Source organism: Ictalurus punctatus, chromosome 16 (assembly GCF_001660625.3).
Source record: "Ictalurus punctatus breed USDA103 chromosome 16, Coco_2.0, whole genome shotgun sequence".
Lineage (NCBI taxonomy): Eukaryota > Metazoa > Chordata > Actinopteri > Siluriformes > Ictaluridae > Ictalurus > Ictalurus punctatus.
Window position 1 is genome coordinate 10,280,690 of NC_030431.2, and position 144,179 is coordinate 10,424,868.

At 39.3% G+C, this 144,179-nt stretch overlaps 4 protein-coding genes across 12 annotated transcripts; 2 read left to right on the forward strand and 2 right to left on the reverse strand.

Moving 5' to 3' along the window:
- Positions 1–15,238: 15,238 nt before the first annotated feature.
- Positions 15,239–90,036, reverse strand: stard13a (StAR-related lipid transfer (START) domain containing 13a). 9 transcript variants are annotated; one of them, XM_017489771.3, is made up of 15 exons: positions 89,588–90,036; positions 77,904–77,934; positions 41,927–41,998; positions 32,608–32,689; positions 30,099–30,162; positions 26,776–28,070; positions 26,163–26,333; positions 24,125–24,284; positions 23,626–23,824; positions 23,301–23,514; positions 22,891–23,005; positions 21,636–21,893; positions 20,599–20,816; positions 19,393–19,569; positions 15,239–17,899 (listed from the first exon to the last, which is right to left on the reverse strand). In XM_017489771.3, the coding sequence occupies exons 2-15, from the start codon at positions 77,920–77,922 to the stop codon at positions 17,782–17,784; spliced, it is 3,162 nt and encodes a 1,053-aa protein (XP_017345260.1). In that variant the 5' UTR covers positions 77,923–77,934; positions 89,588–90,036; the 3' UTR covers positions 15,239–17,781. The 9 variants fall into 9 exon arrangements, with proteins under 9 accessions (XP_017345260.1, XP_047016619.1, XP_047016622.1 ...); XM_047160663.2 differs by lacking the exons at positions 77,904–77,934; positions 89,588–90,036 and adding exons at positions 42,417–42,462; positions 42,687–42,874; XM_047160666.2 differs by lacking the exons at positions 77,904–77,934; positions 89,588–90,036 and adding exons at positions 42,417–42,462; positions 42,687–42,874 and having other exon boundaries at positions 30,099–30,212.
- Positions 90,037–101,299: 11,263 nt separating this feature from the next.
- On the forward strand, positions 101,300–112,871 carry rfc3 (replication factor C (activator 1) 3). The gene is given in 9 exon segments (NM_001200726.1): positions 101,300–101,468; positions 103,157–103,294; positions 103,449–103,516; positions 103,615–103,712; positions 103,937–104,118; positions 105,919–106,055; positions 111,809–111,907; positions 112,400–112,469; positions 112,594–112,871. Coding segments are annotated over 9 exon segments (1,071 nt in total). The 5' UTR covers positions 101,300–101,381; the 3' UTR covers positions 112,786–112,871.
- Positions 112,872–118,507: 5,636 nt separating this feature from the next.
- Positions 118,508–130,495, reverse strand: kl (klotho). Its single transcript, XM_017490056.3, has 5 exons — positions 129,585–130,495; positions 126,405–126,915; positions 123,038–123,306; positions 119,765–120,887; positions 118,508–119,341 (listed from the first exon to the last, which is right to left on the reverse strand). Exons 1-5 carry the CDS (start codon positions 130,329–130,331, stop codon positions 119,016–119,018), a joined length of 2,976 nt encoding a protein of 991 aa, XP_017345545.1. The 5' UTR covers positions 130,332–130,495; the 3' UTR covers positions 118,508–119,015.
- A 7,592-nt stretch (positions 130,496–138,087) lies between these two features.
- On the forward strand, positions 138,088–140,697 carry zar1l (zygote arrest 1-like). The gene is made up of 4 exons (XM_017488418.3): positions 138,088–138,777; positions 138,869–138,961; positions 140,159–140,233; positions 140,474–140,697. The coding sequence occupies exons 1-4, from the start codon at positions 138,166–138,168 to the stop codon at positions 140,615–140,617; spliced, it is 924 nt and encodes a 307-aa protein (XP_017343907.1). The 5' UTR covers positions 138,088–138,165; the 3' UTR covers positions 140,618–140,697.
- The last annotated feature ends 3,482 nt before the right edge of the window (positions 140,698–144,179 follow it).

Consider the following 144,179-nt stretch of genomic DNA (forward strand, 5'->3'; position numbering starts at 1 on the left):
ATACGGAGCTGAGCCCAGATTCTTCTCCACAAAAAAACTTTAAAAAAAAGTTTTTTTGTGGCCCTACACCAGGAGGTCTGGGCTCTCCTGAAATAGTGTGCCATTGCACAATTAGACAGTGCTTTACAGAACAGTGGATTCTATTCCACTTATTTTATTATCGCAAAAAAGATGGCAGATTTTGCCCCATACTAGATTTAAGACCTCTGAACACCTTAAGGTTTTCAAGTTCCACATGCTATGTAAAGTTTTCTGTGCTCCAATTCGAGATCTGAATGGCGCCAAGGGTCTTCACCAGGTGTGTAGCAGCAGCACTGTCTCCATTACAGTCCAGGGGGATGCGAATTTTCCCGTACATGGATTACTGGTTGATCTGTTCCCAGTCAAGGGTAGTTGCCCTCAGAGAATCAGCATTGCTGATCTCCCATGTTACCAAGCTAGGGTTTACAGTGAATTATGGAAAGAGCTCCAGGATATCCAGTCAGCAAATAGTGTTTATTGGCATCCAGTTTGACTCATGGTTGATAATGGCTACCCCCTCTCAACAGAAAGTCAACAACATCGTCCAGCTCATCAGTTGCTTCAGAAGAAGCAGGGTTCTGGTCCTCAAAGCATTTCTTAGACTGCTAGGTATGCTCACAGCAGCCTCATCGGTGGTCCCTTTGAGCCTTCTGTCATTACAGCCTCTCCAAATCTGATTGAATGACCTTGGCTTGCATCCCACTCAACACAGACACAAACTGGTCAGAGTCACTGCCAGTTGCCTAAGGTGCCTGCGCCCATGAAGGAGAACAGCATATTTTACTCAGGGGGTTCCCTTAGGCACCATACCTTCTCGCAGAGAAGTAGTGACCACAGATGCCTCCCTGGCAGGCTGGGGAGCTGTATGGCAATGCAGGACAGTCAGAGGCCAATGGAGTCCTTGGCAGCAGGAACAACACACAAATGTGTTTTAGCTACAGGCAGTGCTGCTCGCCATCAAACATTTCCTTCCAGTGCTGGTAGGAAGGCATGTCCTTATAAGAACAGACAACACATCTGTGGTCTACCATATAAATCACCAGGGGAGCAGCAGGTCCAAACAATCCTTGAGGCTGGCCGAACAGCTGTTAGTGTGGGCCCATCCTCACCTATTAAGCCTGACGGCAATGCACTTAACAGGCACTCAAAACACAGCTGCAGATTTCCTATCCTGTCAAAGCCCCCACCCTGGCAAATGGAAGCTGCACCCTGAAGTAGTGCAAGTGATCTGGCACAGATATGACAGAGCAGAGGTGAACCTTTTAACCTCACTGTCAATGATACTCTGTCCCCTTTGGTTTTCACTGGGGGAACTAAGAAGCCCCTTGAGCCCAGATGCACTGACCTATGTGTGGCCAAATCGACTACTGTACGCTTTCCCTCCACTATCATTGATACTGCCCACCCTAGACAGGATCCTCAGGGTGCTACTAGTAGCCCCCAAATGGCCAGGGAGGGCCACTGACTGTACAGTGAGCCTTGGTGCCTCCCTGTGAGAAGGGATCTCCTCTCACAGCTGGAGGGTCGAATCTGGCACCCAAACCCATCTTTGCTACAACTTTGGGTCTGGCTTCTGAAGGGCCACAGGCATTATTACGGCTATGTGATCCAGCAGTTGTACAGACCATCCAGAACTCCCGTGCACCTTCCACCAATGCGTTGTCCACTAAAAGATGGAAGCTTTTTTCTGAGTGGTGCCAAGCACAAAATCAGGAACCAACATGCTGTTCCACACCGGTTATCCTCAGCTTTGTCCAGTCCCATCTTGATGGAGGCCTCGACCATCAAGGTATATATATATATATATATATATATATATATATATATATATATATATATAGCTGCAATTTCAGCCAGGCATAATAGGGCAGATGGCATGACGATTGGTCAGATGGCATGACGATCCCACACCCTTGTGACCTGCTATCTTAAAGGTGCTCAACGACGGAGACCCCCTCAACGAAACCCAATGTCCTCTTGCTACTGGCCTCTCGTATTAGAGGCACTGTGTCAGCCTCCATTTGAACCCCTAGAGAGGTCAGATTTGAGGTGGCTGTCTATGAAACAGCTTTCCTCTTAGCCATGGCATTGGCTAGACGAGTAAGTGAGTTGCACGCCTTATCAGTAAGCCGAGAGTGCCTACACTGGAGTTCTGGGAACACAGGGGTAATTTTATGGCCGAACCCTTCATTTCTCCCAAAGACCTTTTCTTTGTCTTATACAAACCAGCCCCTCAGTCTGTCAGCTTTTGAGCCCTCAACTCAACGTGATGAGCAGGGGTCAAGTGCGAACCTTTTGTGCCCAGTGCGAGCACTAAAGCGTTATATTCAAATGACTGCTGAATTCCGGCAGTCAGATTCACTGTTTGTCTGTCATACAGGGCATAGGCAAGGTCACCCTTATCCAAGCAGCATCAGTCAAAATGGATTGTAGATGCTATCGTTTATTCCTATAAGGGCAGTAGTCTCCGGATCCCTACTCAAGTTCGAAGGCACTCAACCAGGAGTGTGTCCACTTCATGGGCAGCCCTATGCGGGGTCCCTCTTTCAGATATTTGTGCAGCAGCATCATGGGCATCAACCTGCACATTTGCAAGAGTTTATACGGTGAATGTGGTCTCGCACAACCAATTGGCTACAGTAATGTTTCCTCCGTCTTCACAGCCTTTTTTTAAAGAGCATGTAGAACTTCCTTGTGACCTTGTTGGTGTTACTCATCCAGGTGCTTAAAGCACTAGAAATGAAATAGAGGAATGGTTATGTATGTAACCGTGGTTCTATGAAAATTTGTGAGATTGCCAAGAGGTCACGTCTGGGGTGAACATGCCTTTAGTACCGAGGCAAAAGGCATACTTCATCCAGGTCACAGGTGACTTTATTGATACAAACACTCGACCTGCATATACACATGATGGACATCCAGGTACTTAAAGCACCGCCTCTGGCGGTCATCCAAAATTCATAGAACCGCAGTTATATAGGTAACCATCATTTTTTTGAGTTCTCTGTTTTCTTCCCACTGCTCTTAGGTTAGATTAGGTTACGTTAGATGACAAATGATGAAATACATTCAGTCATGTCATGTGAAAACAATCACAGTCATGTGAAACAATAAGTACACCCCATGGAAATTGTTGGCTTTTTTTGACATATTTGGACAAGTAAACATCTGATCCTCTTTGTGCCTATTAATAAAGTTGATATACACTCTATCAACTGACACATAAAATTGACATTTTGTAGTAATTTTCACAATTTAAATGAACAAAAAACAGATCAGTCACATGCAAATAGTAAGTAAACCCCTACATTTATCACACCTTCAAATTAATAACATTATAATCAGGTGTTCAAGGTTGGGTGCCAGTGATTAGAACCTGCTTAGGGAGTGCAAGTGGAACCTGTCTTATTTATACCCCTCTCATATCTAGTGTCCGGTGTTCCCTTTGTTATTGAGGTGTGTGGTGTCATCATGCCAAGATTTAAAGAGTTATTTAAGGCCTTCAGAAAAAATGTTGTCGATGACTATGAGTCTTGCAATGGATTTAAAAAGATCTCCAAATTATTTGAAATACATCATTCCACTGTAAGGAAAATAATAATAAATGGCGCAGATTTCAATTGACTGCCAATTTGTCCAGGACTGGCTGTCCCAGCAAATTGAGCCCAAGAGCAAAAAGAAGTCTTCAAAAAGACAAGTCTGATGCAAAAAAAAGTCTTCAAGAACCCCCAAATTTCATCACAGAATGTGCTAGTGAGTCTTGCAAAATAGAGGACTCAGAAAGAGATAAAAATTTGACCTGCATGGCAGGCGTGCCAGGAAAAAGTCTTTGCAAGACTACAGTTTGCCAATGAGCATATAGGCAAACACCAGGTCTTTTTGAATAATGTGCTCTGGACAGACGAATCAAGAATACAGTTGTTTGGTCACAGTAACAGCAGACATGTTTGGTACTGGCTAAAGACAGCTTTTCAACTTCTCAGCACCATATACGAACTGTGAAGCACAGTGGTGGAAATGTTATGGTTTGGGGTTGCTTTACTGCCTCAGGGACTGGACAGCTTGCATTAATTGATTCAACTATGAATTCTGCATCATATCAAAGAGTGCTTGAAGATAATGTGAGGCCATCTTTCTGAAAGTTGAAGTTGAACTGAAAGTGGACCTTTCAATAGGATAAAGATCCTAAGTACACCTGCAAATCCACCAAAGAATGGCTCAAAAATAAGAAATGGAGGGTTAATGAATGGTCTAGTCAAAGCCCAGATTGAAATGTTGTGGGAGGAGTTGAAAAGGGGAATACATGCAAGAAAACCCTCAAATATCTTGCAACTGAAAGAATATTGCATGGAAGAGTGGTCAACAATTGCATCAAGCCTGGCGAACAATTATGCAAAACGCCTACAAGAAGTTATTTCTGCTAAAGGGGGCAATACTAGCTTCTGAGGCCAAGTCTGTACTTACTTTTTCAACAGAAGAATATCCCATCTATTGATATTTCTGTTGAATAAATGATTGAAGAAGCTAATTTTCCTTGTGGTTTTCTTCAAGTATACCAACTTCATGTCCAAATATATGCCACTGCCTGTGTGGCCTAATTTAGACCTTCAATTAACATCCGGTTTGATCTACAGTGCCCCCTGAAACTTTAGAAAGGCAAGACCAATTCATTTGGAATTTGCAAAGCCTCTTCAAAATGGCTTGCTATTTTCCCCTAGACAGCTCTCTGATGTTCATGATGGCGTATCCTTTTTAACAACAAATGCAGTTTTCACAGGTGAAACTGAAGGCTAAAACCAAGAGCAGATGCTCAGAGCTGTTTGTGGCAAGATAAGTGAACTATCCTATTAGCCCTGGTCGAGGTATGACTCGAAGTACAGTTTATGTAGACTACCAGTCCTTAATGTAGGTCAAGTAGATGTAATGCTTTTTCGAAACTCCGTTTTGAGCAAACTGCAGAGAGTATTTATTGTGAGCTTGCCCTGTGGCATCACGGAAGTTAAATCTGTTTCCAGTAAATTCTCAGATTCCTACTGTTCTTGCTTTAGTGCAGGAACAAATCAAGGATCTTGATTTATCAGTGTTGATGGTGACTGAACGAGAACAGGTGAAGTCCTTACTGTTAAAGTTTCATATAGTCTTTTCTGCACATGAGGGTGATTTGGGATGTACCAGACTCATTTCTCATGACATACCTTTGATAGACTCTGCCCCAGTTAGATAGACTCTGTCCCAAGGTACCGGCGGATACCTCCGTCTGAGTACAATGTGGTAAAAATACATATAAACCCCGTACTGGATACAAACATTATTACAGAGAGTTGTAGTCCTTATTCCACCCCGATTGTGCTGGCCAAAAAGAAGGATGGCACATTGCATATATGCCATCACTAACGGAATGCAAAGACTGATTTTTGTACCCCATTCGGCCTCCTTGAATATAATTGTATGCAGTTTGGGCTTTGCAATGCCCCAAACACCTTCCAGCGGTTGATGGAGAGGTTGTTTGGGGATCAGCAATGTCAGTCCTTGCTTTTGTACCTGGATGACATAGTGGTGTTTTCCTCTTCCATGACCCAACATCTGGACCGGTTAGAGGTGGTTTTGATTTTTCAGCTGGAGCGAGAGGGGTTGAAGGCTAAACTAGCTAAATGTATGTTTTTCCAGCAGGAGGTAAGTTATCTGGGACATGTCATTTCTGCTGTCGGGGTGTCTACAGATCCGAGCAAGATAGAGGCAGTGACGTGATGGCTGTGCCCTACGGGGGTGGCAGGATTCTGCTCATTCCTGGGGTTTCGTTCTCTACTCTCTTCAGAGTTAAATTTTTGTGCGGCGTGGAAAGAGCAGTATCAGGTGAGTTTTGAAGGGTTGAAGAGTAGGCTCACCTCTGCCCCTGTATTGGCTTATGCTGACTTCTCCCTTCCCTTTACCTTGGAAGTAGATGCCAGCCATGAGGGGTTGCAGGCAGTTCTGTCTCAGGAACGGGGGGAAGGTGCAGCCTATAATAATTCCTCTCTGACTACGAGGAGCCAGAAGGATGTGCTAAAAACTGAGAGCAGCATATAAAGAGCTGCTTGAAGTGATTACTAAGGCTGGATGAGCTTTTTTCTCCCCAGTGAAAGTAAATCCCTCACACTGCAGGAAACTCCCATTTCTTCCAGAAGTGCATGACAAAATATCAGGCTTCTGGGGGAAAACCATGCATAAACCGTATTTACAACCCCACAATGTCGGATTATTCAGCCATTGTGGGGAATGAACAGCATGGCTATTTAGCCATGCTGAAGGTGGAGGAGGTGCTTGCGAGCGATCTCTCTCCATCGATGGCACGTAATTTAGGGGGGCCGGTTTTGCCATCCAAGTCACTGTGTAAGGCCACTGTGGCATTGGTGGGCAAGGCCTATACAGTAGTAGTCTTGCTTGTGGGCCACTGCAGACAATGACAGTGTTGCAGTCGTACCAAGCAGACCTGCTGAGTGAGCTCGACATATGGTGGCATTCAGCCAGTTCCTTCCCTGTTGTGTCGAGTTCACCCAGGCATCCACGAGTGTAGCCTGGGCCAGTGCTAGTGTGAGGGAGACACAGAAGGTGAGTATGGCAGCCTGCCAACCCCTGCAGACAGCCAAGGGAACCGGGTGGCCACAGTCGCGGCCTGCTACTAGGCCTGATCTGAGAATGGTCATAAAGGCCAAGCAGACAAAGAGGAGTGGTCTTGAGGGGCCGTTGAGGGACGTATCAGGGGACATGAGGTTGTCAGGGCAGTTAGCTCCCAGTGCTACTGTAGGGCCTCCCCTAGCCAAGGCTGTCCCAAGTTTTCAGTGTTCCCTGGTCAGTGAGCTCTCACAGGGCAACGAAAACCTGATGCTTTCCCTCCACTAGAATGTGGAATAGTTAACATCACTAAAAGACCATCTAGCAGCATGGAAACTACTGCCAAATGTGTCTCCATGGGTTCTGTCTACCGTAGAAAAGGGTTACCGGGTCCACTTTAGAGCTCGATCCCCCCGGTTCAGAGTTGTGCTCACCAAAGTAGTCAGCACAAACCAGAGCCCGACGTTAGCACAAGAAGTAAGATCCCTCTTGGAAAAAGGGGCCATAGAACATGTACCCCGTTCCCTGAGGCAGGGAGGTTTTTACAGTCGTTATATCCTGGTCTGCAAAAAATAGAGGACTATGCAGCCAATTTTAGATCTGCGTCATCTGAACTGTACTCTTCAGCCATACAGGGTCAAGATGCTGATCCCCAAACTTATCGTTCCACAGATTCAGTTTGAGGACTGGTTTGTGATGATACATCTAAAAGGTGCATATTTCCATATAGAAATATTGCTACCTTTATCCCCTCGCACCTTCACAAAGTGTATGGATGTCATTCTGGCTCCATTGTGACTTGTACTAAACTACCTTGATGACTGGTTAATTCTAGCATGATCCAGAGAACTGGCGGTTCAACAACAAAGATGTTGTTTTCGCCCACATGAAGACCTCAGAAAAGTATGCTTTCTCCAGTGCAATGGAAAACTTTTCTATGGGTTATAAGGATTCTACTACAATGAGGGCATTTCTATCCCCAACATGTGCAGGGTCAATCCTATCAACATTGAGCAAGCTAAAGCTGGATCTTGGCATCCCCTCCAGTCTCTATGGGAGACTATTGGCACTTATGGCAGCAGCAGCCAATGTCATACTATTGGGCCTATTGCACAGGAGACCGTTTCATTGGTGGCTGAGAAGTTGGCCCAGGGATTGGTGGCGCCATCCACTAGTGGGGAAGTCCATATGGCGGAGGTTTGGCGACGTGGGACTGCATGTATTCGCTTCCGAGGAGACAACACACTGCCCGCTTTGGTTCGCCCTCACTCCTCCCCCTCACTCTTCTAGTGAGAGTTTGCCAAGATGGTCTATGTCTGCTGCTAGTAGCACCTTATTGGCCAGCTCAAATATGGTTCTCAGAGATGATATACAAGGACATTTTTCAGTGGGGTGGGCTCCTTCTACAACCAGGGTTTACATGGCCACCATTTCGGCCAGCCATGCCCCTGATGATGGAGCCTCTGTGGGGCAACATCCTCTAACTTCAAGGTTTATGCGTGGTGTCAGGCAGCTGAGGCCCATCTGCAGACCGTGCATACCTTCCTGGGACCTTCTGTGGTCCTGGAAGGTCTGTCAGGTGCCCCATTTGAGTCCTTAGAGTCAGCCTCTGAGAAGCTTCTGACTCTAAAGGTAGCTCTTCTGCTGGCCCTGACATCTCTCAAGCGAGTAGGAGATCTACAAGCTCTCTCAGTTGCCCCTTCCTGCCTTGGTTTTACCCCTGGATTAGCCAAGACCTTCCTGTATCCTAGGCTGGATTATATTCCTAAAGTGCCTACATCTGTTGCCCAGCCTGTGGTGTTGCAGGCTTTCTGCTCTCCTCCGTTCCTCACACCAGAACAAGAGAGAATGCTCCTGCTGTGTCCAGTAAGGGCTCTCTGTACTTATGTCCACTGCTCCGGCCAGTGGTGTAAGTCGAAGCAGCTGCTTGTCTGCCTGCCGGCGACAATAGAGGTGATGCTATGGCAAAGCAGCGCATCTGTAATTGGATAGTGGAAGCGATCTCTATCGCTTATGAGGCGCGCGGTCTCGCTATGCCTCTGGGCATAAGGGCTCATTCCACTAGGGGGGTCGCCTCCTCGAAGGCTTTGTCCAACGGGGTATCATTACAGGATGTTTGTGCTGCTGCAGGGTGGTCTATGCCACACACATTAATTTGATATTACAGCCAGGATATTCATTCCGCCCCGGGCTCGAGTGTCTTGCAGTGACCCTCAGGCTTGGGTATTTTTGAACAGGCCGTACCCTCTGTATGACGGAGTGGGTTTTTTCGTTCCCATAGTATTAAGCTAAACGCAAAGTGACGTTCCCTTTGCAAGGGAACGTCTGGGTTATGCATGTAACCCTGTTCCCTGAAAAGGGAATGAGACATTGCGTAGCACTGACATACCGGGGTAGGCCTGTGAATTGCGTCTTTACATCAGTTAATAGAGGCTGATGGCACTGTTCACAGGTGCCATATATATATCACGCAACGCGCTTAATTGCCATGTCACCTGATCACGGCAGGCCTATAAATAGGCATGATTTTACACAAACTTCAGATGCCAGTCACGTGCAAGGGCGCTCCCCATAGTGTTATGCTAAACGCAATGTCTCATTCCCTTCTCAGGGAGCAGGGTTACATGTGTAACCCAGACATTTTCCAGCCTCAAACTTGTTCTTTCAGGTTTGTTTTCCCATACCATCACCATACTATTGATGGGGTGTATGTTGTGGCTTTGTCCTATTGTCTCCATGCTATAGTGGCTATACTTTTCATTTTATTTACTGTTAACCATAATTCTGGTTCTGCTTAGGCGCTGTTTAACTGCCTCTATTGCATGTGGTGGCGTCAGTGGGCCTGAGTGTTATAGCCACCACACCACGGTGTCTGTAATATTTTTGTTTTTCTTTCTTTGCTTATTGTTTAGTGTTTTTGTGTTATTTTGGGTTAATGGGTGTTTTCGTTCTCTCCAGGAGCCAGTGAGTGTTGGTGTGGGACAGGGGCGGCTAGCTGCCTTCATTTGGTGGTGTGTTTCACAGCATGCTCAGTGTGCCAACACAACAACTTCTTTATGGTGTAGGTAGTTTTTGATGATTTGATGCGAATTAAGGTGGGTTTGGATGACCTCTTGAGCTGCAGCTGGCCTTCCTTATTCCTGACACGCCTGGACCTGGAGAAGTGCTAGTTTTAAAATTCTTATTGTGCTTCATGGGAGGGCGATTTTATATTTATATGTTAAGTTTTAATGATGCTTAATTGTTATAATAAAATGTAACTTTTGTAGTGAGACTCATGTCTCATTCTCATGTTCTTTGCCTTCGATTGGTAAAACTTATCTATGTGCCTTTATTTGGGATTATTTCCCTGGTTCTCCCACAGGGTGGCGTAGTTGGATTTACTAAATAAACTGTGATTAAATAAACTGTGTCCTTCCATTCGGGAATGCAACATATTTATTGTTTAAACATTCAAGGAAACAGGACACACCTGGGTAACAAGAAACACCTGTCAGTTACACATTCCAATATTTTTCTCACCTACAAATTGATTCGTCTGATGAAAAATGTGCTACGTTCTCTGTCGTTTAACAAAACTACATATAAATTCCAGGAAATAAAAGCTGAATTTCTAAACTATCTTCTCAAATTCATCTTGATCTCAAACCCAAATGTCTTCAGTCTACAGCAAAAACAAATTAATTTGCCTTGCCATTCCAGTTGTTTCAGAGGGAACTGTAATCAAAAGTATGCAGTTAATTGGGTCCAGTGTGAGTTGATCACTTGCAACATCCTTGGTGGTGGTTAGGAGTGACCACATTACATATGTAGTGTGAACGTTGAGTCCGACACCAACACTGATCGCCTAGTCAGCTCCACCATGGGCCTAACCTGAAAATACAGTCACAAATAGATGAAACACATCAAACTCATTTTCACATTTCCACCAAATCCTGAAAAGAGAGATGTAGCACTGTTAAACATACACTCAAGTGGACACTCACTGTCTACAAGTAGACACTCACTGTCCACTTTATTAGGAACACCTGCACACCTGCACATTCATGCAATTACTTAATCAACCTAATCTACCTAATCAATCTAATCATGTGGCAGCAGCACAAAAAAAAAATCATGAAGATACAGGTCAAGAGCTTCAATTAATGTTCACACATCTTTATGACTTTGCTCATGGCATGGATGTTTGTACCAGAAGGACTGGTTTGAGCATTTCAGAAACTACTGATCTCCTGGGATTTTCACACACAACAGTATCTAGAGTTTATTCAGAATGGTGCAAAAAAAAAAAAACATCCTGTGAGTGAAAGAGAGATTATAGTAGAATGACCAGACTGATCTGTGCTGACAGGAAGTCTATAGTAACTAAAATAAGCACTCTTTACAATTGTGCTGAGCAGAAAAGCATCTCAGAAAGCATAACATATAATCGTGTGGTGGATGTGCTACAACAACAGAAGACCACATCAGGTTCCACCTCTGTCAGAGAAGATCAAGTTTCTGAGGCTATCATGATCATAGACTCACAAACTGGACAGTTGAAGACTGGAAAAAGACATGGGCCACCATTTCTATATGAAACCACCAACATATGAGTATTTCTTTTGGTTTTATACAACTACAACTGCAACAAAAGGACTATCTTTATTTTATATTATCTATATTAACTATATTTATGTACTGAAAATATGTGTAGATTTATGCAAAACCTCACAGGACCTCTTGATGCCAAGTGTGTGCACACAGGTGTGAGTGCTAACAGATGGAGGTCATGTGATTTATTTTTCATATATTTTTTCACATATATAATGTCTGGTCATTTTAACAGTCATATCTGACCTTGTTATTATCAGATCAGAGCATTATGTGATAAGTATAAATATGATATTTAAAATTATTACAGATTTTGGTCAAGGTCAGAAAATTATTTGGCAAACAATCATGTTTTCCATTCTATAAATATCAGTTCTATGCTTGTAGTGCTTTGATTGAGCTCATCTAATACAATCAAACTCAAAATATGTCTGGCACTTAGGACCGTCATGCATTGCCATCTCCCTTAGCATGCACACACGCTGAGTGTTTAAATGGGTTTGTGGCTCCCAGATATCCAGCTTCTTGTATGAGGAGAGAAGAGACATTAGAAGACAGGAGGCACCTCCATGAAGATTTACTGCCTGTGGATGTCCTCTACATCACCCAGCTCTGCTTGTTTGATTGTATTAATCTGGGGTTGGATTAATCAGTAGTTGGTTTTGTCAACACAGAAGGTGTTTAGAAATGCTGTTTTAACCAATAAACCATGATCACCTGCAGACATGCAGTCAATGAGATGTGCTGTTTTCCTGAAAATTTTTTCATGAAAGGAGCCTGTAGAATGGGGGCAATTTTAATGTTTCATGCTTCAACACTGTCCTCTAGTGGTCAAGCAGGAAGTGGAGTTCCAGAAAGCTGGTAAGTATCGGTTCACTCACAATGTTCTTGCTAATGATTGCAAGCATAAAATCCATTCTTACGAGACTTCATGCTGGGTGTTATCATATAGGAAATGCAGATACCTTAGGTTGGCTTTAACTCACTTTATTTTCAATAGATTTTTTAAATTTGGGTCACTCAATCTCAAGTGGTTCTTACTACTGATTAATGGTTTGCATCTTGTGGTATGGCCTCTATATTTCTGCTCTCGAAATTCTTTGAATGGTGGATTGTGATACCTTTACCCCTGCCCTTTGGAGGATGTTGGTGATGTCACTGACTGTTGTTTTTGGGTTTCTCTTCACAGCTCTCACAGTGTTTGTCAAAAACTGCTGTTGTTTTCTTTGGTTGATCTGTTAGTTGTTAGTTGTTAGTAGAACAGTGGTTCTTTCCTTTTCCGGACATTCCAAAATATTGTATTGGCTATCCCAATGCTTGTGCTCTGATTGATATTCTGTCTTTTGTTAACTTTATAATGACTTGCTTTTGTCCCATACACAGCTCTCTGGTCTACATGCTGGTTTATTCTTTTAAACAAAAAATGCAATCTTCACAGGTCGAACCCAGGGCTCAAACCAAGAGTAGACATTCAGAATTTTAAACAATCAATTTAACAGAGCACACCTGGGCAAGAAGAAACACAAATCAGTCACATGTTTGAATATATTTGATCACTTGTTCCTAAGCTCTGATCTGTGCTGAGATCCATTTGGGTTCCCTCAATGTTCTCTGGTTTCCTCCAAACCCGAGTGTGCATTCATGCCTGGGGCAATTTAGGACTGCCATTCTGAATGTGCATGATGCCCTATGATGGACAGGCATCCTATTCAGGAAATATTGCTGCCTCATGCCCAGTGTTCCTGGGATAGACTTTGGCTCCACCTTGACCCGCACCAGGTTAAAGTGGTTACTGAACATGAATGAATGAATGAACTATTAGCTATGATAAAAGTTAATCAGTCTTTCATGTTAGTAACTGCCCAGTACACACTTTCCCTGATTACATGTTGTATCAAATTTTGTCAATTACCGTAAGTATATACAGTATCTCACAAAAGTGAGTACACCGCTCACATTTTTGTAAATATTTGATTATATCTTTTCATGTGACAACACTGAAGAAATGACACTTTGCTACACTGTAAAATAGTGAGTGCACAGCTTATATAACAGTGTAAATTTGCTGTCCCCTCAAAATAACCCAACATACAGCCATTAATGTCTAAACCGCTGGCAGCAAAAGTGAGTACTCCCCTAAGTGAAAATGTCCAAATTGGGCCTAATTAGCCATTTTCCCTCCCTGGTGTCATGTGACTTGTTAGTGTTAAAGGTCTCAGGTGTGAATGGGGAGCAGGTGTGTTAAATTTGGTGTCATCCCTCTCACACTCCCTCATACTGGTCACTGGATGTTCAACATGGCACCTCATGGCAAAGAACTCTCTGAGGATCTGAAAAAAATAATTGTTGCTCTACATAAAGATGACCTAGGCTATAAGAAGATTGCCAAGACCCTGACACTGAGCTGCAGCACGGTGGCCAAGACCATACAGCGGTTTAACAGGACAGGTTCCACTCAGAACAGGCCTCGCCATGGTCGACCAAAGAAGTTGAGTGCACGTGCTCAGCGTCATATCCAGAGGTTGTCTTTGGGAAATAGACGTATGAGTGCTGCCAGCATTGCTGCAGAGGTTGAAGGGGTGGGGATCAGACTGTCAGTGCTCAGACCCTACGCAGCACACTGCATCAAATTGGTCTGCATGGCTGTCGTCCCAGAAGGAAGCCTCTTCTAAAGATGATGCACAAGAAAGCTTGCAAATAGTTTGCTGAAGGTAAGCAAAATAAGGACATGGATTACAACCATGTACTGTGGTCTGATGAGACCAAGATAAACTTATTTGGTTCAGATGGTGTCAAGCGTGTGTGGCGGCAACCAGATGAGGAGTACAAAGACAAGTGTGTCTTGCCTACAGTCAAGCATGGTGGTGGGAGTGTCATGGTCTGGGGCTGCATGAGTGCTGCCGGCACTGGGGAGCTACAGTTCATTGAGGGAACCATGAATGCCAACATGTACTGTGACATAGTGAGGCAGAGCATGGCCGTAGGGCAGTATTCCAGCATGATAACGATCCCAAACACACCTCCAAGATGACCACTGCCTTGCTAAAGAAGCTGAGGGTGAAGGTGATGGACTAGCCAAGCATGTCTCCAGACCTAAACCCTATTGAGCATCTGTGGGGCATCCTCAAACGGAAGGTGGAGGAGCACAAGGTCTCTAACATCCACCAGCTCCGTGATGTCGTCATGGAGGAGTGGTAGAGGACTCCAGTGGCAACCTGTGAAGCTCTGGTGAACTCCAGGCCCAAGAGGGTTAAGGCAGTGCTGGAAAATAATGGTGGCCACACAAATTTGAACTTTGGGCCCAATTTGGACATTTTCACTTAGGGGTGTACTCACTTTTGTTGCCAGCGGTTTAGACATTAATGGCTGTGTGTTGAGTTATTTTGAGGGGACAGCAAATTTACACTGTTATACAAGCTGTACACTCACTACTTTACATTGTAGCAAAGTGTCATTTCTTCAGTGTTGTCACATGAAAAGATATAATCAATATTTACAAAAATGTGAGGGGTATACTCACTTTTGTGACATACTGATATCTATATATATAATGTATGTATGTATGTGTGTGTGTATATATATATATATATATATATATATATATATATATATATATATATACACGTATGTATGTATGTACGTATATGTGTGTGTGTATTACATAGTTATATAAAATTTGAGTCAAACTGTGCGATTAACACCAATGACTCAGATAAAGAAAGATTTATCCATGTTTAGAAATACAGACATATAGTGTATATAATAGAAAGTGAAAATAAGACAGTTGATTTGATGAAACAATAAAACATCCTTGCTTGTAAATTATTATTATATATAATGATGATTTCAATACTTAGCAAAATAGTTGTGATGATCATTTCAGCCATAATAATTCTTTCACCATGGGTCAAATATACATTTTAATTTTAATAAGTGACCAAGTAGTACAACAAGGTTCTACTGGTTAAATAATAAAAATATGTGCACACAGAGTTTCACACAAAGCACAAGAACACAGTAATCATGACTCAAGTGTGTTCAGAGGTTTTCATTTTATTCATTACAAATAGATGGTGCAACACACACACACACACACACACACACACACACACACACACACACACACACACACACACACACACTACATGCAGAAAGGAGAAACATGCTGTGAATATCACTGTAAGGTTGCATACCACAGCCTGAAGGGCACAGCTAATCATCTTGGGCCATTTAAACAGTCAGAAAGCTTCTGGTCTGCCGTTGTAAAAAATAGGAAAATTAATATTCACTATATAATGCATGTGCATATTAGCCATATTTGTTCTGCTTTGAAGGGTAATAACTATCTGAATAGGGGAAATACCACCATCCTGTTGTTAGCTGCCTGTTAGGAAAGCTTTTAAAAGTTATTTAGCCTTGGAGGTCAGATGTATTCACATTTAGCGTTGAACCAGATAATCAAATGGACAAGCTTCTTGTAATGCATTTGGTTACCTGATCATCATAATGAGATGGCGGCATTTCCTTAATTCATATTTGCATCCCTGGAAGCAGCAAAGACAAAACTAACACTTATTTATAAGATTTAGATAGCAAACAAAAATTTGCATTAATTTGGTTGAAGGTGTGAAGTGTGTGAAGCATATAGGAATGTAGACTTGCTTTCTGGTGGTTTTCACATGGCCCAGGTCAGCTTGGCACAGTATATAGCCTTTCGACCGGCTGTATGTAGCCTCTCAGTTAGTATTCATGACGCCATTCTTCTTTCTGCAGCTTTGGAAACTACTTTTGGAGCCTGACACTGGTGCCGTACACTACCACATAGCTCACGTCCATCTCATACACACACTCACACACACTCACACCCCACTCGAGAGGCAGCCAACAGCGTATAGATTTTGGTATTGCATTATTTTCAACATATCAATATGACACGAGAAAAAAAAAAACTATAAGCAAAGGAAGCAGGTAAATCTGCCTATTAGCATCACTTATGTACAAAATATACTGTAAAATAGGTATATGTGCACTTCTTCACATACACATGCAAATATATACAATGACACAATTGGTTCTATCTATACAGTATTTAAAAATGAATACAGACATGCTTCTCAGAAGCAGTGAAATGGATTAATGTCCTAGACATTGTATAGCATGGAAGCAAAATAATAATAATAATAATAATAATAATAATAATAATAACAACACCAATAATAATAATAATAATAATAATAATAATAATAATAATAATAATAATAATAATTCACAGCTGGCTTTATGAAGCTGTATTCAATATCTGTCCCAACTAGTTTTCTTTAAATTCTTTGAGAATTTAAAGAGGCTCTCTGGGGTAAAATGAACCACAGAGTACTAGTATATTGGGATAAAGAAATCTGAAATAGTTATACTACTTACATTATGATATACTGGTACAGATGCTGATGCCACCAAAAAGTGTTATGCTAGATTTATTTTAAACTTAGTGGCCTTTTTAAAAGAAACCGATGACGTTAAGACACAAATCACGATTGGGATTTTCTTCCCACCGTTCCACAATTAATATACATAATCTCTGAAAATCATTTAAAATGATCTACCTACTGTTTCAGTGGGAAATGCAACGGCATAAGTGATATTTTAGTGCTACACCAAGCATTTAATGAATCTCCCTTATTAATCTCCCTTATTTATTCCTAGGATTGGTTTGATGTGATGGTAAACGCAGCATTGCATGCTTAAGCATAATCTAATCTATAGGTATTAGTACAGTACTATGCTCAACAGACAGATATCTGCAGGAGTTAAATCCAGGATGTGAAGATCTTTTCACAATGTCTGAATCTATAAGCTAAGCTGAGATGCTGCAGAGCCTCGTATCACTTTCTTTCTGGCCTTTCTTTCCCATTTCCACTCCACGTTCAACAAAAAAAAACTCTGAAGCTGGCAGTTTTGACTATTCAAAAATAAGTGCCCTCCTTCAACCTTATGCCTGTGGAAATATTGTCCAGTTAATAACTGCCATCAGATATGAGTTAAACACTTCCCACAGCAGTATGTCAAAAAGACTCAACTCCATGGTGAAATGCCTTTAGACTAAAAAGTTAATCTTTTGATTAGACCACAAGTCCAGTTGTCTTGACTAGCACTAGTTCTATATATTTCAAATAAGATGGATGATTAAATACCTTCACAGGGGTTATAGCCAACTAAGCATTAGTGTTTCACGTGAATACCTCTTGAGGCATTTTCATTATATCTATGAAAATGTTTCATCATGCTTGTATTTCCAGCATTAACACTTACTAGAGATCCACCTTTACATTCTCATTCAAATGATCACTTTACTACTTTCTGACCTTTCTCTGAATATTACTTCATTAGTTTCAGCATACAAAGTTTGCCACATGGTCCAAACCCTGATTTAAAACCTGATCCTAACCCTGTTTCTGACCCTGGTCCTAGACCAAACCTTGGTCCTAAATGTGATCCTAGTACAAACCATAATATCAACCCTGTTTGTAACACTGATCCTGGTTCAAACCATGGATTCCAGGCTGTACTGCATAGCCAGTCTCAGATCTTGGTCTCGGGGCCTTCAGTGTCCAGAGGTTGGAAGGAGCTGCGAATGCGAGCTGCCTGGGCAGCACATATATGGCCAAAGGCTTTGTTATACCACTCAGGAGACTTCCCCCTTATAACACAAGATAGAAAGGTAGACATGGATTAAATAGTGTTTCCCATAGATCTGTAATATACTTGGGTGGGGATGGGGAACCGAAGGTTGGGTGGTATCATGTTCTATTATGTTTAATATATATAATGTTACAGATATTTCAGGTAATATTTCATCGCGCCACAGACCAGAATACTAAAACCTCTGTGGCTTATTTATATGATTTTGAGTCGATTTTTCTTGTGCTTTTGGGTCAGTAGTGGTGTACATCTTGGAGTTCTGTTATGGAAACCTTCTGCATTTAGTATGCGCCATACTGTGCTCACTGAAACCTCAGTGCATGTTGCCACCAAGTCTTATTGCAGGTCTTTTCAGTCACTCGAGGGTTTTTCACAACCTGCCTTCTCAGAAATCTGGTTGCAGCTGTTGATAGCTTCCTTTTTCTTTTTCTTTTTTATTGCAACTGTATATGACCAAGAGATATGATGGATACTAGAAACACATAAGTTCAGGAGATCAGTCCATGCTATTGCTCAATAAGCAACTTTACTTTATCCCAGTGGACTGTTCTCTTTGTTGGTGATGTTTGGTTATCGTGCTCCGCTGTTTCCGTGGAAAATTAGAGCATACTAATACTAGAAGCTCCTCTGATAGACTGTACCTGTGCCATGAATTTAAGCGAGCTCAGTACTAATGCAGCAGCTTGTTATGTACTTTACAATTGGAAGTTAAATACTTAGTAATAAAACTCATAGAGTAAATAATGTCCAAGCATTAAGAGTAAATGATACTGTGATATTTTACAAACCCTGTTTTATTTCCTGTACTTTTTTCTTTCATTTGTTATACTGAAAAAATGGCATCTTAATTGAAAATATCTTGAATATTATAACATTTATCTAGAGTTCTCCCTATATGAGATTACAATAAACTAAATATAAAATTATTAACCTATTCCTAGACATTTGTTTACTAATTTTAAACTTGAGATGGTCTTGTTTTTGTGCCAGATAATTTTGCTAATTTTAAGCATTTATTTGTAGAAAGAAGCTAATTTATATGTCAATAAAATAACAAAATGTAAAGCTTGATATTAGCAGAAATGTCTAGAAATAGGTTTATAAATCATATATTTGTTTTATTATAATCTTATTATAGAAAATATTAGATAAATCTGACTTAAATATTCAAGATATTTCTACTTACTCAGATGTCTTTTTTTTGCAGGGTATATACATTTTTTAATGGGTCGAAATATACTTGACCAATTGTCACTATACCTTGAGACAGTGCCAGTGTATTACTTGTGGGAAACACTGCATACAGCTTACAGCTTATGCTAGCAATTGTAAGCCTCTAGTGAAGATTTGGTCATTTTGGCTAGTTTTATCAGTGAGAAATCTTACAATTATTATAGAGTTATCAGCTTGGTGATGGTTTCTAACATGCAATATCACAATAATTTAACCATCTCTACTGAAAAAGCATTGACTCTCATTAAAAGCACCTACTTGAGGTCCACTCTGCAGATGTGTGTGAGTCTCGACTTTCCAGACCCACAGGGCTCAAGTAGGTAGTGTGACTCCAAAACGATGCCCCGAACCCCTCCCATAGGTGCACTGTCCTCGTGGTCAATAGAAACTGTCACTAATGCACACACACCCTTTGGTAGGTCTGTCTGCCACATCCTAAACAGAAGAAATATTTCAATATTTAATGCTAAATAAATTCCATTCCAATGATTCATCATCAATAAATATCATCCAAAATCTGTTGAACACTGCTCCAAAGCCATGAAAGAGAATGACAGATAGACCTCCTATCCATATATGCACAGAAACATACATACTGCTGCTTAGTATCATCCTGCCACATGCAGATTTCATTACGCTTAAGCAAAATGCCTCAATCAAAGGTCCCTAATCTCATTGACCTGACCTGCCAGACTCACATTCAGAAACATACATACAGCTGCGAAATATGTGATTATCTGCCTTGCTATACTTTTACAGGAATTTCTGGATCATTCTTAGAAAATTAAACAAATGCTAATTTTACTGTCATTTTTATAATTTGTGAAAAGCCATCAAAAGTACTGTTATAACAGCAAGGAACAATTAATGATTTGGGGGAACCATTTAAAGTTGGATTTAGAGATGCGATCTCAGCAGTCTTTTAAGATGATTATTGGTCACACTGTTCAAGATGATCCCAATAAAATCCTGGCTGAATTCAATAAGATTGTGTGATAATGTGTTCTCCATGTCAGATTATACAATGAAGATCCTCTATTGACCAATCCACATTTAAAGGAAAATTACCACATTCAATCAGCATCAATCCAGGATTATGCAGAGTCCCATAAACAGAAACATTACTCAAAGTTCTTCTGTCGTTTAACATGGTATTGTTGTTGTCAGTGGCTGTCTTTGGATGCAGTGGCAGTAAATCAACTGTCAGTGAGCATGTCACATTATGTGTTCCAAGACTGCTTATTGACTCAACTCAACTCAACTCTGGACCAACAAATTCTTTTACGATGTGTGATTTTTGTCTGCAGTCAGGCCAACAAAAAAAAAACAGCTGAAAAAAACTATAAATGGTTTTTCATAAATAATGCATATATTGTAGATAAAATGAAAATTCATTGTGTTGTAGATAAATACAGGTATAGAGATGTGTATCAAAACACATCTGTATACCTGAGGTAAACATACCTGAGTACCACAAAGTCTCTGCTGGGGTGAGGGGCCATGCTGTTGAGAGCATATTGATACACTTCAGTCTGCTTGTCCAGTGTTTCCAGGACTTTCCACTGTAGGAGATCACTGTCCCACAGGTGGCGCTCTCGCAGAACCCGGTTCAGCAGCATAGACGGTGGAGCCTCCACTTCGACCGAGATGCGCCACCGCCGCAGTGGAGTTCCGTCACCTACCTGAGACAGGAGAAGTCAGTGTCTCTGTGTGTGTCTGCATAAATCCTAAAATGAGCCGAAAACTACTTGTAACATAATGTGTGTGCTTAGTTTGAAAAGTATAAGCATCTGCACATTTATTATGTTTGATTATGATTGGTCAGAAGGTGTTGATTAAGTGTCAATAACAGCATGAACAACACATGCTTGATGATTTTCCTATAACTGCACTCCAATGTGTTTGATTATTATATATATTATCATCCATCCATCCATCCATTTTCCAGACCGCTTATCGCACACAGGGTCGCAGGGAAGGCTGGAGCCTATCCCAGAAGAATCGGTGCACAAGATATGGATGCCCTAAACGGGGTGCCAACCCATCGCAGAGCACAATCATACACACACACACACATACGCTACAGATGATGCCAATCAGCCTACAACATGTCTTTGGACATTTTCCAATGTCTTTTTCAATGTCATTTTCCAATGTCTTTGGATTGGGGGAGGAAACCGGAGTACCCAGAGGAAACCACCAAAGTACAGGGAGAAAATGCAAATGCCGTACAAACAGGGCAGAGACAGAATTCGAACCCCCAACCCTGGAGGTGTGAGGCAAATGTGCCAAGCACCAAGCCACCATGCTCCATACATATTATCATATATAACTGAATTGTAATTAGTAATTAAACACAGTAAGTAGTGATAAATTGTGTGTTTTAAAAAGAGAGGTACAGCTGTTTTGCTATAAACTCAAAAGAGATAATAGACAATCTAGATGAAGTGAACTTTAATGTTAGTACTATGTGTAACTATGTGTAATATAAATGCTCTTACCTTTCTGAATGCAAGCTCCACATTGTCAATAGTGGGTTGGCTCACCCAGCACTTGGCCTTATCTCTGGCCTCTTTTAGCAAGCTTTGGATCAATCCCTCCATGTGGCAACAATAGGAACCTTCCTCATCCTCCTCCTCCTCCTCTTCTTCTTCTTCCACATGCGGCTGTAGCTGCTTGCAAAGGTCGTCCAAAGGGGGCGCTAATACCTCAGCTTCCATGTATGAGTTCCTTGACTGAGCAATCATCTCCTGAGGGACCTGTAGGGAAAAACAGAGATGTGAATTATATCCTGTAGCTAGGAAGCCTACTTTCTACTGCACTGGCACATGGCTGTATCCACCATTGAGGCCACCAAGGTCCAGACCTCTGTACTTTTTTTCCAAAGTGTTTTTATTTTACTAAATTATTTTTACTACACTTTGCAGGAGACACAAGTGATGAGTCACACAGAAAGGGACAGGCAGTGAATATAGAGGAAGAGAGAAGAAAGAGTAGAAGAGAAATGAACAGAAATATTGTAATGTTGAGGGCAGAGAGACAAGAAGAGATGAGAAACAGGGAGCAGGTTATGGAGAGCAAAGAGATACAGAAAAAGAGGCTAAGAAAAAGAGCACAGGAGACACAACTGTCAAACACTGTCAAAACATGCTTACTAAAGTTTTTTGTTAAAGCACCTTTGAATATTTTTGATTATGATTGGTCAGAAGGTGTTGATTAAGTTTCCATAACAGCATGGCAGGTTTAACATCAACATCTTTAAAGTCCCCATGAAATCAAAATTGAAGTCTTGTGACTTTTAGTATGAATATTTTATCCTTAAGATTATCTATAAGCTAGTGTGCTCCAAAACAATGACAAAATTTGCATTTAGAAGATATATGCATTCAAAATATACAGTCTCTCTCTACTACCAATACGGATCAACAACTGACATCAGCTTCTCATCAGATTTTCTGTCCAATCAAATGCTCTCTAGAATCTGAAGTGTAACAGCCCCCAACAGTTGTAAGTTTCCTGGCTGTGAGGTAAGCTAAAGGCTATTGGCTATTTAAGGAGGATCCACTTGATATTTCCTGCTCTGACTTCCTGTTTCAGTGGAAATTACGTCAACACATTGAATAATGCTTCGCATTTCAAGGCACATCACGGAGAATTTGCTAGCCATACTGAAGAGCAGGACTTATTGAGATTAATAAAAAATCCTCAGTTGTCTATATGATGGTTTTGTACTTTGTTTGAAGAGATGAGCTTAACCTCAAAGAGTCGGTTGCACTCAGTGATCATGTGGGCAAGCCCCTGAGTGGCAGCAAAATTCTCATTAAGATCCTTTTGGTCAGGGCGTCCTGTGGCGTACTTCCGCTGGATTGACCTGTGAAAAAGAAGTTGTTTAATGCTGCAATAACATAACTATAGGTGCATTCCTATATTGTTCAAGAAGATTAACTGTACAGACGAATTCAGAGAAGTCATAATGAGAATTAGACACTGCTCTAGTTATTCTCTCTGTCTGGTGAAGCTAACTTGTCCTCCTTAAATTTCTACCAACACTCCAGTAAAGAGCTATGTAACAGCAGAGCTGGTTGCCTCAGCCTTCAAATAATAACATCACATACTCGAGGCTATATTAAGAAAGAGATAGAGAAAATAATATGCATGCCTGATACCTTGGTGAAAGGTTGTCATTCTTAATAATGTTCAGATGAAAGAGAGATGGCGCGAGGCACACAGCTAGGTTCATTGGAGTCATCTGGTTCTCCTCTACAGAGGAAGTGACATCACTCAGGAAACAGAGTAGGGTCTGCAGCACTTCACGGTTCTCATCTGCCATTAGCATAATGGCGGCTCGCACTGCCTGCAAGCGCTGCTCTTTAGGGACGTCTAAAGAAAAAGACAATGAAAGAAAGAGAGGGAGATCTGTGAGATGCTTTCTTATGCTTCTTATGTTACATGGTGTGCATTAGTGTGTGAGTCATTTTTAGACACACTTACGCTGATATATATGGAGGAAGGTCTCTCCAAGTTTGCTGGTGAGGAGGGGCTCAGGAAGGTCTCGGAAAAACTGCTTCACCATGTCGGCCACGTCGTATGCACACTGATCCTCATAGTCTACATTCTCTGGAGAACTCTCACATGTCTGTCTCAGAGCCTGGATCCTAGACTTCACCCCAGACTTACGGAAAAGCCCTACCTAAGGACAGAAAAGCCTTGAAAATGAGTACACTTTATCATAGAATGTCTAGATCAGTGGTCACCAACCCTGTTCCTGAAGTGCTACCTTCCTGAAAACTTTAGCTCCAACCATAATCGTGCCCACCTGACCACGTAATCATTGCCTTAAAAAGTTCTTGATCAACTAAAACAGGTGTGTTAGATTTTGGTTTTAGATGAAACCTGCAGGAAGGAAGATCTCAAGGAAGAGGGTTGGTGACTACTGGTCTAGATCCATATCACATACTGTAACAGCATTAAATTACTTGACATACTGTACCTGGTCAAGGCATTGCCTCCGGAGGTAGCGCAGCGCTAGCTGCAGGCAGAGAGGTAGAGGCTGACCATACCGTTGCACATGGACAATCAGAGGCACTCCATACACACCCTTATCCCTGTAGTCTGGTCCCTTCATTCGCTTCATGAACTTTGGCACTGACCTAAGAGCATGGAAAAGTACTTTGTGAACAAGGGTAGGTGTGGAGATTATTAAACCAGTGTCCACTGGGCCTGTTGATCTCTCCTTTTACACTAGACTGCTTTTTAAGTTAGCAATCTTGAGTCTGGATTCTTTTCACTGACTTGAAAAGGAGCATGACAGGATGTGAACATAACTTAAACATAACTACAAAGAACAGCGTGATTTCATTCATTTTCTGTTCTCCAGATCTTTGTCTTTCCCTTGCACACATGTTCTCTTTTATTCCTCTGCATACTATGCATACACAGCATACTATGCAGAGCTGACACTGAGGCAGTTCTTGTGTTTCCTCCTGATATAGCCTGATAATTAGGTATAAGGAACCCTAAAAAGTGTAGCACTCACATAAAACCTGTGATTGCACATGGACACTTACTCAAGGTCTAACTGTTCCCACTAAAAGTTACTATGGCCTGGACTGTCAGTTTGTCTGGAGTTATATTTGTAGTAGTCATAGGGGGTAAGGCAGGTGTATTTATAAAAATGCAAAATGTTTCATTCTAAATATTTAACTCTTATTAAACCATTTATCATAAAATAATGCTTAGGTGACATTAAATGACATTTATGTCATTTAGTAGATTATCTCAACCAGAGAAGTGTTTGGCTACTTGGAAAACATCTTCAGATTGTGTAGGTATAACAACAAGTGAAGACACTGCCAACAAAAGAATTCAGTGCTGATTCATTCACTTCATAGGTTACATGCACATATGAATATTGGTTTTTAAGCACATGATTAAGGTTCTTTTAGGTCCTAATTTAAGGAATGGGTCTTCAGTCTGCATTTGAAGATAACAAGGGGAGAAGATAACAGGAGAGGTTTATTCCACCACATGGGCAGCAGTAAAAAGAAGAATGGCTCAAAAGGCTTGGGGTACAGTACATGATTTGTCCAGTGCCATCAGACAGGATTTGACCAATCTTGGCTTTATAGGTAAGCATCAGGATTTTAAATCAAATGTGGGCAATTACTGGAAACCAGTGGAAGAATGCAACAGTGGAGTGACATGGGTGAACATAAGAAGGCAGAAGATGTGTAGGGTAGGTGCATTTTGGATTGCAAGGATAGAATTCAAGCCAATGTACATGTAGCCAAGTTTGGTGTAATAGTAATAGTTTCCTATTTGCATGTACCTGTTAGAACCTGAGCTGCAGTGTTCTGAACAAACTGCAGATTATCAATTAGCTTTGATCAGCGTTGTGGGACAACAGTGGAGAGTCAGCATAAAACAGATGTGGATCGTCTACATGTCACCTGATATGAGAACATATAAAGGTAGGATGCAAAGCACTAACGCTGAGCCAGTGATCCAAACATTGGCAAGTATTAATGGTTAATGAAGAGGTCAAAAATGTGGAAAAGGCCAAAAAGGATTAACTGATTATAGAAAGTTTAACTGATGTAGAAGCATGGAGCGTCACAGTAACCATGCCATAAAGCAGAGCAGATTAACCGAAGGAAAAGATATTGGTAGCGTTTTGTAGGCAGGGAGTTGTAGAGAAGTTATAAAATTGTTGAAAGCAAAGAAAGGAAGGAAGGTTGTTATACAGAAGGAACCTGGATATTGTGGTAAGTGAGGTAAGTATTAGAGAGACTAGTGTAGCTAGCAAGGCAACATGAAAGATATAATGTGATGATCTGTGGAGTGGAGAGACATTACTTTGAATTCCAGAGTTGAGACGGCACGTTGTCACTGATATATATCTGTGTATCGATAGATAGATAGATAGATAGATAGATAGATAGATGGATGTACGAAACAGAAGACTGTCTGGTAGGAGCAACTGTTAAAATATCTCACAGTAAACTGAATATAGACACTGCATCACTCACCACGTCCAGCCATGCTTGTTGGACATTGAATATTTCTCCATGATGGCTGTGAGGCGCAGAAGTGAGAACTTCTGCAACAGGCTGAGCTGGCCTGCTGATTGGCTGGAGATCTGTAATGAAGTTCCTGATTGGCTGAGGCGATTGGACATCCTGAAGCTGGGCCACCTGAGACTAGGGTCCAGAATCATTGTCCAAAAAATATCATAATTATATACTATACAATTATTATACAATATAGAATTATATAAAGACATAATAGAAATATGAGATAATGTTCATAAAAATATTTTTGCTTGAGAAAATGTCTAATAACTACATAGAAATCAACACAGTTTTCAAGCACAGTGCTACTATTTAAAAAAAAGTGATTTTAATAACCCTGTGGTTGCTCATTTGTGGTGAGATTTCTAGTGCTATGTTTTTCTGAGTGCCATGACAAAATTTGGGAATGGAAAACATAGATCAGTAATTAATGAGAACAAAAAGTGTCATGTGAATGTGAATGTGGCAAGGTTGTGCTATTATCTGGACTGTTCTATTACATTTGCATTAATCTAAAATGGATGAACAATAAAAATCCATTTTATTCAGCTACAATGGAATGATCTCTTACCGAGGCCGTGTGAGCGATGCACCAACCCCTGAGTCCCGCCTCTCTCTTGTGCTTGAAGCATCCGTTTCATTCAAAGACATTCCATCTCTGTCTCCATCACTAGGTGTGTTCACTGAGGTCCCTTCAAAATCCAACGTGATCTGACTGGAAGACTGAGCATCCATCATTGCATGGTCCTGCCCCCTGTCACCCTCACCTTCTCCCTCAGGCAGCACGTTTTTGGACCAGTGATCCACGATCTGCTGCAGGCCATTCACGTGCTGCAGGATGTCATCCAGGTGTGGGAACAGGTCCTCCTCCTTCTCCAGGTCCACCAGATCTCCAGTGCTAGCATACAGGTGTGAACCTGGTACATTGTCATAAATGCTAATGCGACTGCTTCGTGGGCAACAGCGTGTCATTGGTCGGTTCTCTCGCCCTGCCCATTTCCTGTTCCTCATTTGCTGATGCTGCTCTGATTCTTGAACTCTCCATTTTCCTCCCTCCCCATTGGCTGGAGTCAAACTCTCAATAGACAGCGCTTTGGGAAAAGTTCCGGGCTTGTGGTCCTTTGGGATGTGTACCATCAAATCCTCGTAAGAGTGAAATTCATTCCTGCGATTCTGTTCTACTGATTTCCGCCTCTGGGTGTCATGACAAAGGACATTCAGATTCTCCAGATACATGCCTGCACGCTTGCTGGTGTTGTGTGCTTCTGGAATATGCTCCTTCAAGTTGGGTGTGCTCTCAATGCTTTTGCCAGCCTCAGCTTGGCTGATCTCTTCAGTATTAGTGAAAATGGATGAGCAGTTGCTAGCAGTGGGTGTGTTTTCTGTATTACCTGGCTCTCCATTAAAATTCTGGATGCAGCGTAGTGTTCTTAGAGCTTCTGGTTCGCTCTGCAAAATCGGCCCACTAATTGTCATGGAACGCCGCTCTGGACATGTCCGCAATGCCCCCCATGAGCGGCCCAGGGTCTCCATTCTCCGAAGGAAGTCCTTGGCGCGTGTGCGCCCGTGTCGGCCACTCTTTGCGGGAAGTGTGTTGTAGCGTGGCAGGTCTTGGTACTGGGGCATGCTTAGTGGGCTGAGGGATGCAGACTCAGGCATGACAGACAGTGAGTCTTCACTGTGAAGCGAGCAGATCTCAGGTTCGCTCAGATCAGTCAGGACACTCTCACTGCTCACAGTCCTCCGCCGATCTCTTGCCCCCAGGATTAGGTCGATGTCCTGCAGGCGAGACCAGCGGCGGCTGCTCCACTCAAATGTCCATCTGTTGCTGATGGCCAGCAGGTCGTCCTCATCAGAGTCCTCACTCTGCAAGACAGTTTGTGTGTGTTTAGCCACATGGGAGTAAATTAAATTAAAATGGCCTTAAAGAAGTGTGTGGAAAACAGAGACAGGTGACAATTAAAAAAAAAGTGCCTATTATATTGTGGAGGACATTTTGCATTAGGGCTCACTGAAAGGTTTGATGAGTAAACTATGTAAATCATATGCCACGGCCTTTGAATCAGATCTCAACCCAGTCGAAAACCTATGAGAAATTTTGGACTGACATGTAACACAGCGCTTTCCACCACCATCGTCAAACACCAACTGAGGGAATCTTTTGGAAGAATGGTGTTCATCCCTCCAGTACAGGTCCAGAGAATCTGTGCCAAGGTGCTTTGGAGTGCATTCTGCTGATTCATGCTGGCCCCACATCTTACTATGACAATTTATGTTTTTCTCTTCAATTTGTCACCTGTCTGTATTTCAGAACGACCATGAAAGTCATAATTACTGATCCTACATAAATCACAACAATGGAAGAAGGACAAATGAGAAAGGGGATAGGGAAGACACAGATATATGAAGGCTTTCAGTAGAACCTGGTGTATCAGTCTAGGAGTAGCACAGTGGCAACAAATGTGATCCTGAGAAAATCTGTTATTGTATTAAACTGAAGTGCATAATAATTAACAGTTCCTTTATGTCAGATGAAACATCCTTCACAAAAAGCTGATGATACATGACTTCATGGTAATCACTTTCTGCCAGGGTCATAGTAATCATTTATTCATCTTCTGTAATGGCTTTATCCTACTCAGGGTAGCTTACCATAGAAACAGTCACTTAAATTGCCCTTATTATAATATAACTGAGGTGCTTTATATCCTGAAATTGGGGGGCATTTGGGTTTTATGGGAAAGCGGATATAGTTCAAGACACATAAAGGATATTTTATAGTGCAATTATATGACAACACAACTCACACTGCTGTTTATATAACACCTCAGTATTACACTACCAGTCAAATGTTCTGACACACTAGATTGCATATAGAGTAAATATTACATTGTTGTAAAGAACATTTGATAAAGGCTTTGCACTTGGAATTTGTTTATAAGACAGTAAACAGTAAATAGTAAATTTTAGTAAATACTAAAGGTAATAGCCATGTATAAATTTATTTCTGAATCAAAATACATCTATACATAGGTGGTTTTATGTAAGTAGTTTTATTTCAAATTAAATAGTTTCCCCAAACAGTAGCTTTCATTCAGAACGTAAAAGAAGCAGTGAGAAGCTTGGCCTAGAAAAGCCTCCTGAGTAAAACTCCTCATGAAGCTGTCTGAGAAGATGCCAAGAGTGTGCAAAGCTTCATTTATTGGTCAGAAATATTGTTAAAATGTTTAAATATAAAATAATTTTGATTTGTTTACTTTCCTTAGGCAATGCATGATTCCATTCTTCTATTCCTTCTATGAACAGATGTGTCCAAATGTTTTACTGGTGGTGTATTTATAACCCAGTCCTACACTTAACAAATACAAACACATGCATATATAAATCACATACAGTATAGCTAACGAAGTACAAAACTGACATAACACAAAATATGAATAAAAATAATATATGGATGATATAGGACCTGGGGCGTATCCCAGTAACACTGAGATACCAGTCCAACACTGCGCACTATGTACGCACACATTCAAGCATACAATCATAATCACAATCCCACTCACAATCATGATAAGAGTCACCAATACGTCTATTTGCATGTTTTTGGGATGTGGGAGAAAATCAGTGAATTTGGAGGAAACCCACATAAACACGACAAGAACATGTGAAACTTCTAAATAAAGTTCTTGAAGATGAATAACTGATTAATAGGTGGAAAGGGTTAGATTTAAGTCATTTTTAATATCCATCATATCAAGCTTGCTAGCACACATTCATTTGCCAAATCTTGCAGTGCTCAGATGTGAGAAATGATGTAAAAACATTGTCCATTTATATAGAACCCCAACCACCATCTATGGCCCTGGACAAGAGTATGATATTTTAGTAACTTACTCTCTTCTTAGGAAAGCCCACGTCCAGTTTCATGGAGGCACACTTGTTTAGAGTTTGAAGTCGCCTGGAAAATAAACCAGAGTCCAAACGTCAGTCACTGAAGCATCAGTTCAGCTGCAAAGAAAGTCAAAAGAAAAGAGAGAGTGCTATGCAGCTCTTTCACAAAAAGTCACATGAACCTCAGCTAGCCCCTCTCACACATTCAGGTATAGGAATACCCATACCAGAGATCTGATTGGCTGATGGGATGAGTTGGGGTGGGCCTGACAACCAGATTCTACTTTCTATCATAGAAGGAAGGACAGCTCTGAGAGTGGGGAGGAGCTGATTGGCCATTCTCCACCTCCTCTTTGAAGTCACCCTTAAGTAGGCTTTAACATTCTAATCTGTCTGATCTTCACCCCAGGAGCAGGGCTGTCCAACCCTCAACTCACACACACACACACACACACACACACACACACACACGCACGCACGCACGCACGCACGCACGCACACACACGCACCCACACGCACTCACACGTGCGCGAGATCCACAAATCAGGGAGGTCCCCGAATTTCGATAGATTTTTTGAGTGGTAAAAATTAATGGAGACTCTCTTGTGTTTTTCCATGGGTGCTCGACCATTTCTGTGGGTGCTCGAGCCCCCGAGCACCCATGTGATTGGTGCCTATGCACATACACACACACACACACACACACATGCACTCATCCCCTGCATTTAAGACTGCACAACCCTTGTGTACAGTGGCAGACACATTATTTCATTCATAAAACATTGCCACCTCCAACACGTCATCCCACAAACATGTCCGTGACATGTGCTAGTTAACTCCCTCTGCCTCCTAACACTGGTTTAACTATACAGCTTATTTTCTTGACCTGATTATGAGCTTGATGGGTCATTTCAGCCTTATGAAACATCAGGAGCCCATACTGGCACAGTTATGACGAGAACATGCCCTGTGCTCTCTGATAATCATCACTGTTCCCACAGACTGCAGTGCTGAAAAAATGTGTGAGTGTGTATTCTGTGACAGTAAAGCTTTCAGATCTCACTCTGTCATTACTGTCATTAGAGAGGGTACTGAACCTGCTAGAAAGCCTCACAGCTATCACTCACTCACACATTGACTCACTCACAAACACATGGACAACCATCTGTTAGTGTGTAGCGCCAGCCCTTGGCCCCCCGAGGCTCCCTCTAGCCTGCAAGAGGACATCAGAGTGAGCTCCAGAGGGGGAAACATTAAGGGATCAAAGCAGCAGAGACAGGGACAGACTTTATAGAGGACACAGGTCAGACAGCTCCAGAGGTGGGGTCGCCACCTAGGGCCAACACAGGCGTTCCCGGGACTGGAGATATCCTGCATCCTACTTTTTTTTCTTTTCTCAACAAGTAATTAATATTGATAATAAATAACACAAAGCTTTCAAGCACGTAATCTAAAAGAAAGGCTGAAAAAGAACAAAATAGTATAATAGCCCTCATTAAATATTTAGCAAACTTCTTCACAATTTCGCCTCTAGGATTTAAACATCTTAATGTGCATTTATATGTTGCCGCATTTTGCAAGATTGATGAATAAACGTCTCACTGCAAAACTATTTCAACAAAATAATCCACTTTCCTGACATTCTCCACACACTGTACTGATATTATTTACATTTGTCTTACAAATACTGGTCTCTCAAATATGAAAGTCAGTGCTGCTGTGCAGGCCAGTGGGTTAAGATTAGCATAACATTAGATAGGAATTTGATACCAGAAGCTGATTTATTGACATTCAAATCATCCAGAGGCAACAACTGAGCCATAATTACAGTGGAAGAGTCATATTTTCATCTCAGCAGGTTCTTCAAACATGTTTTTGATATTTCATTTGCCAAATGAACATCATTTATCAGAGGAATGCCAATCACATCCTAAACTGTTTTTAGAAATGCAATCAGTAAATAAATTTGAAGAAAATAGTAAAGACTCCAGTTGGGCTGCATGATAAAGGTTCAATATGAAAATCACAATAAATTGTATGTATTGCACTGTATTGCATTGTATGTATTGCATTAACAAATTTTAATTTCACACTTATTATTAATAATCATTATTAATTTTCGGCAAAGTCACAATTAGTCACATTCATTGTCTGGAGCTTTAAAATGTTAACATCAGTACAATTTCATTCGGATCTAAACATACAAATAAACAAATAATTTACCAGAGTATGCCACATTAGTGAATTAAAATTTTTACTTTTAATTTATTCTCCCACATGAACATGATTTACACCAAACCAAAAACTGTAATCACAATTCAAATATGAAAACAGTTATCAAGCAGCCCTAGAATGCTGGATAGAAAGATTCTATGGAAACACACACACACACACACACACACACACACACACACACACACACACACACACACACACACACACACACACACACACACACACACACACACAGGAATCAGATCCTTCCACCTGACACTTAAAACATGGCTCTTACCGGCACAGGGGCTCCACCAGATCTTTATCCAGGAAGTCATGATCTTTTTCCACACCAGATATGTCAATAGGAAACTGAGAATCTACAGGAGAAAACACAGTACATAATTTATACAACAAATAGGCTGTATAAATTACATAATACTAGGTGGAATCATGGCTGCAGGAGACATAAGAACGTTAACTTGCAGTGATATAAGAATCATACAGACAGTTGGACATCATAAGGGACATGAATATCTTATTGCGAAGGACAAAAGTCAACAATTTACAATATTAGTTAATTGTTAAATGTACAGTGGTGTCCAAAAGTTGCACACCCCTTGCAGAATCTGCTAAATCTTAATACTGTTAAGAAAATAAAAGGGATCATAAAAATCAAGTTTTTTTTTTTATTTAGTACTGTTCTGAATAAGCTATTCACATAAGAAATGTTTACATATAGCCCACAAGTCAAATTTATAGCCGAATTTATAAAAATTACCCCTTTCAAAACTTTATATACCCTTGATTCTTAATACTGTGTGGTGTTACCTGGATGATCCACAACTGTTTTTATGTTTTGTGATAGTTGTTCATGAGTCCCTTGTTTGTCCTGAGCAGTTAAACTGCCCACTGTTTTTCAGAAAAATCCTCCAGGTCTTGTACATTCTTTGCTTTTCCAGCATCTTCTGTATATCTGACCCCTTTCCGACAGTGGCTATATGATGTTGAGATCCATCTTTTCACACTGAGGACACCTGAGGGACTCGTACACAACTATTACATAAGGTGCAAACATTCACTGAAGCTCAAGAAGGCAACACAATACATTAAGAGCCAGTGGGATGTAAACTTCTGAACAGGATAATCAGTGTAAATTGTTAGTATTTTGTTTAAAGATCTTTTTTTTCATATAGTACTGCTACTCAGAAGCTAAATAAGATATTTACATGTCTCCCAGAAGACAAATTACTAACAATTTACATTGATCATCCCGTTCAAAGGTTTACATCACCCTGGCTCTTAATGTATTGTGTTACCTTCTTGAACATTAGTGAATGTTTGCACCTTCACTGTTAGCTTATCAATAACTACTATTTCTTTCATGCCTCCGAAGAACTACTAATAAACTATATACACTTTCATAATTAATGCGAAACTGCTACTTTTAACAAATAGACAGGATTGTTTATATAATCAATAGGTAATAGCAGACTTATGATTTGGGTAAGCTGTTTGTGAGGCACCAAGGCAGTCAAGGCACAAGGGACACAGTTTCCCAAAAAAAGAGTTTAATTAATCAAAATACATATTTACAAATAAATATAATTAAATTCAAATAATCAAAATCAATATTTAGGTCAACTTGTAACAAGGGCCAAATCATATTCTATTCATTACAAACTGAACAGAACTAAATTCAAATAACTCAGGACCGAACAGAACCAATCAATAAATCGACATAGGCAGCAATACAGATGGATTTAGTCCACTCTAGACACAAGGGGGAAACACAAAACTACAAACTTCAAAGTACAACATTAAAGACAAGGCCAGCTGAATAACTGAAATAAAGATAGAAACCAATAAATAAAAAAAGAAAGAAAGAAATGCATAATTTATTATAAGAAATTAATTAGAATTAATAAGGAAGTGAAGAAAACAAACGCAAAACATTCCACTCTCCCCACAGTCAATCTGCCTCTTGGTACCTGCAAGTGGAACTAAAAATAGCAGCGAATGCGGTGTGTCAGCCTTTAATGTGCACGGACCCCATCGGAGGTTCCGCAAGGCAACTATACACCAGCCATCCACTCCTCAGCTCATCCCACACAACAGTAACTTAACTCAAAGAAAACAGTATTAACAAAAGTGTGTACAGTACAACATAAAGTAGAATGTGTGCACTCCAACTAGTTAAATGATGCACTGGAATTAATAAAGTATTTGACACTGGAATTAATAAAGTATTTGAATGAAACCAGGGACGTCGCTAGGCCTATTTTGGGGAGGCTTTAGCAACCTCTTCAGAAAAAGAAAAATATTAGCCATCCCTAAGCAAATCAATATATCAGCCAATATATTCTCTTTCTGAGTTTTTTTTTTCATCAACATTTAAATTCCATTGCATCTTAAACTTGTTCCTGTGCAGGCAGTAGGACCTGGGGGAGTGATCCCCACACGACACAGTTTACTGTTTAAACCTTCTACGTTGGTTTTATTAATGATGCTGATCATTATCACAATTACAGTTCAGCTACTCACTTACACCCCTGTTGCAGATTCACCCACAGGCAGCGAATGATGAGGTCACGCGCCCCTTCTGGTCATAAAGGATAATACTCCCAGAGATGACGCAAGGGACACAAAGGAACACCGAACTGTATCAGTCATTCAATTACACATCATGTCATGTATACTTGGACAGACAAATAAGACTGTAGCTCGACTACACAGTAGCTCAATTATAACTGCCCATGTAAACATCGTTAATGTAATTAACAAAGACAATGTGCAGTAATGTAGTGTTGATCACTCACTCACTCACTCTCTCTCTGTAATAAAAAGTATTTTGGCTACATAGTACAGCCATTTTTGCCTTTTGTTGGTGCTGGATGGATGGTGACAAAGTGGATTTTAATTTCTTTATTTTACATTTACTTTACATAATTTAAGTAAGTCATATTAGATCAATCTCTAACAAATTGAGACAGATATACCTTAACCAAAAATGGCCTTATTTCTATAGATTTTACACCTATTGTTACTCTAAAATATACATGACAAGAAAGATGTTTTGGTGGTTTTAAAATTTTTTGGGGGGAGTATACCCAGACTCCCCTAAAAGAGGCTTAGCCACCCTCCCCATTCATAAATCTCTAGTAATGTCCCTGAATGAAACATAAACTGAGTCTGAGTCTTAATATGTAGTGATTAATGATATGCAACATGTAAACCATTGAGTGAACGGAAACAAAAAATCTAAAGATTATGCGTTCCCCCATCCCCCCAGTTATGAATAAATATCATGTGCAACCAAACACTGAAGTCATTGTAAGCTTTTGAAGTTATTAATTCCTTCTGAAGGATTTGGTAACACTTGAGTCATTACTAGAGAGTTATAATGATCTTCACTTTAGAATATGGTTCCAAATAATTATTAATTCCTTTAGAAGGATGTAGTAACATTTAAGTCATTATTTGTGGGCAACCATTATTCTTACAATATTTATTAATGAAAACCTAATCCTAAAGTATATGAATATTCTAACCATGACATGGAAGACTTACAAAGAACTATATATTTCTCTGAGGAAAGTTAAATAAATAAATCACTGTATAGGTTACAATTTGTCTGGCATTTTGGGTATGGCTGATGACTTGAAATGTTCAAGTAATCTCCCTGACTCTCTAGTGATTCAGTGAGACATGTGAACCTAAGCTGTCTTCTATTTATTAAGTATTAATAATAATGTGGAAAAAATTATTACCAATAAGAGTGAAGTTCAAAGGCACGATGGAAAATTGGCCACAGGAGTAAGGTGTTACACCACAGCTCGGCTCAGGAAGAGTCACGTGACATTGTTTTTGTTCGCTCGCTTCCTGATTGAGCATTTTGTGTTAAGTGACTTTAATTTGCCCCAGGTGTCCATGATTTGAGTTAATGATGTTCTTTATTTAAATACCTGGGTGACTGAGCACTTTGCTCTGTATTATACCGTGTCTTTGGTTGATCCTTGTGAGTATTGTTTGGATCAGTGGTTGCGTTTGTTTTCCCATGCCTTGAATGTTCTCGTTTCCCGGTGAAGACCGCGTTTACTTTAACCCTGAGTTTGTGTCTAATAAAGACTGTGACCTGCACCTGCATCCGCCTCCAGTCCCGTTTCGTAACATAAGGTCCCACAATCTGCATTTAAAAAGCCATTTCTTTACAATGATCCATAGTTACTAAACAGTTTTTAGGAGAAATAACAAAATGTACTAATATACACCTTACCCAAATCATAAGTCATAGGCTATTACCTATTGATTATGTAAACAATCTTGTCTATTTGTTAAAAGTAGTGGTTTCTCATTAATTCTGAAACTATATAGTTTCATAGTTCTTCTCCGGGGGTCATGAAAGAAATAGTAGTTATTAATATAGTTTCTTAGTACATTTACATGTACAGTATGGCATTTGGCAGATGCCCTTATCCAGAGCAACTTACAGAATTGCTTTGAAATCTCAATAAATCCATCCCGATACTGATTCACTAGGTCACAGATTAAAAATACCATCAGTTAAAACTCTTTGGGTGGTAATATAGTAAGAAAACATAATTTTTAAATGAAAAGTGCTAATTTAAGTACTTTAGGAAGAGGTAGGTCTTTAGATGTGGTTTGAAGACTGCCAGTGACTCAGCTGTTCGGACATCTAGGCGAAGTTCATTCCACTACCTAGGTGCCAGAACAGAGAAGAGTCTTGATGCATACCCTGAGAGATGGTGGGACCAGTTGAGCGGTGCTAGAGGATCAGAGGGAGCATGGTGCAGTGCGGGGTGTGATAAGTGCTTTGAGGTAAGTGGGTGCTGGTCGATTTTTGGCTTTGTAGGCAAGCATCAGTGTTTTATAACTGATGCGGGCAGCTACAGGAAGGCAATAGAGGGAACGTAGTAATGAGGTGGTGTGGAGAAGTTAGGAAGGTTGAAAACCAGTCATGCAGCTCCATTCTGGATCAGTTGCAGAGGTTGAATGGCACTCAGAGGGAGACCTGTCAGAAGTGAGTTTCAGTAATCCAGTCTCGAAAGAGACTGAACCAGCACCTGAATGGCCTGTATGGATAGAAATGGACGAATCCTTCTGATATTGTAAAGGAGAAATTGACATGAACGTGTCAGATTAGCAATGTGAGAGGAAAAAGGACAGTTGATTGTCCATGGTTACCCCAAGGTTGTATGCAGTAACTGAATTTTTCTGGTAGGCATGAAAGAAATAGCAGTTATTAATAGTTTATTAGTAGTTCTCCTGGAGAAATTAAAGAAATAGTAGTTATTGATTAGTTACGAGTAAATGACCATATTCATCTGTGCGCTATTACTTACTAATTCGTTAATCAGAGTTTCAAGTATGTTAATAGTTTAAATAGGGTGGCTGTGGCTCAGGTGGTAGAGCGGGTTATCCATTAATCGTAGGGCTGCTGGTTCGATTCCTGGCCCACATGACTCCACATAACAAAGTGTCCTTGGGCAAGACACTGAACCCCAAGTTGCTCCCGATGGCAAGTTAGTGCCTTGCATGGCAGCTCTGCTACCATTGGTGTGTGAGTGTGTGTGTGTGAATGGGTGAATGAGACACAGTGTAAAGCACTTTAGATAAATGCGCTATATAAGTGTACCATTTAATAGTTGTTACTAGAATGTTAATATTGCGTTATTCATTTCTTCCTGTGTCATTAATGACAGATCCGTATTCTAAAGTGATCCCCAACCCAACGTTTAGATACAACATACTGGCAGGGTCCCCATTTAAACCACTGCAATGTGGTACATGATAACAACAGAGCATTTGGGTCAGTTTTGCTGCTGCAACATGAAAACAAACCCGCTGAAAATTCTCAGTTGAGAGGCAAGAGGTGAACCAAATGACTGAATGAAAATCAGTAAGTCCCTTATTTCTCACTTTATCCTTTGATTTTTTTTTTTAATATAATGTATTAAGAGTTGGTACCAAAATATGCCTATGGATAGATAACATTGTGTGAAATAAACATAAGGTGTATGGTAACCTAAGCTAACACTACCAACTAGCTAATATTAATCTGTTTTTGTGTAATATTGGTTAGCTGGTCAGGTTACTTCCTTTCCATTTGGTAGTGACATTTAGCTGAGTTCGATATCTAATTTAGATAACCTCATGTATCACCACCTAAGACAGCTCTTGCCAGCTAAATAGAAAAGTTAGGATAATAGGAGGAGTTCGAGTAATGGAATTAAAATGCATGATTGCTGCACTGACACACTCATTGCTAAGACTGCGAGATTTGAGAAGACCCCACCTTGTATAGTTACTAGATAGTTCCCATTTTTCCATTACTTTATCATGAAATCTATAAAAAACCATTGAATATAAGTTGAATTTACATAAACTGTCATAAGACTGGGTCATAGAGCAGAGAAGAGGAAGACATTTGACTCTTCTGAAGGGCTTGTGGATGACTGAAGCAAAGGCCTGTGTTTTCCAGGCTTTTTCCCATGACCCCTTATTCTCTGTGGAAAGGAACTTTAGGCTGGAAATATCTCTTCATGGCCCTGAAATGAACTGAGAGAGGAAAAAAACCTCCCAGTTTTAAACTGAGAGCACGCAGCTGTGTCAATGCAGCCATCAAAACATTCAAATTTGCTGACAGAGGATAGAGAGAGAGAGAGAGAGAGAGAGAGAGAGAGAGAGAGAGAGAGAGAGAGAGAGAGAGAGAGAGAGAGAGAGAGAGAAAGAGTCATGCATATTCTTCTAACACAAGCGTAATGGTATGTGTAGCCTCAAGAGGAAGCCAGCTTGAGTGTACAGTGCTCTCCAGAATTATTGGCACCCCTCATGAAAATGGGCAAAAATGATTGTATAATGATAATATACATTACACACAATAATTAAAATTTAACACTCAAAAAATATGAGAAACAATTTATCTTTGTTCTAACAAAAATATAATCATTTTTAGAACTATTTTGTCAAATAATTGCTTTTTCTCTAAGAAATCTGTGTGCAACAATGATTGACACAACTATGGAATATTGAAATAAATGCAAACAAATTGTCACTTTGCTCTGTTCACAGGAACTCTGTCATTTATGCCTTTAGCCATGTCCTGTTTCCTCAGGGTATAAATATGAAATTGCACACTGCAAAATCCAAAAAGCCAGATGGTTGTTGATTTGCTCTTATCAGTAATGAATATGAAAATTACAGAAGCAGATGCAATACCATTAAACACAATTAGGGTATTTTTTTCAAAATGACCTCAGATTTTCTGCAGATTTGGGCCAAGATGCATCATGTGACGTCATCACAATGCGCATTCAGCCAAAGCCCTCTTCAATACATGTGCGTCAAATATGAGTACAGCTAAAAGGTTTCATTTACCAACACACATCACTGTATAAGACTGTGCAAAACAATTTCATGCAATTGCAATTTCGCCAATTCAAGTAGTTTTCTGCAAAAAGCACAAAAAACTCCGAAAATTGCATCGCAAATTTTTTTAAAAAGCTGCAGCAAAATCAAACATATTTGGCCGCAACAATCAAAAAACTCATCCTGTCTAGATTGCCAATTGTCATCATACAATTCTGGCCAAAATAATTATTTTTGGTTGTGCACACAATCAGCAGTAAAAGAGGACTGCATGAATGGAAAAGAGCCTGATAAATCTGGTAGTGGATCATTCCTGCTTCAGGGCTATTTTCTGGCTGGTGGTTCAGTGGCTCTTGTGAAGATTGATGGCATCACATTTATTTTATTTTTTTTTGCTCATTTTCATGAAGGCTAATATATCTGGAGGGCAGTGTATGTATGGTATGCTGCTTAATAAATTGCCCAGCTATTTGTTCTGCGTGTACATGTAAGTAGGTTTGCAGTATAGTGCCCTTGAGTGTTTTTTCGTTCAGGAAAAGGTCAGATCTACTGTTTCCAGGCTGCATGATTATTGGGATTGCAGCTGATGGTAAATGTCATTGTATGGCTTGCTTTAATGAGCTTCGTCATACTTTGTACAGAAAGATAATAATAAATGGTGGGGGAAAAGCTGAGCAAATAATTTAACAATTGTCCAGTCCACTGAGCAATTGTTCAGAATAGAAGTGACAAAAAATCAACCAGAATTACTTTGTGTTTGTTTTGGGTTTGGGGTGCAAGACAGCATGGAGGTATACTCAGTGTCATCTCCCATTGTGCTGTTGCTATTTTTATGATGAGCTAAGCTTTATGCAAATAAAAAAAAAAATCTTCTCATCTTTTTGAATTTGTGCTGTTGAGTGAAGAAAACTTATTCAGCATTACATAGCAATCGATTAGAGACATAATGATAGGAGAAAAAGTAGCTAGAGTTATCAATTATGCAAAAACCCTGGTAGATATATTGAGACACAACTGCGTGCTGTGGTCAGACACTGTGTGTGTGTGTGTGTGTGTGTATGTGTGTGTGTGGCATACAGTAGGTAAAGTCTGTAACTGCCCATCACTTCTGCAGCACATGAGGGGGTGTGCTAAGGGATGAACCATGTACCTCAAGACGCTAGTTGATTCATGGGAGTAGAGTCATTCCTCAGATGGATAAATACACAATGACATCACTGGGGTTAATTTCCATATACTCTAAAGCTGTATGCTCCCTCTGACTACAATATGGTCCAGTGAAAAAGAGCATACTGTACAGCTCTTATTACAGAGTAATGACTGTCTTTTTCCACCTTTACTCATATCACAGTTTGTATCAAACTCAGCTTCGCAAACCAAATGATTTAAGATGTACACTGCCACATCAGCAACATATAGTTGTACTCATTAGTTACATGCCCCATTTAGAATCTGCAAAATGTTAATTTTTTTTTAAAGAGAGACCATTAGAATTGCATTTTGTTTTTTATTTAGTACTGCCCTGAATTTCACATTAACAGAAGTTATTCCACCCAACAGATGTTCACATATAGTTCACAAGACACAATACTAACTGAATTTACACAAATGAAACAGAAATTTATTAAGTTGTTAAAAGTTAAAATTGTTATTATTTTGTCTTCTGGGAAAGATGTAAATATCTTATGTAGCTTCTGAAAGGCAGTACTGAATGAAAAAAACAAGATCTTTAAACAAAATAATAACAAATTACACCGATCATCCTGTTCAAAAGTATACACCCCCTGCCTTAGTGAATGTTTGCATCTTTTGTAACAGTTGTCCTCAGTGTGAAAAGATGGATCTCAACATCATATAGCCGCTGTTGGAAAGGGGTCAAATATGCAGAATATGCTGGAAAAGCAAAGAATGTGCAGGACCTGGAGGATTTTTCTGAAGAACAGTGGGCAGTTTAACTGCTCAGGACAAACAAGGGACTCATGAACAACTATCACAAAACATAAAAACAGTCATTGATCACCCAGGTAACGACACAAGAATCAAGTGTATGTAAAGTTTTGAACTGGTTCTTTTGTGTAAATTTAGCTATTATTGTGTCTTTTGAACTACATTTAAACATCTGTTATGTGAAATAGCTTATTGAGGGTAGTACTAAATAAAAAAACAACAAGCAATTTTAATTATCTCTTTTTTTTCTTTTTTCTTTTGTTCATAACATGCTGTCTTACCCTCATAGAGCTGAGCATACTGTGGAAATCCTGCCGCTCTCAGCCAATCGCATGCCTCCTTTGCTTCAATCTCTAAAAAAGGAAAAAACATACAACAGACAATATTAGCCATTTGATTTGTGGTATTTCTTATTTGATCCATTCATCATGCCTTCACCCACACACACATGCCCAGTCAACCAACACAATTACTGTAACTGAAGACATTGAACAGGAGACTGGAGACTACACTGCTAAATATAATACCGGCTTTAGGAAGGACTGAGAGGTGACTGAACAGCAGGTAAATCTGCACAGTAAATTTGCACACACACAATTACATGGTAACCCATGATATTTTACAAATACAACCACAAAAAAAGAATCCATATAAAACCAGAACAATCCAAAATCACTTGCCTCAAAGTTATAATGAAGTGCAATTCACTGAAAAAAATCTGATAATTCGTGTAAATGCATCTTAATTTGAATTCTTACTATTTTATCTTACTTTTCTGGGTTATTGTGGATCATTTCCTTCAAATTGCAAATGCATTCTGTGAAACGCAAAGACACAAAACGAAATGTAATCAGCCGGTGGTGAAGCCATTAAAACATCTAAAAATGGTAGTGTTTTGAAAGATAAGTAAATGTGACATCTAGCAGGTTTTATTTCCCCTGTCATTTTTCTACACATTAGAGATAATGATACATAAGAGGCAAATCAACTTACAAAGCAACGCATTTCTTAAAATGTAGATGAGAGAGGAAATTATCTTACCACATAATGACAATTATATCCATTTCCTTTCAGTGTTCTCAGCATTATTCTTAGAGAACCATGTAGTAAGGATGTGTATTATTGCGGTTAGAAAGCCATCAATTAATGAGCAATGAGACACGAGTGTGTGTGTGTGTGTGTGAGAGAGAGAGAGAGAGAGAGAGAGAGAGAGAGAGAGATAGTGCTGCTCTCTCTCAATTCTGCTCTCTCAAAAGCAGATCTGATACAGACTCACACAGTCTTATTCCTTATTCCCACTCCCTACTTTCTCCCTCCCATTTAATGTGATTCTCTCTCTCTCTCTCTCTCTCTCTCTCTCTCTCTCTCTCTCTCTCTCTCTCTCTCTCTCTCTCTCTCACACACACACACACACACACACACACACACAGGAATGAAAAGCTCCCAAACAGTTGCAGTGATGACACATAACATGTTTGAATGAGCACCCCATCATTAACAATTCACCACAGTGTTGCACCAGTGGGGAAAAAACATTTGAACAATGGAATGTGTGCAACTGCACCTGTGCTCCTGCAATGACGTCAGATCAGAACTATGATATCAGATTAGCATTAGTGTGAAAGAAAATGTATCAGTGGCATTATACTGAAACCTAAATATCTGTTAGTTAAAAATTTATTCCACTTTGCACTGAGATAAAAACAGGCTGTTGTTTGGCTCAAAATGATATCATCACTGAAAAGTTTATATGAAGTTTAGTTAAATGGTCATAAATGTCATAAGCACAAATTCTGCACGGTAATTGGTTTTATATGCAATGGCTTTTCACAGATGTTCATTCATTCATCTTTAGTAACTGCTTAGTCCTGGTCTACACCCTGGATGGGACACTAGGGCAGCATATGCACACACATTCGCACAATGTTTCATAGTAAGGGGAAATTTAGCATGGCCAATCCACCTACTGACACGGTTTCCTGGTGGGAGGAAACTGGAGAACCAGGAGGAAAAACAGAACATGCGAAACTCCACACAAACTGTAACCAGACCTCAACAACTGTAACATGGTGGCATGTTACATTACAAACTCAAACTGAACATCTAGTGTGACATGGTGTAATAATCTCTCAAATGGACTAATCAATAATCGCTAATTGACATTATTAATGGCATTCATTCAACACCAGTGGCAATTTAAACATCTTAACAGACACTACTTCTGTCTGTCTGTAAACAGTACCAGAGCATCTGATTTACAAGGACAGCACAGATCTGCCCACATATGTAAACTATTAGAAAGAGAGATGGCAGGCCTTTCTGAGGGTGAAAACAAGACTATCAAGGGAAAATCTCAGTGGGGTGCAACTAGACCCACACTCACACACAGGAAGTGGTTTTTATCTATTCTGCCTCTTAAAAGAATTTGTTTATTTTGCTTGTGTATGCACAAAAGGTCACAATCTTCCATGTGTGTGTGTGTGTGTGTGTGTGTGTGTGTGTGTGTGTGTGTGTGTGTGTGTGTGTGTGAATTCACAGATCAAGCTACACAATCGTGATGCTAATGGCACATATGAAATACAATATAAGATAAGACTAGAATTTTATTAGAATATGATTAAATGGATCAGGTCTAAGAGAACATCTAAAGTCCACAAGAGACTTCTGAGCTTGTTTAGTGGTATATAATATGGTATCTGGAACTCTAATCCTCAAAGAAAATTTCGGATAGTGGCAAGAGAATGTAAGAGTCACAGGCTCTGAAGTTGTGGGAACAAAATTCTGCTGTTTTTTCTGCCACCCTGTTTAATTAAACATGGACCCCTGGCATCTTTGGTGACAGGAAAAGCCTAACACAAAGCCACACAATAATCAACCTATACAAACGGCTCGCCATCACAGTGTGGCTGCCCAAAACTTTTCATCACCTCACCAACACAAAGTCATGTACCTATTGTGTGCCAACAAACCCCACACAGAGCAATCATGGTCCTGTGGCACTCTGCAGCTCTAATTCTGCCCCACCAAAGCCACCACAACAGGCCCACAGGCTCAGGGCCATAAGAACAGCCTGCAGGAGGCAAAAGAAGTTTGAAAGCCAGCAATGCTAGAGGCCACCAATAAAAGGCATTCTCCTTTTGATTGAGCAGGCAAGACCTCACGTTACATAACAACACCACCTAGTGTCCTTAGAATTCACTCCGGGCCAATAATGTCTCTTTCAGGTCTTTTAATCCCCCTCATGTACTCCCCCACTCACATTTTCTCATTCTTTCCTTCCTGCTCCCTCACGTTTATTAAGTGTTCAACTCTTGAAACTGGTGCCAGTGTAGCGTCGCTCACTGTTGGATCTGAAAGAGGCTGGAATTAAAGCACTTCCTGTAAGTTTGGTTTCCACAGCAGTATTAAGGAAGGCATGGATGGGCTGCCCCTAGCAACAGGGACAACATTTCCTGCAGTAAACAGAGAGATGGCAGATGGGGATAGACTGGATCATTTTCAATCCAGCCGGTTCAAACACACAATTAGGACAAGAGGACAGCGACAACTGTGTCTAATTTGACCTAAACATGCACACAGATGCACAAGTTTGAAATTCAAGACCTCCTTTTGCTTAACATCACAATCACAACCACTGCAAAAATATGTATGCTCATGCACACACTCTCACTCGCAACCAGTAATTATTCATAATTATTTATATTGCATCAGTTTGACAAACCATGTCCACCTACCATGGAACCCACCTTGACAAATCCTGTCTTTATGGACCGCACACACAGGGGCATTGTCAAACTGGACAGGTTTGGGCCCCTTAGTTCTAATGAAGGGAAATTTTAATGCTACAGCATACAAAGTCATTCTAGACAATTGTGTGCTTCCATTTCAGCATAAATATGACCTAAATCATCATCAGATTTTCACACAAGTCCTAAAAGACAAATATATCTCAATTAAACAAGTGAGAATTATTATATGAGTATTATACTTGGTCATTTATTTATTGAGGCAAATGATCCAATATTACATATCTGTGAGTGGCAAAAGTATGTGAACCTTTGCTTTCAGTTTCTGGTGTGACCCCCTTTTGTGACCACATTTTTTTGGTCTCATTTGTTGAATTAGGTTCTCTTTGTCTACTTTTAGGACTTGTGTGAAAATCTGATGATGTTTTAGGTCATATTTATGCAGAAATACAGAAAATTCTAAACTTTCAAGCATCACTGTAAATTTGTTTACTTACCCTATGGAGTGTGGGAAGACTACTGAAAAGAAGGAACTAAACAGGACAATGCTGACAACATACTGTACAGGAGTGTGTGTTTTTGTGTGTGTGTGTGTGTGTGTGTGTGTGTGTGTGTGTGTGTGTGTGTATTGTACTTGATAATAGCGTTTAACACTGTATGACTCAGTGCAGTGTAGAGGTCATTGAATGTAATACTCCTACTGTAAACACCAGACTATTCCCTGACTATTCTCCAGGAATGGAAAATCACTTAGTGGATTCTTAAACAAACAAAGTTAGCACACAGCTAGATCCAAATCATATGCAGTCCCCTGACACACACACACACACAGACACACACACACACACACACACACAGAAAATTCCAAAAGTGATGGATGACTTGTCGTAATAATCAGTTTTGCTCTACAGTAAATCTCATGAACACTTTCCTATTACCACTGAGAATATCAGCTGTAGCAATGTGTGTGCGTGTGTGTGTGTCTGTGGTGGATTTCCTTCACATACATACACACTGGATAGTGGGCCTTCAGAATGACCTCATATAACTGCCCCTCCTTTCCCATCAGAACACACACACACACACACACACACACACACACACACACACACACACACACGCATCTGGACCTCTGCCATTTTCCCACACATGCTGAAGTACTTTCAAAATGAAGATTTGAGCTCTTCTCTAACATAAACACAACTCTGGAACTCCTGTGTTATGAACCCACTTAAAAATGATTCCGTCTAGCGTCTATCAGATATTATTCCTGAAAGTTAAAATGTACTTTAATTAAACAATTAAGATTTAGTTCTAAGTAGAAAATATGGAAATTCACAATTGAATAATGCATTTTTAATAATTTAGGTGCAGCTGACCCATGAATTATGAGACACAGTCGGTATGAAAACATCATAAAATTCATTACTCAATGCAGATTTCCAAAGCATCACAAAATTATGATTATAATTAAGATAAAAATTTCAACATGCTATAATTTAAAAAGGGCTAAATTCTAGAAAATAAAGTTTTACTGTTAAATTTATTACCTTTAGGCATCCGTATTGCACAGTAGTCATTCACAGGGTTCAGTGTTCAGTGGTAAGTTAATTAGCAAACGTCTGGATTTATTTGTTATCTTTACACTATCTGATCTTCTGATGTGAACCTCTCTTTTTCCTTGACATCTGTGTGCCCCCCCCCAACTCCTGCCTGTGACCTCTCCTCTACTCCTCCCCTCCCTCTCACAACAGCTGGATCAGTGTCTGCGGCCCATGACCCCCGCCTCAACCATGAGAGAATGCATCACCAGTCACATACACACACAAGTAAAGTGTGTGTAACAGAAGGGAAGCCTTCTGTCTTCCCTTTCCAGAGAGCGAGAGAGAGAGAGAGAAAGACAGACAGACAGACAGATAGACAGGAGGCAGACAATAACAGTTGTGCTATAGCACAAATGAGATCTGTTATAATGCATCAAAAATGAGCAACTGAGAGAGACACACTAAGGAGGGACAGATAGGCTGCTTGTGTGTGTGTGTGTGTGCGTGTGTCTGTGTATGTGTGTCTGTGTGCGTGTGCGTGTGCGTGTGTGTAGTAGCAAGGTTAGAAGAAGGCACCAGATACACACTTGGCATAATAATTGCCTGCAAGTAAAATGGCAATAAACCGCTTGAACTCCGTCCACATGAATGCCAGCACCCAAGGTTTCCCAGCAGAACATTGCCCAGAGCATCACACTGCCTTTGACGGCTTGCCTTCTTCCAATAGTGCATCCTGGTGCCATCTCTTCCCTAGGTAAGCGACACACACACCCAGCCATCCACAAGATGTAAAAGAAAACGTGCTTCTTCAGACCAGGCACCTAATGTAGGTGCTTCCAGTGGAGGATGAGGTCAGCACTCTGACCGGTCTACAGCTACATTATGCAGCTCCTTACACAGCAAGCTGCAATGCACTTTCTATCATAGCCAGCATTAACTTTTTCAACAATTTGTGTTACATTAGCACTTCTGTGGGATCAGACCAGACAGGTTAGCCTTCGCTACCCACTCGCATCAATGAGCCTTGGGCGCCCGTGACCGTGTCGCAGGTTCACCAGTTGTCATTCAGGTCCTTACGCCTGCCCATTTTTTCTCCTTCCAACACATCAACTTCAAGAACTGACTGTTCACTTGCTGCCTAATATATCCCAACCCTTGACAGGTGCCACTGTAATGAGTTAATCAATGTTATTCATGTCACCTGTCAGTGATTTTAATGTTATGGCTGGTGGGATTTTTCCCCATTCTCAGTGGTATTATCAAAAATGGTTTTCATTTTCAAAAATCCATCAATTAAAATGTTTATTTTAGGAAAACAAAATGGTTCCTAGTCTGTAGCATCATTCTGAAGAACTGTTTCTGGAACCTTTTAGTTGAACAATGTATCTACAGATTTACATACACATGCAACACAACCAATCTCATCCAGATTAATGTACTCTCTATTATTATTATTATTAATAATAATAATAATAATAATAATAATAATAATAAAAACTTTTAACAAACATTATGGAACAACTAAATCATGCAATAACTAAAACATCACAGATCTCCTTGAAATTTAGGGTGCATAATAATGCAAAAAATATTAAATATCACAATTATCTATAACAATTATTCACATTTACATCAATTTAGATTCTTTTTTTAACAAATCAATGAACAACAGTACTTTCAATCCCATATATTGGATCACAATATTAATAATAATTGAGTTGATCTTTTAAATGCTAATTACAAACATTACTAAGACTGAAACAAGATTGTGGCCACAGTCATGATTGAAATATAGATGTAATTAATAGTGCTGCCATACCTGAAGTATATGTAGTCTATTGCTTAGACCGCATAAGATAGACACTATGACCTCCATATAAATCAAAAGATGGATATACAGTATCTCACAAAAGTGAGTACACACCTTACATTTTTGTAAATATTTGATTATATCTTTTCATGTGACAACACTGAAGAAATGACACTTTGCTACAATGTAAAGTAGTGAGTGTACAGCTTGTGTAACAGTGTAAATTTACTGTCCCCTCAAAATAACTCAACACACAGCCATTAATGTCTATAACCCTGGCAACAAAAGTGAATACACCCCTAAGTGAAAATGTCCAAATTGGGCCCAATTAGCCATTTTCCCTCCCCGGTGTCATGTGACTTGTTAGTGTTACAAGGTCTCAGGTGTGAATGGGGAACAGGTGTGTTAAATTTGGTGTCATCGCTCACACACTCCCTCATACTGGTCACTGGAAGTTCAACATGGCACCTCATGGCAAAGAACTCTCTGAGGATCTGAAGAAAAGAATTGTTGCTCTACATAAAGATGGCCTAGGCTATAAGAAGACTGCCAAGACCCTGACACTGAGCTGCAGCATGGTGGCCAAGACCATACAGCGGTTTAACAGAACATTTTCCACTCAGAACAGGCCTCGCATTGGTCGACGAAAGAAGTTGAGTGCACGTGCTCAGCGTCATATCCAGAGGTTGTCTTTGGGAAATAGACATATGAGTGCTGCCAGCATTGCTGCAGAGGTTGAAGGGGTGGGGGGTGGGGGGGTCAGCCTGTCAGTGCTCAGACCATATGCCGCACACTGCATCAAATTGGTCTGCATGGCTGTCGTCCCAGAAGGAAGACTCTTCTAAAGATGATGCACAAGAAAGCCCGCAAACAGTTTGCTGAAGACAAGCAGACTAAGGACATGGATTACTGGAACCATGTTCTGTGGTCCGATGAGACCAAGATAAACTTATTTGGTTCAGATTGTGTCAAGCGTGTGTGGCGGCAACCAGATGAGGAGTACAAAGACAAGTGTGTCTTGCCTACAGTCAAGTTGCCTACAGTCAAGCATGGTGGTGGGACTGTCATGGTCTGGGGCTGCATGAGTGCTGCCGGCACTGGGGAGCTACAGTTCATTGAGGCAACAATGAATGCCAGCATGTACTGTGACATACTGAAGCAGAGCATGATCCCCTCCCTTCAGAGACTGGACAGCAGGGCAGTATTCCAGCATGATAATGACCACTGCCTTGCTAAAGAGGCTGAGGGTGAAGCTGATGGACTGGCCAAGCATGTCTCCAGACCTAAACCCTATTGAGCATCTGTGGGGCATCCTCAAACGGAAGGTGGAGGAGCATAAGGTCTCTAACATCTACCAGCTCCATGATGTCGTCATTTAGGAGTGGAAGAGGACTCCAGAGGCAACCTGTGAAGCTCTGGTGAACGCCATGCCCAAGAGGGTTAAGGCAGTGCTGGAAAATAATGGTGGCCACACAAAATATTGACACTTTGGGCCCAATTTGGACATTTTCACTTAGGGGTGTACTCACTTTTGTTGTCAGCGGTTTAGATATTAATGGCTGTGTGTTGAGTTATTTTGAGGAGACAGCAAATTTACATTGTTACACAAGCTGTACACTCACTACTTTACATTGTAGATGTACATTGTGTCATTTCTTCAGTGTTGTCACATGAAAAGATATAATCAAATATTTACAAAAATGTAAGGGGTGTACTCACTTTTGTGAGATACTGTATAGTAATTAAAAATTGCAGTATATAATTCTGGTGGCACTGGAGCATAGCGGTTTTTGCCACCTCACAGCTCCAGGGTTCAATCCTGAGCTCAGGTACTATCTGTGTTCTAACCCCATATCTGTCTGCGTTTGTTCCGGTTTCTCAGATTTCCTCCCACCTTCCCAACACATGCTGGTAATTGGATTGACTACTGTAAATTTGCCTAAGTCTGTGTGTGTGTGTGTGTGTGTGTGTGTGTGTGTGTGTGTGTGTGTGTGTGTGTGTGTGTGTGAGAGAGAGTGTGTGTGTGTGTGTGTGTGTGTGTGTGCATGGCACCCTGTGATGAACTTGCCTCCTATCCATGGCGTATTCCTGTCTTGTCCCCAGTGCTCCTGGAACAGACTCCAGAACAATCTCAACCCTGACTTTGATAAAGCAGTTTCTGAAGATGTAGGAATATTTCCACCAACATAGGACAGCAATGAGCAATAGTAAAATCAAAGCACATGCAGTGCTATAACAAAGAAGCATACTCCTACAGCATGCCATAGCATGCTGCCAAAGTGACTTATTCATACTTACAGTTATGATGTTACACACACACACACACACACACACACACACACACACACACACACACACACAACATTATGTTGAAGCGGAAGACAATGTTAGAAGACCATGTACAGGATGAAGTACACACAACTCTGAAGAGGATTTGAGGGCAAGTTTAAAATTTCTCATGTTTGGAACCAAACCCTCTCACACCGAACACACTACTGAGTAACAGCACCAAACCCCCCAACCCCCAAGCACTACAATCAAATCAGAAAAGGATGCACTAAAACTATGCATTTGGATGGAGGATAAAGACCTGAATGCTGCATTGTGCGTTACTGTAGTGTTTATCTCTGCATTAAGAGCTTCAGAGTAATTCAATTGTTGGTCCGTTTGCAGCTAGTAACAACATCAACAATCTCAATATAATGCGGTCTATTTCGGGAAACTATTATTGCAATATATTACATCAGAACATGAGTTAGTGGTACCAATAATCGTGTCTAATTTAGACTCTGGCTGGATAATAAATCACTACAGGTGCTGTGAGAACACGCTGAAGCAAGGACAGACACGTTCTCTGATTTCCCAAGATCCTGCAGGACTACACAGCTCAATGGAGGTGTGCAGTGGAGGTGTCCACCCAGTAGTGTAAAGACAACATTGTAGAATTCCAACAGCTTCTGTGATCCCAATCAATGTCCTGAGCCATATCAGTGGTTTAAACCGATTCAAACCGGTTCTACTATAATGAGGTGATCTATCTTAAGAAACTTTCTTTTCTGTCTCAAGAGACTTCCATGCTCTATCACACATTTCCTTTAAGCAGACCTTTTCAGCCTCTTCCCACAACTAAACAAAGTAAGCTGTCAGTGTACAGCTCTGTGTTTACACAGTGAAATGCTGGATAGTCATAGGCTATACTGTAGATGCAGAAGTGTCTTTGGGGTTGCCATGGTTGCAGTTAGTGTATGTAGCTATTACACTTTACTTTTATGAACAAGGTCTAACCTATTATTATGGTTTACAATATTGAGTTTCAGATTTACCACATGAAAAAAAAAGATAAACAAATAATATTGTTCCAAAAAGCATCATTCACAACAATACCATATTACAATTTGAACAAACTCAAAGGTCAAATAATAATTAAGGTAAAATGATAATTAATGTTCTCAATGGAAAGTAGTAAAATGTAGGCTAAATGCACACAGATGATACAGATTAGAACAAAATCCAATCCGGTAATTACCCACACACTGAAATGATGTAAAGAATTCAACTGAACACAAACCAAAAAGCATGTCATCTAAAATTGTATAATTTTGCAGTGACCGGCAATGCATCTAATGCTAGCATTGAACTGTTCAAGTACACCAAGGAACCACTAGTCCAGAACTGGAACCACAGTATCTCTGACTCAAGGCTCTTTCACCAGAACAGGACTGAGACAGCAAAAGTGGGTCAGTCACGTGCACTGTGCACCTTCTCACCTCGCTCTATCTTCTGGACCAGCTGCTGACGGGCAACGATTCGGGCCAAACGCAATCCGGATCGCCTGTGGTGACTGTCCAGCCTCAGGTAAATGTCCAGAGTCTCAGGTGTCATGCTCCCAAAATGCTCAGTGTCCATACACTTGTCTGGTAATTCCAGTGTCATTACATCCATCTCTCTTTGTAGCTCTCTCTCTCTCTCTCTCGCTTTCTTCGTTACCAATTTCCACAGACAGTTGTGGATACCTACAGGAAATGTCTCTCTTTCTGCCCGTCTTATCTTCTGGACACTCCTTCAGCTTTCACACAGTGAGGCGCAGCTGTTCCACATTCCACAGTGCTAAGAAACTCACTCCCACTCAAACTGGGAGTAGCATTAAGATCTTTTTGCATTACTGTACAAACACATACACACACATACACATGAAGTCAACTTTAATCTCAGAAAACACTCCTCTCCGATCTACCCACCTCACAGTCATGTGACTGAGCGAGGCGCCAATAAGGACGGGATATTGGAAGAAGAGCCAAAAAGTGCTTTATTCCAAACATTCCAAAGACAAAAAGAAGAAGAAAATCTGAGTAGAGTTTATGTGCTTCAATATGTGCACATGTGTTCATGTTAATATAATGAATGCACCATATCAATCAATCAACTTAACTATAATGCTACCTAGATTACCCAAGATTAGACCACTTATACTATTACAATATTTGCACTATATACAAAAAATACTGGTCACATATTAAGCTGATGATCCTTTTACAGCAGCAGTAACAAAATATAAAGAAGGCAAAGAAGCAAATAAGGAGAAGAAAATCACTTTTTGCTCAGCAATTCTGTGAAATGAGTTCTGTTACAGAGACACAGATCCCCCCCTTGTGGTACATAATGCCAATACACACACATGAAGTTGGTTAAATGTATTATTTTGATTTATTTAATCTGATTTATTACATGGTTCCTGCAAAGAATGTTGTGAATTTGTGTGTTGTGCACGCACACACACACACACACACACACACACACACACACACACACACACACACACACGCGCGCAAACATGCACTTTAACTACACTAAGGTGAACGCACTTAAGCTAAACTAAGGCATTTTCCACATTTTTGATGCTTGGTAAGTTTGTGAGTGACAAGAAGCTGATGTTGCACCACAGACACACACACACATACACACATACACACACACACACACACAGACACACACACACACACACACACACACACACACATGTACATGCACATCTCCCATCTCCTACAGTGTATATGAGTTGATTTATGGCCAGGTTGATGTTGATGTTGTCTGTGCTGCCCTACATTCTCCCTGACTGAAAAGAGCTCACTGACATTCCTCACTAAATACCTGAGCTCATACAGACTACACATTTAGTACCTTCTTGTCTCTGTTCATCTTGATTAGATGTGGAACATGAAAGAAAGGCACAATATATCACATGCAACCTAACTGACCACCGACCAGTGACGGTGAAGTGGGTTATGTATTGTACATTAGACCAAGCCAGACATGACCCTCAAAAACCCATAAATCTCACCATCAAAGTAAGAATTAACTAGTGAAATGCCAAACCATAGCAGCTTCCAGATGCTAACAGGACAGGACTTTGCCAAAAACTGCAGGCAACAGCTTTGGGGTCACTGACCCCTAGTGGCTACAGCTTTAAATTCAGAAATGTGAAAGTTTTCTTTTACTATCCAGCATGGCCTATTTTCATAATCTCTGTACTCTTTTTTAATGCAGCAAGAATCTCCAAATTCCTATCAAATGAACAACCAAATAAACTTTCTATTTAATCGTGCATTATTCCATGCAGGTGGGACTCTGCTAAATCCAAGCCCACCTGAGTTAGACGGCATCAGGACACATTCCACATACCATATTAATCATACCAACTGAGCCAAGAGTGGGAATCCCCAAATTCCACCTGTATTAGATTACAAGCAAACTGGAACTAATGCACAAAATTCATGAAAATACATCGAGATCTGCTAAAATATTTGCATTACTATGATGACCATAACAAGAAAAATGTGGGGGAAAATGTTGATGTAATAGACTGGTTCTGAATCACCATGTGCTATAGCCTTGGGATATAATTTTAGAAAATATCTATTGAATAGAATCATATGATTGAGAATGACAGAGGTGTATCTCTGTATTGTGCCCATTTTATCCTCATTAGATATGTGTACTTAATAAGTAAGCACTACAATGGAGTGAGAAAAGTTGTGTGGCTTGCTTACAAACACTTGAGCTAGTAATCTTCCTCTATTTCTATGAGGGTCACATGTATTAATCAGCCTTTATATTATAATTCAGTGTCTAATTAGTCCAACTAACAGGCTACTAGGTTTGTAAACAAAAACAGTAGCATCATACCTGTAGAATTTAGCCTTGCATTAACCAGCCCAATTTTTTAAGTAAATAAATTAGCCTATATGGAAAATGAAGCTTGTGAGTAGCTGTCTCTTCATACCCCCTCAATGAAAGAATCAACGAACACATAAAAAAGAGTGAGAAGATTCATTCATCTTCAGTGACTGCTTTATCCTGGCACGGTCTCTGTAGATACAGAGGCTATCCCAGGTACACCATAGTGCTATGCACACACTCATTCACACCTAGGGGGAAATTTAGCATAGCTAAATTTGGGGATGTAGAAGGAACCCAAAGAACCCAGAGGAAACCCATGCAGATGCTGGGAGGGCATGCAAAACTCCACACAGACCTGAGCTCTAGATCGAACCTAAGACCCACTGCGCCACCATGCCATCCATAAGGCAAACTATTTTCATGTGTTGAACTTGTCTGCCTCATTGATCAGGTTGGAATGTTGCTAGCCTAGAGACTGCTAGGTTTCCCCATTAAGGTAAAGGAGCTCACTAGTTAGATCTTTTTACCCCCGAAATAGCATTGGACTTGCAGAGGACAGTGAACACATACACTGTTTGCTATTTCAGATATGTTACAATGTTAGAACATAGTTGTTATACTTTGATAGTGTACATTTTCGGAATAAGGACCAACTGCACTAAATTAGACATTGATTTAAAAAGTTACCCAGGAAGCAAGATCTATTCTTAGCCATCCAGACCACCCACTTACTCTAGCTTCAACATTTTGCCCACAAATCTAGGCCAACTTTTATTGATAGCCCCTAAGAGATTACGGTATATGTAAAGATATTAAAGGTCATACAGCTTACTATTTTTTAACTTTTGTATTATTCTTGTCAATTGTCCACTGGAAGTGTGTCTATGAGACACATTTTAAGTTATTTTACACTGAAAACCATGTATTTCTAGAAGGGCATTCTCTGCACTTCCAACTAACACCAGGTTTTTACTCAAATATCCCACTAGACATTACTTCCAGACATATAAACAGACCCCAAATGTACATTAACTGACTTGAATAACACAGAATATGAGAAAGAAGGTGAGCAAAATATCCAGAACATCCAAAACATTTCAGCACAGTGATTCACTACAAGCATGCATAATTTAAATTATGTTTTTGTAACCGTTTGTTACAAATGGCGCTGAGATGAAAGTATTAATGTTTATTATTAGTGCGTCTTTCTACGTTCAATAAAGAGGATCAGTGTAAACTATGAAAGTAATGCAAAGCCATCCAGTGATGTTTGTGTACACAGCTGCATATGGCGAATTAAATAAACAGTTTGAAATTATGCACACTTAATTCATATTCTTTCTTAAATAGCATGTTTGATTTAATTTACCCCTACATGTTAATTATTACATTAACTAACAAACATGTACTAACATGTACTTAAGTTGGTCGTATTTTATGCTATAAAATTCATAAGCCTCACTGTGTAGGTAAGGTTAGCTCTTCATTAGTTCGTTAGCTCTTCATTACTACATGCCTTAACTCGTCATTAGTTCATATTTAAATAAGTACTAATTCAGGTATTAGTGCATGATTATTTATGTACTGTTATTGTAAAGTGTTAGCCAAAACAATTAACTAAATAAGTAAAACGCTGAGCACTATATTTTCTGATTTTAAAATCAAGCTTTGAAATAATGGTCTACATCCATAAACTACAAACTAAACTTTTAAAAGAGTTATTCAGGAAACTTGTTTACTAGATAAAACTTAAAAAAGAAAAAGAAAAAAGTGAGAGAATATAGCCTACTGTACTGTAGCCTACTGTACGTATTTCAGGACAGGAGACCACCACTGGTATGCACGTAGTCCACAGTGGGTGATAAACTCTTTTGCTTGTTGACTAAGACCAAAGACTTGACTTCTAAGGAAAACACAGCTGGCGAGCATGCTTAGTATGCTAGTGTGCAGTTTTTGATTGAGCCTCACAGGAAGGACAGAGCTGTGTGGGTTTGAGGGAGGTGAAGATTCAACAGAATGAACTCAGAGGAGAAATGGAGCTCATCTCACGGGACCTGTGTGACCCATAACGCCATATGACCTCTTTATGAGTTCCGCAATGTACAGTAGGATTTAATAAAAGTTTTAAATAACAAACACTAGCTCGGACAGACCGTTATTTTCTGCAGATAACGGTACATTCACAAAAAACTGCTTTTCAATTGGATTTAGAAGCTTGTAATTACGGTGATAAACGTCAGGAAAAGTGTACTATGTTTCAGTGTACACACTTGTGCATTACAGCTGATGCATGCATGTCGGAAACATTAACTCCAACTTGACCTTCCCAAAATAGCAGACAGAGCGCTCGCGCCGCTGACATCATTCTGCGGAGCTCGCTGTGCTGTCACGTTCAGTCCCAGCATCAGTAAATTCTCTGAAACTCTATGTAAAGGCGATGAGGAGCATGCGGTGCTGCTGTACTGACCTGCAAGTCGTCTCTCTCGGACATTTTTCCAGAGTAAATCCCAAGCCTTGGACGTGGAGTCGCGCAGCTGTTCGCTGATCGAGCGCCGCAGCTGCAGCTTTGTTGACTTTCGCCTCGTCGTCATTATGAAATATGACGCATTATAACGTGTCCGTGGCGCACCGTTATCGCTCCAGGCTCGGGACCCGCGATTTAGCTGCAATAGTCGTCACTCCATCTGATTCACGCCGCTGCGTCACCTTGCGCCAGAACAGTACAGTCACATTTTTCCCTGGCGCGAGCGTGTGTCGGTGAAATCGAGCCGGCCGTGCGTCATACTGACTGTAGCAGGCGCGTGCGCGCGAGAGAGAGAGAGAGAGAGAGGGAGAGAGCAAGCGCTGTTGGTTAGAAGCTGGTGAGAATAACGGAGACCGAGACAGATGTGAAGTTTTCAGCAGTGAGCAGATTGCAGATTGGTTTGGAAGCCTCACCCCTAAACGCCATAACCTTGCTCTCTCTCTCTCTCTCTCTCTCTCTCTCCCACTCACACACACACACACACACACACACACACACACACACACACACACACACACTATTGCCTTACTATTTTTGTGAGGACCATCTATATACATAATTATAATGGAAGTAATTAATGCATGCCTACATCTAAACCTAACCTTAACCTTACATTCAGGAGCCTAACCAAAATGTAAACATTTGTCTCTTGGGGTTTTCTTATTTATTTATTTATTTATTTATTTATTTATTTATTTATTTTTAGGTCTTTTAGAAAAAAAATGTTACATTAGATCTTACCCTTCCGTTTCTGTGTTTAAATCCTCTTTGAAGGCTTATTTGTATTCTTCATGTTTTAACTGAGAGTGTAAATTTTTCATTGGTCTTTTCTTTGGTTTTTGTTTACTCTTTTCGTTGGTTTTAATTGTGTTGTGTATATATATATATATATATATATATATATATATATATATATATATATATATATATATATATAGCACTTTGGTTTCAACATCTGTTGTTTTAAATGTGCTTTGTAAATCAATAAACTAAACAAAACTAAACTTTTTTCCCCACCATGTTTTTCTCTTTAACATAGTGAATTCAAAATGTAACAGTGAGACTAAAGTGCAGAATATCAACAGTATTTCTATAATGAGTGACACATAGGGCTCTTTTTATACATCCCCATTTCAGGGGATCAAAAATAAGATGTTTCTCATTACTTCATTTCTGATCAAAAAATTTTTTTTTCAACCATCCATCACCTTCTCTCACATATTCATGTGTGTTTCTGCAAATCTATAACTATAATCTGTAATCTTTTTGTTACTATATTGATGACTTCTGATTCCCAGAATTGTGGGTAGATGATTTTATCCCTAACCATAGACTTCATTTATCATACATCCAGTGACCACAACTCTGAATTTACAGCACAAAATTATGTAGCACAGTTGTGTGTATTTTTACCACCAACAGCTGGTGTGCTACCATTTTATCTTTCTGCTTACCAGATGTGGAATCACTCTTCATACATTGTAAGCTATTCAAGTAACCCAGACTATTTAATGCTTGCTGGCATGTACATACTTTTCAAGGCAGAAATGCAATCTAGTCATAGTGATGAATGATCAGTTTAATGAATTTGAGAAAAAAAAAATCCCCAGTAGACTAATTTTCCTACAGGGAGACCTACCAAGGTACCACCAGCTAATAAGGACTTGAGCCATAATCAAAATGCCATTGCACTCTATTTATTGACAATCATCATGCATGTACCCACACACAAGCAAAACCTGGTGTTAGCTAAATCTACTAAAATCAAACAAAATAACAGACCACAGAAACTACAACGTTATGCTGACCTTATGTGACTTAGAATTTCTGGTGCAAAGTCTTGTTTGCCACCCAAACACTTCCCAGAAGTAAAACTGTATCCAACATGACTGTATTCCATATTTAAATAACTGGAAACAGTGTGCATAGTGGATCATCTTCAAACTAAAGTGCGAATAAATATGTCTGAATGAAGGTTTACATGTTCTGTTTATAGGCACCTTTCTGGAATCATGATTAAATTAATATGGAAGCTCAACATAGCGGGTTACCATCAGATGCAAACAACTGGTTAGCCTAAAGAGCAGAAATTATGGGTTAAGTTGGGTTTTTTTGTAATAAAGTACATTTAAAATGTATTGTACAGTTTTACTTGAATCAGTGATTCAACTAATAACACAACCACTGCAGGAACAGGACTAATTCCGAAGTGCACAGAAGTATAGTACTTGTTTAAGTCCAACCAAAACATCAAAACTCAATTGAACAGTAAGACAACAACTTTTAAAATACAATACTTAATATATACAGGGCTGCAAAAAAGTATATGCACCCTTCCTGATTTCTCCTGTTCTTCTGTTATCTCATATTAAATTGTTTCAGAAATTAAAACAAAATCTAAGATACAACAAAGGCAACCTGAGTAAACACAAAATACAACTTTTATATGATAATGTTATTCACTGAAGCAAAAAAAAAGTTATCCAATACCTATTGGACCTGTGTGAAAATGTATTTGCCCCATAGTTACTAATTCCCACAAATCTATGAAACTGCATTCATAATGTGGTTCAGCTAGACTAGACACAACCAGGCCGGATTACTGCAAACCCTGTTCAATCAAATCAACACTTAAATAGAACTTTTTCAAAAGCATGAAGTTGGTTAAAAGGTCTTACACAGTAACACACCATGCCAAAATTGAAAGAAATTCCAGAAATTATTAGGAAGAAGGTGATTGAAATACATCAGTCTGGGAAGGGTTACAAAGCTATTTCAAAGGCGCTGGGACTCAGAAGAACTACAGTGAGAGCCATAATCTCCAAATGGAAAAACTCAACACAGTAGTGAACTTTCCCAGAAGTGACCGACCTCCCAAAATTCCTCCAAGAGCACAGAAACTACTCATCCAGGAAGTCACAAAAGAGCCAAGGACAACATCAAAAGACCTACAGACCTCTCTTGCATCAGTAAGGGTTCATGACTCCACTATCATAAAGACACTGGGTAAAAATGTCATCCATGGAAGAGTGGCGAGGCGAAAACCACTGCTGACCCAGAAGAAAATTAACACAGTAAAATCCCTAGTGTTGAATTAACACCCAGAGTGTTCATTTGTGTCCAGTGGGCTTATATAAACACTGTAGGGTGTAAATTCAACCCTCTGGGTTAGATGTTGGATAACTTTTTTTTTGCTTCAAAAAAAAAACCTAATAATAAAAACTGTATTGTGTGTTTACTCAGGTTGCCATTGTTTTATGCTGTATTTTGTTTGAAGATCTAAAACTCTTTAATATGAGATATACACAAAAACAGAAGAAATCAGTACTGTATATAGATATACTATATACCAACAATGACTCTCTCTCTCTCTCTCTCTCTCTCTCTCTCACACACACACACACACACACACACACACACACACACACACACACACACACACACACACACCTAGGGGCAGGTATTTAGAGTAGCTAATCCACCTACCAGTATTTTTTTGGGAATTGGGAGGAAATCACAGTGTTCAGAGGAAGCCCATGGGGAGAACATGCGAAATTCCACACAGACAGTCACCCAAGATCAGGATCATGGAGCAGTGAGACACCAGCACTACCTGCTGTGCCACCATGCCACCCAATAAAAACCCTACATGTTAAAACATAAAGAATGTAACTAAATGTCTATAAAAATTCTCAACTACAATAATTCATTTTTAATATGTTTTTTGATTTAACTGTAGAATATTTCTTAAACTTTCTAAAACCTCATATGTGACCTGTGATCTCTCTCTTTCTCTCAGTCTCTCTTGGGATTGGAGATTTATGTTAGTAGGTTATGGTGATGACATGCATGGCAGGAGCTGATGAGAGAAATGGGAAGAAACCTAATATAGCACCATTACAGCCAGTATCACACTGCTTTTACTAGTGGGACACTGTGCTATCTTATCAGATACATGAATGTAACTAAGTAAACCCTGCATACCCTGGGCTTCTGCAAGTGACATGCTGAGTAAGAAAGATTATTTACACAAGTGAACCCACAAAATAAAGCTTTAGGGTAACTTTACTCCAGGGAATATAGGACATGCAGCCAGTCTGTCGCTGAAAGGGTCTTAGTCCACTTAAACTGTTAAATATTATATTTACTGCTTATTGAGGTGAAAGACGTTTGACAGGTACAAAATCTATAGAGAAAAAAGATGCACTACGGACTCTTGCTTACACTTTAATCAATCAGTTATATACAGTGACCCAGAAGTGCAAAACACATTAATAAACCAAAACACAACAGAAAAATGAAAAACACCATGAAAAATATGAAAAGGCGACAGAAAATTCATTTTTTTGCAGTGAGCCTAACTGAATGTACTGATGCTTTTATTCTTGCTTATTTTTTTTTATCAAGGTATTTCATATGACATTATTTTAAATATACTGTCAATTGTGCATGGCATTATTATGAGTATGTGAATGCTAAAAACCTGCCTAATCGAAGCAGGGTTATTCAAAAGAAACAAATACATTTTATACCTGATTATAATTACATAAGTAACATAACATTAAAGTGTTTTCACAAGGTTAACTAGATAATAGACTGAAAAAGTGCATTTTTTCCTTATGATAGTCATGCACTGTCCATTCAGCAGTGAGCATGAGACGTGCAGTAAGGACCTAGTCTTTCCAATTTGAGTTAATGGTGTGCTGTTTTGTTTGCAAACTTGCTGTTGTATCTGGTTTTGTTGTTTGTATTTCTGAATTTCCTCTTGTGGTTTTGGTTTGTAAATGTGTTTTTGCACTTACACGCCATCATAGTTACATTCTAAGAAACATTTATGAAACGGTGGTCATGGATCTGACTGAGTGTATAAAGTTGTTGTTGCTATTAAAGAGTAATAGTGCATGTCTTAAATTTTCTTTTAGAAATTTTCTTTTAGAAATTTTCTTTTAGAAAACGTAAGAGGCATCCTCACTCTGAGACACTGCACATGCATGATCTAGTATTGTGTGTACTTGCCAAAACATGGAAATCAGTGTCACAAGGCCGATACCTTGTATAAATATTTTCAGCTATCTCTCTAAATTGCTCTGCTTATCTATCAAAGGGCAGCTTCTCTTTATAGCAGTGACATTTCATGCAGTATCACAGGAGGGCCCTTAGATCATCCTAATAAATATGCATGTGTAAGACCATTCGGTTCTTTGAGCATGCCATTTAAAGTGGATTCTTGCATCAGAAATTCTCAAATGTGTCACTATCCATACATCCTTCCTAGAATGTGTCCTTCTCCAATGGCAGACAATCAGAACAAGAGCCCATGAGCTGCCATGCTGGGACTGTGGCAATCACAGCAGCAGTTTCATTTCCGCTGGCAAACACGCTTCTAACTATGGGTGTGTAATACAGTAGAAACATAATAGGATGGTCTACCATTTACAGAAATTAAAGGGCAAAAGGAGATTAAAATACATACTACAATTTGTAGAATTTATTGGGACAAATCACTGGTTTTATTTAATCTTTTCATCTTTTGCCATGATGTTTCAAAATACTTGTCCAGCATGTAAATTGTTTCAGATCTCCAGTTTCTTGGAGAAGCTATCCTTGCAGAAGGCACACAAGAAAGACATTAAACAGATCATTTTTTATTTCAATCACTGAAAGAAAACATCATATTGTCATACTGCAACAACTATGGGTTATTGCAAGAACAGTATTATTGCATCACTCAAGCAGATGTGCGTTTGATATTTCCAGCAACACATCACTTACTTACAGAGAGAGTATCTGTGTTTAGAATGAGTTAATGATTAAAGGATGGGGTAGTTAAGTGACCAGTAAGGAATGCAAGGCCATGAGGGTTACACGGACATGGGCCCTAGTCAAAACATGTGTTGTATTTGGTGAAATTCCCTGTGATAGCTCAGAAAATGAAAATTTCAGGTCAAACCGATACCATAAACCCATTCACCCCAACATCTCTCCATAAAATAGCTCTGGAGAAGTATGTAGCCTTCTGGAGTTCCTACCACCAGCTTAGGGCTCATCCTCAGTTCCCATTAAACCAACAAAAACACACCATCACTGTTTCCACCCCTCTGTCTATTTAAATTGGTTTCTGAAACAGAGATTGTTATCACACAGGCAAGGACCTCTGGGATTGAGAAGTGGCTACTCTGGAGCTGGAAGAAAATCTAATGGATGCTGAGGGAAACAGCAAACACGAGAATGCTTGTCCTTACAAACTGAGGCCTCTGTTTATGTTGGCCACCCAGAGCAGCTCTCTTCCCTCTGGCTGGTAGACAGAAGTACACTTGGGGATTGCAAACCCACACCACCACAGATTCTGACTCCCTAAAATAATGAAACAGCACAGTGAGGGGCTGTATTACAAAGAGGACATATTTCTTAACACACATTTACACAAAGACACACACAAGATTGATGAGGTAGAGCTTCTTACTTCAATGAAAAGAGCATAGATAAAGTCATCATGTTTTCCTAGCTGTTGTATTCTATAATCAACACCCACACTCATACACAAATACTCAACCCATTATGACTTTCTAGAGAGGCCCATTTACTGTTTACATTGAGGTTGGTCTTTAGCTATACACACATTTTTGTGGAGCTAATGATGCTTGTGCCATAAACAGACAAAGTTATACAGGCCAACCACAAACTCAGCACTAAGCACAAACACTACACACTAAGCACGAGGGGTGGGTGTGGTAAGAGAGATAGAGAGAAAGAGAATGTGAGAAAGAAAGGGGGAGGGGGAGAATGAAAGAGAAAAGACAAAGTATATTTCAGTGTTAGTATGATGCCATGCAGATTTCAAGCAGAAATTAACTCATTGCCCTGCATCTAAATGTAACTGCACCCATTACAGAAGGCTCCATACACACTTTGGAATAAAAAAAAATGATGGGGGCATGCAGTAATAGGAGATCAACCCCAAAGTTGATAATTTTCCTATAATGTTTTATTTATCACCAATGCAGTTTGTCAACTATTGCAATTTTTTATATTAATGAATGACATTTCATACTTTTTAAACATTTACACTTATATTTAATGTTGTGGAATGTCTGTGAGTCAAGTTTGTTACCATTATTACTTATGTTATAGTGGCGATAAACAGCCACTACCGCAACAGCAGTGGAGGCTCATTCACAGGGCACAGCGGCACAGCCCCACCATATCACCTTCCACTTTAATAGGAACACTTGTATGCCTGCTCATTTATGCAGATAACTGTATATAGAGTCTGTATATATATATATATATATATATATATATATATATATATATATATATATATATATATATATATATATATATGTGTGTGTGTGTGTGTGTGTTTGTGTGTGTGTATATATTTGTAGAACATCTAATACATTTTACAAAATGTACCTGTAATCTGAATTCTTTTTTGACATAACTGTAATGGATCAGTTTCCAGTTTTTTGTATCCTGATTACGTAACACTGTTACATGTATTCCGTTACTTGCCAAGCCTGTCTGTAAGCTAGTGTGCTCCTAAACAATGACAACATGCTCTACAACATTATAAAAATCACCTTGCCGAAGTTGCTGTTTCTAAGCGATTGGCTATTTAAAAAAGGGGAGGAGCCACTCAATATGTCCTACATTGACTTCTTTTTTCAGTGGAAATTATGTCAACACTTCGAATAATGCTATGTGTTTCAAGGCACTTCATGTGGGCTTTAAAAAATCGAATAATATACATTATATTCATAGCTAGTGTGTCCAAACTTTTGAGTTGTACTGTAGGTCACACTTCTAAATGCAACTTGGGACTCTAAGCCAAGTTCAAATCAAAAAGCACAAACATGCACCGACTGGATGCTCAGATTTGCCATAATAGAATTAAAAAAGAAAAAAAAAAGTTCTACTGATTGTACTGAATTCTACTGTGTCTCATTGTAAAATGACAGTAAACCCATTATCAGTTAAAGCCCTGATTAATCTTTAGTGTGAAGAGGTCATAGAGTTATTATGTGAATAGGTCAAACTGCTTAAACGCTTGGCTTATTATCTTTTAGTTATGAGAGTGAGGAATGTAAGTCTGAAGCCACTGATAGAGCCTGGAAGTTCAGAGGGTTAAACTGAAACTGAATTGTGTGGAATAAGTTATTACCTTAAATTTGAAATAACATCAACTTCCTATATTTTCATTCTGGCAGCTCATAAGAAATTTAAACCAAAGCCTGAAGCTCAATCAGCAAACTCCTGTTTTCTTTGCCCAGACAGAAACTTAGTGCCACCCAAGTGGGTAAAACCAGGTGGCACAGTCTGTCGGAAAATGTTTGTTGATGCCAAACCGTCAAAGTGAGAGAGAGAGTACAAAAGAGAGAAGCTCTTTTAGGTGCTGAATTAGCACTCTTGTTAAAATTACGCCGCAGTTCTACTAACAGTACAGCAAGATAATTAACCAATCCTTATAAATTAAACAAATACTCAATATGAATGTTTTTCTAAAGTATGGTCTCTAAGCTCTGGTGTCATATCCCATATTTGAGATGCTATTACTTAGATGTATTACATGCTACTTGTTATATTGGAATGGATTAAAAATGTGGTGTACTTTACTGCTGAGCAATTTTCTCTTTACTGCCTGGAAACACAGCAGATTTTATTGTGTGGGTTTTGGGTTTTCATCAGAACTGAATTCCACACAGCGTGAGAATAATTAGACTCATGCACACATTTACTATGACACACACATGCACATATGCACGAACACACCCACACACACACACACACACACACACACACTCACACACACATTCTACTTCCCCAAGACACATATGTACACATATATACACATAAATACACCTAATCAGATACATTCAAGTTAGTGAACCCAATGTCCCAGTCATTTACAGCCAAAGTAAACATAAAGAATATATCCATTCAGCAAAATTACTGTGATATACAGTTATACATTTACATACTTAAAGAAGCAAACATTAACTCAGGATCACAAACATGTTGTTAGAGCAATAAGTGATATTTTGTCAAAAATAAAGTAAAAAAATATATATATAAAATGTCAACCTAAATCTCTACAGTGAATACTAATTAGATTACAAACCATTTGTATACATGTGATCTGATCATTCACAGCACAATGTGACTTGTTCTTCCCTATCCTTTCCTATTTTACCCTGTCATATCCTATCCTATTCAATCCTATCCTATCTTATCCAATTCCTTCCTGCTCTATCCTATCCTATCCTGTCCCGTCCTATCCTATGCTATCCTATCCTGTCCTGTCCTATCGTGTCCTATCCTACCCTATCCTATCCTGTCCTGTCTTGTCCTATCCTATCCTGTCCTGTCCTGTCCTATCCTATCCTGTCCTGTCCTATCCTGTGCTATCCTATCCTTTCATATCCTATCCTATTGTGTCCTATCCTATCCTATCCTAAGGAAGATGAGGAAACATGTTTTTGTGTCCATCACAATGCAAACCACAAAGTTACTTTAAAAAATGGCCCAATCAATAATCACTTAATCATAATATGTGAAGTAATTAGTACTAATCCCACTCTAATCCCCCCCCCCCCCCCCCCCACACACACACATGCTGTGGTAAAAAAATTAATAATTAATTGACCAGATTACTAATTTAACAGACAATCCAAGAGAAATCATGCTTTTACTTGTCAATTTTAAGCATATCTTATATAACTTCTTTAAACATATCTAATAAAAATCTTTCTTTCTATGAGAGCATGGTTCATAGTCTTGACGTATTTGCTAGGTCCAGAGTGTGCACTTCCCTGCTGTGTGATGAAAGTGTCCTCTGTCTCCTAGCAGCCTCACTCCTGTGGATCATTCCCATGGAGCATGCCTGAAGTTCCCAAGTTGAAGAATGCTGCTCTGTGTTCTGTCACATCAGTTCCCAATGACAGAGGCTGAAAACCTACATCAAATGTCATGTTTCTAATCAGGTTACATACACGTGCATTCACTTTTCCAACATAGACATCAGACCTACTAACCACACACACACATACACACACACATATGAACACACACAATGGCACATGGAATCAGTAATATACAAAAGAAAGTTTTAATAAACAAAAGACTTTTTAAATTACTAACCTCATTTACATACTTTTTTCGGTAAGTTGTAGTTAATTTTTCTCACTGTGCCAGTATATGTGAAAAGAGTCAAATCTTAAACCATCAGACAGCATGTAATACACCTTTCTCCATTTTGTAAATATTATAAAGATCTATACAGTATACAATATATGTCAACACCACAAATGTTTGCAAAAGAGTATTTTTTTTCCCATCCATCTTCTACCGCTTACTCCTTCTTCAGGGTTGCGGGTAACCTGGAGCCTATCCCAGGAAGCATCAGGCACAAGGCAGGGTACACCCTGGGTGCCAGTCCATCGCAGGGCACAAGCACATACACACTCACACACCCATTCATACACAACAGACACTTTAGACACACCCATCAGCCATCAGCCTACCATGTATGTCTTTGGACTGTGGGAGGAAACCAGAGTACCTGAAGGAAACCCCCCCACAGAACAGGGAGAACATGCAAACTCTGCCCCAGCAGGAATCGAACCCCGAATCCTGGAGGTGTGAGGCGAATGTGCTAACCATTAAGCCACCATGCAACGCAGTATTTTTTTTATTTATTTATTTAATCAGACAGTCTGATGAGGAGTAATTCTGATGATAGATCCAGATACAAAGGGAACTGTGGAAATGTATAAAAAGATGAAAGTAGTACATGGATTTGATAAGTCCTGACCAGCTCAGGAATTTGACCTCAGATTGCTTTATATTACTTCTTCCTCAACAAATGTCCTTCATCAACTGTGTAAGCAAAATGCATCTGTAGGAGATGAAACCAGATGATTTAAGAAATGGCATGTAAAGAAGAATCCAGAAAGTAACTCTAGTGTACTTCAGTAAGGATTGTGGAAGTAATAATAAATAAAAAAAACTATGTGTAATACACAAAGATTTCCAGGATACTCCCAAAGCTCAGATTAGTTGGGGTGTACTGTATCAGTGTACTGACATTTAGCTCTCTCCACAGATGCGCTGGTCTTAAAGTCTGAGCTTTATTGACCATTAAATTGGCCATTCATGGACATTCAGAGATTTAACCTGAAGCCAGTCCACAGTTGTCTTCACTGTATGCTTTGGGTTGATGTCTAAAAGGTAAACTTTCTGAGGTCATGTGCACTCTGGAGCAGGCTTTCTTCAAGAAAATCACTGTATTTCGCTGTATTTATCCTCTATTCTGATCAGTCTTCCAGTCCCCGCCTCTGAGAAAAACCCCCATAGCAGGATATTACCACCATCATGGTTCACAATAGGGATGGTATTAGCCAGTGGATAGGTAGCACACTGTTTTCAGCAGACGTAGCTCTTTGTGCCCAGAGAATTCAATTTTTGTCTCATAAGTCCAAAGAATCATTTCCCTCATGCTCTCTGAGTCTTTTATGTGCTTGCCATATGATTTTTACTCAGGAGTGGTTTCTATGTGGCCACTATACTGGTTGATGGCTGTCCTTCTGGCAGGTCCTCCCATCTCTGTGGAGGATTTCTGAAGCTCTGTTAGAGTGGTCAGTGGGTTCCCAGCCCAAGGCATTCTAAAGCTTACTGACCAAGCCCTACTGTGTTTGGCCAGGTGGACACCTCTTGAAAGAGTTCTGGTGGTTCCAAACTTTTTTCCATTTCACAGTGATAGTGTACATTTTGCTCCTCGGAACATTCAAAGCTTTAGAAGTGTTTTTTATACCCTTGCCCAGATCTGTGTCTCAACACAATTTGATCATGGATATCTACAGAGAGTGCTTTGGACAAAACAAATTCTAAAAATATGTTTTCACTTTGTTATTTTGGATTATTGTATGTAGATTAATGGGAATATTAAGAATCTTATAAGTATTGTGTCATCATTATTATTACATTATTGTTATCATTTATATTGACTGCTGTCAACAAGACTGAACCATTGGAGTGTACATGAAAATACAGAAATTTGGTGATGTTCTAGTTCTTTAACAAGCAAACATCAGTATCTCTGTTTGGCAGACAGGAACAGATATGGTAAGAACACTCACTGAGCTTTAATGAAATTGCTTCATGTTGTGAGAGAGCCCTGCCCCCAACATATCTATACTCTCATTCAATACCTCCTCATAGCAGTGCTCTGCTCACCTCACCTCTCTCTAGGTGGTGACCCCTTTCTGCAATTTGTTTACTTCACTAGCTTATTCATCTACTCATTGATTTCATGTGAATGTTGATTTGCTATTTTGTAAATATTTCTCACTTATAGTTCAGCTGGTTGCCTCTGTAATAAGTAATGAGAAAGAAAAAATTACAGTATGACAACCAACGTAATATAATTTAAGCTAACACACAGGTTTAATCTAACACAGTAATTTTAGCTATGGTCTTCATATTAGTACACCACCCTGTTTTGAAAATCAAGGGATGCAGTGTAAACAACCTTTTCTGTGATAACATTACATGTGGCAAGATTGCATAAGGACCCCATCCAGGGTGTCCCCCAACTTGTGCCCCAAGTCCCCTGGGATAGTCTCCAGGTTCCTTGTGACTCTGTGTATAAGCAGTACAGAACTGGATGGATGGAAGATTGCATAAGGATTTAGAATAACTACTAAAGATTTCTTAGTCTGTAACGTTTGGCTTCAACACATACAAAATTGTTTTCTATATTGATTTATTTCAGAACTGATGAACAGCAATGGCTGTGTGATGTAATGCCCAAGCCCACCCTGAAACACATCTGGCCAGAGCTTTATGCTGATTGCTGATAATATGACAGAAAATATATGAGTCAGATATAAGATAGCCATGTAGATTCTGACTCTAGAGTCTCTCTCACTCTCTCAATCACTAGTGCGAGCAACAGTGCACAGACACTGGTTACACTGTTCTTGCATTCTCTGGTGGAGATAGACATAAAAATCACAACATTCCCAAATGTTTATCAGTATTAGTATTCTGTATTATATCTATCTAACACCCTCAGAATGTGTTTAAAGACAAATGAGAAATAGAAAAGAAGAGATCCATCACATCAAACCCACTCTTTCCTGCAATCACACAAACAGTCTTTGTCTGGTAACATATTATGTCCTCAGGCCATGGAAAAAGAGTGAGTGGACGCTCCTATGGAAAAATTCTTCCCTTTTTTCCCCCACATCCTGTGAGAAACAGGAATGACAGGGACAAGAGCACTCACTTACTAAGAATGGAATGACAGTACACACACACACACACACACACACACACACACACACACACACACACACACACACACACACACACACACACACACACACACACACACACACACACATGTATGATGCATCTTCCCATGTCTCTTTAGGTCATGGGTTTAGGGGACATCAAAATGAGAGGATTAGGCCAAAGTTGGAATGGAATGGAAATTTTATAGTCAATGTGGCTCTTAAGCTTTTAAGTATCTATAAAATAATGCAGTGTTATGCCATTTTAATTCCCATGATGAGATGAATGAGGTAAATCCCAAAGTCGGATTTGGACAGGGACTTTTGAGGAATTATGTTTTTCCCCCCTGTTTTATAGAAACTGGTAACTATAGAATTGAACTGTGAGTTGAACCTTTCTTCATGATGGTGAATAATGTCCATTTGAATGTTTAGGCACAGACCAGTGTAAGGCATGTGTGTATATTTTTTTGTGTTTATATCTCCAATAGGCATAGACACATATTATCACTATCCCGCTCAACAATGTAGCATAACATGTTTCTCATTTCCAATTATATTCAGTGTACTGTCAAAAACAATATCACAAACCTATAAATGGAGAGGACTGACATATAATACATTCAGTAAAATAAACAATGGAAAAGAAATCAGATATAAAGCCACCCTGTCTAAAAGCTCATCAAAACATCATACCACTATTGAAGACAGTAAAGCAATAGGAGAATTTTCTTTCCAATTCTTGCTTTATCATAAATATAAAGCACCTGTGGAAAATTGGAGACATTTTCTATGTTTAATATTCACCAACTAATTTTACTCCACATTGTTTTAAAACCTAAACCTACTGATGTAAAGTCATACTGCACATAATTCATTAAATTGCTTAGTTGTTATTAACTTGTCTCAGACAAGTCTTTAGAAACTATTCTACCTTTCTACTTGATTATTGAAAATGTTGTGCAGTGTGTGTATTTAACTCATGAAAAATTTGTTGTCACTACCATCAATATCACATGTATCTCAGAGGCTATGATAATCCCATTCATCCTACACTGGCAGTTAGAAGCGTTCCCATGACCCACATACACACACACACCACACATCCACAAACACAGACTGCTGCATTCTTCTCTCCACCGTCCCACTCTTCTGCTGTTTCCTCCACACACAGCTGTTTCAAAGCAGGTAAAGGCAGCATGAGCATCTCTGAGCCTATAGCACATGCAACAACAGCTGTCTGGATTAACTAATACATATTAAACAGAGGAGAGGGTGCAGAGGGAGGAGTGCCAGTGAGTGCCAGTGTGGCACAAAGTACACTCTCCTATCTGCCTGCCTCTCTCTGCCAAGTCACAAACGTAGGGTAGAATGACCTACTAAACATGCACACACAAATCCAATCATACTACATACAAAAAAAAAAAATTAAGATACACATCAAAGTGACCTGGATGAAGCTCTGAAATGTGGCATTTAACTAATGTTTAAAATACCTAATATAGCTCATTGCCATGTCAAACATTAACAATTAGCTAAAGTTACGCAAATGAATAGACATTAAACGTGTGTGTGTGTGTGTGTGTGTGTGTGTGTGTGTGTGTGTGTGTGTGTGTGTGTGTGTATACAAGCATTAGTAAAAGTAAAAGGAGGAGGTCATGTCACAAGAACTAAAATTCCTGTTGGTTTACCAAAATTTTCTATTCTTGATATTTCTTTCTAACCTTATTACTCTCAGGTTATGGGAAGATTATGGAAATGTGACATAAAATTGTTAATGAATTCATCCATTAATTAATTCTGTAAATACCCATGGTCAGTATTGTAGTGAAGGACAAAAAATATATTTGTAATATCAAATAATTTTAAAGTTATTGCATTAATTAGATAAAAGGAATTAATCACATCTGCTGTTCCATGTTGAAAATTCATCTTAAACACTTTATTTTATATCTTCCTGCAGTTCTTGCCTGCTTTCCCACGGAAGCTAAGCAGGGTTGAGCCTGGCCAGTACCTGGATGGGAGATCTGATGGGGAAAACTTAGGTTACTTCAGGAAGTGGTATTAGTGAGGCCAGCAGGGGGGTCTGATTGGGGCCTAATGCCCCAGTATAGGAACACTATACTGTAAAAACAGCACTGTCTTTCGGATTAGAAGTTAGGTTCTGACTCTTTGTGGTGATTAAAAATCCCAGGACACATCTTATAAAAGAGCAGGGGTATAACCCTGGTATCCTGGCAAAATTCCCCCATTGGCCCTTCTCTATCATGGTCCCCTAATAATCCCCATATCTGAATTGGAATCCTCTCCACTAAGAGTTGGTGTGTGGTGGGCATTCTGGTGCACAATGGCGGCCATCGCATCATCCAGGTAGATGCTACACACTAGTGGTGGTTGAGGATATCCAATGCCAATCCACCTGGTTCTAGCTAAACCACCTATACAAATACCAAACATAAAAAATAAATCACTTGCATAAAAAAATATTATTTCCGGTCTGCTCTGGAAAAAGACAACCTATCTATTTATTTATCTATACAAATACCACATCCCAAGCATAACCAACCACATAACCAAGCATCCCTTTGCTTATACTGTACAAATAACGTCTCATACCTGACAGGAATATCTATAGATCTGTAGTTATCGGTATTTATTTTATTTCCTTTATCTTTTCCTCCTTACTCTAATTAATGTTTTTTTTTTTCTCCCAAACCCCTACCATCTTTTCACACCTGATTATCTACCTACTGTCACGTCAGGTTTAAAAAGATTTAAAGTTAAATAAAAGTCAAACCAAACACCTGAAGACACTATGAACACGTGAAAATGAAAAACACAAAACAATACATACGAGACAAGAGAGCAAAATGAGCATAACAAGGATAATGTGGCAACTGAAGATAATTAAAGCAAGACAAAGAGTGCAGTGCAAACTGTGACTACATACACAAGTGCTTGTTCACATGAATGAGAATCAGGTGCAGGTGGTCATGTGACAGTGATGCAGAGGTGCAGTGGCTTCTGCGAACTGAAGTCCAGACCTCCCTCCGGCAATCCATGACAGAACCCCGCCTTAAGGTGCGGCTCCCAAAGCATGTAATAAGTTTGGGTGGGGATCCTGGATACCCAGACCAGAGGTCCAGTGTTTCAATGTTCTCTTGAGTGTCATCTCTCACAGGGCAATAGAGGATGCTTGACATTTTTTCTGGGGAACAGATGCGGGACGGTCTCTTCCGTACTGCAGAGAGATGACGCGATTGCCAGCACGCAGTCATTGGGGGAACAAAGCTCAAGGCGAAACCTGAGCTGGGAGTGATGTTAACCATGCAGCTGCAGGGGGAAGTGATGCTCTCCGCGAGGCCGAAGGGAGGTGCAACGTCCTCCACGAGGCCAGAGGTGGGGGTGACATTCTCCACGAGGCCAGAGGGGGGAGTGACATTTTCCGCGAGGCCAGAGGGGAGAGGGACATTCTCCGCGAGGCCAGAGGGGATAGGGACATTCTCCACAAAGCCAGAGGAGAGAGTGACATTCTCCGGGAGGCCAGAGGGGAGAGGGACATTCTTCGCGGCATCCTCAGCGTAACAGGAAGGCTGAGCAGCATCCTCAGTGGAACAGGAAGGCTAACGGCATCCTCAGCGGAACAGGAAGGCTGAGCGGCATCCTCAGCGGAACAGGAAGGCTGAGCGGCAACTTCAGCGGAACAGGAATAATGAGAGGCATCCTCAGCGGAACAGGAAGGCTGATTGGCATCCTCAGCGGAACAGGAAGGCTGAGCAACATCTTCAGTCAAACAGGGAGTCTAAGCGGTGTTATCCATCAAACAGGCAGGCTTGGAGGAATCCGCAGAAGGGGAGGGATGGTGGGAAAAGATCTTATGCATGGCTTGGAGCCATGCTTCTGTGGCCCTGATCCATGATTCCCTCCCCTTTGGTTCCAATTTCATTGACTCCAAAATATTGTTTTAGGTAAAAAAAAAATATGTTGCATCCATTTTTAAGTTAAGTAAAAGTTAAAACAAAACACCAGAAGATACTATGAACATGTGAAAATGAAAACAAACACAAAACAATACATATCAGATGAGAGAGCATAACATGACCACTTAAGACAATTAAAGCAAGACAAAGAGTGCAGTGCATACTATGACTATATACACACAAGTGCTCATTAACATGAATGAGAATCAGGTGCAGGTGGTCATGTGTCAGTGATGCAGAGGTGCAGTGGTTGCTGGGAACTGAATTCCAGAGTTCCTTCTGGCAATCCATGACAACTATAGAAATAGCAACCTTCATCCATTATCTATCTACAGTGGAGGAAATAAGTATTGGACGCGTCGACATTTTTTTAGTAAATATATTTCCAATGAGGCTATTCACATGAAATCAGTATTACCTCAAGAAATCTGGAAATATAAAGAGTTAAAGTCCATAAATAAAATTATGTATAATAAAGTGGAATGACACAGGAAAAAAGTATTGAACACACTAAGAAAAAGCAGTTCTAAAAGGCAAGGTAAGGCAAAGAACCAGCTGAAATCCGTAAGTAATTATACCCCCCATCCGTGCAAGTTAATATCAGTTGGGTTAGTAAATTGATGGTCTTTAAAAAAAGGTGTCACACAAGTATCATCTCATGATGGTTAAAAGCAAAGAGCTCTCCCAAGACCTTCGGAATCTTATTCTTGCGAAACATATTGATGGAATCGGATACAGACGTATTTCCAAACTTCTGAATCCTCCAGTAAGCACCATTGGGGCCATTATCCACAAGTGGAAGCAACATCACTCCGTCATCAACCGGCCACGCACAAAAGCTCCTTCCAAGATTTCTGACCAGGGAGTCAGAAGAATTGTCAGAAGAGTAGCCCAAGAGCCAAGGACCACTCAGAAAGAGCTCCAGAAACACTTGGTGGGAGCCGGTAATATAGTCACAGAGAAAACAATAGGTGATGCACTCCACTGTTCACGCTCACCCCGCAAGACTCCGTTACAAAAGAAAAGGCATGTTGAAGCTTGTTTAAAGTTTGCTACAACTCATTTGGACAAGTCTATGAAATATTAGGAGAGTGTAGTCTGGTCAGACGAGAGCAAAATTAAATTTTCTGGCTGTCATGTTTGGAGAAGAAATGGCATTGCACATCACCCTTAAAAGACTATACCAACAGTGAAGTTTGGAGGTGGAAGCATCATGGTGTGGGGCTGTTTTTCATCACATGGTACTGGCAGACTTCATATAATTGAAGTACCAATGAATGGAGCCTTTTATCGGGTGATTCTTGAGAAGAATCTTCTGCCATCCACCAGGATGATGAAGATGAGACATGGGTGGACCTTCCAGCAGGACAACGATCCAATGCATACTGCAAAGGAAACTCTCAATTGGTTTCAGAGAAAAAAATCAAGGTGTTAGAATGGCCCAGTCTATAACCTGACTTGAATCCAATTGAACACGATTTAAAGAGAATATGTTTAGATGAATGGGCCAAAAATCATGTCTGAATACTGTGGCTGATTAATTTCTTCATACTTCATTTCAAATATTACACTTTCCCCCCATACCTCCCCAACTATATCTCAATCACATCCATGATCTTGTCTTGTCTTGTCTTGTCTACTCTGTCTTATAACTGTCCTTTCCATGCCCTGCACCCACCACTCACCCATACTAACTTTTGAATACAAAGTATAACTCATGAAAACTTGAATAAAATAAAATAAGTAAAGTCTTAATGGTCCTCCAAGTGTGTGTGGATAGTGCAACTCACGTAAGGGAATGACAAAGCAGATGTTTACCACTTAATGACTCAACGACACATTGTAAACTTCTGGACATCTGCTGAAAGTTCACACACTAAAATATACATTGTATTCTTCAAACTTTCACACACACACATATTGTCACAAAAAATGAAACCTGAAAATACATACACAAAGACACACATGCACCACCACTGCCTGTCTCCATTAAGGTCATGTGAGAGGCCGTTCAGAGCTGAAGACTGGCACAACCCATGACCTCAGAGAAGTCCCAGGGGCCCCATTTCACACATGCACACACTTCCCCAGTGCCGTTCAGCAGGAGACCTCCTGATAACGACTCTGAACAAGTTAAACCCAAGCCCTCCGCAAACACTCTGAGTGGGGTCATGCTGTATGAGAGACGCCCCCGTGCTGCTTAAGAGTGGCCAGTGTGACGCCTGGCTCTGTCAATCACAACCACAAACACTCCCTGAACAGGGAAGGAAGAGAATAGAGTTCTCTAGACCATGCTCAAACAAACACACCAACACAGTCACCAAGAAATTGGCGGATAAGTTTGAACGTTCATAAACAATGAATAAGCTTTTTGGCAGAATATTGAATTCACCAAATAACCATGGGAGAATTCTTAGAAACATGGTAACACACCTCGCGCCACTCATTAGCTCAACCTATTATCATTATTATAGTGATTATTATAATCTCAGTATTGTATACATACACACATAGAGTTCATCTGCATACTTTGGAAACTTATTTCCAAACAATTCCCTCCTACACTTCTACACCCATCTCAGTATACCACAAAATATAAAAATATTTCACAATCCTGAGTTAGAGATGACAAAACACTTCCTGGAATTACCAAGACATTTTGGTAATGTGTTGATAGAAGTGAATTTAAGAAAGAAGGGTTAAACCTTATTTTAATGAGCTTCTAAAAGGTTGCCTATTATTTAATGTTACATCAATCAGCAATTCACTCCAAGCATCACAAATCCAAACAGATTTCTGTGGTGCACTCCATTCTTTTGTTAAAGAGTGTTTTTCTATGAATGTGTGGTGCACAGTAAAAATAACCTAACATTATATTTTGGGGTGGTAGAGTTTCAGCTTGCCAAAAAAGCCTGAGTCATTCCCGAGAATCCAATTTTGCCTTCATGCATGGAAATGGATATTAGGGAAGAGGCCTTGTGTGTGTGTGTGTGTGTGTGTGTGTGGTGTGTCTGTAGGAGGAAGCATGAGAGAGAATACAAGTGTGTTTAGACTTATGCAAGAGTGGAACCCAAGATTTTATTTTTATAGCAACCTCAGTACTGCGTACTCATCATGAACACACACACACACACACACACACACACGTTCACTTGTACATCGAGGTCAGTTGGTTCACTTACCTATTGCTCCAATGTCCATTTTAAGCTGCACCTGAAATTGCAAAGATATGTGTGAGCTGGACACAGAGAGACAAAGCAGGAAAATCTCTTTCACCTATGACCTCTGACCTCTTAAGGGTGATTAATGACATGAGAATGCTTATAATAACATATCCAAATCCAAATGGGGAAAGAGGTATTTAGGCACCAAAGTTTACAACAATATCATTAATGTAGAATAATTCAAGAAGAACAACTAAAATTTTTAGTGTTTGTACTGTATATTATAAACGCTCATACATCTACCGTAATTAAACAGTCACACAAATAAGAACTACTTTAAGGGAAAAAGTGTATAATTTAGATAACTATTTAAAACCAGATACGCATCTCAATTAAACATAAATACTATATGGCCAAAAATTTGTGGACAGTTGACAATCACACCCATGTGGGTGTCACAAAGTATGAAGCACCCAATTGTCTACGATATCTTTGTATGCTGTAGTATTGCAAATTCCCTTCAATGGAACTAAGGAGCGCTGTTCCAGAATGACAATGTCCCTGTGCATAAAGTGAGGTCCATGAAGACATGGTTTAATAAGGTTGGAGTAAAAGAACTCAAGTGGCCTGCACAGAGCCCTGACCTCAACCCCACTGGAATCTTTGGGATGAACTGGAACACCAACTGCATCCCAGACCTCCTCCCTGACATCAGTGCCTGACCTCACTAATACTCCTGGGGCCGAATACTCCTGGAGCCACGCTCCAAAATCTAGTGGAAAGCCTTCTCAGAAGAAATGAGGATATTATAAAAGCAAAAGAGGACTAAATCTGGAATTGGATGTTCAAAAAGCACATGAGTGTGATGATCAGATGTCCATAAACAAGATGTTCTCAAACCAACATCTTGCGCTGTAAGAGTGCCACATGAGTATGTGTTTGTGTTGGGAGCTGACACAGATGTTCCGGTTCAGAGAATCCCGGAATGCTGATCTTGCTCCCCTAACAAGTTCTCTCTTTCATTTAAGGCATCAATTACTCAGAGAGTGCGAGCAGACAGAGAGCTCCTACACGGCAATCAATAGCAACTCTTTTTCCACCCAAGAGCTTTACTATGATAGCCACGTCTTCACTGTGTCTTGTTCAGTGGTGCCCCATGTGAACAGAAGAATGAACAGAAGCCTTTTGTATTACTTGGAATAAATCACCACAGTGACTCTGATCATGATAAAGGGGTTACCACAAGATGAATGAATGAAAAAAGTCATTACAATACAGAGAAACATAGTACACTGACAACAAGAATGTTTGGGTGAGATGACAAGTGGAGTCATAAAATAATTTTAGTTGTCACATGCATGATGCATATTATAGTTCAGGTGGATCAGATGCACTGAACACTCTGTAGGGCATGCCAATTTGTATTAGAAAATGTACAGTATATACAGTATATATTAGTGAATAAAAGTTTATGTTCCTCATTATTGCTAATTTGGTCATTTGCCATTTCCAGCCGACTAGTTAGCTCATCTTGCAAAGGGAGGGAAAGGTTAAGGCTAGTACATACTTCTGCTGAGACACATCAAGTCAGCTAGCACATCTTTTTGAGCTGCTGCTCATGCTGCATCACAGTGCAGCTGATTACACTTAGAGGAAGAGAAATGCCCTCTTCTGTATACATGAGCTAACAGACACTCATGGTTGGCTTGTGTTGGCAGGGATGAGAGTGACACCATCCATTCCAGACAGAGAGCACAGGCAGATTGCTCTTGGATCCCCAGCCAGGATTTTAACACATGATCTCCAAACAATAGGGTGAACACTTTTCTGTTGTGCCACTCAGGAATTTTTCACCACTTCTGAAATGAGTCCATGCCACATGCGGACATTAAAAATAAGTTTTTGATGTTCACCAGGTCTGGGCCAGATGTAAAACCATTCTTTGTTAACCTGGGACATTTCTAAATCTTCTAATTACTTATTCAGTACTCAATCTTCTACTGTATCTGGAGCCTTATAAACTGAAATCCTCTCTTCTTGCTAAAACACAATGTTTTCTGATTTTAGCAAGCCTCTGTGGTCTGCAGTCAGGCAGCCAGAAACCAAAGAACCTAAGAAATGTGGATAACCAGGCCGAATGACTTGCATTTCTCCCTCCAATTGAACTAAGTGATTTCTGCAGTGTGTTTATACAGCCTAGGGGCAAATAATGGATTCTTTTAAGCACATCAGTCCAGGGGCACTTTATGATCTGGTCATGCGCATCCACCCTGGCTGTGTGTAGTGTAGCCCATTTTTCATCTGCTGTTTTGCATGTCTTGATGCCTGGATTATGTGTGAGGCTGGACATGAATGTGAGCCCTGGACAATTTACATTCTGCTCAGACATGCATGTGGACAGCTGCATTTTATCAGTCACACTTGAAAAGAAACCCTCACTATAAATAGCTTTAAAAAGCTGTAAACCTTTGGAGCCTAAAACTTTACTACATATACACCCTTCAGAAATAACATTAAAACCACCTGCCTAATATTTGTAGGTCCCCTTTGTGCAAAAACAGCTCGGCCCCGTCGAGGCATGGACTCTACAAGACCTCTGAAGGTGTGCTGTGGTTTCTGGCACCAAGACACTAGCAGCAGATCCTTTAAGTACTGTAAGTTGTGAGGTGGTGCCTCCATGGATGGGACTTGGTTGTCCAGCACATCCCACAGATGCGCAATCAGATTTAGATCTGGGGTGCTCCCCAAGTGCATCACTGAGTGTTTGGTGCCCATGATCTGATCGCTGGTTGTCCTTCCTTGGACCATTTTGGTAGGTACTAACCACTACCGAGAACACCCCAACAAGACCTATTGTTTTGGAGATGCCCTGACCCAGTCATCTAGCCATCGCAGTTTGGCCCTTGTCAAAGTCGCTCAGTTGCTTACACTTGCCCATTTTTTCTGCTTCCAACACATCAACTTTGAGAACTGACTGCTCACTTGCTGCCTAATATATCCCACCCCTTGACAAGTGCCATTGTAATGAGATAATCAATGTTATTCACATCACCTGTCATTGGTTCTAATGTTATGGCTGATTGGTGTATATCAAACTATATCAAAATATCATTAAAAGTATAGGCTTACACTGCAAAAATGAAGTACATTCTAGTAATTCTTTTGGTATTTTGTATGAATTGTCCTACCGATCCTATGTAATATAAGAAGCACACCTGTAAAAACAAAAGATCAATGTCATGTATAATAACACAACAACAACAAAAAAAACCTAATGTGATTGGATTTCAGTGGGAGTTAATGTTTTATTATTCCCCTGTTATCTCTCCTTCTGATTTAGGCATATAGCTTTTGAGATGTGTGGATGGTCAACATGGATTAACCTTGCATCATCATCTCTATGACCCATTAAGGCAGTAAGCCTAAATTCCAGGCAATGCCCCATACTGCAGAGTTTCTAGAAATCTCTAATTGCCAGTTAACCCCCCTGAAAACAGAGGAAATTACTCAACTCCACTTTAATGAGAGTAGCCTACACACTTGACCTTGGAGTTTTCTTTGCTGTATTTTAATCCTATTCTCAGCCACTGGGACACTTATTGCAAAGCCAGTGTTCTCCTTAGATTCCTTCAGCTCAGTCACATTCATAATTATCCCATGAACATTATTGTACGCATTATGTTTATAATGTGTTTTCTCAGTCAATAAATAGAATAAAATAAAATTTCAAAACAAAGAGCATGTTGCAGTTTCAATTTTCCCTATTGATGAGGATGTAGAGTAAATGGAAGGTTGACAGATTACATACTACATACTGTATGAATTTGCAATCCCTGTGCAATATTACTGAAACAGCATGCTTGTGCATGTGATATTGCATAATTGTTCTCGTTTATTACATTTGGGTATCGGGGGGTACAATATTAAGTAGGTGGTTTTAATGTTCTGGCTGAAATATATATGATTTCTTTTTAGCCCAGACTGTAGATTCATATAGCCTACCATTGTGACAGTTGATTGTCTACATTTTGTATGAATTGGTGCGGATATTTTTCAACGTTTTTTCAATATTTTCAATCTATAACACATCATCAGCAGTGAATAAGAAGGCATATGTGAACAAGAGGGTTAGGGTCAGTGCTGTTTCAGTGACATTGCACAGAGATTACAAAGGGGGTTTTGAAGTTATGGCTGATCGGTGTATATATCCTCCTCTATGAATAAATAATGCATTCATAAAGTCATCTTCCTTCAATGATTTTTTTTCATCCCAGGAGAGTAGGCCAACTCACAGGAGCAGGAGTCATAAGCTTAAGAAATGCCACAAGGCCTCACAAGAGCTGCGGCTTGAGTACTATGCATGATCTCTGGTCCTCATTTGACATAGTTAAAAGTTTACACTAAATAATTTCACTGACACTTGAAAAATGTGATTGCATATAATAAATAACTATTTATTTTTTAAAGCCTTTATTGGTTGTTACTGCAGCTAATGTACATGTAGGGGCAATCCTGCAATTAGATAACTGGAAATGTCTCTGTCACGTGAGGGAACAGGCAGACAGATGCAAATTAATTTAAGATCTCTTTGTACTGGTAGGCTGGCTGGCCTTTGATTTTAAGGGGAGGTGGTGGTGTATCAGAAGGGAGGTTGGTTGCCAGTGGGCTTGGAAATACCGGTTTAACCCGTAAGAACCCGGACCCATTTCTCCTTATAGGAAAAATATGGGGGATATGAAACTGACTAAATGGACCACATAGAACACATTTCTGAAGTTATTTTTGAAATACGACCTCTCCTTGTGAGAGATCTGTAATGTTACATGTATGTCAAATTGGACGTTTATAGTAAATTTTTTATGTTACATATATGTTACAGTGGGCATTTATTCCTCAACTGGAAAAAAAATTGTCCTTTTTTTGCTTAATAACACAGATTTTCCTGTTTATTTGCTATTGCACAACATTTATCAAAATGATTACTTTGCTGGGTAAGTATAACCAAAAAATATTTTTCAGAAATAATACAGTTTTAGCATTTTATTTGCTTTTCCACAACATATTTAAAAACTACATAACTGTGACCATTAGATTTAACAACATCAATTTTTCAGGGTTGCCACTGGTTTCCCGTTTTGTTAGTTTTTCCACAACATATCTCAAAACTATAACTTTTGAAGGTTGTAGTTATGTAGTTAAACATCAACTTAATTTGACAAAAAAAAAAAAAAAAACAGCCTTTTTACTTGCATTTCCTTAACATATCAAAATGATACCTTTTCCGGAAAGGTTTAACCACAAATTAAAACATAAAAATATGCAAACTGATTAAAATAAATAACTACCTCACACTGGAGGTCTTCTCAACAAGCTAAACATGTAAACAGTGCAACAACATTGTAAAAACATGTCCCTTGCTTGGCAAGACTTTTCTCATCTTCAAGCTGACAACCAGCTAAGCGATTGCAGCAGAGTGTTCCTACAAACTAGATCTGTCGCTGAAAAAGCTGGAGAACCAGTGCTGGAGAGGAAAAAAAAATTGTCCGCAAATACTTTGTAATTTTGGTTTGGTGGGAGAGTTTCACACAGCTCAACCACAATGTCACCTCCTATGCCAAGTGCTGTTTTTTCCCCCCAGTGCCACCTTGATAGACCACAAAATCACATAGGATTGCTCATCAATAGAGTTGTGCTCTTCTGGGGTGGTATACAGGTATTGTTTGCGAACATATCAAGCCATGGATGGATCTTCCAACACTTGCCTTTTTGACAAATCAGTCTTGTCAGTGAAATGTAGAAATGATAGCAGGGTCTGAAAATAGTTGCAATACTTGTCAGCCACCATGGGACACCTTGTGTCATTTTCCCAGTATGCACGATTTCCCTGCATTTGTTACAGACCCATGAGCAGATAGAGACCACTCAATATTTCAAATTCTTTAACAGTGGTGTTAACATTTCTTTGAGCTTCAGGTTTATGTATATTGTACAAATTAGTTTGTTCCTTCAGGAACTCAAGCATTTATACCCTTATAAATGTTCTGAAATACTCCAGGGGGTGTGTGAAAATTGTCTGAAGGCGTGACATTCAAGATGAAATGACCCTAAAATAGGACCAACGTACAATATTTTTTGTTTGTTTTAGTTACAGATATGCAAAATAGTTTCACTATACATTCCTTTAACAATTTAATTAATTTGACATTATTTTTATGTTTACATTTGTTTAAATATGTTTTGAAATGAACTGCAGAAAATATGTCACGTCAAAATAATTGAATCAGCTAAATAAATTGAGCAGCTCATTACCATTTTTCTTAATATGACAAAGACGTCACATGACAGTTTCACCTACTTTAAGGTTAACAGCCCGATGTGACATGTTACTACGATAGTTTCATAAATTGTTTTATATAAATTTGTTCAAGAAATGTGAACAAAACAGGTTAAATGTAATAAGGACATGTTATTAAAACATTGCGATTGTTAAATGGGTTGAAACATACCTTTAGTAACAAAAACAAGCCTTTTTAAAAATTGCTGACACTGCAACATGTGCCAACCAGGCAGACCACCATTTTGGAAATGATGTCATGGTAACATAAAACTCACAAATTGTCACATGATCTCAGCTGGATGTTCAGTAGATGCCACTTAGGGATTTCCTGAGTGAAAAGTCAGGGATAAAGTTTTAACAAGGACCTTTCCAGCTCATCCCAGTATTTGTTACATCTGTGTCACCGTGGGTCCTTACGGGAGGAAATACAGGAATGGCGTGGCAGTTCAAGTTGATATGTGACTTTGTTGATGCGTTTGACAGTCTTGTATGGTCCGATGTATCTAGGTGTTAGTTTTTTGCATGTTTGGGGTTGTCGAAAGTCCTTGGTGGATATCCACACCCTTAAAAGGTTTGTATAGCTCTTTCCAGGCATAAGTGAGTACTTCATATATCTGAGTACAAATATTTGAATACATGATTAAAGAGCAAATCTGCTGTGGCAAAGGCTGAAGGCAGACCTGGGAGAGCTATGAGGTGCAGAGACTTGAAGAATCTGTGACTACTAAATGGTTGTTTGAGACCAGGGGTGTTGGGGTGTGGGTAGTGGTAAGAGCATTCCAGCAGGGAGTGTTCTGGGTACCTTGGTTTGGACACAAATACTGCATAAGGTGATGGCCCGTTGTAAGTCCTTGATCATGTTTGGCCACAAATACTTTTCTTTCAGTAAGTGATAGGTTCTGTGGATTCCTCGGTGGCCAGTAGCTACTCAAGTGTGTGCCCAAGTTATTGAGTCTGTTCCTAAATTGTGTTGATATGAAGAATTTATTTGGAGGGCATGATTGAGGTATCTGCTGTCTGGTGGTGTTGCTGATGGATTGATCCAGTTCCTATTCGATGCTTCCCACTACACATTCAGGAGGGAGGATGGTTCCCTCAAGATCATGACTGGGTTCTGATGTGTGTATACGTGATAATGCATGAGCTTTGACATTTTTGGAGCCTGGGCGATATGATAATGTGAACTGAAACCGGGTAAATAATAGTGATCAGCATGCTTGTCAGGGGTTGAGGCAATTGTCAGAACAGAGAATTTCTTGTGATCTGTCAGGATGGTGAATAGATACTGGGCCCCCTCAAGCCAATGTTGCCACTCCTCTAATGCTAGTTTTATGGCCAATAGTTAATGATCTCCAATACTATAGTTCCTTTCTGCTGGGGATAGTTTCTTGGAATAGAATGCCACCGGGTACATCTTGGGTCTCTGTCCAAATCTCTGGGAGAGGATGGCACCCACTCCTGTTTTGTAGGCATCCAACTCTACTATGAATGGCTTGGTAAGATTGTACCTGGTAATGCTGTGTGGGCTCTCTAGAAGAACGCAGTGAGATTTGCAATATGGTGACCACTTGGTGATTTCCTTGTGGGACCATGAAATGGAGGGGTTATGCTGCTCCATCCACAGGAGGGCCAGAATGATAGGGTGTCCAGGTGATATTGTGATGAGAAGTGTGATGTACTCCTGGTGAAGAGTGCTGAATTTAAGGAAATGGGCAGAGTGCTGCGAGTTAAGATGCCCTCTCCAATAGGTCCTCTATCAATGGCTTGGATCTTTTGGTGTTGTGGTAGCAGTTCCATGGGGATGTTGAGCTGCTTCACAGTGTTCTGATCAATGAAGTTTCCAGCTGATCCAGAATCTATCATGGCTGTGAGAACAGAGGTCAGGCCTGAATATTGTAACACCACTGGTAGTGTGAATGCTGAGCTAGGAGGAGACTGAAATGAACTCACCGTAGATGAGCAAGGATGGAGGTTCCTGCTTGAGGTTGGGTGGTTCTGGGCAGTTAGAGAGCACTGTTGGATGAGATGATCAGGTTGTCCACAATAGAAACAGCACTTCTCTTGGCAGCATCTCTCCCTCCCATTTTCTTTGAGCCTAGTTTGCCCCAGCTACATGGGCTCCATAGGAGAGGTGACGTGGTATTTCCCTCACGTCAGGCTTTGTGGACATTTCATGAGGTGATGTAGTCAGATGTTGAGATAGATGAGACAGTCAAGCAAGAGTTGTTCATCTCTGCAGGCTTGTTCAGTGAGTAGATTGGCATTAAGTCTTTTACAAAAATGCTGCTTTCACCGTGGAGTCATTCCAGCCACTTCTGGCTGCTATGGGCCGGAATTCGAGCACATATTCAGAGACACGCTGAATCCCTGTCAAAATACATGGAACACTGGAGCAAAAAGCCTGGGCATTGGGAAATTTCACCAGAGAATTTTTCCAGTGCTGGCATAGGTGGAAGCTAGGGCATGGGTGGTGGGCGTGACGGTGTACTGTTGGACACTGTTTGGGAGAATAACTTAGCGTCGAACTCCGTGAGGAGTTGCCGCTGTTCTCCCATAATCTGGTCATGAGCCATGATCACCTGCCTCCAGCTCGGCTCTCCTGCTGCATTCCTTGTAGCAGCGAAGTATTCTATCACGTGAGGGAACAGGCAGACAAAAGCAAATGCAGGTAGAGATGTTTGTTAAGATCCAGGCAGACAAATCCAAAACATAGGCAAAAATCTGAATCAACAGACAGGATATCAAAGGCAGGACAATCTCAGAAAACACTAGGCAAAAAGAGGTCAATAACATAATCACGAGCAGAGAGATACACAGGTTTGGTATCGTCACAAACACAAGGAATATACTTCACAATGAGTGAGTGAAATGAAAGTCCCTTTAAACTGTGGCTGTGACAGTGCTGAGAATTGGATGCAGGTGTGTGTGATTAAAATGAAGGTGAGAGTGAATGTGTCAATGTATGGGTGTTTTGGAAATTGCAGTCCATGGGCTATGTTTGTAGCCCTCAGTGCAGGCTGGGAAATAGAGTTCATGGCATAAGTAGACCTAACAGTATCAAGGACAAAGCAATCTAACTACAGCAGTTTTCTCCTGTATATGTTAAATCAGAACATATATAACAGAATTATTACATTTCTAAATCACAATATAGAACATGTTTGGTGTTCACTATAGATCATTTGCTGTTCACATAGTGCCAGAGCCAACTTATAGTTCTTGCCTGGTGTCCCACTAAAGCTAAGCAGTGCTGAGCCTGTCCAGTACCTGGATGGGAGACCTCCTGGGGAAAACTAAGGTTGCTGTTGGAAGTAAAGCAGGGGGCACTCACCCTGTGCTCTGTGTGTGTGTATACACCCCAGTATAGTGATGGGGACACTATACAGCATAAACAGCACTGTCCTTGATGTTGAGATGTTAAACATGTCCAGACTCTCTGTGCTCATTAAAAATCCTACACTTAAAGTAAAATAGTAGGGTAAGAGAATAACCCTGGTTCCTGGCGAAATTCACCCCCACTGGCCCTTTTCTATCCCCATATCTGAATTGGCTACATCACTCTCTCCTCTCCACTAATAGCTGGTCATCATCCAGGTGGATGCTATACACTAGTGGTGGTTGAGGAGATTCCCCTCCCATATTATGTAAAGCGCTTTGAGAGTCTAGAAAAGTGCTATACAAATGTAACTGTAGTGTATGTCTTAAAGCAAATTATTTTGGATTTTTGTGGTACAGAATGGTATGTAGAAGTGATGTCGGGTATATATTTTTTTAGCCCAGACTGTAGATTCATGCAGACTTTCACTGTAAGGTGACTACTCAAGCATTGCCTGGACTTTGTATGAATTGGAGCTGATATTTTTTAACCCTTGATTCTAACCCTTCCATCATCGACAGTGATTAAGGAGGCACATGTGAAATACAGTTGGCAGTGTAATGAACGAAAAATCAAGCAATATCACATGAGCAAGAGTGCTGTATATCAGCACAGCTAGGGTTTAGCTGAAGGCACAAAGCCACAGGTAATCACAGCTGTGCTGATATTCAGTACAATAGCATGATTTTGTGTGTGTGTGTGTGTGTGTGTGTGTGTGTGTGTGTGTGTGTGTGTGTGTGTGTGTGTGTGTGTGATATTGCTGTAATACAAGAGTTCTTCAGAAAGAAATTAAAATTGAGTTTTTACATTTTTTTTTGACATTTCAGACACAGTACGGCCAAAGATTTTGTTTATTTTTGCACTGTCAGTGTAAATAGTTTCCAAAGAAATCACAGCTGGATAAAAAACCTTGAAAGGAACCAGACAACTGTGTGTTTGTGTGGTTTTTAGCACATATATAGCAATTAAACCAAGCTATTTATTGTTAAGCTGATAGATAGATGTCAGGGTTTTTACTAACTCTCAAAACACATTAATAACACATAAGTTCTGCAAGAAACCAGACAGAATGTGTAACTACGATAACTAAAGAGAAAGAGACTAAAGAGACTTCTCTTTAAATTTTAAATTTCTCTATGCATGAAACAAACTTTCTCAAAATAAATGAACTCAAAATTAGTGACTAAACTAAACTAAACTAAACTGAACAACTAAAACACCACTGTTGTTGAAAGGTGCTGCTGAGCAAAAGATGATTGATGCATTTATGTGCAGCTACTTCAAGCTAATTTAAAACCCACATGTAGGCATAATGCATCAACTGTGTACCAGCTGAAAATCAAACAAGGATAATGACATGGAAGAGAGTGATTCAAGGCCACTGGGAGGTATGTTAACATGGGCGCAATTGTGTCTCTCCATCAAAGCGAGCACTCAAGGTCTTTTGGTCAGTTTCACACTGTCCTTATCACAGAGTACAGTCAACTAGAAGAACAACTATAGGACTGAAGACTGTTATTACTCAATAGAAAAGAGCCAAATATAAACCAACCAGACAAGTAAATCATTGTACCACATAAGGATGACACAGACTTATGAGTTATTGCCAAAGGTAGGTTATATGTTTTAGTTTTTGTGCAGATGCATTTAAGCCTCAGTAATAAACTTCAACTATTAACTAGTTGATATCTCCTCACTCTTCCTACAGCACAAAGCAAAAACTTGTAAGCAGCATCCGCAAGGAGGCTTCAGCTACCATTCTACAAACCAAAAGATCACAAACATAATTTCAGACAGGACAACTGGGATGTCTAGTGCATCTATAATTTTTGAAAACAAACATGTCTGCCATGACATTTTACTAAGGCCACCTGCCAAGGCTTTTGTTAGACTTGAACAACACTGCAGTCATACACTGGAATATATGATAAATTACTTTTCCAGAAGGCACAATATAAGTAAAGAAGCACAACGCTGATTTCAGCTTACCTCACAGTGACCCAGATAAGACCTCTTCTCTTTACTCAAGGCAAAGGGGTATTCCACCCTGTTTCGACCTGCAGATGAACGATGGATTTGAGCTACAGTACCAATTACAGCTGGCCTTGGACACTTAGTAGCCTCCCAGACACAAACACAGCAGTAGGCTTGAGCTGAAATCTGCCCAAACTGGGTTATTCCCGCTGTCACTCTGCACAAAGATTCTGATGTTGATCAGTGGCTTTGAAAAGGATCTTGGTAGAAGTGACAACAAAAATGGATGCATTCTATTCTGAATCATTCTTCAGTTAGATATGATAAGAGATGAAAATATACTGTAGGACTAAAAAATCTGTTTCTTGTCTCTGCATCTCTCTGACAAGTCTCATTTATAACTTAGTCCACCCCTTTTGTCCATTTTGCTATAGTTGTTGTGTTGTGCGGTTATGTTGACCCCGATGTGGACTACAGTGTAGCCGAACACAGATGCCACCAAGCACTGCAAGAGGCAGGAGTAAACATCATCATCAAAGGTCACTTTTGTTCTCTGTCCCAATAAGGCAGATACAGAGAATGATGTAAGCCTGCTATTTCTGTGCTATGGAAGGTTTCAGCGGGTGGGACAGGCGTTGCAAACATGTTTTATAATGTGAGCTCCACTTAAGTCTTTGCCACCCAGCCCTGAGCACCCCTAACCCTGTGTACAATGCCCGCCTGTATCATGAGTTCCCCCTTGGCTCTGGAGGAATGTCCGGCTGGGAACAGGTCCAGCCTGGGTGCCCTTACACTGACACTCATTCTTTCAGAGCACCACGACAACTTCTTCTACGATATATCAGGCAATTCAGCCTTTTTGGAATCAGTCCATGCTCTCTTGCTTATTATACATCAGTGCTAGAAAGGGTAGTAAGCAGGTGGTCTTTCCCAAGATCTGCTATCAGTTGTTAGGCATGTCGTCATATGGATTTATGTTCATTCTTTCAATTCTTTATTTTCAGTGTTATGGTGATTTTGAAGGTCACTTTGAAAGTTCAACCCTGTTATCCAAATTTTAGACTGAAAGTCGATTATTACTTTAAATATTTAGAATGTCATTAATGTCTCCATGTCATTAGCATGGATGCTAGTTAACCACATTTTTTGTATTTGCTTATTCTATGCTAAAACCTCTAAGATCTTGTTCTACATTTAATCGCAAAGTGCAGCCTTTTTCAGCAAGGAAACCTGCTACCAAATTAGTTTCTTGTCAGAATAGCGAACCACTATAAAAACAGAAGAGGCCCTACACATCCAGCTGTTGGAGTGAACAATATCAATGGCATTTGATTTATCAGTCCTCTCTTTTTAGTGAATGAAATATCCATGCGTATGTGATATGTGATCCATGTGTATGCTAATTACAGGGGTTAAGATGTCGTGGTCTTAATTTTTGATGCAAAAAGCTCTAGTTCAGAAGTCTAAGATTCAGTCACTTTAGCTATAAATAGAAATAGCAGAAATTTCAGCTGGGTGCCAGATGGAACTCACTGGCAAATAAAATGAACAAAAATGTTTGTTATTTTCTTATTATAGAAAAACAAGAACAGGTTCTCTTGAACACAGATATCCTTAATAATATACAACCCAGATCAATTGGAGACAGTCCAGCTGCATTCCACAGCTGCTGCGCTGTCTGCTGACTGGCTGATAAAAATTCTGAGGACTATATCTACATGTTTCGTCCTGCACCAGGGTGTCATGCTGAAAGCCAGTGGTGGAGCTAGCATTAGACAAAAGTAGGCAACCGCCTTGGCCACCCAGAAGCCAAGGGCCCCCTAAAAATGCTAATTATATATATATATATATATATATATATATATATATATATATATATATATATATATATATATATATATATATATATATATATATATATTATTATCATTATTATTATTATAATTAATACTAAATAACATGTGCTGAAAATTTAAATATCAATGTTGAAACACTGAAATGAGGTCCCCATTCATTTATGTTGCCTAGGGCCCACAAATAACTAAATCTGCCCATACTGAAAGACCATCACTGTATGTGAGATTATTGGGGTCTTTTGTCTCACGATAAAAATCTGAGAGACAGGATACCTGAGCAGGCATCTCCCTTTTATTTCCATTGATCTCACTGCTATCTAAGAAATCTAGCTTGTTTTTTGTTGTTGTTGTTGTTGTTGTTGTTTTTGTTTTTTTAGTATTTTTCCCCCTTGTGGCTTTCCACTTAAAATAAACTGTTTAATGTCCAATAAGCATCAGTCACTGCATTTTTAAATTTGCAGGTAAAGATGATTGGTTGTGTCAGAGAACATATAATGCAATGCATTTAACTGAAGCAAGGCATGACATGCCTGATGTAAATGGGCTGAATATCAGTGCATGCTGGACATTCTTATGAAGCTAATTTAACATCAAATTCAAGTAGACAAGGACTGAAACAACAAGAGAAAGAGAAAGGAGAAACTAGTTATTTAAAAGTTTAGACTAATTACCTGTATACTTGACTAAGTGATATTTACTGTCTCCATGAGCTTAGATTTCATATTTGTAATGTCACAACACATGAACCCAGAGCTTTATCTCAATTTTATGAATGATAAAAGCACTTCACTGTTTCGTGGGAGTGTGTATTCTGCATGTATTTGTACTTGCACTCAAGCATGATTGGGCGGGTCTATCCCTTGCTTTGCCCAGCTTCCAGTAGGTAAAAATAGCTCTTCACCTCGCAAACAAACACTAGTGCTGTGTTTAGTGCCTGCAAATCTGGAGTTGTAAACTTCCAGGCAAAGACCCAGTTGTCAGGCAGTAAGTAGAGGCTCTTTCCTCATAATTGTTGCCATTATATAGGCTGGATTTGGGAAATTTCTATTTTAACAAGAAGCTGTTCAAAGACAACCCTGTGCAGTCAAGACCTTCATTCAGGGGCCAAGAGGACCATGGCATAGCAGAAAAGTCTTTTGCTGACTCTAAATACCCTACATACAAAACCATTATATCTCTTATTCTTCCTTTCAGTCTTTCAATACTAAATTACAATACTTCTCTCTCCCTACAGTAATGACATTCTGGAGGAAACGCTATTGCAGGAACCAGAAGCAGGTTGAAAAGACTAAAATACAGATGAGAAAAATAGAAGAAAGGAAGGGCAATGATCATTCCAAGCCTGAAGAAAACATCAAACATAAAGTCTATATCCTGACTCATGGAACTCCTCTGGAATCTGGCCAGTCAGAGCTCAGGTTACTCAACAAGCAATGCATTGATGCGACACCAGAGATGTAATGGGTCAGTTTTAAACTTAGCCTCAGACCATGCTCAGAAAAGTCCAGAGGTTTTCTGCCCAAATTTTTCATTAAGACTAGTACCAGGATTGTCAGGAACACAGAATTAGGCAATTTGGAACCATGATTTTCTTTTTTGTGCACATTTGAAAACACAAGATGAATTACATTAATATTTTGCTATTCAGATAAGCAAGCTGGATGTTTTTTATTTGTACAGAAAATGTATAATGCAAAGGACAGCTATGTAAATGAGTAAACCAATTGTGCATGTGGGTTGTGTAACTATGTTAAATGCATATGACATGAAACAGTAAACTTCTTTCACTATATGAATGTGCTGGTTGTGTGAATTGTTCAATAATTCTTATAGCAATTATTTTATTCATGCCAGTCATGGCTAGTCATGAGTCAAGGTTTTAGGGTCAGTTTGAGCTTTGAGATGTGCTGGGTTTTTATTAACATTGTTTAATTTATTTTGGCACTATGAACACATGCTAATGTAAGTGAACTAGAAAACAAACATGAAACAATATATAAACGACAGAAGAGCATGACATGACAACATAAGACAATCAACGCAAGACCCTCAATGCTGTACAAACCATGACTTAAATAGCATTCTCATTAACCTCAAAGTGAATCAGGCTTCCAAGGCTGAACAGAGAGGCAAAGCAAAGCTCTTGGCCGAGACGGGAGATGGAGCAATGTCCTCAGCTGAACAGGGATGCTGAGCAGCATCCTTAGTCGAGCAGGGAGGCTGAGCGTCTTTCTCTGTTGACTCGGCAGACTGAGCGAGATCCGCAGTAGGGAAGGGAGGGTGGGGAAAGATCTTATGCATGGCTTTTAGCCATGCTTCTGTGGCCCTGAGACTCCCTCCCAAGATTCCCTCCCCTCTGGTTTCAACCTCAGGGACGCCAGGATTCTCTCTTGGGTGGAGAAAAAATCTGTTGAATCCATTTTACAGTCTTGCTTTCTGGCACAATATGGAGGTTGAGGCGGATGCAAGTGTAGATTAAGATTTAATAATGATCAAAACAAACGTAGTCCCGAGTTCGTTCCGGCATATCCATGACACAGACCTTGCAACGTGGCCTTAATCTGAGATCTATTCTCAATCATTAATCAGAACTGAAAAGCAAATTTAACCACAAATGCTGTTTATTTTAATTTGCTCCAAAATACTGCCCTTCTCCAACACTAAACCACACATTGAACATTGTGGGCTGAATTTAAATGATTTATAGTGAGTTATCTATCAATTCATACCCCCACTTGAGTTTCAGACAATATCCATTTCCTAGAAGAATGCTGTGTATTTGGCAGAAAGAGACATGAGTCCAGGAGCTGGCCTCTTGCAAGGTCAAAATGAATTGAGGGATTTTTTTTTTTTAATGTTCTTTCTCAAAATGCCTTTCTATACAAAGGACAAACCCTACAGAAAAAACTCTAAGCAAACTAAGCAAAAGAAAAAGAAAAAAGTGAGAACCAATCTTATACTACATTATATTTGCCTTGCTGCACAATTAACATATAAATACCAGACACCACCCGGATTTAAGGTGGCACAGAATGGCTGATAATGGAACTAGTATGTCATGTGCATTTCCTGTCTGAACATAACAGTTTAGATCAAGCACAGAAATGTGCACAGCACCCTCTGTTGGTATGATCATGTGAGGGTCTGGCTGTAGAGCTGTTTATCAGAAGTGAATATACATGCTGGCAGCCTTCAATTCCCATAGTACAAATTTCAAAGCTCATTTCCTTTTCACTGTGATTTTAAAATAAATGTACCATAACATCTAGTCCATAATTATAATAATAATTGACATAAAGGTCACAGTCTCAGCTATTTGTAAATATCTTCCAGGGCTTATGTAATCCACAATGAAGTTTGCCATCTGATGGTTTAGACCAGTATTTTATACCTTCAAACAGCAGTATTGTAAAGAGAAAGGAAGTTAGGGAAGGGTCTAAGGGCTCTTGGACAGGCCCTCAAGGGGACCACAGGGAATGAAAATTGTTCAGGAAAAATACATTTGTTCAACCAATTAGGTACATTTGAACCACTTTTATCAGACAAAAGCTCAAGATGATACCACCAAAAGTCTGAGAATTGAACATGTTAGTGCAAGTTCAACTGCAGGGAGCTCTAATTGAAACTTACTAAAAGAATAATTACAGTACATATGCTTTAGTTCATAAAAATGTTCCATTATGGTAAGGTTTTGGAGTTATAACAAAATCCTCCACCAAAACAACACTGCTATATAACACAGTGTTTTATAAAGTAACCTAAAAGCCTCGTTTTGTGGGGAAGCTTGATCAAGCCCTCTAATAAGAGCTAAAGCCACATCAAACCAAACCATCATGTATAGCAAAGAAAATACAGTAACACTTTCTTTTACAGCCCACTAAGTACTAGGTATTAACCAGGTACATTCATGATACAAAGTATAAAGTACCGTGTAGTTACTTTAGGGAACAAGATGGTAAAAACATTTTTAATAAAATACACTAAAATGCTGAACACGTTCTAACTATTAAGTATGTGTGTGGTGCAAACATCACAGAAGCAGTTTACTTTATGGAATAAAATTATGGTAAGCCATTGAAATGCCTGACAGGATGTGGGTATTAAGAAGTAAAGTACTTAGTAAAATATAATTGGATAATTATTTTGAGCAACAAAGTGGTAGGCATACTCACACTATTCCAATATTTAAGTGAGAAATTGAAAAGAAAATTGGAAATTGTACTGTAAATGGGAAAAAAATCTCAGAAAGCAAACAGTTTATCTGGTCTGGAAAAGGGGGAAACATAAAGGCATTGTGCCAGTATTACTTATTTGCTATGTATAGCCATAGAGTTTGTACTATGTAGAGTGTGTACCTGTTTCTTACCATGGAATGGAACTGACCCTGGGCTGTAAAAGCATGTAATGATTCTTTATTCTTCAATGATTCTTCTTCTAACATAACACCTTATTATGTTAAATAATCTTCCAAGTATAATGTTTTTATATCCTTTTCCCCTTAGTAGCTAGAACTTGTCAGGAATCTTTTCACACCATCTTAATGAAGATTGTAAGATGCACTTACTTGCTTAATATCTAGATCATGTCCCGAATTTCAGACTACTGTAGTTAAAATGTCTGAGTACATAGTGTTTTGTAGTGTTCTGTAATAATAGTACTTTGGAATCTGTACTGCACACTTAGCTTAACTGAGACTTAACTAGGACAGGAAAGAAAACAATCAAACCGTCAACCCTGCGATTAGTGGACAACCCGCACTACCACCTTAACCATAGTCACCCCAAATGTTTTTGTAGTGCAAAGACTCTCACCTGTTCCTCATTGAGTGTGATCCCATCCTCCTTAACCTCAGTAACTGTGGTCTCTGGTTTTGTTTCCGTAACAGTGGGTAAAGCATCCTGTTCCTTTCTTGACCTTCTTCTCCTTAACCTGCCTCTGCGTATACTTTTGCGTTTCTGACTGATGATGAATTGTCTGTGCAGCCCAGGGTAAACACCACTAGCATCATCATTGCTGTTGTTATCCTCATGTCCTGAGGGCGACCCTCCATCTGAGCTCTCATAGTTGAAGGGTTTGTGTTCAGGTCTGACACAATCATCATATTGTACTGTGTCATTCCTTTCTGAGAAAACAATTGAGCTGGGCTTATGTTTTATAATGCGGGGCAGTGGCCGCGAAACCTCTACCAGGACAAAATTTCTTTGGTCACACAGCTTGCCTAAGTGCCATAATGATTTAGAGCCCATAGTCTGGAAGCTAAGTTGGGTGGATGGGGGCAAAATTTCCCCTTGCAGGTGGCTGAATGCTGATCCCAGGATAGTCTGGGAATTCTGGGGAACTGGAAGAGCCACTACTGAGCCACTAAAGCCATACATCCTGCTCAGTTCAAAGTTATTTCTCACTGTGAAACTACAAAACTTCACAAAGCCTTTAGATGAAAGAAGATTGGTTGGGGATCAGTTTATTTTTCCACGAGCCTTTCAGAAATCTGCAAACAAAAGAAAGGTAAAGAATATTATGGTGCTTGCATTTCCTTTTTATCCTCAGTTCAACCAAAACCTGTTATGAAAAGTCCAATTTCCATTCTGTTGGAACTCTTATTAGATATTCTGCTCATAATTATAATTCAGAATGTTGTAATCTGCACCTGCTCTCAAGCCTGGATATGTCAGGACGAGTTATCACTGCTACTTTGTGGTAGGATTTGCATGTGGTGCTATGGATCCTAAAGATATACATACTTGTACAATTAAAATATATTAAATACAAAAATAATTGCATTATTTTTTAATATTGTATAATCTAAAACAAGACCATTCAAGTATAAATGGAGCATCAAAGAGTATCATGACAGTTTTACATGAACAAATCCTCTCAAATTGCAATACATTTCCAAACCACCATAATGCACATTTCAACAATGACAAAGATAGTGCTATATGGGAAATAATGAGAAATGGTTACCTGAATCTTAAGCAGTCCATTGAGGTGATATGGGACGAGGTCACTATCAGTAAGACAGAAACCTTTACATTCAAATATCCTTTTATAAATTCAGCGTTTCTGAAACTACCCGCTCTAGGGTCACATTGACCTAAGTGAGTACCTTCAAAGATAGGAGGAGGAGGAGACTCTTAGGGAAAGAGGCAGTGTGGTGCCAAGGAGAGAGAGAGAGAGAGAGAGAGAGAGAGAGAGAGAGAGAGAGAGAGAGAGAGAGAGAGAGAGAGAGAGAGAGAGGATTCACATCTGTTCTTGTATTTAAAGGCTCATGGGTATGCAAGTCAAGTTTTAGATGAAACATTAGCTAGCATTTCCTTTATATTGACCTTAAACTTTTTGTAGCAGTGTTTGTATATCAATAGTAGCCTGGGACCCTTCAACTTACTATGGGCTTTTCTGTAATTAAATCTTTGTCTATTTTGCAATAATCTCAATCATAGTAAAGTCAAGTTAAAGTCAAGTCAAGTAAAGTTAAAGCATTTGAAAATCTGATTATCCCAAAAAGTAAATAAATAAATAAATAAATAAATAAATAAATAAATAAGTAGATTTTTTTTAAAGATTCCAATTCCAATTTAACTGAAAGACACCAACACATTAGTTCTCTCAAAACAACTTTTTATCAATTTAACTTACATTGAATTTTATATGCAATAAATAAAAATGAAAAATATTACGTGTTTGTTAAACTGTCTCCTCATCTGACTTATATGATCTTTATCCTAGGCAGAAATTTTAAAAAATAATAATTTATATATATATATATATATATATATATATATATATATATATATATATATATATATATATATATATATATATGATGTACAGGTCACAAGTACAGTATGCTATAGGAAGCAAAACTCAATCTTGGTCACAACCTGATTTTTTCAGATCACCTCACATACGTATGGCAATGAAAAAAAGTGTACTGCCTATAGGGTTAGTTCGCAGTAAGCACATAGCAGTACTTAAATTGTATAAAGGGTTTGTGTAATTGTGTAAAATATTACCCAATGCATTTAACACCTCTGGTTGAAGATCATGTTAGTAAAACCATAACATGATACCAATTTCTTATATTTTGATTTACTTACATTTTGATCCCTTAGGATTAAACCATCTGCTAAATTAACAAATACAAATATAACAATAGTCATACACAAAGTACTAAATTTAAATAAAATGTATTTGTCACAGCTCTGACAAACAGCAGTTACCATGTTAAATATGATCCGGACTCCATATGATTTTAAATGATTCAGACTTTTGAAATTCCTCTGCATATGCCCTCCTCACCTGTAAAGCATTCCTGTTATGCCTCGGCCTTGGAACAGTGCACAGTTGTAGTAGTAGTTTCCATTCCATTTCTGGTGGACAAGGATTCCTCTGACACTATAATATTAGACTTTTTCCATATTACACGCACTGGAGTTATTATCCGATAAGAGACTCTATGCTGTTTTTGCCAACTATGAAATGAATTATATGATGTGTTTTTTTATTGAAGGCTCCTCCACCACTCACACACACACATGCACGCGCACACACACACACTCACACACACACACACAAACCACATTATGCATGCTATTAAAACCTGCTGCAACACGCATTGTAAGGGACATGGAAAATGTGCTGCATATATTAGTACACTTCTAACAGTGTGCACTAAACTGTAACTTATTAGAAGTTTAACATATTTTAAAATAAGGTTGAAATATCCCACTTTTGTTCCCTAAACTTTCTGCTTCATTTATGCTACAAACACACTACCACAACATGGATGAGAAGGAATTTTAACTCCTTGCCTGTAAAAGCCTTTATGCAATTAATGGTCCATTTGAAGCAGCCAGTCCATCTGTTCCAATATTAAACGGGCTAAGTTTAAATATTGCAGAGGCAGTGTAACTCTCCTGATAGGTAAGCATGGTATTTACAGTATGTGCAAATAAGCAATTTAACAGCAAATAGTTTTTTTTTTTGCTTTAGACAGATGGTTCAAATGGTATCTAGAAGTCTTCATAATTAACATTTTAACACTTATCAATTGGTAAGTGTTAAAATCTCATCTTGATCTCATGTAACCCCACAAAATCTCAAATTATTATTTAATTATTTGTCTTACATTATACAAGAATTAGTTCTGGTCCACTAATTTGATTGGTTCCAAGAGTGCTTATATTTAGTATAACCACACTGGAATGTTTGACTGTGTGTATCACTCCGCTCATCTGTGTTCGCTACATAACAGTCCATCTCCTTGTTCGAAATGGTTATTACAGTAGTGTTAGTGGCATCATCAATGGACAGGTTGAATGATACTTTTCAGGAATCTAACTTTTGACTTAAAATATTAAAGTTCATCAGATATAGCCTAGATGAAAAGGATGAAGGAATGCCAATTTCACCAGAAGAACCTTTAAAGGGAATGTTCAAATGAATGTGAGCTAGCCAGCCAGTTAGTCAAAGTGCTATAAAGTGTGTGGCTTCTTCAGGATCTATTTCCTCTATCCATCCATCCATCCCTCCATCTTCTATACCGCTTAATCCTTTTCAGGGTCACGGGGAACCTGGAGCCTATCCCAGGGAGCAGCGGGCACAAGGTGGGGTACACCCTGGACAGGGTGCCAGTCCCTATTTCCTCTAGCGGAGCAAAAATAAACTGATCATTTTATGTCCATATTGTGTCCAAAATATCACTTACTTCATATTAATTTCTTTTGTATAAAAGCAATATCGCACTCACAATCATGCTTCTGTACTGAATGTCTGGATTGTATTGTTGAATAAATGCACGAAAGATTGTTCATGAAAACCTTCCTTAGTGGATGGTAAACTCATACTTATGTGAAATCAACATTTGTAATGTGTGCACCAATCCTGTGTATAGTGTCTATATTGTGCACAGTGTGTGGTCTGGTATTTCTTGTCTTGACTCTGAACATCAAAAAGTGAGGACTAAAACTAAAAGTAAGCGACACCTTTTTGAAAAGCCTACTGTAAGGATGAAGTGTCATCTGTGCATAAACACACACTTTGTCACCCTCTCAGGTGCATAGCTCATCGCCAGGTGTTGTGGACTGAACCATGGACAGAACCATTTCAGGTGGCCCTGAAAATAAGTGCATATCCACTACTGTATCTCCCACTGAAAAGGTGACAGGTGTGTAAGATAGTGATAGTAAATCAATTAAAAAATAAATAAATAAATATTGCGACACAAAAAGTGGTTCAACAAAGCATGTTATAATATAGTGCACTCACAGCACTATTCAGACTATTCTTTTTGCCTACTGATGCAAATAGTGTACATAGTTTGAGGACTAGACAGTTACTGATAAAGTACTTCTGCCATTTCAGAACACAAGTTACAATGCCCAGCATTTCAAACAGATTTCTGTGTTAGAGAATGTTTTAGAAGGCTATTGAGAAAATTTATGAGGTTGGGGATCTGTGCAAGTGGAGCCTCACTGTACACTGTACTGATATTACTGTAAAGGTTCTAGGGGAACATTACATTTGCCACATTATATCAAGGGGAACATTACATCAGACACAATCTCAAACAATAAGTTCTTTGATGATGTCCTGGTATTTTGTGTGAAATATAATTAAATAATAATTTGCTTACAATGGAGCTAAGATGCAAGGAAAAGAAGCAAGGAAAGGAAATGAGGATGCACAAATAAGAAATGATAAACACCCTGGTCACGGGCTGGAGGACGGAAGAGCGAGGAAACTTGGAAGCATCAGTTTGGTTATTGAAAAGCAGCCCGGCCTTCAGTCTCTATTACCAAACGCTATCATTTTGTCCCTCGGCGCCTTCCGTACTACATCCGTGTGAACAGTTGTGTGTGCGCGCGCGGTTTTGTTGTATTTCGCGGGAGCAGCAATAAGACTGCGCGCTCAGACACAAGTCTGATTAAAAGTTCACTCATTTCTAAAACAAAATGAGTTTGTGGGTTGATAAGTACAGACCAACGTCTCTGGCGAAGCTGGACTATCATAAAGAACAAGCAAATCAGCTCAAAAGTCTGGTAAGGACTGCACAAAGCTCGGTACATTACTAGTTAGCTAGGATGTTAGCCAGCTTGTGTATGTTCTGTAACAAGCCGAGAGATAAAACATCAGTTGTGTACATGTAAACCGCTGCTTCTACGGAATAACGAGTTCATTTTTCCGGGACTAGCAATTAAGAACAGAAAATAGTATGAACTAATTAGATGGCTGTAATACCAAAGTGTACTGGGGTTTTCTCACATTAACAAACTTACTAGACAGTTTAAACTCAGTGAGTTCAGACTCCCCAGCTGTATAATAAACATCCACTTAGACACAGAAGGCGCGTGCTTCTGCATATGCTTTGGGATAAAACACAATTACTATGCTACAGAGAGAGACTTTTTTTTTATTATTATTATTTTGTTATATCCAGTTAAAAGTTTATAGTTATAGCTTGAACAAGCATACAAAAATGCTTCACATATTAAACAAATACACAAATCTGCATGTGGTCAGTGTCCCATACAATAATTTAATGTGTAAATTAGTAGTGAGGTTGGGGTAAAATTAGTAGAAAGTTTTGCTTTCTTATTTCGAATAATACATTATACAGGTTGAATAATTAAAGTACATAAATATCATAAGTTAGAAAACCTTGAAGACAAAAAAAACCTACAAAAGAAAGGTTTTCCTGTGATGTATGTGACAACAAATCAATAATATATATTTGTCTTCTTTTAAAATTACAGTTGTGTATTGGCAAGATTTGTATTAAGACTCTTGTTAAGGAAGTGCACAATTTCCCTCTGAGAATGAGAAGTATAAGAATTTATACAAAATATATGTTCAGTATTTCCCCAGATCTTTTTAGAAAATTAATTGTACAATCCCAATTCCAAAAAAGTTAGGATGCTGTGTAAAATGTAAATAAAAACAAAACGCAATAATTTGCAAATCTCATAACCCCATATGTTATTCACAATAGAACAGAGGAAACGTTTCAAATGTTTAAACTGAGTAAATGTACCATTTTAAGTAAAAAAAAAAAAAAAAAAAACAGGTATTTTTGAATTTGGTGGCTGCAACACGTCTCAAAGTTGGGACAGGGCAACAAAAGGCTGGAGAAGTAAGTGTTACTAAAAATAAATAGCCAGAGGATGCCCCGTCCCAACTTTTTTGAGATGTGTTGCGGTCATCAAATTCAAAATTGCCTTATTTTTTTTCCTTAAAATGGTAAAATAACTCAGTTTAAACATTTGATATGTTTTCTGTGTTCCGTTGTGAATAACATATGGGGTTATGAGATTTGCAAATCATTGCATTCTCTTTTTCTTTACATTCTTCACAGCGTCCCAACTTTTTTTGGAATTGGGGTTGTACTTGCCATTTAATATAAACCTAAAACAATTTTTTTTTTAAACATTAAATTGGCTTTCACTTGATAGATTCTGTGTATCACTTTAAAAGAAACATCATTACTTTTCTTACTTATACAATGACGATTAAATACTTACACAAATGAAGGACAGTAAAATGTGACCAGAGCATATGAAACCTTATTAACATTCATTTTTCTGACCATTTTGTTGGAACATTTTCCTTTAAAAAGTTCAAAATCAAGTACATGTTTAGAGCACGAGACATTTTTATGTATATTTTTATAATTAATGTTATTGTTGCAAATGACCATAAGTGTGCTTTCTTCCTATAATGTTTCATACAGGTACAATGTGGTGATTTCCCGCACCTGCTTGTTTATGGTCCATCAGGTGCTGGCAAAAAGACCCGAATTATGTGTCTCCTCCGTGAGCTGTATGGTGCTGGGGTGGAGAAGCTCCGGATTGAACACCAGTCCATTGTAGTAAGCACTATCATTATGTTCTGAAAACTCCTTTCAGAGGTATTAAATGCTTGGAGAAGTCTCCAGTGATTAAATCTGTACGCTAGAAATGATAGGTTTAATAATTTCAGCACCAGTTTCTGATTATTGCATTGATAAATATTTCTCCATACAGGCTCCATCTAAAAAAAAGATTGAAATCAACACAATTGCAAGTAACTACCATTTGGAGGTGAATCCAAGGTAAGCTGCCACATACTGTGGGTGCTATTATTTTAACTGAGTCATATTTCTCAATATTTTGACTGGTGCCTGACCCATTGGTGTGTCTGGGTTTGTAGTGATGCAGGAAACAGTGACCGTGTCGTCATCCAAGAGCTAATCAAAACAGTGGCTCAGTCACAGCAGATACAATCCAGCACACAGAGAGAGTTCAAAGGTCAGTAAAGATTTTCATTTTGTTTACATTCAACATAAGTTGTATATGCTTGTATGTTTATCACTATTGGCTGCACACATGTACTACTTATCTGTATTCTTACCCTTTGTTACTCTCCAGTGTGTCGTCATGATTTTGACAGTGTCTGAATATCTATAAAGGTTTATAATTTTTTTGCAGTGTTTGTAAGTGCAGAATGCCTCATGTTCTTCTTACAACTGCAGTGGTTCTTCTGACGGAGGTGGACCGGCTCACCAAAGACGCGCAACATGCCCTGCGCCGTACCATGGAGAAATACATGGGCACCTGTCGCCTCATCCTGTGCTGCAACTCCACCTCTAAAGTGATCTCTCCCATCAGGAGCAGGTGCCTGGCTGTAAGAGTGCCACTGCCAAGCACTGAGGAGGTAGCTACACTAACCCCTCAAACCATATCATATATAACACAGGCTTTTATGTTTGATAGTGAGGTAGTTGGAAAGCCAGACAGATATGCCCCATGGAAATAGGATTTTGTAAATTTATTTATTTATTTATTTATTTATTTATTTATTTATTTATCGTGTGTGTGACATTTGGGCAAGCAAACATTTGATCCTCTATGAAACAGTGCCTATTAATAAAGGTGATGTACTGTATCAGTGTATCAATATACTGTGTCTTCTAGAGGAGGAATCTTGTCCACTTTTAAGAATCTACCTGTCCATTTTGTCCCAACCTCTCCTACGCTATTGCCGCATACACTGCTCCTGATGTTCAATAAATAAGGAAATAAAATTAAATGCATTGTAAATTTATGAATTTATTTTCAATGTATATTTGTGTAGTCCTAATTTTGTATTTAAAAAAAATTACAATAGCCTATTTTCATGATATATTCCTAAATGTCAGTTTCCACTTTCTTTCACGTACCCCCAAGTACCCTTTGGTGTACGCGTACCCCTATTTGAGAACCACTGCTCTAGACAGACAAATCAGAGTTGTTTGGCCACAGTAACAGAAGACATGTTTGGTGTTGACCAAAGACAGCTTTTCAGGAGAAGCACCTCATACCTACTGTGGAGCACAGTGGTGGAATGTGATGGTTTGGGGTTGCTTCACTGCCTCAGGGACTGGACCGGTTCATTCATTGATTCAACTATGAATTCTGCATCACATCTAAGAATGCTTGAAGATAATGTCAGGCCATATGTCCAAAAGATGAAGTTGAACCGAAAGTGGACTTTTCAACAGGATAATGATCCTGAGCACACTAGCAAATCCACCAAGGAATGGTTCAAAAAGAAGAAATGGAGGGTTATGGAATAGTCTAGTCAAAGCTCAGATTTTAATCCCATTGAAATATTATGGGGGGATTTGAAACTGGCAGTACATGTAAGAAAACCCTCAAACATCCTGTAACTGAAAAAATATTGCATGGAAGAGTGGTCCAAAATACCAGCAAGCCTGGTGGACAATTATGCAAAACGCCTTCAAAAAAATTATTTCTGCTAAAAGGGGCAATACTAGCTTCTGGCGACAAGGGTGTACTTACTTTTTCCACAGAAGAATATCACATCTATTGATATTTCTGTTGAATAAATGATTGAAAAAAATAAGTTTCCTTGTGGGTTTTGTTCAAGTAGATCAACTTTATTAATAGGTACTGTTTCAAAGATAATCAAATGCTTGCTTGTCCAAATATATATATATATATATATATATAATATATATATATATATAACTTAAAAAAAAAAAAACTTTTTCCATGGGGTGTACTTATTTTTTCACTAGACTAGCTGAGTGACTCAAATTAGGCTAAAATCTAGGTGGCTATGATTATCTGCTTCAACACAGCTACACTTCATGTTAACGCAGCTTCTTGAAAGTTTATCAATTGTGAGAGGCCATGAAAAATGAAAGGAACAACACATCCATGTGTAAAAGCTGTCTCCAAAGAAAGCTATTCCATATTAACTTATGTTGCATATTGTTCAATCTTTACTTAACTTTAAACAAAGTTAACTTTTTTCATTGTTAAATTAATGAAACCGGTCTTTTAGTGTTTTCATTACTGGATCTCTTGACATCCCTATTTCATCATTGTACACCAGTATAGTTTAACTTGAGCACATCATGCAGTTACAGCCTGGTGGAGGTTAGAAGGCAGCTGGCTGACCACTGAAAGGTTTTGTGTGTGTGACCTTTCAGTTCATTCACTATTTCAGGTGTGCAGTGTTATGATGAGCGTGTGCAAAAAGGAAGGGCTTATTCTCCCACCTGAGCTGGCCAAACGGATCGCCGAGAAGTCAGGTCGCAACCTTCGCAAAGCTCTTCTCATGTGTGAGGCCTGTCGAGTGCAACAGTGAGTGATGGCCAATGATTATGACAGGGGCAAGACTAGATGCAGATCTTTTGATGTGAAACAGAGTTATGTACAGTGATGTGAAAAAAGTATTTGGTTTCTTCTGTTTTTGTGTATACATCATACTAAATAGTTTTAGATCTTCAAATGAAATATAACATAAAGGCAACCTGAGTAAACACACAATACAGATTTTATTTTTTATTGAAGCCAAAAAGGTGTTGGATAACTTATCACCAATGTGAAAAATGAATTGCCCCCTTAAACTTAATATCTGGTTGTGCCACCTCTAGCAGCAATAACTGCAACCAAATATTTCCAATAGCTGTAGTTATCGGAAGCTGGTTCCGTAGGTGAAATTAAAAGAAGTAACTTCACTTACTTCTTGGACTAGTACTTACTCCTATGCCTTGGATCACTCAGTGCGTTTACATGGACAACAATAATCCAATATTAACCCGATTAAGAAACTACCATGTAAACAGCAATTTTTAATTACCTTAATCCGATTAAAGTCATACTCGAAGTAAACACAAATTGAATTAAGACGTGGAGTGTTCCTGTTTTAGTCACATTCTCGACGTGTATTATAAACATGTAAACACCTTAATCACATTATTAACGTCGTGTGAGAGTTTTCACCGCATTTTGCAACAGGACACGATCACACACAGCAGTGCTCAACTGTTTCACGGCAAACGAGAGCACGGCTGCATCCCAAACCATGGACTTGCCTGCTCTAGGCCTGTTGTAGACGAAATACATGTATTTCAGCTACTATATAGTAGGTAAGTATGCGATTTGGGACGCAGCCCATGGTTTCAAGCAGTCGTCTATTTGCACGTACAGCATTCAATTCAATTTTATTTGTATAGCGCTTTTTACAATAGACATTGTCTCAAAGCAGCTTTACAGAAACATATAAACACGGTATACATATTTTAAATGTGCGAATTTATCCCAATTGAGCAAGCCCGTCGCGACGGTGGCAAGGAAAAACTCCCTAAGATGTCAAGTGGAAGAAACCTTGAGAGGAACCAGACTCAGAAGGGAACCCATCCTCATCTGGGTAACAACAGATAGTGTAAAAAGTTCATTATGAACTTTTATATGAACTTTTATATTTTATTATTTTATATGAAGTCTGTTTGGCCGTAGGACAAGCCGTAGTCCCAACAATCTGGAATTAGAGTAGATGAGAGCTCCATCCAGCGGTAGGACATCTGAAACAGATCAGGCAGGTCTGGAGAGCAGAGAGGATCAGGATCTCTAGTATCTCCCTAAAATCATGTGTGGCTCGATAGAAGGTGAGAGGGAGAGAAGAGATTGTTAGGACTGTGCTTAGCGTAACAGAAAGTCTAGTCATGGTAGGCTTGAGTAAACAAATACAGTATCTCTCAAAAGTGAGTACACCCGTCACATTTTGGTAAATATTTGATATCTTTTAATGTGACAACACTGAAGAAATGACACTTTGCTACAATGTAAAGTAGTGAGTGTACAGCTTGTATAACAGTGTAAATTTGCTGTTCCCTAAAAATAACTCAACACACAGCCATTAATGTTTAAACGGCTGGCAACTAAGTGAAAATGTCCAAATTGGGCCCAAAGTGTCAATATTTTGTGTGGCCACCATTATTTTCCAGCACTGCTTTAACCCTCTTGGGCATGGAGTTCACCAGAGCTTCACAGGTTGCCACTGGAGTCCTCTTCCACTCCTCCATGATGACATCACGGAGCTGGTGGATGTTCGAGACCTTGTTCTCCTCCATCTTCCGTCTGAGGATGCCCCACAGATGCTCAATAGGGTTTAGGTCTGGGGACATGCTTGGCCAGTCCATCACCTTCACCCTCAGCTTCTTTAGCAAGGCAGTGGTCGTCTTGGAGGTGTGTTTGGGGTAGTTATCTTGCTGGAATACTGCATACTGATCATGCTCTGCTTCACTATGTCACAGTACATGTTGGCATTCATGGTTCTCTCAAAGAACTGTAGCATCCCAGTACCGGCAGCACTCATGCAGTCCCAGACCATGACACTCCCACCACCATGCTTGACTGTAGGCAGGACACACTTTTCTTTGTACTCCTCACCTGGTTGCCGCCACACACGCTTGACACCATCTGAACCAAATAAGTTTATCTTGGTCTCATCAGACCACAGGACATGTTTCCAGTAATTCATGTCCTTAGTCTGCTTGTCTTCAGCAAACTGTTTGCGGGCTTTCTTGTGCATCATCTTTAGAAGAGGCTACCTTCTAGGACGACAACCATGTAGACCAATTTGATGCTGTGTGCGGCGTATGGTCTGAGCACTGACAGGCTGACAGGCATTGCTGCAGCAATGCTGGCAGCACTCATACGTCTATTTCCCAAAGACAACCTCTGGATATGATGCTGAGCATGTGCACTCAATTTCTTTAGTTGATGATGGTGAGGCCTGTTCTGAGTGGAACCTGTCCTGTTAAACCACTGTATGGTCTTGGCCACGGTGCGGCAGCTCAGTGTCAGGGTCTTGGCAATCTTCTTATAGCCTAGGCCATCTTTATGTAGCGCAACAATTCTTTTTTTCAGATCCTCAGAGAGTTCTTTGCCATGAGGTGCCATGTTGAAATTCCAGTGACCAGTGTGAGAGCGATGACACCAAATGTAACACACCTGCTCCCCATTCACACCTGAGACCTTGTATCATGGTAAATGGGGCACTTATATCACTTTTATCCAAAGCGCTTTGCACTGGTTCTCATTCACACACACACTCGCACACCAATGCTAGCAGAGCTGCCATGCAAGGCGCTAGCTTGCCATTGGGAGCAACTTGAGGTTCAGTGTCTTGCTCAAGGACACTTCGGTTATGTGGAGTCACGTGGGCCAGGAATCGAACCGTGAACCCTACGATTAGTGACAACCCGCTCTACCACCTGAGCCACAGCCGACCCGTAACACTAACAAGTCACATGACACCGGGGAGGGAAAACGGCTAATTGGGCCCAATTTGTACATTTTCACTTAGGGGTGTACTCACTTTTTTTGCCAGCGGTTTAGACATTAATGGCTGTGTGAGTTTTTTGAGGGGACAGCAAATTTACACTGTTATACAACGTCTAATATCCTTTACACATTCCTCAACTTTACTAAGCTGCTGTCTGTCATCTGGCTTTGCTGAAACATACAGCTGTGTATCATCAGCATAACAGTGGAAGCTAATTCCATGTTTATCAATAATTTGACCTAGAGGTAGCATATATAAAGTAAAAAGCAGTGGGCCTAAAACAGAACCTTGTGGAACGCCAAATTTAACCTCGGCATGCGTGGAGAAGTCGCCATTTACATCTACGAACTGATAACGATTGATCAAATAGGACCTGAGCCAGGAGAGGACTGTTCCCTTAATTCCAACAATATTTTCTAATCTATCAAGGAGAATAGTATGATCTATAGTATCAAAAGCTGCACTAAGGTCGAGTAATACAAGCAACGAAACACAACTCTGATCAGAGGCCGGTAGTAGGTCGTTTACTACTTTAACTAACGCTGTCTCTGTGCTATGATGAGGCCTAAACCCCGACTGATACATTTCATGAATGTTGTTCCTATGTAGGTACAAGCATAGCTGCTGTGCTACAACCTTTTCTAAGATCATGGAGAAAAAGAGGGGATTTGATATAGGTCTATAGCTGGACAGTTGAGAGGGGTCAAGGTCAGGTTTTTTAATCAGGGGTTTAATAACTGCTCATTTAAATGATTTAGGTACATAGCCAGTGCTAAGGGAAGAATTGGTTATATTTAGAAGCGTTTTAATTACTTCTGGACAAATCTGTTTAAAGAAACGTGTAGGTAAGGGATCGAGTATGCACGTTGATGATTTTGCTGAAGAGATTAATTAAGTTAGTTCGGTCTCTCTAAGGTGAGTAAAACATTCTAAATGTTGATCAGATAATGCTAGGCATATGCATATAGGCCTATATGCATCTATAGGGTTAATTATAATACTGTCTGGTTTTAATTTAATAGTCTGAATTTCACATCTAATATTTTCAACTTTACCAATGAAAAAATTCATGAAATCTTCGCTGCTATGAAGTGATTGTGTGCCTCTTTCTGTAGTGGTTTTGTTCCTAGTTAATTTTGCTACAGTGTTGAATAGAAATCTCATTGTTTTTGTTATCTCCTATTAAGGTGGAGAGAGAGACTTTTCTAGCATCACCAAGAGATTTTCTATAGTTCACTAGGCTCTCCTTCCATGCTGTTGGAAATACTACCAATTTGGTTTAACACCATTTACGTTCTAATTGTCAACTGGTCTGTGAGTAGAGCCACTCTATCAAGCGTGTACCGGAGCATTGACTCTAAGACAAATAATTGGGGGGAAAAAACCAGCATGTCAAATAATTAACTGCATTTGAAGCGTTCGTAAAATTTTTAAATAAAAACACCCAAAACTGTATACGGTGCCATAACGAAGACAAACTGTATGTTGATACTGGAAACTCTGGAGGTACGTCGGATGGCGTGGCACGGTGACGTAATGACGCGTGCTGTTAATCAAACTATGTTCTATAACATGTAAAACAGGTACATGAAAGGAGTATTCTAAAAGGGACTCATGTAAACACCTTAATCACAATATTGTCTTACTCAGAGTAAGGTCAATAATTAGATTACTGCTGTCCATGTAAACCTAGTCATTGTCTTGCTGCTTAATCCAGTTGTGCTTGAGTTTCAACTTACAGTCTGAAGACTAGACATTTTCCTTTAGTATTTTCTGGTAAAGAGCAGAATTCATGATTCCCTCAATTATTGCAAGTTGCCCAGGCTCTGAAGCAGCAAAGCATCCCCACACCATCACACTTCCACCACCATGCTTGACTGTAGGTATATACTTTTTATGGAAACTGGTGTTTGGTAATAGGACCCCTGTCTTCCAAACAGTTCCACTTTTGACTCCTTAATTTCTCCCAAACATTCTCCCAAAAGGTTTGAGGATCATCAAGGTGTGTTTTGGCAAAATTCAGACAAGGCTTAATGTTCTTCTGGGTTAGCAGTGACAAGAGAGGCCTTTAGGTCCTTTAATATTGTGCTTGGGTCTTTTGTGACTTCCTGGATGAGTCGTTGCTGTGCTCTTGGGGGAATTTTGGAAGGTTGGCTACTTCTGGGAAGGTTCACCACTGTGCCGATTTTTTCCATTTTGCAGATGATGGTCATTTGGAGTCACAAGTCCTTTGAAATAGCATTGTAACCCTTTCTAGACTGATGTGTTTCAATCATAGTGTGTAACTGGGTTAGACCTTTTAACCAACCTCATGCTGTTGAAAAAGTTCTATTTAAGTGTTGATTTGATTGGACAGGGTTTGCAGTAATCAGGCCTGGTTGCGTCTAGTCCAGCTGAACCCCGTTATGAATGCAATTTCATAGGTTTGGGGAATTAGTACTATAGGGCAAATGCATTTTCACACAGGCCCAATTGGTATTGGATAACTTTTTTGCTCCAATAAATAACATCATATAAACTGTATTTTGTGTTTTTTCAGGTTGCCTTTATTTTATCTTAGATTTTGTTTTAATTTCTGAAACAATTTAGTATGAGAGAGAGACAAAAACAGAATTAATCACGATACAAATACTTTATCACAGCATTGTATCTCTCTAAACATGTAACTTTTTTTAATCAAAGGAAACTGTAGACATCATTTGTGTACATAAACAGTACCTGCTGCAGGGAAAAACAGCTGATCTTTTTATGTACCTGTCTTCAGGTATCCTTTTTCTGCAGATCAGGACATCCCTGAAACAGACTGGGAAGTGTACCTCAGAGAGACGGCTAACGCCATCGTCAATCAGCAGAGCCCACAAAGGTTAGTACTGTATGTCTAGGTGTGGTGTCTCACTACCAAGCCAACTTGGGCTCTTTGAACAATTACAACTATAGGGTGTTAAAGTATCCAGGGGTGGACAAATGATAAATACATTAGCTAGCCCTCTATCCAAGTAAAAGTTGCCCAGAAACCTAACTGACTCTGCTAAAAAGTGAAGGCTAACATAGTGTTATAACACATGGCCAGGCCACTTAAGTGCATTAATACAGACAAAGGGAAACAAATTAGTAAATGATCATGTAGCACATCATATTTGCCTGAAAAAACAACAAATCATTGGCTAATGGTGTTCTGTCCTCTCATTACTCGTCAAGGATATTATTCGAGTCAGGGTAGTCAATCAGTGTTTGCAGTTGTGTTTTACAGCTGCTTTTTACTATGAGCTTTAGTCTGAATGACCTGAATGTTTACCTTGTTATGGGTATTATGTAATTAATTGATAGAAATCTTAATTTGTTCATTTCTTTCAAGACTTTTGGAGGTTCGGGCAAGACTTTATGAACTATTAACTCACTGTATTCCAGCAGAAATCATCATGAAGGTATGGTCTGATTATATTGCACTCTCTTATGTGCTCACCAGTTCAGAGCTCCTTAAATCCATTTAAAATAATTTTCTTCAAGTCAGTTAAATTTGCAGTCATTTTGTGTCTCTTGACTGTGCAGGGGCTTGTGTGTGAGCTGCTCAGTAACTGTGATGGCCATCTAAAACCTGAGGTGGCACAAATGGCAGCCTACTATGAACACAGACTACAGTTGGGCAGCAAAGCCATTTACCACCTGGAGGCCTTCGTGGCAAAGTTCATGGCCATCTATAAGCAGTTTATGGAGGATGGACTCGACAACTTCATGTTCTGATTTCTCTCTGTCATCTTTCTATATTTTTGTTTTGGCTCTAAAATATCTGCAGGTTTTCTTTGTATTAAACACATTTATTAAGATTTTCACCTCGTTCATGTTTGTGTTCATGTTAACACATAATGTATTTTAGACAGACAAGTTGGTAAATATGGGGGCGGGAGAGTTTGGGTGAAAACTTTTTAGTGTAGTCTTTGTCATGCCTCAAAAATTTTAATATCCATGTGAAAGTGCGATTGATCTTTTTTCTACTTTTAGTGGAGTGCAGAACATCTTTATTATTTTTTTCATGTAAGATTGCTCAAAATATTACACCTAACAAAATTTCAACACATCTTTCATGTAATAAATTCAATACAGATATACAGTAGATAATATTATTAAAGTGCTGCATGTTTTCTCTATACAATATAGAAACTAATACATATCAAGACCATTCTATAACCACTGGCAAAAATGATGGAATCGCCACTCTTAGATTATGTTCACCTGGCTTTTTTTTTTTTACTTCCTAGCAAATAAACAAGTCACAGATATGACAAAAAACAATGTATGTTTAATAGCTGAACTTTCTGGCTTCATTAAGTTAAATTGAATTGTTTTCATAAATGGCATATTTTTTTCCAGATCAAGTAGAATAAACAATTATGGAATCACTCACTGTTGAGGAAAAATTATGGAATCACCTTGCAATTTGCATTTCTAAAACAAATACCAGCATAAGTCTAAAAATGCAAATTAGTCTGCAGTTAAAAGTGAGTGCTTACATACCTAACCTTAGACTTTTTGAAAGGAAACATGGCTCCAACAAGAGAGCTGTCAATTGAAAGAATGGAAAGGATTATAAAACTCCTTCAAGAATGAAATCCAACAAGGAGTGTGGCAAAAGATGAGTCTAAAATCCGGTGCAAGTATAAACAAAATGGGAAGGTTATAATAGGAAAACCTACAGCTAGACCAAGGAAGATGGTGAACGTCAGGATGCCTTGAAAATATAAAATACACAACAAATTAAATGGGTGTCAATGTTTGTAACAGAACTGTAAGAAATTGGCTGAATGAAATGGGATTTATGTATAGAAAAGCCAAATGAAATCCAGCACTAACATCTAAACAGAAGAAAACAAGGTTACGGTGGGCTAAAGAGAAGCGATCATGGAGTGTGGATGACTGGAGGAAAGTGATATCAGTGATGAATCACAAATCTGCATTGGCCAAGGAGATGATTCTGGAACTTTTGTCTGGTGCTGCTCTAAATAAACATATAAAGATGACTGCCTGAAGAAAACATTCAAATTTCCTACACATTTATGATATGGGGCTGCACGGCAGGTAAAGAACCAGGGGAGACCTCAACAGTCAATGCACTGAAATTTTGGACACTTTTCTAATTTCATAGGTAGAAAATAGGTTTGGTGGTGATGAAGTCATTTTTCAGGATGATGATGATGCATCTTGCCACAGTGCAAAGAGTGTTAAAGCTTTTCTTCAGAAAAGGCAGATCATGTCAATGACATGGCCAGCGAACACTCGGAAATTTAAAAAATAGGTCCATGACAAGGTTCCATCCTGCAAAGCTGATCTGTCAACCATTATTCAATAAAGTTGGAACCAACTTGATGGAGAATATTGTTTTTCATTTGTGAAGTCCATGCCTCAAAGAATTCAGGCTGTCATAAAAGCCTGAGGAGGAGCAACAAAGTACTAATTGTGATTTTTTTTTTTTTTGGTTGATGATTCCATATTTTTTTTCCTCTACTTGATCTGGAAAAAAATATGCCATTAATGAAAACAATTTAATTTAACTTGTTTGAGGTACAAAGCCAGAATGTTTAGCTATTCAACAAAAATAGTTTTGTGTTATATCTGTGATTTGTTTATTTGCTACAAAGTAAAAAAAAATCCGACTGAGTGTGGTGATTCCATAATTGTTTGCCAGGGGTTGTAGGAGATGAATGGAAATTAAGGGCAGCATGTATTTTTGGACTATAAAGCCTGCATGCCAGCTGGGAAAACACCACTGGGCACTTAGTGTTAAGCACTCAGTATTTGTAGGATTACAGAAACTAAACATTAGATTGCAATGCTAATTAGACGTTGCATCTATTAGTTGTGTGTATACATACAAAAATACAGTCCCCTCTGAAACTACTGGAACGTTAAGGCCAATTCATTTGTTAGTGCTATACACCAAAGACATTTGGGTTTGAGATCAAACAATGAATATGAGACAAAAGTTTAGGATTTCAGCTTTTATTTCCCGGTATTTACATCTAAATGTGTTAAACAACACAAAAAAAAATCCTTTATATCAGATCACCCAATTTTTAGGCGAGCACAATTATAGGAACAAATAAGTGTTGGGGTAAATCAAAGTAAATATCACTTAATATTTGGTTGCATGTCCCTTACTTGCAAAAACTGCATCAAGCCTGCAACTCATTGACATCACAAAATTGTAGGTTTCTTCTTTTGTGATGCTTTCCCAGGCTTTTACCACAGCCTCTTTCAGTTATTGTGGGCGAGTGGCATGTCTCCTCTTCAGGAGGTGAAATGCGGCTCAATTTGGTTAAGGTCTGGTGAGTGACTTGACCAGTCTAAAACCTTCCACCTTTTCCACCTGACGAAGTTCTTTGTTGAGTTGGCAGCATGTTTTGGATGATTGTCTTGCTGCATGATGAAGTTCTTCCCAATTAATTTGGATGCATTTCTCTGCAAAATGACAGACAAAATGTTCCTATAAACTTCTGAATTCATTCTGCTGCTACCATCATGAGTTACATCATCAATAAAGATTAGTGTTCCAGAAGCAGCCATACAAGTCCAAGTCCATGACACTACCTCCACCATGTTTCACAGATGAGCTTGTATGTTTTGGATCATGAGCAGATCTTTTCTTTCTCCACACTTTGGCCTTTCCATCACTTTGGTAGAGGTTAATCTTGGTTTCAGAACTTTTCTGGCTCATCTCTATTTCTTTGCGAATTCCAATCTGGCCTTCTGATTCTAACTGCTGATGAGTGGTTTGCATCTTGTAGTATGGCCTCTATATTTCTGCTCTCTGAGTCTTTGAATGGTGGATTTTGATATCTTCACCCCTGCCCTGTGGAGGTTGTTGGTGATGTCGCTGACTGTTGTTTTTGGGTTTTTCTTCACAGCTCTCAATGTTTCCGTCATCAGCTATTGTCGTTTTCCATGGCTGAGCCATTCGTTGTCTGTTGCTTAGTACACCAGTGGTGCCTTTCTTTTCCAGGACAATACAAATAGTTTTATTGGCTATGCCCAATGTTTACACAATGCCTCTGATTTTTCTTTTTACCTCAGCTTCAAAATGACTTGATTTTCTCCCATAGACAAATCTTTTATCTTCATGTTTGCTTATCCTTTTTAACAACAAATGCAGTATTAAAACTGAATTTGTTTCAAGTGTGGTTAATACAACAAATGCAGCAGGTAAAACTGAAGGCTAAAACCAAGAGCAGGGTTCATGCAAGGTGTTTGAAGTGCTTAGATTTGGCTTTTTGACATTTATGTACTGGTAAAGCTTGAAATAGACATTTTTTAATTTTGTCGTGCTTAAACAGTGCTTGAATTATAAAATGTGAATACACGTGCATCTCAAAAAAATTGAATATTGTTAATTTTGTACGTAATTTAATTCAAAAAGTGGAACTTTCATATATTCTAGATTCATTACACATAACGTGAACTATTTCAAGCCTTTTTTGTTTTGTTTTGTTTTAATTAGGATGATTAAAATTTACAGTTTATGGAAATCAAAAATCCAGTAATAATCCATAATACAGAAATGTCAATCATCTGAAAAGTATGTTACTTTACTTGGTCAGGACTCCTTTTGCACAAATTACTGCATCAATGCAGCATGACATGTAGGCAATCAGCCTGTGCCACTGCTGAGGTGTTCTGGAAGCCCAGGTTGCTTTGAAAGCGGCCTTCAGCTCGTCTGTATTGTTGGGTCTGGTGTCTCTCAGATTCTCTAAGGGGTTCAGGTCAGGTGAGTTGGCTGGCCAATCAAGCACAGTAACCCCATGGTCAGCAAACCAGTTACTAGTAGTTTTGGCACTGTGGGCAGGTGCCAAGTCCTGCTGGAAAAGGAAATCAGCATCTTCATAAAGATTGTCAGCAGATGGAAGCATGAAGTGCTTTAAAATCCCCGGGTAGACTCTGCATTGACTCTCGACTTGAGAAAACACAGTGGACCAACATCAGCAGCTAACATGGCACCCCAAATCATCACTGACTGTGGAAACTTCACACTGGACTTCAAGCAACTTGGATTTTGTGCTTCTCCATTCTTCCTCCAGACTCTGCAACCTTGATTTCCAAATGAAATGTAAAATTTACTTTCATCTTCCACATGATTGTGTTTGTGTGTACTGAACCAGACTGAAAGATTAAAGGCTCAGGAAACCTTTGCAGGTGTTTTTAGTTTAGTTGATTCAAGTACTTCTCAGGTCGACATTTCTGTATTATAAATTCTTTATTCAAATATTTTGAGATATGGGATTTTGCTTCAAGATTAAAACAAAAAAAGGCTTGAAATATTTCAATTTGTGTGTAATGAATCTAGAATATATGAAAGTTTCACTTTTTGACTTAAATTATGGGAAAAAAAACTTTAATTTTTTTCAGATGCACCTGTAAATATTCATTTCCAATAGAACACAAACACAATCCTTCCACTCAAAATATGACTCCTTGCTGCAGCCCCTCCGCCTTCCTCACTATTCACTTGCTCATTTTGACAGAGGCCACTTTTCAGACTCCTTTCGCTACTTTTTTCCTCAAAAACACACTTAGCGACAAATCTAGCAATCTAGTTTTGGGCAAATCTTAGCTGCTTTCCAAGGAGGGAGTGGCCATAAATGCTGCATGAGTGCGAGGTCCTGCTTTCCTGCTGCAGACACCCCTCTCTCTGCAGCTACTCTGTTCAGTGAGGAGCAGAGAGGAGCAGCACCTTCATTCGTTTCTAACTTTCTCTCTGAGTTATCATTAAAATATAGATGAAATCACAGCACAACTGCTGTCTTTAACTTATGCGTGTGGTGATTTTGTCAGTCGACATTGCGGTTATAAATCAGGATTTTAACAGTGCTGAGCACCAGCTTAGAAATGGCTTGGAAGTGACTGCTGGTTAACATGTAGTCTTAATGGGCTGCGTTACAGTCACTATTTCATACTCGTTCCATTGTCTGACAACAGAAACAGAAAAATATGTAAATAAGAACAGCTTTATTGGGAATTCAGCTGTATTAAAATACAGTATGTGGGCACAGAGAGTAGGAAAGAAGCAAACAGATGTAAAGAGCTGACACTAGGCAGAATGCAAATATGATGCGATTATGTATTGAATATTCTAATTAGAGCATGACATCACCTAGCGACATTTAGCAACCTTCCATTGAAAGTTGTTGGCAACAGTGCTCCTGTCACACACCTGGAGTATATTGACGTTATGGTGAAGACAAAGCATTGCCTGGGAAATGCAAATTTAGTCCTGCATGGCTGGAAAAGTGCCATATATAAATTGGTTTGTTTAATTATTATTATTTTTAAAAATTGTAATTTAAAAAGAATAATTAAAGAATATGCTTGAATGACATATCTTGTACAGCCCTTGAAAACAAAAAAAATAGTGCTTGAAAAGTCCTTGAAAGTCCTGGAATTTCATTATGAAGCAACTGTACAAACTCTGCAACAGTAGATTTTCAGTGCTATTTATTGTTTAAACAATCAATCTTAACAGGACAAGAAACACCTGTCAGTCACATGTTCCAATATCTTTGCTGTTTTGAGTGGTCTGATGCTAAATGTGTGATATTCTATGTTGTTTAAACAAATATACATATAAATACCGGGAAATAAAAGCTGAAGTTCTAAACTCTTCTCATATGCATCTTTTGATCTCAAACCCAAATGTCTTCAGTCTGAGGCAAAAAATTTAAAATAAATAATTGGCCTTGCTATTCAAATAGTTTCTGAGGGGACTGTATATATGATCAGATAAAATACAGAATTCTACATCCCTGGATGCAAATCTTTGACTGTAAAATACAACCAAAAATGAACTTTATATTTCAATCTGAGTGCATTTAGGTATATACAGTGTGTATTTCGAATTTAGCAGTCAGTAGTCTGCAGCAGTAGCTGAAAATAGGTAGCACTTCCTCTAGCTCCTTAGCTTTAACTAACCCAAATCACACTCTTAGTTATTTAGGTCTTTTTGTGCAATAGTATATAATAACACCCATAGTAATTAGCATGGCAGAAGCAACCAAAGAGATGAAACCCACAACAGGGCGCTTGGCAAGCACATCACACACAGGTGAGTGTTCAGGTGGGTGGGGACAGTGTTGTGGGGGACTACCGGGGACTGGGAACCCATTATTGTCAATAATTTTTTTGTAGTGGGATAGAGAAGATTTCACTATGTCCTCCTCCTGCACATGGCCATACATGCCAAAGCCAGGGTCATGCCGATCATTAAATGCGTATGCAAAGTAGCCTTTCAAATTGACTCCATCCAGTGCGTATGCTGGGAAAAAAACAGACAGTTGAGAAACTATTAATAAGCTCTAATCTGAGCTGAGTTATATTGATATAGCTGGATTGTTAGCAAATAAACAAGATAAGAAATCTACTAAGGAGTATCTAAACAAATATTTTCCCAAAAAATAGATAACATGCCATTGTGAAATATGTCTGTGTGGCTCGCATCAATGTTCACTGGCTCACTCAAGGTCAGTGAACTACCCCTGCACTGTGCTGTGTAATGATTAATTGGCTTTGGTGGTGTTTGCCTTCTGATGTAAACTTAATGTACACAAACAGATCTGAGTGAACCATCACTCATCAAACTAAGCTTCAAAATGTTAAAGCATATATTCTATTTTTATTCATGTTACACCCTAAATACCTAATATTGGCAGATATAAAAAAAAAATCGGAGTGATCTTACCTTTTAAGGCCTCATTGATATAGTTGTACAGATAGTAAACTCGTAGACTGTCTTTGAATTTGGCTATGTCTTCTTGAACCCCATTGGCCATGACATAAATTGGCACACCTTTGTAATGTGAAGCAACCCAGTTGAGGGCTTTGCGTAGGCCCCAAGGAACCACTGGAGAGTTACGCCTTGGAGACATTATCCAGGTTACATCTGAAATCAGCTGTACCTCTAATGTGTCCTTGAACAAGTACTTATCCTCCACTTCATCGTACACCATGGAGGTTGTGAAATGACTGAGGGCAAAGAAGTCATAGGTGCCTCTGACCAGTTGTTGATCTTCTTCACTCAATGTGGGTAAGTGGTAGTTAAACAGGTCTATAGTGTTTCGCTGCTGGAGCCACTGGCGCATCACTGGTGGATAGTCTCCACTGCCGAAAATGGGTTCTGCAAACCAACCCACACGGAGATCCAGAACTCGCTTTGCAGGGGCCATGTCTTCTCGGTTGAAAGAGAATGCAGGTTCAACCCAGTCCATATGCAGCACCAAAGAGGCTTTCCCGCCTTGTGACTGGCGAAACTCACTGTCATACACACGCCAGGCTAGAGCATGGGCGCGAAGCAACTGATGGCCGACTGCATAGCCAAGGTTTTCATCATTAGGTTCGTTCAGAGTGATCCACAACTTAACATGATCCCCAAGCCTTTGAAAACACAGCCTAGCATAACCAGCAAAGGCCTGCACTGTCTCTTCACTTTGCCAACCTCTGTTGTTCTCCAGTGGCACAGGCAGACTGGAGAGTTTTCCACTGTGGTGCCAAAGGGTGACCACTGGGGTGATGTTGGCTCTCCGGAGCTCACTAACAAAGCAGTGGTAATAGCTTAGCAAGGTGTCATTAGCTTCTGATACACGGCCTGAAGGAACTATAGAGGACCAGTTGAGGGAGAAGTGGAAATGGGAAACATGCATGTGTTGGATATCTGATACTTGTTGCCGGATTGCAGCAAAGTCAACACAATGGCGCCTTCTGTGCATGGGGACTTCCACACCCTCCAGCTTTTTCAGTTTTCCATTGTCTGAGATGTTCCAGATGTACACACTTGAGTCAACAAACTGCATTGGTGTAGTCTCCACCTGTTCACATATATACATTGTCAAACTTCTTTAGCATATTCAATGGCATATTATGATATTATATTAAGAATTAAGGACCAGTCAAAGAGGTCCCTATATACAGACAGACATATACAACTGGAAAAAAAAAAACTGTTTAACCTTTATCCTATGATGAAACATTTATATTCTGATTGAGTGGTCTCTTCTAAGATGACAATCTCCCCATCCACAGGGAACAAGCACTCAGTGAATGGTTTCATAAGTCTGAAAATTATGTAAATAATATGGTATGGCCTTTAAAGAAGCGGTGGGTGATGACAAAAACATGATATCAATTTTTTTCAGTATTATGGTGTGAACATTTAATAAGAAAATCTATAACTTACCTATAACCTGAAATTAGCTATGAATTAATTTATTTCAGATTAAATAAGCATCATGTTGGAAAGCTAAAAAATGTAACTCTGTATAGGATTGGCATTGATATCACTGTTATAGAATATAATGCATTTTGTTTAGAGTTTAGTATTTGGCAGTGAATCTAGGTCACAAGCGAACACTCCAGGATCATGAACGGAGACTGGGTTCTCCTTTCCGACCTTTGAATCTTCCTACTCACATAAAGCCATAATGACAAACAGGGTCAGTGAGGTGATTTTGGCAAACTGCATGCTACAAGGGTCTGTATTTGGAGTAAGGTCATACTCTAAATACAAATAAAGTTCAACCCACCTCAGTAGTGAGTATATTTACATGCACACTAATGCAAGCAATTTAGCATTTTACATTTAAGGATACATGAAATTTTATCCAATATAGGATTTTCAGTGCATACATACTCCTAACCTAGTTTTTTTTGTTCATGTGCGTAGGGATAACTGGATCTAACAGGAGAAGAGCTACTCTAGAAGCAGTCATCACCCCAAACTTAACACAGACAGATGGAGTTAGTTAGCTTAATATTGTATACATGTAAACATACTCATGAAGCACTTTCTAAATGCATTAATAAGGGCTTCCCCTTAGTGTCAAACAACTTTTAACACACTTTAGCATCGTCTTTCCATTTGTCATTGATGTAATTATTAAATAAACCAACCCTGCGTCCCAATTCGCATACTATCCGTATTAAATAGTATCGACCAAAAGGTACCCTGTTGGTCTACTATTTCTGGTAGATTTTCAGAGTGTGAAAAAAGTGGGAATCATGGACAGTTTTTCAGCTAATATTGCCCACAGCTCCTTGTGATGGTTTGCTTCATCGAATTCAAGGACACATTTTATAGAGGTGTGAATGAAATGTGGAAAAATAAATCAAGGGAATGATAAATTAAATTAAACAGTACAAATAATAAATGAAGAAAAGCTGAAATGCAACAAGGAGTTTTTGTTTATAGTGACAGTGTTCTCTTTCAGGCAACAAGTTCTCTTGCTTTACATGACGTGTAAGTATAGCCCAGTACTTGCATACTCTTTTACTACACCCTCAAAAGTATGTACATTTTTCTTCACAAAAGGAGTACATACTTTTAGTATATAATATATGTATGCCAACTGGGACATGGGGCAAATGTTCACTTTAAAGTTACAATCTGCCTTAATAGGTTACATATAATTAACTAGTTCTGAACCCTGATGGGCAAATAGTGTCCCATAAATTATGCCTCAGAAGTTTGTCTTTCAGCACGACACTTGATCCAAGATCAAAGTATACAAAAGTTATGGTTAATGTGTATTTTCTAAAAAGACTTAAGTGGCACATTCACCAAACTCTGTCAAAACACAAGAAACTCTAATTACAGTGTGGTGGCCTTAAACTATCTATCTAAACCTTTTCTGAACTTTTAATTCACTTTCATATTTATTCTTCATATTGTGCAATACAAATATTAATAAACTGCCTGCTATGTGCAGGAGTAGAACATTAAGTGCTCTCCTTAAAGAAACACTTCATCTAAATGACCAATAATTGATTAAAATGTGTAACGGGCAATAGAAATAGTTCCTGTAAATAAAAAAAGTTTTTAAAATGTCTGCATTTTAGAAAGCAAAGTGTAACTGAAAGTGATATAGCCAGTAAGAGTCATTTTTTTCTTTAATTAAGGCATGATTGCTGAACTGTTACTTCTAGTTTTAGAAGTGCTTGAACAAATAACATTGTTCTGTACCTGTATGGAGTTTGCAGCCACTCCCCATGTGAAATCACACGGAAAAACACCAACAAGAGGCCTATTCTCTGGGAGTTGAGGAAAGCCATTCTTCTCGATTAATTTACTATAAAACATGGCTGAGGTCTTTGGCTCTCTCGTCAGGTGATCAGATTTGAAGTCTACGTAGTAAAGACCGCGCCGTATTCCATACTCCCGATACCACTCAAAGCCATCGAGCAATGACCAGGCAGTATATCCAAACACATTCACTTTGTCCAGTCGAATTGCTGAGAAGAGTCAGTAACAAGAAGAAAGTACATCAGTGTGTGTTCACAGATTAATTAACATGTGATATTTTAAAAACTCGGTTACATTTTATAGGACTTTATACTGTTTATGTTGTTTATGTATACAAGACATTGGCTATGGTTGTTCATACACGTCTACTGTTAGCCTGGTATATGATCAAATTTATGGCAAGTGTCATAACTTAAATTTACTTACATATATTAAATGTTTTTTTTTAATAAACCTGAGGGAGAAAATGTCCAATGTCCTTATAAACAAAAATTAACATTCAGATTTAAAATATTTATTTAGATGGCCAAACTGATAGATGGTATCATTTTTTAAGAAAATTCTGGATTGTTTCTGGAGGTTAAAAAAACTATTTTCAATAGCTAGATCTTGTAGTCTGGAATGGATTTTATATATATATATATATATATATATATATATATATATATATATATATATATATATATATATATATATATTATTTATATATATATATATATATATATATATATATATATATATATATATATATATATATATATATATATATACAGTGCATCCAGAAAGTATTCACATTCACAGCGCTTCACTTTTCACATATTTTGTTATGTTACAGCCTTATTCCAAAATGGATTAAATTAATTATTTTCCTCAGAATTCTACAAACAATACCCCATATTGCAAATTTATTAAAAAAAAAAAAAAAGAACATGTACATAAGTATTCACAGCCTTTGCAGCGACACTCAAAATTGAGCTCAGGTGCATCCTCTTTCCACTGATCATCCTTGAGATGTTTCTATAACTTGATTAGAGTCCACCTGTGGTAAATTCAGTTGATTGGACATGATTTGGAAAGGCACACATCTGACTATATAAGATCCCACAGTTAACAATGCGTGTCAGAGCACAAACCAAGCCATGAAGTCCAAGGAATTGTCTGTAGACCTCCAAGACAGGATTGTATCGAGGCACAGATCTGGGGAAGGGTACAGAAACATTTCTGCAGCACTGAAGGTCCCAATGAGCACAGGGGCCTCCACCATACATAAATAGAAGAAGTTTGGAACCACCAGGACTCCTCCTAGAGCTGGCTGCCCGGCCAAACTGAGCGATCAGGGAGAAGGGCCTTAGTCAGGGAGGTCACCAAAAACCTCATGGTCACTCTGACAGAGCTCCAGCGTGTCTCTGTGGAGAGAGGACAACTTTCTAGAAGAACAACCATCTCTGCGGCACTCCACCAATCAGGCCTGTATGGTAGAGTGGCCAGACAGAAGCCACTCCTCAGTAAAAGGCACATGACAGCCCACCTGGAGTTCGCTAAAAGGCACCTGAAGGAAAGATGGAACTCTTTGGCCTGAATGGCAAGCGTCATGTCTGGAGGAAACCAGGCACCACTCATCACCTGGCCAATACCATCCCTACAGCGAAGCATGGTGGTGGAAGCATCATGCTGTGGGGATGTTTTTCAGCGGCAGGTACTGGGAGACTAGTCAGGAAAACATGAATGAAGCAATGTACAGAGACATCCTTGAGAAGACCTGCTCTAGAGCGCTCTGGACCTCAGACTGGGGCGAAGGTTCATCTTCCAACAGGACAACGACCCTAAGCACACAGCCAAGATAACAAAGGAGTGGCTACAAGACAACTCTGTGAATGTCCTTTAGTGGCCCAGCCAGAGCCCAGACTTGAACCCGATTGAACACGTCTGGAGAGATCTGAAAATTGCTGTGCACCAATGCTTCCCATCCAACCTGATGGAGCTTGAGAGGTCCTGCAAAGAAGAATGGGAGAAACTACCCAAAAGTAGGTGTGCCAAGATTGTAGCATCATACTCAAAAAGACTTGAGGCTGTAATTGGTGCCAAAAGTGCTTCAACAAAGTATTGAGCAAAGCCTGTGAATATTTATGTACATGTGCTTTTTTTTGTTTTTTATTTTTAATAAATTTGCAAAGATTTCAAACAAACTTCTTTCACGTTGTCATTATGAGGTATTGTTTGTAGAATTTTGAGGAAAATAATGAATTTAATCCATTTGTAACATAACAAAATGTGGAAAAAGTTAAGCGCAGTGAATACTTTCCGGGTGCACTGTGTGTATATATATATATATATATATATATATATATATATATATATATATATATATATATATATATATATATATATTCTGCATTTTATAGCCAATAGTATAGAGAGCAAATTACAGTAATTTTCTTTAAGTCAGCTGTAAAGTGACAATCCACACACTCTGCACAAAAGGGTCAGATAAAAAATCCATCCATCCATTACCACTTACTCCTTCTTCAGGGTCGCGGGGGAACCTGGAGCCTATCCCAGGGAACATCGGGCGTGCCAGTCCATCACAGGGCACAATCATATACACACCCACTCATACACTCACACACTCACACCCAGAGGAAACCCCCGCAACACAGGGAGAACATGCAAACTCCGCACACACATGGCCCTGGCAGGAATTGAATACCAGACCCTGGAGGCATGAGGCGAGCGCGCTAACCACTAAGCCACCGTGTGCCCCAGGTAAAAAATTATATAAGATAATATTTGCCAGCCAATCATCATCCAGGAGGAATATGCAAGATAGGTGGCCATAGCTGTTCATGTCTACATACAAAGTACATACTGACTAGAGAGAGAGAGAGAGAGAGAGAGAGAGATAATATTGTAAATGTAAATTTAAAGCAACCTTAGAGCATAGCTGTAATTTACAGCACTTTAGGGTTTTGCTAGCTAGAATGTCAAAACTCTGATGTCCCAAGTCTCTAAATAGCTATTCACTAAAATAGAACCTTGTAATACTAAGATTATGGCTTTGCAAGATTTTGACAGATCAATGTGCTCTAATTGTGGAATATTTTTTTTTTTTTTTTTTTTTTTTTTTTTTTTACTATTCAGGCAGTAACAGACTGAATCATAGAAATGGGAAATAAAAAGTGAAAATTATTTAACTAGGTTGACTAGCTAGAGTCAACCACAGCAAATCGAATACTCCCTCTTTTTTTTTTACTTTTTTGGAGAGCCATGTTTACGTTATTAAACTAAGTCTCTGCTTCTCTTCACCTACCCTTCAGAGTCTCCACTATGAAACGTTTGAGGTAGTACATGTGCTTGGCATCCTTTGTCTTGGTATTGCCATTGACAAACCAACCACTTTCCACCACAAAGATGGGAGGCTTGTTGTACTCTGAGTGAACCCAGAAGAGCAGCATACGTAGATCCAGATCCTCAATCTGCCCGAAGCGCAGGCTGTCATTAATCAGCTGGAAACTGAGAGCAGGCCCATGAGACAGGGCAAAGAAATCAGCAGTGCCATTAACATACTGCCTCTCTGCCTCAGTAAATGATGGTAGTCTGTGCGTGAGGTTGTGCTTCATGCATGGTGGATAATCTCCATCTACAAACAGTGGATGAGCAAACCAGCCCAGCACGAAGTCCAGCGAGCACTGACAAGCCCTTCGACTCTCCTGCCTCGTCCTGCTGGGTTTGATCCAGTGGGAAGCCAGAGCTATGGACACTCTCCCTCCCTGACGGGCACGATAGCACTCATCATACACATGCCACGCTGCAGCATGAGCCTGGTGCAGGACAGTCAGAGGCAAAGGGGTCAAAAACAGTTTATCATAATGTTATGGAGTGCATGAGAAAATATCTAATTTATTGACATGACATTGTGATGAAGAAATATGCGTATGTGCCAGTATGGTTTATACAACCCCAATTCCGAAAAAGTTGGCACAGTTCGGAAAATGCTAATAAAAACAAAGAGGAGTGATTTGAAATGTACTTTGACTTGTATTTAAACAAAAAAACATATAAAGACAAGGTATTTGAGGTTTTACATAATCAACTGCATAGTTTTTTGAAGGTGAACTTTTATTTTGAAACTGATGCACACAACACGTTCCAAAAAAGTTGGGACAGGGGCAATTTAGGACTAATAGCAATGTGACAAGTTGAAATAAGAAGGTGATGTGAAACACGTGAGACAATCGTCTAATCAAAGTATATAAGGAGCCTCCAAAAAAGGCCTAGTCCTTCAAGAGCAAGGATAGGTTGAGGATCGCCAAGCTGCAAACAGATGCGTCAGCGAATAATCCAACACTTGAGAATAACATTCCCCAAAGACAAATCGGTAGGATTTTGGGCATTTCACCTTCTACAGTGCACAATATAATTAAAAGATTCATGGAATCCTTTCAAATCTTGGTGCGTAAAGGGCATGGCTGGAAATGACCACTTCTGAATATGTGTGATCTCCGATCCCTCAGATGCCATCATAAGTCTGCAATGGATATCCTGACATGGGCTCAGGAATACTTTGGTAAACCTTTATCAGTCAACACTATTCGCCGCTGCATCCACAGATGCAAGTTAAGGCTTTACTATGCAAAGTAGAAGCCATACATCAACACTGTCCAGAAGTGCTGCCGAGTTCTCTGGGCTCGGTGTCATCCGAGATGGACAGCAGTACAGTGGAATTGTGTCTTATGGTTCGAAGAGTCAATATTTAAAATAGTTTTTGGACAAAACAGCTGTAGTGTTCTCCAGGCCAAAGAGGAAAAGGAACATCCAAGCTGTTTTCCCCGTCAGTTCCAAAAGCCAGCGTCTGTCATAGTATATGGGGGTGTGTCAGTGCCCATGGCATGGTTAACTTGCACATCTGCAAGGGCATCATTAATGCAGAACGATATGTACATATCAATGTATGTACATATGTACATATTTACAGATCAACATATGCTGCCATCCAGAGCAGGGCAACACCAAACCACATTCTTCCCAGATTACAAGCGCATGGTTGCATAAACAGAGAGATTTCAGGCACTGGCATGACCTGCCTGCAGTCCTGACCTGTCTCGGATTGAGAATGTGTAGAACATTATGAAATGCAAAATGAAGGCCCTGTACAGTTGCGCAGCTGAAGAAATGCATAATGGATGAATGGGGAAAATTCCACTTGCTAAACTTAACCAACTGGTGTCTTCAGTGTCCAAACAATGAAATGTTATTAAATGAAAAGGTGATGTGAGGCAGTGGTAAACAGTTGACTGTCCCATCTTTTTTGGAGTGTGTTGCAGGAATCAGATTTGAAATGAGAGTATATTTTCAAAAATAAATTAAATTCACAAAGTAAAATATCAAATAATGTGTTAATGTGTTTTCAATATAGTACAGGGTGAATTGAATTTTCAAATGGCTGTTTTTGTTTTTTGCATTTTCCATACTATTCCAACTTTTTCGGAATTGGGGTTGTACATTCACAATATAAACCTGTTAAAAATAGATAACATTTTACCTGATAGATTCACAGAGTTCTAATTGGGCATGAGACAGAATACCAAATAGAATATCTAAATACAAAATACTGGTGAGACGAATTTGCTCTTCATATCATGTATCACAATATTTCTGTTTAATATTCATTCTTACACATTAGGCAGTAGCAGCACAGGTAGTAGCATACAGAGCACAAACTTTGCAAGTGGGACCTTAAATGCCTCAAAGCATGTTTACTTAATAGTCCAAAAAGTTCAGAGAGAATTCAAACAGATCTGTAGAAGTGTAGCCATCAGAATATAAACAGCCACCATATAAACAGTATGTGCACTCTGGTTTGACCACAGTCTGATAAGTGGCTTCAAATAAACATTGAATCGTGGCTTTAGTGTATCATACAATGACATCCAGGGGGTTGTTATTATTTTCCTCTCCACAATGATTGTACAGAAACAACCCTGCTGAAAATGAAAAACAATAGAAACACTCACAGAAATGGTTTCCACTACAAATACAATTAAAACCCTTATTGTTCCAAAATTGGTCCTTAATGGTATCCACTAGACATAACATGCCACCAATAAAAGGCAACAAATTACCAATAGAGACTCAAAGGGACTATGTGGTACCATATGGTATTTTAATTTGATTTATTATTATTATTATTATTATTATTTAAACATTTTAACAGCTCTTGCATGTGAAAGTATGATCTCACAACTTGTATTAAATTGTGGTCCCTTTGTGCTGTGCATTTCGCATGACTTGACAACAGAAGCTTGCAGTGAGTTGGTGGTTACTGAGAGGATATCCGTACCAGGTCAGTATCGGATATCGGCTCATACGAAGAGTTATGATCATTTATCGTATCAAAAATGTAAAGACTATGTCCAGTGCATCCCTACAGTAATGACAGAACAGCTGAGTAACATACTGATTTTGTACTGCATTTGTGTATTTGTATTACCTTTAAAAGATTATGCCCAACTCTAAAAGGCATATCTGGATCATTTTTAATCCCAGGTGCCACAACTCCCGTCCCATATCCGTGCCAGGCCACGACAAACGGATTGTCCATTGTGATCCAAAACTTCACATCTGAGCCGAAAGTTTGAAAACAAAAATCTGCGTAATCCCTGAACAGGTCCACAAGCACAGGGTCGCTCCAGCCTCCGTACGCGTTCTGCAGGCTCTCCGGTAAATCCCAGTGATACAGAGTCACCACGGGCTCCACTCTGATCCTTTTCAGTCCGAGGATGAGACTCTTGTAATATTCAACTCCCTTTTCGTTGTAAGTACTTCTCGTGCCGTTGGCGAAAATCCGCGGCCAGGACAGAGAGAAGCGGTAGTGCGTGGCACCGAGCTGCTGGAGCGCGCGCAGATCTCCCGCCATGTTGTGGTAACTGTCGCTGCCCACATCGCCCGTGACCACCCGACTACCTGCGCGAGTGAAAGTGTCCCAGACCGACTTGCCCTTGCCGTCCTTTTGCCATGCGCCCTCCACTTGATATGCGGCGGTGCCCACGGCCCATATGAAGCCCTCGGGGAACGTGTCGTACAGGAATGCTTTATCCTCCGGATAAGGCAGTTTACTGAACCTGTCCCACGTGCGAATCCCAGCGCCTGGTTCCGCTACAAGCCGCTTCCAAAAAGCGCACGAACCGAGAATCAGGAACAGCCACAGAAAACACATTGCGCTCCTGAGGATAGCCATCTGAATAACACCTGCAGGAATAGTTAATCGCTCTAACTCTGAGAGTTAATGTTAATACACGACAGTGGCTCATGTGCGCGTGCTTTTCTATCTCCAGTGAAGCTGTCAATCATTAACCAGACAGTGCCGCGTAAAGCGGTATCCAAGCGCAGGGAGCGTTCATTGCCCTACACCACATCCCTGCAAGCAGCATTTAAAGAAGGTAATGGAGCAATTACTCTGCCTACCTGCAAACAAACAAGCGCCAGTTCAGCTCATTAACCCTAGCACGACTGACTAAATAGATATGTCTAATGCATTTTAGACCTTAATGGAGCTTTTACTATGCCACTGTTCTGCGTAAACCAATCCGTCTAATCCGTCCTATCTATCTATCTATCTATGCATAAAACTTCTGTAGAGAAGCCGTACAAAAAACAACACGAATAGCATTAAGTACATTTAAGATTACGTTTTTTTTAAAAAGTGGAAAAAGTTATACATGTTGCGTTTTGCGTTTAAAACTGCTAACAGAGGTTAAAATACTGTAAATTCTGAGGAATTGTGAGTTCCAGATCCACATTTCCACTTTTTTAAACTGTAAATAAATTGTGCATCTAACAATTTTACACACGACCTGGTTTTAGCTTGATCCCTTTCCCAAATAATAATAATAATAATAATAATAATAATAATAATAATAATAATAATAGGTTACTGCTTGTTTTTGCACACAATCAAATGCTTTTGCTGAATTAATGCAGCTGGAGATGTACAGTATGATCGAAACAATGTTTTCATGTGAAATTATGATAAATATGAAAAAGACAATGGCTAGAATAAAGGCTATTTTCATAGAAAGTGCAGACCACTGCTTGCTCTCAACAACTGAAATAGCACTGAATTCATTCATTTATCTTCATTAACTGTTTATCCTGTTCAGGGTTGTGGTTAACACTGGGTGAATTATTATAACTGAAAGCTTCTTCGTCACAAGCTTGTGTTCGCAGGCCAAATAAAACAGGGAAGATCAAGTGTGTAATATAAAAGGTCATAACCTTTCCATAACTTGTTCCCAGTCATGATTTTATTAGATAGCTGAAGTGGAAAAGCCTATGTTATGAGGGCAGTAAGTTCATCTGACATTAGCATAAGCATCAGTAATGTGGACACCTGGAAGATGAGCATGTATAATCTAATAAAGCTGGTACACTGTTTATTATTAGTAAAGATTGTCTACAGGCTTCTCCACACACTGCAATACAGATCTTACAGTACATTCTTTCCAACGATTCTATGCCATTGTGTCATTAAGGAAATAATTTGATGAAATTTTCTGATTAAGGTATCAATACTATGTCTACTCACAATCTCTTTTTAATGTAACAAATGTATTTCAGGTGAGCAGGCATGGCTCCTGGACTGCTGATCTTACCGCTGCTGATATCCAAAACTTCATACAATGCAAATAATGTCATAAATAACCAGCTATTTAGATGTTTATTGGAATTGGGATCATGTATTGGAGATCACATGATGTGTGTTGGTGGTGGTGGCTCAGTGGTTAAGGCTCTGGGGTATTAATCAGAGGGTTGTGAAATCTCAGCACTGGCCAAGCTGTTAATCCCTTGAGCAAATGTGTCATTTTGGATAAGATGAGTACATGTAAATCATAACTGCTTTAAGTCTCAGAGAGACAAAGCTAGGATATAGATTTAAAAAAGTACACAAAGAAGGAGAGAGAGAGAGAGAGAGAGAGAGAGAGAGAGAGAGAGAGCATTTTATAGACGTCTCAGAATATTGCAAATGACTCTAAACAGCTCTTCACCAAAATAGTACATTATAATACTAAGATTATGGCTTTGCAAGATTTTGACTGAGCAGTCTCCTCTAATTGTGGATCAATTTTTCCTTATTTTGTTCCCAGTTGGAAACCAGCTATAACCATTACCAAATTACATACATGTTTTCGGTATAGCTAATGTCTGTGGGCAATCTTGGTGATCCATTCATTCATTCATCAAGTTTAAAGTTGGTCAGACAATATGATTCATTGCAGATTTGATTCATCTTGTTTCATTGATTATTCGCTTCCTTGAATAGAAGACTAAAGGATCTTTTTTTATTATTATTATTTTAGGTATTGTTTAACAGTTTCTGTGCCAAGCAGGAGAAGGAAACATATTGTCTTTTTATGTTCAAGCTACATACGTTTTACTTCTCACCTAATGACCTATCAGGGTTAAAAGTAATAAGATGTGCAGCCTGGTTTTCGGGACACAACATATAGCTGTTTCTCAATATGCCTTTATGCATGTTCTTGTGTCACTGTGTAAATTACGTTTCTACTGCTAAATTGCAATTACAATAATGAAGATACAGGCCCCTCTGAAACTACTGGAACGTTAAGGCCAATTCATTTGTTAATGCTATACACCAAAGACAGTTGGGTTTGAGATCAAAAGATGGATATGAGAGAAGAGTTTAGGATTTCAGCTTTTATGTACTGGTATTTACATCTAGATGTGTTAAACATCATTAAAATAGAACCTTTTGTGTCAGACCACCAAACTTTTTGATGAGCAAACGTATAGGAACGGATAGTCTTGAAGTAAATTAAAGTAAATAGCACTTAATATTTGGTTGCATATCTCATACTTGCAATGCGTCAAACCGGTGACTGACTGACATTACAAAACTGTTGGATTCTTCATTTGTGATGCTTTTCCAGGCTTTTACAACAGCCTCTTTCAGTTGTTGTTTTTTTTTTTTTGGGGGGGGGGTTCTCTCTTCAGTCTACTCTTCAGGAAGTGAAATGCAGCTCAACTAGCTTAAGGTTTGTTGCTTGACTTGGTCGATCTAAAACCTTTCACTTTTTCCCCCTGATAAAGTCCTTTGTTGTGTTGGCAGGGTGTCTTGGATAATCATGCTGCATGATGAAGTACCTCCCGATTCATTTGGATGCATTTCTCTGTAAAGTGGCAGACAAAATGTTCATATAAACTTCTGATATTCATTGTGCTGCTACCATCATGAGTAACATCATCAATAAAGATTAGTGAGACTGTTCCAGAAGCAGTCATGCAAGCCAAAGCCATGACACTACCTCCAGCATGTTTCACAGATGACCTTGTATGTTTTGTATCATGAGCAGCTCTTTTCTTTCTCCACACTTTGGCCTTTCCATCACTTTGGTAGAGGTTAATCTTGGTTTCAGAACTTTTGTGGCTCTTTGTATTTCTTTGCAAGTTCCAATCTGGCTTTCTGATTCTTACTGCTGATGAGTGGTTTGCATCTTGTAGTATGGCCTCTATATTTCTGCTCTTATTCAAAAGATTGATTGTGATACCTTCACCCCTGCTGAAAGGAGGTTGTTGGTGATGTCACTGACTGTTGTTTTGGGGTTTTTCTTCACAGCTCTCACAATGTTTCTGTCATCAGTGGTTTCTTTCTTTTTCAGGACATTCCAAATTGTTTTATTGGCTATGCCCAATATTTGTTCAATTCCTCTGATTGATTTACCCTCTTTTCTCAGCTTCAAAATGGCTTGCATTTCTTCTATAGACAGCTCTCTAATCTTCATGATGGCTTAGCCTTTTTGACATCAAATGCAATCTTCACAGGTGAAACTGATGGCTAAAACCAAGAGTAGATGTTCAAAGCTATTTATTGTTTAAACAGTCAATCTAACAGGACACACCTGGGTAACAAGAAACACCTGTCAGTCACATGTTCCAATATTTTTGCTTGCCTACAAAGTGGGCGGTCTGATACAAAATGTCCTATGTTTTGTTGTTTAACACATCTACATAGAAATACCAGAAAATAAAAGCTGAAATTCTAAACTCTCTTCTCATGTTTTTTTTTTTTTTCTCTCAAACCCTAATGCCTTCAGTCTACAGCAAAAAAAAAAAGAAAGAAAGAAAAAAAGAATTGGTCTTGCTGTTCCAATAGTTGCAGAAGGGACTGTATAAGTTGACCTATGTCATGGCTCATGATCCTAAGATGCTAAGCATGAAAGGCCAGCCATCCTGTTTCTGAAGCATGGGCAGAAGTCTTTAGCATCACTGTGCGCACGCAGAAGCGCTCCTTTGGCTTCACTATACTGACATGCTCTGTAACCACATTTAAATTTACATACAAAGCTAAAGCATTTAAAGATAATAATTTAATAATTTAAAAGTAGAGAAGGGGGATTTTATACTGTTGAAAGTGTGTGCACTCATGTAGATTTGATGTCAAAGTATTCAGTGTTTTTTTACCGGTTGTTGGTGGGGAATTACAAGTTGCAACTTCTCCTTGAATACAGCATTAGGGTGTCCATTATTAAGGTTTGGCACTGATGTCCGGCCTGGGGTATATTCAGTGTTCCAGTTCATCCTAAAGGTGTTCAGTGCGGTTGAGGTCAGGGCTCTGTGAAGGCCACTCGAGTTCTTAGTTACAGTGAAGGGAAATCTTAAAGCTACAACATACAAAGACATCCTATACAATTGTGTGCTTCAAACTTTAATTTTATGGCAGTTTGGGGAAGACCCACATATGGGTATATAGACTTTGGTATTAACTCAAGAAATCCACACATATAAAGAAATCCAAAGATTAAAGTCCATAAATGAAGTTATGTGTAATAAAGTGGAATGACAAGGAACAAAGTATTGAACATGCTAACTGAAATTTATTTAATACTTAGTGGAAAATCCTTTGTTTGTAATGATAGCTTCAAGACGCTTCCTGTATGAATAAATTAATTGTCACAGTATTGAAGTGTGATTTTGGCCCATTCTTCTAAACAATGTCTTTAAATCTTGTTCAATTGGATTCAAGTCAGGTGATTGACTGGGCCATTCTAATGCCTTAATTTTTTTTCTCTGGAACCAATTGAGAGTTTCCTTAGGTTTGAGTTAATACTGATGTCTGGTGATTTCTTCAGTTAATACTGATGTCTGGTGAAAAGTTCATGTGAATAGCCTCATTGAAAATATATTTACTGAAAAAATGTTGACACATTCAATACTTATTTCCCCCACTGTGTATATATATATATATATATATATATATATATATATATATATATATATATATATATATATATATATATATATATATATACACACACACACACACACACATGCATATATATATATATATATATATATATATATATATATCATATCACATCACAACATGGCTCAGATGACTTGCACAACTGATTGTATGTGCAGTGTTGTTTAGGCGCACATAAAAATTAGAAATTGGCTGAAAACCTTTATTTGTGAATCCAGATACACTTGCTTGGTTGGTGGAAAAAGAGTATTTTTATCAATATAGTATTTCTTAGAAATATTAAAGCACTAAAATAAATGCATGTTTGACAATATAGGAAAGTCAAAGGATTTAATTTGGCTATTGGATATTGGTTGGCTATAAAACAGATAACATCTTTACTGCTACATTTACTGTTTGCCTGTGTTAATGAAAGCATCACAGAAAATCATGTTTTATAACTGTCCCATTGCCTGTCTAGGATGAGGCAAGATTCAGACCTACCATGGTGTAAATGCCACCCTGCTAGATCTTAAGGTTATATTTTAAGGCATATATTTTGAAAGCTGTATCCATAAGATTATGCAAAGCATGAAAAGTCAGATCAGCTGATTATAATTAACTGAATATTATAGTGTTTTCACTAAAAAGCTAAAGTGCTCTTTAAACATTATAAAACTCTCGCATCTGGGTTGTTATACTGTTTGTGCCTACCAACTTTTTTTTTTGGAAGCATGCATGCATATATGGGTTCATAAAGGGAGGCTCTTAAAGGACTCTAGTACGAGGGTGAGATCCCACACTGAGTTCCTGGGGGAGTGTGACATATAAAGGCACATTGCTCCTTCAGAAAAACTGCCACAAGTTTTTGAGCTCCCAGTGAAGCACCATCCACGGTGCTGTGATGCATTGCAATGGCCATCACATACACTTTCAACGTGTGGGGGTCTTAAATTGTCTAGCAGTTACTGTAGGAAGGCTAGTGCACACCATTTGTGGAACAGTTACAACCTGAGAGCATACTTGGATTCAGCATTGTCTCTTGGACTGCTGTAACTATATTTCTGGTAACCCAAACATGCATTTGTGTTTAGAATCTACATTTGGAACCAACATGTGTTATCTGTGTACGCTTCATGTATGTAACAACAGTGTAGTGAGGGGAGGCATTTGAAATTATATTTGGGACCAAATTATGTTACCTGTGTAGGTTTCATGGCTATATAAACAATATATCCATATTTAAATATGGAAGCATTCCTTGGCAGCTGGTCTACATTAAAATGCATCCTGTAAATGTAAAATGTCAAATGTATTCTGGAATCCTGTTAGCCAGACAGATGGCTAACTGCTAAACTTTCAGGCATGACATTGTCCCACAATCAGAACAAAAAGTACAAGAAGTGCTCTCTCTAAGTATACTGAAGGCTTGACATCAGACATAGCTCAGCTAATCGCAAACTTTATGGCAGAAGGATCACACTTTTGGCTCACACCTTTCAGAGGAGCTCTCCTGATAGTTCAAGGTCTGAGTCACCCTCTTTCTGCTCTACCAAGGAGAACAAGGATGGTATGTCCATGACTGTGCCCATGCCAATGACTGCCTTACTTTGGCAATCCAATCACTCAAGTCAGCTTCTTTGTTGTGGACTGCAACATGCTCATAAATACTTAACCAATCAGCCAATCACTAAGCTTTCTGTGTTTGACTGGTAATAGTGACAGCTTTCATTTCAAAGACTATTTCATGTTGCATAATAAATAATGTAATACGTATTTTGTACAACATTACATCCATCCTTTTTCTGTACCGCTTATCCTACACAGGGTCTTGAGGAGCCTATCCCAGGGGACTTGGGGCACAGGGTGGGGGACACCCTGGATGTGGTGCCAACCCATTGCAGGGCACAATCGCACACACCAGACAATTTTGAAATGACAATCTGGCTACAATGCATGTCTTTGGACTGGGGAAGGAAACCAGAGTACCCAGAGGAAACCCCAAAGCATGATTCCTGTGCATACAGGGCAGAGGCATGAATCGAACCCTCAACCCTGGAGGTGTGAGGCAAATTTGCTAACCACCAGGCCACTATGCCCCCACATAATAAATAATGAAATATATATTTTGTGCAACATTACATTATGCTAATAATAATTTACTGTTACATTACACATTCATTCATTCATTCATCAATTTAATAGTTAGAAACATTCCTCAATAATTATGCTCATTACATACAACAACATAAGAAATGTGAGATTCCCTTCTTTGATTTGATACAAAAAGTCACTTTCTCAATTTTAATCATATTCTTTTCCGCACATGATGTAAACATATCACTCCAATTTTAAAAGACTTACAGTACAAAAAGAGCATCCACTACTCTGTGCTTGCTTGAACTGTTCGGAGATTTAAAACAGAAATGTATCTTTTCTCTGACATGCTTTTGATACAGAAGACTGAAAACGCTATAGAAACGCACTGGGTGTGGAATAGCCAGGTGTCTCAATATTGATGCCTCAATTTTATCCCCTCTGTAATCATTCCTGTCCCAGCACAAAACAAAGTTAAAAACAAATGGCTGAAGATAAAACGATGGCTTATATACCCCTTGAAGTGCACTATAAATTCAACGGGGAGACATTTGGAATTGAGCCCATGTTATTACTCTGGCTCATTACGCGCCTCACACCTGCTGCCAATCTCCTCATCAGCTCATCAGTGTCACAGGCCAATTCAGTGTGCACTTTCACACCGAGACAAGCAATAAATAAGCATGCGGGGGCCACTACACATACATATATCGCGATGGAGGCCTTAACCTTTTCTACATATAACTTTGGCGGCTATCCTGGCTATTTCCCTTTATACAATGGGAACCCCAAATTCAAACCCCAGAGCTGGAACAAAAAGGGCAATTATGGTGTCATGCCCGAGATTCCTGACTATTTTGAAATATACAAGCGTGCTCAGTTGAAAGCTATCTTGTCTCAGGTGAACCCGAATTTAACTCCTCGCCTGCGCAAGGCCAACACCAAAGAGTTCGGGGTTCAGGTGAACCCGAAAGTGAACGCCACAGTGCAGTGCTCTCTCGGACCCAAAACGCTGTTTTATCGCGAGGACAAGTGGGACTCCCCAAAAACCAGCAGTCCGCTGAGGAACACTCTTCCCAGCACCCCGGTGAACAACGTGCGCTTCTCCCGCCCCGTTGCAATTTACTCGCCGGTGTTCGATCGCAGGTTTTTCTCAGTGCCAGCCCGCGCAGATGAACTGGACAAGGATGCAACGCTGGCCAGCTCTGAGGAGGAAAACTGCGCAGCGGAAGTGGAGACGCGCGAGACCGAGGCTGAAGATACCTGGGGGAAAGAGCGTCAGTGCACTGCTTTCCACAGTCACGTGCCTACAAGGTTTAACTTTCAGGTTGGTTGAAATGTTTTGGGTTTTAATTCACTCTAAAATGCTTTGAGTACTCTAATGGGTTTTTTTTTCTTTTCTTTTCTGTCCTCTATAGTTTCTGGAGCAGAAATATGGCTACTACCACTGCAGCAAGTGCAATATCCGCTGGGAGAGCGCGTACGTCTGGTGCATCTCTGGAACTTGCAAGGTAGCCGAACTGCTAGTTGGTCACTAGACCGGAAACGTACTGCATTTCAAGTGACAACACTCAACCAGGGTTTAGCAAGTGTGAAGCCTCGGTATACATAGGCTTGGATATTTCAGATAACTAACGATTATAAACCGCTCTCAGAGGAGCGAGGGGACGGGGAGAGAAGTCATGTCTCACCAGTAGGATCACTTATGTGGCATCACTACTGAGAACACATGCATGCAAAAGCATGTTGCAAAGGACACTGCATTTTTGGTTTACTTGTTGTCCAATACCACGTTGTCCACTGTAAAACCTGTTCTATACAACTCATGTTTGAAGTTATGGGAAAAGGATACTTGTATGCTGTCAAGTTTTCTTTGCCCAATTGGCATTTTACACACTTGTCACGTGGGGCTCTAACTGAGGTTCAAAGGTAAATTAATGTGGGTTTCTTTAAGCTGGTATTCCTATATTTATATATATCAGTTTATATTAATACATGATCAGCATGTGTAACTTTACCATCTAGCCCACAGAATAGTGAACTTTGGCATTACACATCACACTTAATAATAAAAAATAAAAAAAATAAAAATCTAACTGCATTGCTAACTCACAATAGAGCATGTCATTTGAATCAGTAGTGCTTGATGTATGCGGTGGCCAGCTGTTTAAACTGTGCAGACATGTTGGCCTTGTGACCCCCCCCCCCCCCCCCCCCCCCAATTTATTTTTTTAAATGCATAGCTATATGGACAGAACCTGCTGTAGTGTAACAGCTGTGAAATACAACTAGTTTCCATATTGCCAGTCCTGAATAAACCGGTTCCTCACTCAAGTCCTGGTTTTCCTTCTAACACACCCACTTCAAGTGGGGAATGGCTGTTTAATTGGCTGCTAAATTGAAGCAGGGAATACTCCAGGACCACATTTGGGAACCAGTGCTGCAGCACATGAAGGAATGCTGCTACATACCACAGTGCACAGGGGGGAGGGGGAGGGGGAGGGGGGGGGGGATTCTGTACTAACACTCACAGTGTAGCATGCCTTAAATAATGACTCCTCTTGATACATTTTTGAAATGCAGCTGGGTGTGACTCCAGGCTTGCTGTGCATGAAGTTTTTGCATATTGGCATGGAGTATGTTTCTGGCCTTACAGTAACTTCTCACTTCTGTAAAATGGATAACCATGTAACACCATGTTCTACCAGGTTTACTTCAAGCAGCACTGCAGAAAGTGCCAGGCTGGACTAAACCCATACAGAGTGGAATCAATTCAGTGTCAGGTTGGGTACTACCTGTTTTTAATAAGCTTTCCTTTGATTATATGCTTAAAATTTTTGCGGGAGGAAAAGGTAATGCTGAATCCCCTGCTCAACATATAACTCAATGTATCTATTGTGGTTTGTTTGTTTTTTTTTTTTTTGTTTTTTTGGGTTAGTTCCTGTATCTTAAAATTCCAATGATACCATCAACACAAGCACACTAGCAGCTTTCCTATTGGTCACATTTTCTTTTGTGCTCAGGTATGTGCACGGACACGCTGCTGTTGTGAGCGGAAGCAGAGGCACATTGACATTCGTCGTCCTCACCGCCAGGACTTGTGTGGCCGCTGCAAGGGCAAGAGGCTGTCCTGCGACACCACTTATAGCTTCAAATACATTGTCTGACTGTCTAACCAATCTTTTATATTGATGAATTAATTTTTGTAGTGTATATATTAAGCTCAATAAAAGGTACTGCAGCATCATGTCTTCTCTCAATCTTAATTGTTTGCAGACATGCTATAAACACAAACAAGATGTTGATCCTCAGCACTATAGTGTAGAAGGGCATGGTTAAGTTTTTCTGGATTTGTTTTCTATTCTGTCCCTTGAATATTTTAACTGTTATTCCAAATGTCACTAGACTACAGTGCACAAGTGTTTTTTGGTGTCAAATCCTGGGTTTTCTGTTTTAGCAAACATTGAAGATATGACCACCTCACCCCAATGTTATCCATACTGCATTGGCTCCCAGTTAAATCTCACATTGATTATAAAATACTTTTGCTTAACTTATAAAGCACTAAATGGTCTCGCACCTCAGTATATAATCGACCTTTTGGTTTTCTATGATCTGCCATGCCTACTTGGATCAAATGATTCAGGCTATTTGATGGTACCTAGAATAGTGAAGGCTACAGCAGGGGGACGAGCTTTCTCTTATAGAGCCCCTCTGTTATGGAACAGTCTTCCAATTAGTGTTTGGGACTCAGATACAGTCTGTGTTTAAGTCTAGGATTAAAACATGTTTACTCACACCTACCCTGACTAGTCTCCCTATTATGCTAATTCAGAGTCCTAATCTTTTCTCTCCTCTCTCCATGCACAATTTTATGGAGATACTAGAGATCCTGATCCTTTCTGATCTCTGGACCTGCCTGATCGGTTTTGGATGTCCTGCCTCTGGATGGAGCTCTCATCTACTCCAATTCCAGACTGGTGGACTACGGCTGCTTCTATGGCCATACAGAATTCATATAAGTCAATAATGAACTTTGTCACATTCTGTTGTTACCCAGATGAGGATGGGTTCCCTTCTGAGTCTGGTTCCTTTCAAGGTTTCTTCTTAAAACATCTTAGGGAGTTTTTCCTTGCCACTGTTGCCACTTAGTGGCTTGCCCAGTTGGGAAAATTCGCACCTTCAATATCTGTACCGTGTTGATCTTTCTGTAAAGCTGCTTTGAGACAATATCTATTGTAAAAAGTGCTATACAAATAAAATTGGAATTGAATTCAAACAGCCATACACCATGAGTGCAACAGAAAAGTGTTTGTCCTATTGTTTGGATTGAACTGGATACAATTCCTGATGTATCAGCCATCTGTGGCAGGGAGTCTAGACGGCAATATTTAGTTTGAGTTTTTAAGGTTAGGTTCGAGTATATGCTTACCTTTTTGACAACGTATGTACTTCAATGCATGTATTTCAATTTAAAGGTCATGAAATCACAAGTCATTATTCTGTGGTGAATAATGAAAGGTCCTCTAAAAGGTTCTCAAAGGAGCCTTAGATTAGTTGTGTGTTCTTAACTCCCTAAAAGGCTTGTAGTTTGGAACCATTTCTGATATGAAGCTGTGTAGGGTTCTACACAGAACCTAGGAGCAACAGATTATATATTTAATTGTTCAAACATGCACAAACTGAAAATGAGAAGATTAATATATTGAGAAGAGACTGGACTAGTACCTGTGTAGCCTGTTTGGTGAGATTGGGTGTGATTTTCTTGATGTTATACAGAATGACCTTACAGGATCGTGTAGTTGTTGAAATGTGGTCTGTGAAGGTCAAGTTGTCATCAAAAGTCACCCCAAGGTTCCTGGTTGCAGCAGCAGTTTGAAAAGATGCAATTGGTTAGCAGTGCATGTGTTCACCCTCCCTAGTTAGTAACTGGGTAGGGGAGCGGTGGCTGGGAATTGGCAGACAAAAAAATAGTTTGTGTATGCTTTGGCCAAATAATGCCAGAGTTGATATTTGTCACATGAATGGCCAAAGATATCAACTCTGCTAACTACAAGAATACAAGCATATACACACTCTGAGCTTTGTTTTGTTTCTTATTTGCTCTGGAGGTTGCCAAACACTGGCCACACTGTAAAGTATGTTGACTGTACTATACATTCAGGCTCCGAAGAGCCCCTGCACCTTCCAACACCTCAGGCATGATTCTGCAGGCATAACTAGATGACATCAACTTTCACTTTGAGAGCTGAGCACTACATCTGGTCAACCTCTGGGGGGTACTGGAGAGACTTCAATGAACTGAAGATGTGTCAAGGGCTTTGCTTACAGCCAGTTTGAAGAAATGTCACTTGGGACTCTCAGAAATACAATATTTGGGATATAAGGTTGTTTGCCCCCTGAAGCCCCAGGAAAAAGTACTGATAATCAGGATGTTTTTGCAACCAATGATATAAAATCAGATATTGTATGTGTGTGCATTTTTGGATTGGCTGGTTACTTCAGACAGTTTTAAAAATGTTATTCTTCCTAGTTGCCCTCTTTTTTATGTATCATTAAAAAAGGGCCAACCAGAGAAGGTGAGGTTCTGAGGATCTGAAAGATGTAACATTAGAGCCTGTGCTTATGAATCTGCAATTGATGATTTCTGGTGGTTAGTTCTGCTTTATGTATGGTCATGCTGATTGACTACTAAAAGCCTGCTGCTAACACTAGTCTTACTGGTGAATATAGCATGGTCTGTATTGGTTACGTTGCATTTAATTTTGAAACATATTTGTAAATGTCAGAGACTTAAAAAATATGTGACTGTGACAGGTAAATTGAGACTAAATATATGTAAGCACTTACAGTGCTATGAAAAAGTATTGCCACTATCCTGATTTCTTCTGGTTTTCTGTACATCTCATACTAAATTGTTTAAGGAATTAAAACAAAATCTAAGATAAAACAAAGGTAACATGCGTAAACACAAAATACAGTTTTTAAATGATAGTTATTTATTGAAGCAAAAAAAAAAAAAAAATTACCCAATACCTGTGTGAAAATGTATTTGACCCTGTAGTTACTAATTCCCTAAATCTACGAAACTGCATTCATAATGGGGTTCAGCTGGACTAGACACAACCAGGCCTGATTACTGCAAACCCTGTTCAATCAAATTAACACTTAAATAGAACTTTTTCAACAGCATGAAGTTGGTTAAAAGGTCTTACCCAGTAACATATTATGCCAACTGAAAGGAATTCTAGAAATGATGAGGAAGAAGGTGATTGAAATACATCAGTCTGGGAAGGGTTACAATGCTATTTCAAAGGCCCTGTGACTCCAAAGGACCACCATTATCTCCAAATGGAAAAACTCGGCACAGTGGTGAACCTTCCCAGAAGTCACCAACCTTCCAAAATTCCTGCAAGCGCTCAGTAACTACTCATCCAGCAAGTCACAAAAGAGCCAAGGAGAACATCTAAGGACCTACAGGTCTCTCCTGCATCAGTAAAGGTCACTGTTCATGACTCCACTATCAGAAAGACACTGGGCAAAAATGGCTTCCATGGAAGAGTGGTGAGGCAAAAATCACTGCAAACCCAGAAGAACACCTTGATGATCCTCAAACCTTTGGGAGAATGTTCTGTGAATTAAGGAGTCAAAAGTGGAACTGTTTGGAAGACAGGGGCCCGGTTTCATCTGGTGTAAACCAAACACTGAATTCCACAAAAAGAACATCAT

Coding starts and splice junctions, on each gene's coding strand:
- stard13a (XM_017489769.3), bottom strand. CDS start 52,687: ATGGATGTAATGACACTGGAATTACCAGACAAGTGTATGGACACTGAG. Junction 23,006..23,300: donor AATGACAACCTTTCACCAAG/GTATCAGGCATG, acceptor TCTTTTTCACAG/GTCAATCCAGCGGAAGTACG. Junction 21,894..22,890: donor AGTGCAACCGACTCTTTGAG/GTTAAGCTCATC, acceptor TTTTCCCTACAG/GTCCCTCAGGAGATGATTGC.
- kl (XM_017490056.3), bottom strand. CDS start 130,331: ATGGCTATCCTCAGGAGCGCAATGTGTTTTCTGTGGCTGTTCCTGATT. Junction 123,307..126,404: donor CATAGTGGAGACTCTGAAGG/GTAGGTGAAGAG, acceptor GACTCTTCTCAG/CAATTCGACTGGACAAAGTG. Junction 120,888..123,037: donor TGGCTGCAAACTCCATACAG/GTACAGAACAAT, acceptor ATATGTGAACAG/GTGGAGACTACACCAATGCA.
- zar1l (XM_017488418.3), top strand. CDS start 138,166: ATGGAGGCCTTAACCTTTTCTACATATAACTTTGGCGGCTATCCTGGC. Junction 138,778..138,868: donor CTACAAGGTTTAACTTTCAG/GTTGGTTGAAAT, acceptor TGTCCTCTATAG/TTTCTGGAGCAGAAATATGG. Junction 140,234..140,473: donor TGGAATCAATTCAGTGTCAG/GTTGGGTACTAC, acceptor TTTTGTGCTCAG/GTATGTGCACGGACACGCTG.